Below are 144179 nucleotides of genomic sequence, written 5' to 3' on the forward strand. Positions count from 1 at the left end.
AACTTGTATTAAATTTGACCGTATCTGTACGAAAGGAAGTTGAAGGCGGATGTGGAAAAACAATGAAGAAATTTCAAAATTTTACTGTTTGAAAGGGAGATCCTATTCCTTAAAAACATCTGGCAGTTACTGTCTCCTCTTAACGCCATTCGCTTCTATTTGAAAATCGCTGAGCTTTTGCCGTATTAAAATTTTGTCCACTATTGAATTTTTTCTGTCTGTGTTTTAAAATTTTCCTAAAGCAAAACATGACATTGCAAATATTTATGCTACGGCAAACTACTACTTTTCAAGGGGACGATGTTCTATGAATCTTTGCACCTTAGCCCATTTTTCACAAGCTTCGTTTATCATATATTATGATACATTATCAAATTATTGATTATATATCATGGACTTGATTGATTTGATATCATGCATTTGATAAATTGATTATGTAGCACACATTTGATTATGTATATATTATACACATATATTTGAATATGTATCAATACACCGATAGAATTAGAATGGTTTTATTGTATCTTATAAATTAATATATATATATGATATAATAAAAGCAAGGAAAAGAAAAGACGGAGCGCTGTTGATACGTAGATCCATATTGATGAGGAAGAATTCTGATTGCGTAATATGCTAATATGCTGACTTCGTAGTATCTAAAATACTTCGCAGTCGAGGCAGTTTTTAATTCCATTTTTATTTGCAATTGATATTTGTGGCCACAGTTCGCTTGGCACAACCGTGCCTTTTTACAGAACATTTACATTTTTGATATTATTGCAAAAGCAAGCAAGACTTCCTAGCAGGTTAGAGAGTGAAGCTGAAGTGCGTAGTTATGCAAGGTGGAAGGACACGAAGAGGAAGACTGGTTTGAGTTAAAAGTTTCACTTCACAATTACTACGTGCACCATGGACCTTATAAGAGATCTGACGCATGGACCCTATATTTCTTATAAGGTCCATGCGCTTCGCAGGCTATACAAAAAGGAAAGGTCTAGAAATGACGCAATTGGGAAGTTATTAGGAATTTTGGAACAGAGAGGGAGAATTAAAAGTTCTACCCGTTAGTTTAAGTCATAATTTTGATTTACGTATTTTTTATCTTATATATTTATTGCTAAAACTGGTTTTTAAAAAACACAGAATTAGTTCAAAAATTCTTTTTTCTTCCTTTTAATTCTACTAAATTGTCAATCATATTTTCTCATAAATGTTATTTTCCAAACATTTTGAAAACGAAGGAAATGAAGATAAAAACTTATCACATTCTGCCAAATATTCTAGAGCTCCTATGTAATTTCTACTATGGGAACTAGAAAAAAATTCATTACTGCCATGAAATGCAAAGAAGTTTTCAGCCAAAAACTTTATATAAGTAGTTGCTACTGCCCATAGCAATACTTTTTCCTAGCATTTGTTTTCTTCTAAATATTACGTTTCAACGATAGTGTTTATACATCCCTCAAATTTCTTGTTATTATAATTTTGACAGGATGCCTATAGTCACTAGAACTCTCGTATTCTTGCGTTCTTTATCTTAGCATTTTTCCAATCCGAGTGTCCTTCTGTGAAAGTCGTTCATTTCGTCGAAAATATTGTTGCGTGCATATGGGTTCGCAATAGATTAAATAGACACAGAACCGATGATATCTTAATAAAATTTATTTTACTGCTTTCACTTTTACAGTGATAAAATTTATTTTACCGCTTTATTTTACAGGAACACTTCAAATTCAGAGAACTTTGAGATCGTTTTAATTATTCAAAACAAACCAATAAGGATCAAAACTTTCTCTAAAAAGATGAATAGCCTGTATAACCCCGCTATACAGGCGTATAATCGCAATACACAAAATATTTTGCGAATTATATTGCTACTATTATTCCCAATAATTCAGTTATTGTTCAGTTAATAATGTTACAGATTAAGAAAAGTTGTTTAATTTTTCAGATATTTCATGCCATTCTGAATCCACTATTTCATTGATAATTTGTTATCAAATAATATACTTAATGAAGATATGAGGTATTTCTCCCGTCTTCTTAGCGTGCCTTCGTGGTGTAGTGGTCTGCACGCTGGGCGCGTATTCCAGAGATCCGTGGTTGGGTTCCCGGCGAAGGCCTTGCTAATTTTTCAAGTCTCTTGCTTCCAAATAACCTAATAGCTTTATAAGTGGCGCCCGAACAGAAAAAAGTGGTGGATGATGATTCTCCGCCACCAGGATTTGGCGATTGTCCCCTAATTCCCAGTCGCCCTTTTAAAGGGGGAGGATATAAGGTATTTCTCCCGTCTTCTTAGTGTGCCTTCGTGGTGTAGTGGTCTGTTTGCTGGGCGCGTATTCTAGATGTCTGGTTCGATTCCTGGCGAAGGCGTTGCTCATTTTTCAAGTCTCTTGCTTCCAAATAGTCTAATAGCTCTAGAAAGAAACTTTTTCGTAAATTAAGCTTTCGGCCACATGTTTACATTCTACAATATTATCAAAAGATGATTCACTCAAAATTCATCAGATAAGTTATCAGTGTTCATTTCCGAAACAGAAAACAAACCTAGACTAGGAATTAAAATATTCTTTCATAAAACAGTCTTTTTGCGGGCCTTGCCAGTTCAATAAAACATACGTCAAGAGAGTCCGATTATTTGATACCACAGAAACATCTTCTGAATTGTATGGAGTGGTACTAGCATAATTCATTCCACTACATTTGCAAAATCCAGGAATATATTTACAGAATGCTGGCTGTTTAACGGGACATATTCTGAAGCGAAAAATTTCACTGAAATGGGAATGGTCTCTCATCATTCGGTCATTTTAATATGTGAAATATTCGTAGTAGTTGCACCAAAAATATGCGTAGTTCTTATTCATAATTCTAAAAGCAAAGAGAAACTCTTACCCTTTCTATCTTCCGGGTGCCGAGTTCGTTCCATTCTGTACTGAAAGAAATCCTAATTCAAACATTCTTCACAAAAATTCACACTGCCACTTCTAGTAAATATAAAGAAAGAATATATTACATTTATATACAACTATTAGATCTACATAAACATTATGCGCTTTCCTTCATACAAATCTTTCTAGTTCTGGTTCTAGTTCAAAACAAATCAGAGTTCTATTTACGTTTTTGTTTAGATTATTCTAGAATTTAGATCTAACGGCGCTGATAGTTCAGAGTTTAGATGTAACATCTCCCACTACTCTGTCGGGGACCAGAGGACCAGCATATTCGGGAGTCTCCAACGGGAAAAGCCGGGGCACTGGACGAAGCAGAGTTCCATTTCTTGCCCTTGGTAGTCTAATTTTTTCTTCTTTACTGGGAAAGAGCTCGATTATCTTGGCTAAAGGCGAATGAATGCCTCGTCTCTGGCTCTCTTCCAAGCTAGGTGCAAAATTTTCAAGTGTGCATGATCTACTGCTGTTCAAATATCAGAATCAGGTGCTTCAATAATTCTCAACAATGACAGTGTCAGAGATGACTTTCCTGCTCTAGTTCTTCCTACTATTCCAATCTTTTCTTCTTCTCTAATACTAATTAATTTTCTTTAAAACTAAATCTAGACCATTTCCATATCTTGTTGAATAACCTTTCATGATAACTTTTCCACTATCAGGCCACCCAGTGGGTGGTGTTTTTTCTTTGATAATCCATTCAACCTCTGTTGGTGTCTGAGAATATTCAAGAATTCTGTCGACAGCTACTATATTAATTTCTAATTCAGAACTCATTTTCGCCAGCCAGTTCAAAGTAGCCATTATCATGAATAAGTGCATAAGTAACAGATAATTTAACCTTCTTCTTCTTATGCTTATTTTTCTTGAAAGTGGTGTAAGTCTTATTCTTGCGTTTCTTTGCTCCATCGTGCAAGCGAAGGACTAGGTGCAAGGTAGCTTCTTTCTGAATATTGTAATCTGACAAAGTCCTTACATCTTTCAACTGTTTACCAGCAAAAATAAATCGCTGCTGATCATGAAGATTATCTTCTTTATCTTGACGCTGTAGGACGTTCGTTTTGGCTCTGAAAATTCCATTTCGGTCTACGATAGGTTTCAGCGCAAAATAGTGGGTCTTTTATGCCTATAAAATGACTCTTTTTGTACCAATCTACAAAGTATCTTTTCAGCATTCTCAAATTCATCAACTGAGATATCAGAGGTTAGATTTTTCTCTTCGCTCTTCAAATTATTATAAAATCTGAAAATTCGAGCTATCATTTTTTCTATATTGAAGAGAAGTATTTGTAATACCAGTCCAAATCGTCTTCATGGTCCAGAAGAGTCAAAATCGTTTTCTTTTTTCTTTATTCATAAGTTCTTCATCGGGGTTTTCTTTGACATGGGAATACTCGTCTTCTGGTAGGTAAAACCAAGATGGACCCCTCCCACCATGCCATTTTCTGTAATTGCTCAATAGTACATCCTCTTTATGGGAGATCCGCTGGATTTAGACTTTGAGGTACATGTATCCGGTAAGCGATCGTATTTCTTGTACTCAATTTTGAACAAACTTACCCCATGCTTGATCTCTTCTTATCCTCCCCAAAGCTGTGAAAAAATCACTCCAGAACACTGTTTTACAATTCTTAAGTTTCAAATCTGATAAAATTGATTTTACCAGCCTGGCGCCTATCACACACGAGAGAAGTTCAAGACGTGGAATCGTAAGTTCTTTAATTGGGGCTACTCGACTTCTTGTGCTTACTAACTGAACCTTCACAACTTCGATAATTTCAGTTCTTAAAAATGCACATGTGGCATAGGCTGTTTTTACTAGAATCCGAAAACACGAGGGAGAACTACGGTATCTTCGTGTTCGTAATCAATATTTAATCATCGAGGAACTTCAGTCTGAGATAGCAGAGGTAAATGGTTCAACCAAGTCCTAAACTGCACACTTAGAGGTAGAGGAAGATCTTCATCCCACTTTATCTTCTGTTTCCATGTTTCTTGCAAAATCAGCTTAGGAATTACAGTTATCGGTGCAGTAAAGCCAATGGGATCAAAAATTTTCTGAGTAGCTGATAAAATTCTTCTTTTGGAAACAGGTTTCCTTAAATTAAATGTATCTTCGATCTTGCAATTCAAACTATCTTTTTCTAAATCTCATACTAATCCCAATACTGGTACAAATTTCGACGTATTCTTTATCTTATCGATCATGTCGATGCGAACATTTGATAGGCAGCATCTTAAATTGAAATGCCCTGAAGCCAAAATCAATTTTGCTTCTTAAACGAAATTTTCGGCTTCATCTACATGATTTAAGCTAATTAACGAATTATCGAGTTACAATGAATCCTTCAAAATATTAGAAGTTTCTGCAAACTTTTTTGGGACTATAGTCAAAAGGAGATTAAGTGTTACGGGTAGCAGAAATGGACTAGATGTGAGTCCAAAAACAACTCGGTTATGTCGGTAAATTTTCAAATTATGTTTGTTATCGAACCACAGAAATCTTAAAAAATCTTTATCCTTTTCTGCTATTTTGATTTGACAAAAGGCCTTTTCGATGTCAGATGACACACCTATGCGATATTTTCGAAAATGATTTAATGTACGTGGATTAATTTCTATTAAATTTGGTTCTTTACTCAAACAATCATTGAGAGAAGGTGAATTCTTAGAACGTGTAGATATATTGAAAACAGGTCGTACTTCTGTAGTTTCACTAGACTCCTTTATTACAGGTTGGTGGGGCAAGTAATGTACTCCTTCTTCTTTTTCCTCAGTTACTACCTGAATAATTTCATTCACTCCCCATCAATGATCAAATATTTCTTCGTAATCTTTTCTTTTGCGTATGTTTATTAATTTACTTTCGGTTTTGAAGAGGTATCTTTCTGTCATAGTCCGGTTACTGGATAAGACAGATTTATCTAAAATAAAGGGTAGGGTTACCTCATATCTCCCTGAGCTATCTCGTGTTCTCGTTCTAAGAAATATTTTCGGGTTTCTTCTTCCAATACGCTTTTTGTTTTGTTTTCCTCACTTGAAATCCCCAATGTGTCTAAACGCCAAAGATTGGACAAATTTGTATCGTAAACATGTAAAGAACGGACAAGGAAGTCGACGTATTCGCATTCTCTTTTACTTTACCCATTAAAGTCCCGACTAACTTGGTCTCAAAGGCTACGTAATCCCCCGAAAAATGTTCAATTCTTTCAGTAAACAACAGCGCTGTGTCTGCTCCTAACAACATATGAATCGCTTCAGGATTTTCTTGAAACAAACAGAGATTACGATTGTCGTTGATAAGGATTTCCCTTTTCTCCAATACTTTAATCAACATTTAGTCTTTGATCTTAGGTAGTGACGAAAAAATTTTCCCCAGATCTCATGCTTCTATTTTATACCTGTACTTTCAATTAAGCTAGTTAAATCTATTTGATAACGGTTATGATCTTCAGAAACTTCTACAACTCCAAATAACCCATGTTTAATTTGTTCAGTCTCTATCGTCTCTAATCTTAACGTTCTAGCAGCATACATTGACTACCAATAAGTATTTGGACACCTGTGATAGAAAACAAAAACTAACTTTATTCAAAATCAATAGTTGGTAGAGCCTCCACGAGACGTAATTACAGCGTGGACCCTCTGGGGCATACTCTCCACAAGTCTTTGTATGACAGCTAGTGGTATTTTCTTCCACTCGGCTTGGAGAAGACATATAAGTTGCTTCACCGATTTTGCACGGGTAGTGCACCCCTGAATTCGGCGATGTAACTCGTCCCAGAGATTTTCGATAGGGTTCAGGTCTGGACTCTGGGCAGGCCAGTCCATTCGATGAACTCCACTGGCACCATACCAAGCCTTGGTTAACGTCGAAACATGACAACTGGCATTGTCGTCCTGAAAGTAACAGGGGTCCAACCCATAAAACTGCCACAACGTAGGAAGCACATTGTCATCCAAAATAGTGCAGTAGGCATTGGAGTTGAGCTTACCATAAATGGGGACCAAGGGTACTAGCCCATACCAGGAGAAACACCCCCAGACCATAATTCCACCTCCGCCGAACTTGACTGTTGGCACAATGCATTCTGGCAGGAGACTTTCTCCAGGTAGACGCCAGACCCAGACCCTGCCTTCCGAACGGTAAAGGGTGAACCTTGATTCGTCACTCCAAAGAACCCGTTTCCACTGATCTACAGTCCAATTTCGATGTGCTTTGCACCACATTAACCGAGCAGCGCTTTGGACTTTTTGATCAAAGGCTTATGGGCAGCAGCACGACCATGAAAACCAAGCAGATGTGCTTCCTTACGGATGGTATTCATTGAAACAATACTTCCGGATGCCTGCTGAAACTCCTCGCGATTGAGGGCCATCGGTTGGGTCCGGTTCTTCCGAATTTCTATGGACAGCACTCGTCGGTCCCTATCTCCCAGTTTCGTTGGTCTGGCGACTCGGAGCACATTCCGACAATCACCGCTCACCTTCCACTTCTTAATCACATAGCCCACTGTCGATTTTGGGTACTTCAGATCGCTAGATATGTCCCTTAAGGATCGGCCACATTTGTGATACCCGATAATTATACTTTCTCGAAATCATAGAGCTCCGAACTGCAAGGCATCTTGCATGCGACTAAAGCCGATGCTGTTTCCTGCATGATATATACCGGAGGAGTCCGTGACGTACCTTAGGACCACAGATATCGTCATTTGCATAGGTGTCCAAATACTTATTGGTAATTAGTGTATTGACTTACGTACGTGTTCTGACTTTCGGTATCTATTAGCAGTAACCCTTTAAGGTTTTCCCAGCTACCCCTACGACCAAAGTTTGTAAATAAACTTCAGAACGGTTGCTTTGATTCGAAAGTATTTTATTTTCAACTTCCTGAAGAGTTTTGATCGTTTCCTTTTTACTCTCGGAATTAATTCTGTTACACCACATAATTGTAGAATGCTTATGCTTGGAGTAACAAAGAGAGCAAAAAAATGTTAGAATCGCAAAATTTACTGATGTGATCCTTATTTTGTAAACACCTAAAACAAGTGCCATTTCTGCGTAATATTTCAACCTTTTTCGTCATCCGTCAGTTTCTGTGCAATGGGACATTTTGCCTCGCAAAAAACGCATGCTTATACTATAGAATAAAATCTACAAATGTTTATAAATTTAATGAAAATATTTGAGAGAACGATCTCAACTAGCAAGTCGTGTCCATTATTCAACAGCACTTCCAGTAACTGACAGAATATTTTGGTTTTTATTACCTAAAGCTGGAAGATCCTAGGCATGGAAATATGTGGATAGTAGAGATTCATTGTCAGCAAACACTGAAGATAGCAAATTAAGCATGAATGAAAAAGAAAACCAGACAGATTTGTCTTGCGAGACAGTTTAAAAACTGAATTCTAGTCATCATCATAAAGACTTCATAACTGCCCCTCTATAAAAAATGACTACCCATCACTGAGTGGAAAAGCTATGAAAATTGAAATTCAATTTTCAGCAATATATTTGTGCGAAAACACATTTTCTTCTGTAACAGCTGTTAAAACTCTGTACATGTCTCGGTTTGAAATAAGCGTGGCTCTTCCTCTTGCAGTGATATCATTAGAACCAAAAATTCGCAAACTAATTTCAAACAAACAGAAACAAATATCACACTAAAAATGTGTAATATTTAAATAAACCTAAATTTTTCATTTCTTTAAATAATTACTCTATAACTCTGTTACCTTTAATGGGTGCATTTCACATTAATAAAATAAAAGTTTTCTAATTATTATTATATAAAAGTATTTACCACTTTTTTCTAAACTCATTTTAGTGGTTCGCCAAATAAGAAATTATACATTTAGTGGCCCATGAAGTTCTAAAGGTTGGCGACCGCTGCTCTAGAACTCTTCTAGTACCTTCGTACCAGATCTGATACCTTTTATACATTTTTAGTGTTCTAGTACGTTTACATAGATTTAGCACTTTTTATCTTCCATGTTATAGTAATAAAAATAGCCTCTGAAAGTAAGAAATGCATTCAAACCCCACCTTGACTGCAGAAAATGAAAATTAAGAAGCCATATTAGTTTTATTTGCACGATTTCTCTACTAAAAGTAGTAACTCTAAAGTCAGATAACTATTTTCTATTAAATATTGCTTTTATCATTTAATTTCATCTGAAGGAAATAACATGAAAGTGAATACTGCTTTGTGAAACCTTCGTGAATGTGTTCCAAATAACATCAATTGGAAAGATACATTCAGTCGACAGTATCCAGTTGAAAATTTATTAAAGGACGGGAGTGGAAGTTCTTCCCTAATGAGTTCAGACGAGATTGAAAGTTCTTTGGTAGTTTATGACGAAACAAAAGCAAATATAAATTTAGAACTTTTCGTGCAAAACTTAGTATTAAATAATTTTAGTTGAGTAGTCAGTCATCTTCGTTCTAAGATGTATGCAAATTAAAACGAATAAATAATTTTGTTCGAAAAATGAGGTTTTCTATTCTTTAATGAAAATAAAAGTATTTAATTTTTTCATTTGTATAAGCTTTTCAGAGATAAATTGTACAATAAAAAAAAATAAATTCTATCACTTGAATTGCAATAAATACGCATTTTAGGTTACCGCCCCCAAACCAAAAAAAAAAAAAAAAAAAAGTTATCTAAATTGTCTATAATTTCACTTAGTTCAGATAATTGGAATATCATTATGCTCCACGTTATAAAAATTGCATTAATTTTGTGTTCGTAATATTATTGAAAAATACTTTTCCCCCTAACTTTAATGAGAATTATTTTTCTATCTACCATGAGTTTTTTTAGATAAGTCTTCAAACGAATAAGTTTAAAAGATACTATACAGAAAAAGTTCAACAATGCTAAATTTTAAAATGTGCAAATCAGATTGTTTTCACATTACAATGTCACTTTCTTTGAATTTTCTGAATGCCATTGAAAAAAACAGCTATGACGATTTTGACAGAGATTGGAATCTTTTGACGACTAAAAGCATTAAAAGAATCAAGAATTATAATGATTTTTTTGGGATATAGCTTTTAAAATAAAAAACACTACAGCAGAACAGACATTTTCTAATTTGACAATATTAATTAAAACCATACCGTACATTTCTCATTTGCTAGCAGAAATTGAATGAATATTTCAAATTATAACCAAAACTACCATAAACAAAATACTCACTTGGCCTTTTTAAATCGTTTTAATTAACCAAACACAATTAAAATTAAACATTACAGTTAAGGGCTTTATAATTAAACATTTAAGTTACAAAGTAAATCTCGGGGAACACCATGCTCAGTCCATGATTCCCGTATATCGACTGATTGCTATAATCTTTGTTGGCCGGTGTTTTATCCCAGCAGCCGCTAGGTGGCGCTCATTGTTTTATCCCAGAAGCCGCTAGGTGGCGCTAGGTGGGTTACAGACTCCCCCCTCTGGCTCGTTCGACGTCTCGGCGAAGAGCCAGAAACATGTTTCTTTGGTCTGCCTCGTCTCCGAAAAGATGCTACCGCCCTACTATCTCTTGAAACAGGCAGTTCATAAGCGCGTAAGGCTGAGCTGTCGTTAAGTCCCAAGGACTTCATCTAACTTGGCAGGATCCGCAATATCATACGTAGTGGGTGAACGATTGGTTACCACTAAATAAGGTCCATCACGTCTAGGCATGAATTTTTGGTACTTTCTATTCTGTGATCTGTAAATAGGATGTAACGTCACCCATACTTTATCACATGGTTCGTAAGAAACCTTTTGCCGTCGACGTTCATAATATATTTTTTCTTGTCTTGCTTCTGTTCGACATGATCTTTAATCTCTGCAGTTAAACGGGCAAATCGTTTGAGATTGAGTCGTGGGTAACATCATCTGCTGTTCTTAATCCTCTGCCAAACTGCAAGAAAGCTGCTGTGTGATTAGTAGTTTCACACTTGGTAGTGTTCATGGAAAAACGAATCAGTGGCAGTTTTTCTTCCCAGGAAATGTGTTCATCACCGACCAGTATAACAAGTCGAGGTTTTAGATCCCTATGCTTACCTTCCGATGGGTTTGCTTGGGGATGATACACAGGAATAAGATCTTGCTTAATTTCAAGAAAATTGCAAATTTGTTGCATAACGACACTTATGAATTGCGGCCCATTATCACTTATCAATCTACGTGGAAGTCCATATCGTAGAAAAACTTCTTCGACTAACGTTTCGGCGCAGTTGACAGCTGTTGCTTCTTTAAGGGTAAAGCTAATGTGCTTGCAGACATGTTGTCTAGACCCTCGAATGTAATTGAAGATGTCTCCTGTGACTTATTTGCAATATCAGCCGATTTTCAAGTAAGAAAGTCCAAAGAAATTCGAGAGAACAGCTGAAGGACGAAGAATTAAAAAAATAATTGACTGCTTCGAAAGCACTTCAAAAAGATGAAAACTTCGCAAACTGGACTAGCAGAGGTTATCTTATGAGTCGAGGTGTTCTGTATTGTTACTCACCAGAAGTAGAAACAGAAGAAACCCATTTTGTACTGGGTACCCATTTTTGTACTGGTACCCATTTTGTACTATCCATTTTGTACTGGTATCTTCTACGATAAGAAAACATTTCTTACCAGATGAGGTTTATGGAAGAGGTCCAAAAAAATGTACAGCTAGAGTTTCGAATCTTTGGGCGTAAACTGGAGTTCTAGGAAAACCGGCTGGCTTCTGATTAGTCGGTTTGTAATGGTTACATTCCGGACAATTCTTAACATATTCAGAAATGTATTTGCGCATCCCTGGAAAATAGTACCTACAGACAACTTTATTGTAAGTTTCTTCAGCCCCATAGTGTGCAGCCGTTGGAGAATCATGGTGTTCTTGTAGCACTCTTTCTCTTTCCTGGATAGGGACTATGATTTGGGTTTCTTCTGTTTCTACTTCTGGTGAGTAACAATACAGAACACCTCGACTCATAAGATAACCTCTGCTAGTCCAGTTTGCGAAGTTTTCATCTTTTTGAAGTGCTTTCGAAGCATTCAATTATTTTTTTTTTAATTCTTCGTCCTTCAGCTGCTCTCTCGAATTTCTTTGGACTTTCTTACTTGAAAATCGGCTGATATTGCAAATAAGTCACAGGAGACATCTTCAATTACATTCGAGGGTCTAGACAACATGTCTGCAAGCACATTAGCTTTACCATGAGTATACTCAATTTTCGGATAATAGGACTGAATCTGAAGAGCCTATCTTGCCAAATGACCTGATGGTGACTTTATGCTCATAAGCCATTTTAATGGCTTGTGGTCAGATGCTATAATTATTTCTTGGGTTTCGACGTAACCTCGAAATTTCTCCAGAGCCCAAACTACTGCAAGTGCCTCACGTTCAGTAGTGGAATAATTTCATTTTGCCGGCGGAAGCAGACGACTGGCATACTCAATAACATGTTCTTCTGAGCCTTCTCCTTGAATAAGGACTGCTCCTAGAGCGTAACTGCTAGCATCTGTGCGGATACGAAACGGTTTCAATCCATCTAGTTGTTTTAACACAGGAGGTGTTATTAATCTTTTTTTCAAAAGCTTCTTTCTGTTCAGGACCCCAAAACCATTGTACACCCTTTTTGGTAAGATTACTAAGTGGTCTTGCAATGGTCGCAAAGTTTGGAACATATCTTCTGAATCATGAGCAAGTTTGCAGGAAGGACTGAACTTCTTTTCATTGGCTGGCACGGGGATTCCCTGAATAGAGGATACTTTTTCAGGGTCCATTTCAATTCCCTTCCTGGTTATCCCCTGACCTAAATATTTAACTTGGTCACATGCAAAATGACATTTTTCTCTGTTAGCCTGGAGTTTAAACAAAGAAAGTCTTTCGAAAACAGTTCGTAATTCTCTTACATGCTGATCAAAATTTCCTGATAAAATAATGCATCATCTAAATAAGACAAAGCAAACACATCCTTTAGGCCTGCTTTAAATTTGTCAATCAGGCGTTGAAAAGTTGCGGGCGCATTTCGTAATCCGAAAAGCATGCGCAAATATTTATATGCCCCAAATAAGCAAATGAAAGCTGTTTTATCTTGATCAGCTTCATGTATTTTGACCAGTCTTTTGTTTAAGGTAATTTTGGTTATAGTTGGCCCCACGTTGAGCGCCAACTATAACCAAAACTACCTTAAACAAAAGACTCCCTTTAAATAGTTTTAATTAACAAAACACAATTAAGATAAAACATTACAATTAAAGGCGTTATAATTACACATTTAAGTTACAAAGTAAATCTCGAGGAACATCATGCTCAGTCCATGATTCCCGTACATCGATTGACTGCTATAGTCTTTGTTGGCTGGTGTTTTGTCCCGGCAGCCACTAGGTGGCGCTAGTTGAGCCGTGAGGTTACAAAATGACAATGAATAACAAAAAAATGAACCCTCTTGAAGAATGATTCTTTTTGACTAAGAAAAAATTAGAAAAAATTAAAAATTCATCTTAAGAACTTGAAGCGTTAATCAACTTAACAATATCTTCTAAAAATAATAAGGAATACTTTCGTGTTTTCTTACATATAAGAAGACGCATATTTAGCATAATTACGCGTACATAAATGAAATATATGTTTACTGCTGTTTTACTCAAGCTAAGCTGATACCCACGATGCTTTTGCGCATGGGCATATTCAGTTTCGCGGATATACGTCGGTTTATTTAAGGTTTTAGTAATATCTTGCCGCAGTGTTTTTCTGCATCCTATTTAATGGAAATAAAAGATATTCTGTTATTTTTAACTCTTTAATCATTGCTGTAATAATTGCGATTCCACTTTATTGCATATTTATCATTAGATAATATTTTTCTTATAAACCTTCTTCATAGGAAACACTGTATTAATATCTAAAATTCACACAGTGGTTTCTATTAAACTCTGTTCGTACGTTCACAGAACTTTACGAAACTCTGTTCCTATGTTCACAGAAATCACTGCATGAATTAAAGAAATTAATTTTCAAGAAGTTCCTTTACTGCTGACAACTAGAATCTACTTCTTTAGAGAAAGCAAATGTAGTTCATTGTTGAAAAATTCTTTCATTAAAAGTGATGAATTTAGTTGAGAAACTGATTAATTAGATGGACAGTCTTTTTTCTTTTTTTTTCTTTTTTTTCCTTTTTTTTTTTTTTTTTTTTTTTTTTTTAAATCTCGTACACTTTTTAATCCCGGATCCTAAACTGTTCTGGTTAATTCTGAACATCTGCGCGTGGTCTAATAGAATTATTAGTTATTCCAGTTAGTTAGAATATTACTGTACTCTATAATATCGAAAAATTAATTATATTAATTGGAATAATTATATTAATTGTGTATTCGCAATATAACTTATAACCATTTTTTCCCTCTCTCCTAGTGTTATGGAAGTATACTTTACTGTGTGCTAAATGGGCAAGCATTAAGAGTTTCATAATCATCTTATGTTTACATTACGGAAAACAAAATGGTAAGTGATAGCAAATTTTTTACTTCATTTATTTAGATACAAGTTTAATGTATTTGTGTGTGTTTAAAAATTACATGCAGAATCGTTAAAAAATATATTTACATCCAAGCATATCAACTTAAATTATGCATACTTAAGTCACGTAATAAATAACTAATTTTTAAATATTGTTGCGTTCTACGTGTTCGTGGATTTGGAGTAATTCATTATAACACTTGATAAAGAATCAAAACACTATTTATTCATCAGTATTACACAGGACAGTTCCAAAGACACGTTTGCAGTCATCGAAAAACTACGATAAACATGTTGAAACAATCAGCAACACAGCCTTCAGGCTACAACGGTGAAGACAGCTTTACGTCAAAGCTCTAAAGTACAGCTTCCGACTCGGTCAATCTCTCTCAAGCTAATCTCTGAACTCAAAACACTACTACTACATTACTGAATTCAAGATAACCCGCGCACAGGCAGGTATATGTAACTTTTAACCTACCTTCGGGAACATTCTCGAGGGAACCGCTAAGAATGCGTTCCAGAATGTTCTCTCTCCGACTATAGCATATCGTCAAGTTTGTCCCCAAATGGGCGATTTCGCGCCAAATCTGCAATCCTGTCTTTCCCTGCTACTTCCTAGCAACCTTAACCCGCTTTGCGGGGAATCTATCTTACTGCAGCTGGGCTTTTCGTAGCAATATTCAAACTGAGCTGTATACATACTTAGGACCACACAATATATTACTGCATTCCTTAGATTTTTATGTACGATTTAAATATCCGACACGAAAAGACATTTACTCGCTCGTTTCCATTTTTTTCGCAAATGATATATTTTAAGTAATATTTGCACTAGCCAATATTTAAAAAAAAAGGGCATTGAGACTGAAATAAGAAAATGTTGAGGAATTTTATTCTATAAGAGCAGTATTTCTGAAAATATAAACAAACGTCGCGACACAGATTTCCACAGAAGACCAATTTCATCTGATCTCATTAAGTTGTCACCTTACAACGTGTTCATGGTATATAATTAAAACTGTGCACTGCTTACTTAAACTTTACATACGTATTTGTTATTACAAAACATGATGTTTCGAAAGCCTCAGCCTGAAGAGCTTAAATTATGCAAACTTTTCTCCATACACACGAATGACTTTCATTTCTCTTTGAAACCAAAGTGACTAATACGTGAACTCAAATAAATACGTAAAAAGTAATAAAAATAAGTAAAAATTATAAACTCATATTTTTTTTAATCTTATAATGAACTTAAATAAGTATAGTAGGTATATAATTAAATTTTGCTATTTTTGGTAAGCTTTACATACGTATCACGATGGGTAAAAATTTTATACATGGAAAGGGCTTATTTATGGTGTGCCCAGATTTTAATTCCATGAGCATCTATCTTACGCATATAAAGTGACTAGAGATCACTGATGCCAGTGACATACTCATGAAGTATGTCATAAGGATATCCTTAGATCGGTCGCGGACACTTAGCCGACAGGACACTTAACCGACACAAGTTAGCCGACAAGACATTTAGCCGACAGGGACACTTAGCCGACATGGACAGTTAGCCGACAGGGACACTTAGCCGACAGGACATTTAGCCGACAGGACATTTAGCCGACAGGACATTTAACCGACACGGACAGTTAGCCGACACGGACACTTAGCCGACACGGACACTTAACCGACAGGTCATTTAGCCGACACGGACACTTAGCCGACAGGACATTTAGCCGACACGGACAGTTAGCCGACAGGACATTTAGCCGACACGGACAGTTAGCCGACAGGACATTTAGCAGACAGAACATTTTGCTGAAACAGAGAGTTAGCCGTCAAGACATTTAGCTACGGGACACTTAATTGTCAACTCATTTAATTCACAGGACACAAAGCCGACAGTAACGTTTAGCTGACACGTACCCAATAATTATTCATACTTACTATCAATTACAAAATTTCTCGACTGCTCCATAAGTTCAATATTTAAGTTATTTTTTCACTATCAGTAAAATTCATTTTTCGATTCTTAAAGATCTCATATATACTTTTAATTATTGTGTTAATTTAGCATTGTTTGATATGTATCCATGGACCTTATAAGAAATAGACCAACCCAAATGGGTTTTCTCCCTTGTCTTGGCTTATTGCCGATTGTCACCTTGCCCATATCCGGAGGAGTATGCGTATAATTTTCAAGAAAAAGCTGGTGATAGCACCTCATTTCACAAATTAGAATTTTTGGATATTTTTATTTTTGAAACTGAGATTGATTTTTAAAAATTTAGCATGTTTATCTAGCATAATTGATGTTCTAAATAATTATAAAGCTGTTGCATGCTTTCAGGTCTGGATATTTTTGTAGCTTTTCCTATGCTGTAAGGGAATTTGTATCTCCTTCTTTTAAAAGTAATATTTTAAATCTGAACTAATAGAAAAATTCAAGCAAAAAATTTTCTCTTACAATTTTTATGTTTTTATTGGTATAAATAAGTAAAAAATACTAAAATTGATAAAAGGAATTTTTGAAAGTTTTTGCTTAAAATTCTTATTTGTACTGCTTTTTTAAAATTATATCTGAATATTAAAGCATAATATTCTACAAAGAAGTTTTATTTCAATAATATTTCATAATACATTATAGTGATTAACACTTTTAACACTTTAATAATTTTTATGCATTTATTATAAAGTTAAAAATTGTATTTGACTGTAATAATTAATTGTGCTAGTATTTTATAGTGATTATTTTTTTTAAATTTATGTCTAGTTCTGCATAAGTTTTCTTATTTATTGTTAATTTATTTTATCAGCCCGAAGAGGCGGCAGCTCAGAAAAGCTATCAGTTTCGAAACGGCATTTTGCTTTGTTTCACTATAAATGCCCGTTTCACTTTGCAAACTTTTGCCACCAAATATTAGCGCCCTGTATTATATTTAAAGAAATTAAATAATGAAGAATCTGCATGAATGCACGTATGTTTCTCTCGCACTGTGAAAAAAACAACAGAATTTAGAACCATAAAATTTTGAATAACGTAATCCTCCACCCGCACATGGGCACTTGCAAGGCCTAATTTCGAATTTGTTTTAATCCATTTCATATTTTGTAACTTTAACGAAGTTTTGATTAACAAACTCAACGAGTTCAAAGCAAGCAACGGGAACCCTGTACAGAAAATAACATTTTTATCTCCAACGCGGAAATTCTAAAGATATGTCATTTTCAAATATTTTGTGATATTGTTCTTGAATTGAATTTTATGTGGTTTATTTGCGAAGAACATGATATTTAATAAATAAAGGTAACACGCAAAACGTTACAAAAACGCTCCTTTGGGGGTAATATAAAATTATATTGCTGAGTGCTTCCAGAGTTTATCTTTTTTTTTCCTCATTACACTCAAAATCGTTTATGCTCCGAATATTATGAATTGCTAAAATAAATAATCATCTTGTAATGTTAATAATTAATGATCATATAATCAAATAAATGATCGTCTTGTTATGTTATAATAATTTTAAAAACTACTGCCTGAAAATGCTCATAAAATCAAAGAAAATTATCAGATCTTGTTTCATTTTACCTTATTTGTTTCAAAGCATCATATGCTATCAGTATTATTTAATTTTATTTTAGTTGTACACAAAAATAAGTTCATAAGTTTTGCGTTTAGAATTTTTAGCGTTTTACTAAAGTAAAGAAATTTATACAAGAATTACGCTTGAAAAATTATTGTTATCCTTGAATTATACTTTTTATGGAAACATATAGTGGTGAGGGTTAGTTTAGCAAATATATTTTATTTTGTTATTAAAAACAATTAAAAAAAAGAATTTTTAAGCAAAGAAAAGGTATAATTTATTTGTGACCTCTATAATTTGCAGTTCATGACATTCTTGAGATAAAAATTCTGTAACATTTTATTAACCACGCCTCTTGCTTAAAATGCTTACTTAGGTGAATGTTTATAGCCCTAAACTAAAGCCTAATGTTTAATTTAGAAGTAAAATATTCTTTAAGGTTTTGTTTTATTCATTTTCGAGAAATTTCAGCGCTTTTTCAATTTGGCCAATGTACACCAAACAGCACGATACATATCAAACAATGCTAAATTAACACAATAATTAATAGCACATATGAGATCTTTAAGAATCGAAAAATAAATTTTACTGATAGGTGAAAAAATGACTTATATATTAAACTTGTGAAGTAGTCGAAAAATTTTGTAATTCATAGTTTAAATAATTTTTGGGTACGTGTCAGTTAAACGTCATTGTCGGCTTAGTAACCTGTTGACTAAATGTCTTGACAGGTAAGTGTCCCGTAGCTCTAAATGTCCTGACAGCTAACTCTCTGTTTCGGCTAAATGTCCTGTCGGCTAACTGTCCGTGTCTGCTAAATGTCCTGTCGGCTAACTGTCCTTGTCGGCTAAATGTCCTGTCGGCTAACTGTCCGTGTCCGCTAAATATCCTGTCGGCTAACTGTCGGTGTCGGCTAAATGTCCTGTCGGCTAAGTGTCCTTGTCGGCTAAATGTCCTGTAGGCTAAGTGTCCGTGTCAGCTAAATGTCCTGTCGGCTAACTGGTGTCGGTTAAGTATCCCGTCGGCTAAGTGGTTTTCGGCTAAGTGTCTCGGACCCTCCTTAGATCCCGTAACACAGACTCTAGACCAGCATTTCTTTATCTTTCTCATAAGTGGAACTCTTTTTAATGTTAACTTTTACTGTGGAACCCCTGCTTTGCTTCAATCGTATGGTTTTATTAGAACATTCTGTAAACGGATTACTTTCAACAAAAATTAAAGTTATTTCAAATAATACTCTTTACTTCAAAAAGTAATTTCAAAATTAAGCCAAAAGTTCTTAAAATAACGTATTCAATTTAAATAATAAGCGATACGGCTTTTTAATATCGCAGATATACTTAATACTAAGTTTTATTTAGAAAACTGAATTCTCGTGTCAGGTCCGCCATCAGGTCTGTTGCGGTACTTGCTTTTGGTCGATACATAAGCTGAGAATCCCATTTCATGCTATTGGAAAGAGGCTCAGTTTGAACGCCTAAGCACCAGATCACGAACCCCGTTTCATGTAGTTGCAATTAATAAAAGAGCTTTCATGGCCATTTTGACAAGTTCAGATATTCAGCTTTTAAACTGCACCAGAATTCTACTAACGGCATTAATTGAACGTTTTTTGCAACTGTGAAGCATGGTATCATTTAAATAAAAGTTTCCTATTCTGCTCACATGGTCGAAGGTTGTACATTGAGAATGAGTTTTTAATCTGCAGTGCATTTTGATATTTAACCTGTTGTTCATTTGGAAAATACCGATTTAAAGCTTCACTCAAGGTGCTGAATAATTCCTTGAATAATTGTCTCCCATATTTTGAATCCTGCATCTGAAAAGTCTTTTATTGTTCGGCAGAAATCAAAGTTGTTGAAGTGCACACAAACTGTCCAAAATTCTGTCTTTTTCTTGAAAGCAATAATTTTTTTTTTTTTTTTTTTTTTTTTTTTTTTGTAAGCAGTCAATACATTTACTTGTTTGCCCTGAAGTGTTAACCCTTTAAATTTTAATAAGATGCTCATTCATCTTTGTAAAATAATAATAATAAGTAGTAATAAGTATATTATACTATTATGTTTTTGAAGCATAAAAAATAACGATTTTAATATTTCGAATTACTTATATGATATCTATGCGAATAAATGTTTGTTTTGACATTTAAATATAACCGGATAATTCAGTATTACATACTGTCTGAAATTACCGTAACTATAACAGACCCAGAAGTTTAGTCCAAATACATACTGTAACCCCAACGAGCGCCACCTAGCGGCCGCCGGAATAAACACCAGCCAAGAAAAAGACTTTAGCCTTCAGTCGATGTACTAGACTCAAGACACTAAGGATGGTGTTTCCCGAGATTTACTTTGTAACCTAAATGTGTAATTATAACGACATTAATTGTAATGTTTTATCTTAATTGTCTTAATTAAAACTATTTAAAAAGGCCAAGTGAGTCTTTTGTTCATAGTAGTTTTGGTTATAATACTCATTTCCTTATAATTTTATGCCTCACAGTGATGGTTAAGGGCGGTGAATACCATTAGTTTCACCTGGGTTTGAGCCCGAATGAACGGGCTGGCTGAATGTTTAGTGTTTGAGGATTTCTCTTTGTATAAAGCAAATGTGAGTCAGTTTTCCTTAGAAAGTTTCGCGAAAACCTACCTTTCGTCAGCTAGATAACCCTCATGCGTTTGTCTAAATTAATATAACCTAACCTAATCTTTAGAATTTAAATCATAATTACCTTTGTATGTTTCTTCTGACATAACTTTGTTTAAAATTTGACTTTAAATATAATATATCTTTATCCTTGCTTTATCGGTTTATATGTGAGTAGCTGCTAATTTTAATAATTTTTAAAAGGAAAATAAACGTCGGAATTAAATATTCACAGTTCTGACTCATATTACTCTTTTCACGATATTCAAAATTTAAAGAAATTACATACTGGCTTTTGAAGAAATTGAAACAATATATGTAACTGAACAGTATGCTTGAAAAAATAGTGTCCTATATCAACCTTTCAAAGAGACGAAGGCCCACCAGCGTCCGAGCGGTAAAGTCGCTGAACACTGGTAGTTCCGTCCGAGGTGCGAATCCCGCGAACGGGCTGGCTGCATGGGCGTTTTCGTGGTTTTCCTCATGTGTAACGTGTAAACGAGCCAGTTTCTCTTAGGAAAAATCCTCCACGAAGGCATCCCTCCCCTTAGGCAGATAGCAATCGAGGCTTTGCCATAATCACACACACAAAGAGACGAAATATATATGAAATTTGATAAAAAATTTAACGTATTGAAAAATAAACGTGCTTAAAGGAATTTCTACATAGTTTTTTTTTTTTTTTTTCTTTCCAAATATTTCAGTAGTCTAAAAACACAGATGTCTCAGGAAAATTGCACAGCTGTTGTATTCTTTAAAACTAGAGAAATGTTCCTGTTTAGTAAATTTCCTGCACGTTTAAAAATTAGGATTTTAATTTAGCATTTAACATTTGGTACCATGGGTATAAATTATCATTGTGAAATTATCAGATGTGTTTATTAATTATAAACGAATATCAGTGAGTGCAAGAATAGCTTTAATTTATGATAGGACGTAGTTATTAAAATTATTATTATTATTTTATTAAAGTCTAAAAGTAGGCTATTAAATTAAATGACAGAAATAGTTTAATTTATAGAAGAAACTAATTTTATAACTAAAAATAATTTATTCTATTCTTTGATAAAATAACATCTTCCTCATTTTTTGTAATATTGAAACATTATCTATAATTAGGCTTAGACAATATCGTTGAAAATATAATAATCGCTTAAGGAACTTCAAGGGGATAATTTTCATTTCCAGGCATACAACATAAATAAATAAATAAATAAAAATAAAATAAGAATAAATAAACAAATTTTCAGATTAATCATTGGAAGATTATAGCCATTAAATCAGAAAGCAGAAAACCTTGTTTTCCATAATAAACAAATAGTAATAAAAATATATAAATAGACATAATTTTGAGACAGTAAAAATCAGATTCAGATATTCTATTTATTATAATAACAACCAAAAATATACATGTATTTTGTAATGATAAAAACATGTGGCCTTTTGCTGATGTGGGCTTTTATCTGCGTGCGTATTTGTTCACATGGGCAATTTTCGCAGTGGGGTTATTTTTGTGGGCTTTTGTGGTACGCGCTTTATCCAGCGAGCTTATATCTGGTGACCGTTAAAAGCGGATCTGAGAAAACCTGTACACGTGAGGGGGGGGGTGAGTTAATTGTTTTGACCACATTTATCTGTAGTTTAATTGTTATCGGTGTCATGGAAATATATCATTTAAGAAAAGTGCAATTATGAAGAACGACTTGTAATTTGACAGAATCCGAAGATGACAATGTTTATCTCTTTCCCGCTGAACTACATTCGTTAAGAAAGTGCAAATTTATATGAACTAGCAAATTTGTAGTCGTGATTTATGTGGGAATATAATGCTTAGCTTGTTTCAGTGGCTGCGATTCACATTTGGCAATCGGCTGTTTTTCATCTGGAGTGCATTTTGAAATATCAGCCGACTTTTTTTGGCCGTTGTGAACTGCGGATATCGAATCTGTAGATAGGAGATACGACTGTATATAAATCACTTTTTTTTTCTTATAATGTGCTTTTATTTGTAACAGAGGTTTTGCTTGTTGAAACATGCCCGGAAACTACAGCAGCACTTCCATGTCCGGCACTAACACCTGTGGAAAATGATGATCGCTCTTTAGCTGCATTCTGGTATAAGGATGACGAAGTGAAACCTTTCTATATGGTTGATGGCCGAGCAACTCCATCTATTGAAAGTGGAATACATCGTAAGCTGTCCGATTTGGGCTTAAGATCTAGGTTTAATGTCTCCATCATACCGGCCATCTTATACGTGGATGTGGAATCTAGAGAGGATGCTGGCGTTTATGTTTGCAGAGTAGACTGGTACAAATCATTAACAAGGACTTCAACCGTGGAATTTAAAGTACTAGGTAAGTAATAATCCTTTTTATTAATTCCTTAATTTTTAATGTGTTAAGTATATTAAAAGGTCAGAAGTCATAAGATATCTCTCCAATGTCTGACTGATTCTTCTCCAAATTTCGATTGAGCAGTCACCCATCAAGGAATGGAGTAACGAACTGAGATTCGGTGCATATTGCTAAATACATTTACATTTTTTAAACACATAATATAGTTTATTTAGACCGTCTTCAACCGCGTCCAAAAAGGTCATTTTGGAGCAACGTACTGGCAGAGACGTAATGATCCTTTGCCGTGCCTTTATTGTTTGCAGGACGGTATGGGAGGGGAACACCCCTCGTGGTTGAAATTTAAGAAAATTACAGTTGCAATTAAAAAAAAAAATTACAAATACGCCGAAAACGATATCTGTTCCTGTTGGTCATCAGATGATTAACATATATATTGTTTCATTTTCAAGTAAAACTTAAGAGGTGAATCCTAAGCTCATCATTTTTTCACCCTCAATAATATTCATATGACATAAAATATAGTAGCTGAATTACTTAATGCACTGGACTGGAGTTTCTTTTTACTGAATAAATAATTTATTTTGCAATTAAGTAGCGCAAAATAATTTTGCATTTAAAGAAAATACAAGTAAACTTCCTTTGAGAAATTATGCGCTTTCCTGAATATCTGTTTTCAGTTTGGAAAGCTTTTTCGCTTTTGTCTTTAAAGATGTTTCTGTAATGAATATATTCCCCGCTGCTCTCATTTAGTAAGATAGTGCATTTATTAATTGAAAGTTTATCAGAAGCAGAATTTTACTGTCCTGAAAAAGTTTTGCTTCAACATGCTTCGGTTTTTTTAAGATATATCTTTATTTACAATTTCATGTTAAAGGTTTTTGCATACTAAATTATTTTTAAAAAGTTACTTCCTTGCTATTTTCTTTTATACTATGCCACTATTAGCTAGGATTTTCTTTAAGTTGCTGCAAAGTAATAAAACTGCAACTATTTTCCTGTTAATCTTTCTTTCATTAGCACCCACACCAAAGCTAACTATATACGAAAGAGAAAAGGTGCTGACTGATGTAGCAGGACCTTATAAAGAAGGCTCGGATTTGGAGCTAACTTGCGAACTGACCGGAGGTAAAATTTGCATAATTCATAAATGGCCTATCAATATCAATAATTTGTATAGTAATTGATAAGCTACATAGTGTAACATAAGTAATAATTAATAAGCTACATAAGTAATTAATAAGCTACATAGTCAAAATTAATTTCATACATAAACGCTATTTGTAATGTTATCGAAAGTAATGTATGAAATGAAAAAGTGTACATCCTTTATAAATTCACAAAACGTAAACTCCACATGTAGTTATATGAAAAATTATGTTGAGTTAATACTATATAGTTATTTGGACAGTCATTATAATTGGATAGGCTTATAAAAATATAAAAATATTTTGACTCGGAAAACTGCGATTTTATTAGGTGTATTTCATCTTTTTAATGCATATATTCACTTTGCTTTCATGAATTTGAAGTGTTCATTACAAAAGCTTTCGAACAAAATTCGGCTTTCATTTTCAAAACAAGATTCACGTGTCTGATTTTTTCTTTCCCATTTCTTCTTCATTTAAGCTCTTAAGAAGCCACAAAATTAATAACAGAACCAATTTATCTCTCTGGTTATGTGTTTATCGTGACTATGTAGAACATCTTCCCTTAACACTCTCATGAGGGTTCCGTTCATTTCTTTTTCCGTTGTATTATGATTTATAGAAACATATCTTCTGTCCTCAAGATACAAGTACTATTTATAGTTATGGAGTATCACAGCTGCTGGACTCTTTGCATCCATCTCTACAATGTATGGGAAAATGAATAATTAAAAGAAAAATGGAAAAGAAATGCTGTAATAAAAAGGAAATAAAAAAATTCACTTTCAATATTCCTGCATTTGTTTACAGCATCCAGTTTACGAATCAAGAAATTTCTGCATTGCAGTAGATTAGTGTTTTACACGCATGTAATCTGGTTGTACTTAATACAGTTACTTAAAATAAATAAATAAATAATTAAATAAAAATAAAGGTCACAGTTTCATGAATTTTTTGGCACTCAACTCCACGTAAGGTTATTATATATAGCCAGATTGGTAAGCAATGAAAGTAATATTAGTTAGTAAGTCTCACTTTCATTAATATACATGTATTACTGCTAATGTGCATTTCATCAACGATGGGATCTGGGGCCGATGCTGGCTAGAAGTTCTTGTCTTAACCACGAGACTCTGACTTAACAGTTTGCGATTTTGCTTTTTGAAGCTATGGGAATGGTTAAGATTTTTCCTGTATATTACCTGCAATTCTCCCATACCTAGAACACAAGGTCATCGATAGCATTTAAACCAATTAATGGTAACATATTATAGCAAGAAACAACTTTCGTATAGATCTGGGCAGCGGAATAAAAAGCTATAATATTGAACATCTGAAAGCAGAATAAATGCCGGAAAAAAAATTCGCGAGCTTTCTTGAGCAATTTTAAAAAAGTCAATTCCAATTTCAAGTGTAGAATGTGTAATGATTTCTGAAACCCCAGATTCATTTTGAATAACCTAAAATATAAATACTGTAGGCTTTTCTTTTTATTTATTTATTTCTGTTGCTGTTCGATAGGGGAATCAGGCCCACTGCAAGTTCTCTGGGCTATCAAGGGCAACATCGTCGACTCCACTTTTCGAGCCCTTCCGAATGGCAGGCGAAGGAATGATTATGTCATGCGGAGCCTGGAACGGAGTCTCTGGATGGTCGCTATCACATGCTTGGCGGTGAAGGATCGCAACTCAACTGGAGATCCCTTCCTCATCACTTCCGTACAGCTTGATCTGTTCTGTATGTTAGTGTCTCGTAGGTTGCTTAACGCAAAAATTGTTGTACGTTTATGCTTTTATTATAAACTGGTTATATTCTTACTTCCTGAGTAGATAAAAGCTCTTAGTGCCTCTAGTATTTCAATTATCCTTGTTTATACTGTGATACTGTACAGCAGACCCTCTGTAAGACGATCATATTCTGTGTGATTTTGATCATTTCTTGATGTGATGTTTTAAAGAGAGGATAGTCAATAATAATATTTGTTTACGCTCTTTGCTTCAAAAGGCTGAAATCCCAAAATATATATTCTGTGAAACCTTGTCTGAGATGACCACCCATGAAAAAGACTAATTTTGCTAAGAATATAAATGTACAGTGGTATTGAAGATCATTATTCTATAACATCCACAAATCAGAATTACCTGGAACCGTTTATCGACGTTTTAGAGAGGTTTTGCTGTATGTTGCAATTTTCAAATTATACTTTTTAAATTTTCCCTTTCCCTCTTAACTCTAAAGATTTCTAAATTTACTTTCCTTGAGCTATGTATGTGTCAGGTATTTTTTAACATTCTTCTTCAGAAAATTTACAGGTTTTGAATAGATTCTGTATCCATTTTCAGTTGAGAAATGTGTTACTTCATTTTAAATCAAAAAATAAATGGAAAGGAAAGAACAAATGGACCTAAATCAACGAAAGAAAATTTTTACTACATCAAATAATATATCTGAAATTTCCAATAATTCAATAAGCATGCATATAAATTTATATGTTTTCAGCATTTACAACATTTTTTAACTAACAGTCTTATGTCATATAATATGCTCTTCTTTATCCTAGTAGATGTTTCTGTAGCTTCACATGACTTTTTAATCACATTAATTATTACAAAAATTTGTTTGCTTTGTCTTACAAATTACACAAAATTTGTCTTACAAGATGCGTAAACGCAGATATGCTTTTCGAAATCAGCATGAAAAAAGCATTAAAAAATATGTGTTACTTTTAATATGTTGAGAAACTTTTCTAAAAATATAGACTCCATTGCTTTTATATAACTTAAGTCTAACTGCACTGTTGAATAACAACAACTGTTATTTAAATTATATGGTATTGACACTGCAGTAATAATTAATTTGTTCGGTCAAAGTCAAAGGAAGCATCCACTGTGTATCTATATTTGATATAAATTAATGTAGCCAACCGTTTAATGGTGCTTCAGGTAATCTTACTCTTTGGAATAATTTCCGATTTTTTGCGGAGAAAGAATGCAGTTAAGAACTTCAAAAAGTTACGCCTAATAATTCTGAAAGCGTAGGCCTAATCATTCTTATTATCGAGCGATGTATTAACTATGTAAATAAATGTACATCTGCACCGCATATGCCGCTGGAATATATAGTTTAAAAGAACTTTTGTAGAAACTGAAACATCGTCGTGTTAGTATCCTTTCTCTAGGAATTTTGATTGCTAAAAACATAAAAATATTTTGTAGCTATTTTATTTTCACTCTATTTTCTAGCTTACTGGTGTATACTCTACAGAATTTTTCTTTTTTATCTTAAAGTAAAACCTCTTGGTGTCCGAATCACACCCAATCACGGCACTTGCAGGGAAGGCACTATGTTGGAAGTTTATTGTCGAACATGGGGTTCTAAACCACCTGCAGAAATAACATGGTGGATGAAAAATTTCCGTCTCTACAATGTGTCCGGATATTCTTCTGACTTCGATTCATCTTCTAGTATCTTGAGCCTATTCCCTCTTGCATCCGATCACGGGAAGATCATAACTTGTCGAGCAGAAAACACCAAGTTTCAGAACTTTATAATGACGGACAACATAACTCTAAATGTCACATGTAAGTTACAATTTCGATAGCAAAATTCATTTTATAGAAATTATTTCCTGTGATTATTGTGTTCTAAATGTTCAAAAATAGAATATTGTTTATAATGATATTTTTATCTTTCTTTCTCCTCCCCCCCTTTTTTAAGTCGTTTCTTGTAAAAATCGTGGGAAATTTCTTTTCACTAATGTGAAAAAATTCACATACGTAATATCGTATGTAACAGTTTTAATTAAAACTGTAATTTAAATTCTCAACTAACTTTAGAACTATTGTGCCCAACCCGTGCTGCTCAGTTCCTGTTATTCGTATACCAGCGGTCGAACGGTAAAATCGCTGAACACAGGTCGTTCCGACCTGGGTTCGATTCCAGGCGAACGGGCTGGCTACATAAACGTTTTCATGGTTTTCCTGACGTGTAACGTGCATACGAGCCAGTTTCCTTTAGAAAAACCTAAACGAAAGCATCCCGCCACTCATGCGGATAGCCCTAGTGTGCTGTGCCGTAATAAACTAAAGCAAATCAAATCAGATCCTGTTGATATTACGTGAGTCGCTACTTTTAACTGAAAAATGAACAAAAATTGTGACGCTAAATTTGGAAATAATAAATGATTAGACGAATTTTGAATATATCTGTTTGCAAAAATTAACCGATCAACCTTTTTTAAGACCAAAAGAAACAAATAAATTGTTCAAAGAACGAAAGCATTATAAACTGAAATGAATTTAGGGCAGTCTCCTTTTAACAGCAATCATTTAAGTCTTTCTGGTACCTTGTTTGAATAAAAACATGTAAACCGAAAATAAACTATCTTATTGGTTGTAAGTTTATGAATTTTAAGAAAAAAATTTGCGATTTCAGAAAACATAGTTGTGTTTCAGTATCTTTGCTACCTTATTCCAACAGGTATCAAATCAACCATGAACTTGAAACGTAGAATTGTTATTAGATATATAGTGTGAAAAATCGTGTACTGAAATAGATTTTTGTTAGTTGTACATATTTAAAGAATAGTTTTGAGCTTCTCTTAGATATTCTCTGGTCTCGAGCTTCTCTCTCTTTTTTAAACCATGCGTTTTGGTAGTAACTTTTTTCTTATGTGAAGCATGCGACAAAGTATGTTAAAAGCTGCTGTCAAGTCTTTTCTTTTTTTCTTTAGCATATTATAAACAGGTGCAACGATTTTCAAGAATGACAGAAGTAAGAAGAAATTACTAGTCATTAAGGAATAAAATAAAAATTAATTTCGAAATTTTAAGCTTTTAATAAAACCGTTTAATCGAAATTTAGTGAAATCAAGTATTAAAGATTAAATTCTTTATAATATGATAAACCTTCTTTTTTCAACAAATTTTATTTTTTATAGAATTATTTTCAAAAATTAAAATCTGTCTACGAAAATATTAGTTTTATAACTTAAAGCTGATAAATACCATGAAATTAAAAGCTCTTAAAAATTTTCATATTTAAATCTTAAGATAACTCCTTTTACAAGATATTATTTTATACACATTAATTAGAAGTTAAATTTAATTTCTTCTGTTTGCAGTCAGCATTATATGACTTTTATCAATTACAGACAAATACTTTCAAACCCAAAACAGAAAAGTCTAGGAGACACTAACACAAAAAGAAGCTCTGTAATTAAGAATCAAAATGTAAATCAATTTATGAATTATATGCCTCTGGATGCTTAGTTTTTGATATTTCAAATGTCTCTGAACATCCAATAGTAGAAGAATAAATTATTCGCTCACTTTAAATTTAAGAGAGAGAAAAATCGAGATCGTTATCGAGTGCGCCAATCAACCTCCAGAGCATCTAACTGAAAATGAGCAAATGGAGGAGGTTCGCTGAAATGGAAAGAATGCAGGGTATGCGGCTACTTTCTCGATCACTAGAGTTAGGGGTGAGGGGGACGATCATAACCGTTTGACGTCCGTAGTATTTTTTTCTATCCTGCATGTCACAAACCAGATTCAGCGTTCACATTAAAAATGCTGCGATTTTTTTATTGATAAAATCTTTTTGATATGAAAGGAAATGTAACTTTATGAAACTGAAATATTAACTAGTTAAATTATGGTCGTTAATAAATACTAAAGCGTAGCTTTTGTCAATTATTCGGAAGGGCTGTTTGGAAGAGCTGTTTTTGGCTAAGAAGCTCGAAAAGACTGGACACCAATTTTCTAGAATATTCAAAAAGTGAAAACATGTGTAGATCATACAACCAGTAGATCACACAATTCAAACACTTTTCAAGCAGAGATTACTTTTTAAAGAAATCTAAATTATTAGAATTACGCATGCTTCGAAGAAAAAAATCCAATACAAAAAATTTCTAAATTTTGAGAGAAAAAATATGGGATTAAGTTTATATTTGGAATTTTCTCAAAAGCTCTGCATAAATTAAATTTAATAGTGTAGTATCTAACCAAGAGATGATGAAGTTTTTTACGCTGACCTGTAAACAAAATCGGAAAATGCTTGACGCTGTTCGCCTCTCTGGATAGGAATAGGAAATAATTCTTTTTAAACTCATTTTATTTTTAAAAAACATCGCAGTTAAATCACGTGTGATGAGTTTAAAGTGAGAAAAAGTGGATAAAAAATCAGTGATATATAACAGAGGTAGCCAAACTTCATTTCAGTAAAGGCCACATGTTCCGAACGGTACAGGTCAGTTCGACGCCAATGTTTCGACGCCAACGGTTCGACGCGTGGTCACTTCGACACGAGGTCATTTCGATGCGGTGTCAATTCGACGCCATACTTTTTTTTGCTTTTGTTTAACGCCATACTTTTCGTAGTTTTATTTATTTTTAGAATAAGTTTGCATCATCATTCAAATAGATGCGATATGCCTGATATAATATATATTATAATAGATTTTTTTGAGATAGACACAGAATTCATTTTCCCTGCTTAAACATACTCCAGAATTGGAAATGTGCTTGACGATATTACATACCTAACTTGTAAGTAAACATTTATCATCTTAAGTATATAATCCCTCACTTTGAGTATGAAGCTATTGTTAACTGACCCTCCCCATGGACCGACTCGTATGTGTCAGAGTACTGATACCTGTATGTGTCAGATTAGGGGGGGGTGTAACTTCAGAACACCCGTGTTGGGTGCAGGAAAAGACAGGTTGTCTTTTAAAATATTTATTTTGAAAACTTAATAAGAAATTAACGACGCTAAAATGCGTCGACATTCACTTGTTTACAGCATCAAAAGCTTTTTACACAAAGCTCTCTCCTCGTTTTGTTAAAAACCTGGAAAGAGAATAATTAGTCCCTTATGACCGGAAACCACACTAGGGGAGTTTTCGTTGCACCTTTCTTCCAAAGGTCTGCTGTCCATTCTGTCGCTGAGAAAAAAAAAATAGTTCTCATTAAGCACCTGGTAATCCGAGAGGTGCATACGTCTGAACGTCCAGGGGTTATGAAATCGCTTCAGATTTGTCGTTATCTATTGACGATTATCAACGTCAACGTGGATATTTTTTTAGCTTTTCCTATGCTGTAAGGAAATTTGTAACTACTACTTTTAGAAAAAATTATTTTAAATCTGAACTAATAGAAAATTTCAAACAAGCAATTTTCTCTTGCAGTTTTTGTGCTTTTTATTGGTGTAAATAAGTAAAAATACTATTTAATAAATAAGTAAAAAGTGTAAATAAGTAAAAATACTATAATATTTTTTTATTTACTGTTAATTTAATTTATTAGCCCAAAGGGGCGGTAGCCTAGAAAGGCTGTTAGTTTCGAAGCGGCATTTTGCGCTGTTTTACTATAAATGTCCGTGTCTTCTTGCAAATTGTTGTTACAAAATATTATCGCCCTGTATTATATTTAAAAAAATAAATAATGAATAATCTGCATGAATACATGTATGTTTCTCACACTGTGACAAAAACGACAGTATCTGGAGCCATCAAATTTTGACTAATGTAATGCTCCACCCGAACATGGGCCGAATTTCGAATTTGTTTTAATCTATTTCCTATTTTGTAAAACTTTAACGAATTTTTTATTAACAAACTCAACGAGTTCAGAGCGAGCATTGTACGGAAAATAACAGTTTTCATCTCCAGTGCGGAAATTCTAAAGATACGCTGTTTTCAAATGTATGTGATTTACGGGCGAAGAACATGATATTCAATAAATATAGGTAACACACAAAACGTTAAAAAAACGGTACCTTTTGGCGGTAATATAAAATCTGAGTGCTTCTAGATTTTACTTTACCTTTTTTTTCCCTTCATTACGCTCAGAAAATTTTATGCTCCGAATTTTATAAATTACTAAAATAAATATTCCACTTTAATGTTAATAAGTTAATGATGATATAATCAAATAAATGATTGTTTTGTAATGTTATTATAGTTTTGAAAATGGTCATTAAATTAAAAAAATTATCAGATCTTGTTTAATTTTACCTTATTGATTTCAAAGCATCATGTACTATCAATCTTATTTAATTTTACGTTATTTGTACGCAAAATTAAGTTCATAAATTTTGTGCTTAGAGTTTTCACCGTTTAACCAAAGTAAAGATGTTTGTACAAGAATTACGCGTGAAAAAAATGCGCGAAATGCAGTAAAAAGTGCTTTAATGAGATATATTAAATCCTATTTGGAAAAAACCGTGGTTTTCATAATCTCATCACTATACAACATATCACATTTAATAATTAAAAAGAGTTATGTGATACAAATGCCATATGTTTCAGTGTTAAAGTAAACCAGATCGTCCCTACTCTTTCTTGCCGACATGTCGGTGACGCGCCTCCCGCCCATTGGGTTAGTCTGTCTCTTATAAGGTCCATGATTATAAAATGTACAGTGTAACGAGTATGTGTAGCAGTGTGTTAACATGCAACGTAACCAGGAGACCGAATGCAGAAAAATCTGATACTTTGCTCTTGTATGGCTATGTACTGTCTTGATTTCGGGGTCTAGCTTTAGATATTTGCGGGATCTGGACGGTACCCGACTATACAAGCCGCCCGGGTATCCGGACCTGCTCTCACTTGTCGCCTGTTTCTGAAATTTTTGTCGACAGAACTCCTTAGCTACTCAACTTAAGCATAACTTTTTAAGAATACAAACGTAATGCAACAGGACAATGTAGCGAATTTGAGGTTGCACTAACTATAGAATAAGCAAAATAAAAATTTCCTGCCGTTTGCATAACTGACAGCATATAGTTTCTATTTACAATTACAGAATTGCACTTTATGCTTAAAAGACGACTATTCAACTGCTGTCTTAATCAAATATGAGTAAAATTGATTTCATTTATTTCAATGAGTAAATTACAATTAAATAGCTTAAAATCAAGACGTGACAGGTGGATATTTAAAGCTGTGTGGAATAATTCTGTTACGGGATAATAAATTAGATTTATTTCCTCTTGTTATTTTATGAAAAAAATAACATCGATATTGTAATAACAAAAATATCGCTCAGGGCTTAATTTCTAAAATTAGAAGTGGAAGACCTCCAGGAGAGGTAAATAAAGATAAATGCATAAGATAATAATCAAAATTAAATAATTCGTAAAAAAATTTAAGAAATCATATATTAAATTAATAAAATGAGCAAATTGGTGGCTAATAAATAAAAGTATTGGGGCTTATCTTGTATTGAAGTACGACTTAATTTAAAATTTTACTTAAATCTAAAAAGTTCGAGCTCCGATCGGTTCCGCCTTAATTTAAGCCCTGACCGCTCTAACAGTAAAACGATTAATTAGTCTCTTTACCAGTTTCTTTTTTGTACATTGTATACTAATTTGCATCTTCTAAAGAGAATGCAGGAATTATAGAAATATCAGAATCAATAAGACAGAACACCTAAAAATTTTAATTTTTAATTAGAAAAAAAGCAAATTTTCCATTATGAGAAAAACATTTAATGGGTGAATAACAACTAAAGACGTCCAGCTAGTTAGTTAAACTTTCTGTACCTAACTGCAAACAAACCTTTAGAAGTTACCTCTATGTGTTGCCGAATTATCGCCACTTTTTAATACTTATTGTGGATGCAAGATAATTCAAAATGTAAAGGTTAAAAAAATAATACAAAAAAAGTTATTCACTTCTTGTTGATTGCTACTCACTGGAAATCCGTAACAAAGAACGTCTATTCTTTGTCTGTAAGGTATTGGCTGGATTAAAACTCTAGCAATTTCATGTGAAGTTACAACATTAATTGGTTCAGACAGAAAGAAACACAGCTAACTTTCAACGTTTATCAACTGTGGCAGTGCCAAGCGTTCACTTCTAGGACATGATGCACTTCAAAAAGTACCCGCGCCCAAACATCCACTCAGAATCACATACCATTTCCTTCTCAATTTGACACATGTTCGCTTGCCGTAAGATTTGTACAGATCTCTGGATTGAGCAATTGCGTGGAAACAATCAATTTAATACTAACAAATTAGTAAAATTTAAATATCACAAGTGCAGTTTTCGATTACAAAATAACTTATATCCGTCAGTGCATCTTTATTTTACTTTAAAACCAACGTCTTTATGATGAATATTTATAGCTGTGGGGAATAATTCTATTAGAAAGGCAATAAATAAGATTTGTTTCATTTTGTTATTTGATATAAAAAATTTCGATACCCTATAAATAAAGCCATAATTACGAATGCAGAAACCACAACAAATAATAAAAGTAAAGCAAATCTTTCATAAAGTAATATTCCAATTTAGAAAACGGAATAAGAAAACAAATGAAATTAATTAGTGAACGCAATTTTGCAAACAAAAACGTTCTGTTGAAAATAATTAAAATTATAATTAAGTATGAAAAGATTGATTAAAAAATCTAAATTAAAAAAAAAGGAAGTAAAATATCAAAAGAAAGTGAAAAAAAAATTTCATTAGAAAAGAACATCTTTCTTTAAAATACTTTAAATCTCCTTAACCAATAAAACAAAGGAATTCTTAATACTCATTTATGTTTATTTGTGAACTGCTGGTAATTGAGTTAAAAAAAAAAAAAAAAAAAAAAAAAAAAAAAACTTTTGAAGCAGGAAATGGGAAAAATTAACATTAAAATTAAATTTATTACCGCAGTCTTGAATTTATTGCCAGTTAAGCTGTAAAACCTCATGATACTCACGCATATAAAGTGCGTGAAATTTTTAGTTGACATATTTGTTGCCTTATATACCTATATATTTCTTATGGAAAGTAGATCAATCATTAATTTAGAGGTTATAACCGTTCTTCTTTCGTATGTGGGTAAAACTATAGTTAACATTCCATTTACTGTGATAATATCGGGAACGTTGTTTATAATTAAGTAAAAATCCTGGTTATTTAAAGGGAAATTAATGAAACACAGAGGCTGTATTATAATTATCAGAAAAAATACTATTAACAACTTATGTGTATGTTAAACATACTATAGCAATAACAAGCAAGTAAGTTGCATACATTTTCTTGCTGCTGTAGTGTTTGACCACTGTTCTTCGGTGTGTTCTTGTTATAACTTACCTGTATCATCAAACAATTTTATCTAGAATAATAACTTCATTTGGTTACTTAAATCAATATTCAAAACAAAAATAATATATGGAGATACGAAACAGTAAACATTATTAGAAATAAAGAAACTAAGCTACAAACGGCATAAAAGAACAGTATTTAGAGGAAAACATGTACGAAGTCATAGAGCCTTGTGTAAACAAAAATCGGTTAGAATGTTTTGCTTTTGATTTGTACGATGTTTATGCGTTTCAAATTACGCACATTTAAATTATTCGTACCTACTCTTGTGAATAAAACCTTCAAATACTATAACACCATTTTGCTGTCGGTGCTATTGTTCCGCGCACTTTGTATATGTGTGTATTTTTTTGGATTATTGGCACTTTCAAGCAGGGACATTTCAACAAAGAAAAATTCATTATTAGAGGAGTGATAGCAGCTTGTATAGTTTAGTGGCACTTCGCACAAAATCACATCTTCTTGCTCATCATTTGATAACTTGAAACACCGTCTTTGATTATTAATTTTAAAGCTACTGCACAAATATGGATTTCAATAAATTGTTTATGTATATATATATATATATATATAAAATGAAAAATATAAAATATCTACCTTTCTAATAATAAATTAAGTATAGCCCTTTTGCTCCCCTCTTTATTCTAAAAATAGCAAAGCAGTAACTTTGCTAACATAATCTTTTAATTCTGAAATGTTATTCATCATCTGATCTCTGCTCGTTGCGTATCTGAAATTTGATTCCTTTAATGTAAACATTTCTGTCACATAATCCGAAAAGTAACTGTGTGTTGGTATAAGCAGTCTTTGCTGCGTAATCTCTCTACATAGGACGGATGTTTCACATGCCACTCTGCCATAAATTTGCTTGCTTATCTCAACTACTACTAATAATCATGGGCAGTTCGCTTAAAAATCTTATTGCCAGCAGATTTTATTTCTCCTTGGGTATTTCTACGCGTTCCCATTACTTTATTGCAGTATGATTTAGTGCCATTGACCAAGCAGCCTATTAATCATTAATCGCTTTCCTATCCGCTTTTTGCTTTAGTGTTGTACTGTGTATAAAAAATTATAAAAAATACCCCCCCCCCTCGAAAAAAAAAACTGAAATGTTTCAGATTTTAAATTACGTCTAAAGGTTTTTTTTTAACATTTTGTGTGTTACATTTATTTATTAAATATCATGTTCTTCGCACTTAAACATAAAATTCAGTTCAACAGAAATATCGCAAAATAGTTAAAACATTGGCATTGCTCGCTTTGAAATACTTAAGTTTGTTAATAAAAAATTCATTTAAGTTTTACAAAATAGGAAATCGATAATAAAACAAATTCCAAATTTCAAATTTGGTGTTCCAGATGCCCATATTCGTAGGAGGATTAAGTCATTCAGAATTCGATGGCTCTATGAACCGTTGTTTTATCACAATGCGATAAATATACGTACATTTATTCAGATTTTTCATTATTTAATTTCTTATATATATAATATAACACAGCGCGATAATACTTTGTGGTAACAGTTTGAAAAGTGATTCACCGTTTGTAGCGAATCGACGCAAAACGAAAACAATAGTCCTTCAGGGACAAAGTCCAGGGGCGTAGCTAGAATTTCCAGCGTCCGGGGACAACTGAAGAATTTGCGCCCCTTTCTGTGTGCCAAGAATGGAAAACATTTCATTAAAAAATTTCATAGCATTAGTTTGGCGCCCCTTGGATGCTGCGCCCGGGGACAGATGTCCCCCCTTGCCCCACCCTAGCTACGCCACTGACAAAGCCCATTTGGACTAAAAATTATAAATAAAATGCGAAAATTAAAAAAAAAAGAAAGAAAATCTGAGAGGTTTCAGATTTTAAATTATTTTTTACATATTTGTAGGGAATTTTGGAATTTACCGGTAATGAATTTAATTTCTGTCATGTCTTTGAGTGGTGACCCCGTGCACTCGGAGTAGCAGTGGTTTGAGAGAAATTTTTAGGGAGCCTCTGTCATGTCGGATTGGGAGTCCGGAGCGGCAGCAAGATTTGCCTGCTTCTACCTCTCAGGGAAATTTAAGACTGGCGACCCATCCCTTGCCTGATATAGGAATCTGGTTGGGTCTCTTAAGCCTAGGCAGTGATTAGGTTCTGTTGTTTGATTTACTGCTAAGCAGTCCAAAAATGCATGTCTATATTCCTTAGGCCAGCCTGATTTATAACAAATCAAAACTGAGCTTGAAAAAATAGTTGCACAATTTGGTAATTTTGGCATACATTTAGATGACACGCTTTGTCATAACCATTTCATCGAAATCATTCCATTTACGAGAAAAAACAATAATGGAGTGCAAAGATGTTTAATGAATATAATTGAAGCTCATACTCTTTTTTGGTGTTTACAGTAAGTTATAAAAGTAAATCTACCAAGGAATTAGTTCTTTTTTCTTTTCAGTGTATTACAGCCAGTTGTATTACTTTTTAAATGTATGCTTTATTATTATTATTATTATTATGCAAGATTTTTAATTTCATATCCTTCAGTTTTAGTTTGAATTTGGAACATTTCCTTTTCAAGTCACATTTATTCTATCATATATCAAACTCTATTTTATTTTGGCAAAATTTTTAGCGCATAAACATTAATTGGCGGCTTCTTTGTGAAAATGCTTAGCAGGTAGAATTAAAAACATTTTACCCACAACATACCTCTCTTTAACCGACTGGCCTTTGCTGAAGAGAATATAAGGAAAAAAATTCTAGGTGATATTTAAGATTCGGCAAATCTTTCATTCTCATTTAACTAACCTACTGAGTAGCCAATTTGAATGCTTGTTAAAATTCAAATTCTTTTGTAATTTAGACCGCATCGCTTAAAAATAATGGTTTGCTGACAGTGAAGGATTAAATTTCTTGATCAAGAAATCCATCAGTATTATCTATTATTACGCGACGAACTAAAAAAATCTGACGATTTTTGTAAAGCCTGCATTTCCTAGATTGCTTTAGAAGTTCCAAGAAAAATTTCATTTGAAGTATTATTTTCCGATCTGTTTAATAGTGTAAAGACTGAAAGTCTGCATAAATTTGACCGTTAGACAAAGATATATAAGACAAATTCAACATTAAATAAAAGAAAATTATGTTTCAAATTTTGAAACGTTTCTGCGGAATATTATGTAGTCATCATAGGTTACGTACATCTGAAGAAGAGGATAAAAAATTAACTTCAAGACAAAGAAATTAGGTAAATTAAAATTCTGTTTTTGATTTGTTATTGAAATACAAATTTATAAAATGGAAATTTGATACTTTTCGTTAAACTTTCTTTAGCAATTTTTTTTTTTGGGGGGGGGGGCTCTTGAAGCCTGTCTACTGTGTAAAATCAAAATTTGGTATGTATAGATATTCGAGTTTCAGTATCTTGCAGCGTTTTTATAAATCTCTGTTTATATTTGTGTATCCAGCTACCAAATTTACATGGAGTTTTCAAGTCTGGAGCCAGTCTTTAAATTCTTTATCGGCTTGGATCACCAAATGCCAAGTACAAAACTTAAGTAGACCCTGTTTCGAATCTGAAGACACGGGTGGGCTGTACAGATACTTTTCATACTGATTCTTTTCTGTACTGATTCTGTACTTTCTGTACTGATTTTGCTGTACTGATTCTTTTCATACGTAACGTGAATTCAACCAGTTTCCTTTAAAAAAACATTCACAAACGCATTTCTTCCCATAACCAGATAGGTTCACGAAGAAAGCTTTGCTTTTATCACGTGCCCTCCAAAATCCAATCATGTATATGCTCTGTTACGTTTTTTACAAGAATGTGTTTAAATGATTCCCCCCTCTCAGGAACCCATCTACTGTATGAAATCAAAATTCGCAAATTTTATAGTGTTGCGTGCGTGCGTACGGGTTCGTTATGAACTGAATGCACAAGTCCCATGAGAAATGAATAAAATTTCTTATTATCATAACAAATAAAACAAAATACTTAAATTTCCTCAGATATTCGTACAATATCCCAATATCTCACAGTAGTTATCTTTCAAACTACTAAAACGTTCTAGAGAACTTAATTCAAAGCAGAGAAACTTAGAAAAAGCTAATCCGATCTCGCCGCGAATTCGCTAACAACAACAGTTTTCTAAACAACTCATAAAACAACTACTAATTGAGAGATTTTCCTCCTTTTATAAGCTTTTCAACTAACGCACAAGCACATTCTGGTATTTTCTCGATTTTTCCCGAAAAAGAAAAAGCGTACAATTACGAGATATCGTTTTATTAAACGCGCGTGCTTCTGTATTTTTCATTTTCTAGGCATAACTTTCTCTTCAAATAAGTCGCCAGCAGCATTGCACGAGGAAATGACACAATTTAATAAAAATTCTATTTAAAAATAGCTAATTCAATACAAAAACCGTAGCACTGCCCCCTTCCCAAGGACCGCACGTCCCGGGCAGTGCAATCCCTGGATAGGAAGCCAAATAAAACTAAGGCAGGGATGGGCAAACTCCGGCCCACCGGAAGGTTCTATCCGGCCCGCGGATAGAATTTTAATTTCCCGGTCCGAGGAAAATTTAAAAGAAAATATATATTTCTATATTATACATCCATCTCCTTTTCTACTTTGTTTAAATATTATTTTTTCAAAAGACTGAGGATCTTTTTACTTTCTCTATTTTTGTTCTACAAAACATAAATCGACGGAAATAGCAAGCACAGATAGCTTTCAATCCGTAAAGTGTTAAAAGCGGCACTCACAGGCAATTTCGAGATTTTTCTTCAGTCCGTGCAATCTGAATACTCTGATGTACTGTATTACACGAAAGTAAGGTGGCTTAGTGCAGCCGGTGTTTTCGATCGAGTGTGGCAGCTCAAAGGCGACACTGTGTCGTCCGTGAGAAAAAGTGTTCTGCGGAGTGCGAAATGTTAGAAGACACAGAATGGCTTTCGAACTTTGCATTTTTCGTAGATCTTCTTTGTCGTATGAGCAACCTGAATGTCAAGATGCAAGGGAAAAATCGATTTATCGGCGATATCTGGACCCATCTCAAAGCTTTTAAACTAAAACTTAATCTGTTTGCTGGGCAACTAACTAAGAACGACTTGTCTCATTTTCCGAAGTTAAATTCAAAACTCTCAGTAAATGAAGAGAAGTTTAAGAATTATGAAGATGGCTTGAAAAAATTGCATTTTGTGTTCGAACGCAGTTTTGAAGCTTTCAGTGCCATTCAAACAGAAATGTTTATTTTTACTATGCCATTCAACGTAAAATGTGAAGCAGTGAGGTCAGATTTGCAGCTTGATTTAATTGAGTTTCAATCTAATAATCATCTCAAACAGTTGTTCCTAAATAAGTTATAGTTTTAAAAATCATTATCGAAAGTAAGTTTCTCAAATTTAATACCTCACGCCCAGAAAATCAGTGTTATGTTTGCTTCATTTAATATACGTAAACCAGTGTTTTCAATGATGAACCTTAGAAAGAATTATTTCAGAAGTAGACTGGCCAGATGAGTATTTAGCCTCGTTCCTTAGAATCAGTATATCTCACTTCGAACCTCGATATAAGGAATTTTTAAAAATGAAATCTAAATTTCATTCATCTCATTAACATATTTAAATTGTAATACTTGTATATTGTTTTTAAAATTTTAGAAAAATTTATCTTGGCTCGCCAACTTTTTTTTTTTTTTTTTTTTTAATTTTTGGCGCGTGACCGACAAAGTTTGCCCATCCCTGAACTAAGGTATCAATGCAATAATAAACATTATATTACAATAACAAACAACATAAACAATAATTGCAATAGTAATTTAAAACAATTCAAATACTAAATATAAATCAAATACTAAATATAAGCTAAATCAAATACACATTTAGAAACAAAAAGCACCATGGTCTTATACTATTTATACTACGTACAATTATTTATATTACGTACTATGGGCATAGTAATGAGCTAACCTGTCGTAATGAAAGACTTTAGGTTTAGAGTTCGATGACTTACGGATCCGAATCACGACGTCGTTCTGTCTGTAGGACTGTGTAAGGACCATTACAAGGTGACTGTAATTTAGGACTGACTCCTTTTCGTCGAATCGAGATCCATAACCACACCTTGCCTCCTTCGTTGAATCGATGTCCCAGCAGGTCTCGTGTCGTATTAGGGTCTTCACCTTTTCCCTCGCCAAGTTGACTCGCTCTTGCACACTTCAAACCGGACCTGGAGATCTTGGACGTATTCTTCAGGCGATGAAGGTGCATCCGGAGAGCAACCAAACAAGACATCACATGGAAGACGAGGGTCACGACCGATGAGCACCTGGCATGGAGAATAGCCGGTAGTCTGGTGTTTCTCTTCGACACTAGTATAATTTTGGCAGTTTTCTGAGCAGGGTCTTTCAGACAAGACATCGGCTTTCCAGGTAAGGATACCTTTTGATGATGGATAACTGTGTCCTCTGATGCTAAAAGCAATCTTGTTTTTGAAATCCAAGGAAAAATTGTATTTCCTTAAAAAGTCCAGTCCGAGTATGCAAGGATCTGTAATTTCTGCCACATATGCCGTGTGATGGTAGGCGGCACTTCGAAACGTGAGGTTCACATTTAACTTCCCATCTATGTCCATTTTATCACCAGACGCAGTCTAGAGGGTAACACAGGATGGCGTCCAAATGAGTTTTTCTTTAAACTGTTGAGCTAAATTTCTCCGAATGATGGTAACATTAGCTCCTGTGTCAATGATCATATTGCAAGGGACTCCATCGATATACCCATTGATGGATAGTCTATTACTGTTGCCACTCACTGCAGAAATCGAGCGCTTTAAAGCAGTGTTTTTCATTATCTGGCAACCTCCGTTCGTCGATATGGCCATTAATTTGTTTCCTCCGTCGTTGCTGGGAAATGGTCTTATTTTTCACACCCTGGGGTGTTCTGCAGTTCCTTCGTACGTGACTTTCAGCTCCATAGTTGCACTCCATAGTTGCTTCAGCACTTTGGTTTCTGGTCACTCCTTTTTCGTCCGATGGCATTTAATTGTCTGTTTAACTCATCTGTCTTATTTTCCGTGTTCTGGGGTGTTCTGCAGTTCTTTCGTATGTGGCCTTCAACACCGCAGTTCCAGCACTTTACGGTCGGTTTCGTTTCACCAATATTCCATTTAAAGGCATTCACGGGTCTTGTCAAATCATCCGTTTTATTTTCCGTGCCCTAGGGTGTTCTGCGATGCCGTCGTATGTGGCCTTCAGTGCCACATTTACAACACCTTAGAGGCAGTTTGTTCTCACTGCTACTCCGTATCAAAGCTTGTTGACTTGTTTGGATAAATCTTCTAAACGGGTCATCAACAGATCCACTAGCTCGTGGACTAGCGCAGCTCTCACTGAGTAGCGATCTCTACGAGTTGCTTCTGGGCTGTCTCGAATTTCATGGCGTACACTAGAGCGCTTTTTACGTTCTTGACATGCGTCATTGCAGTGCTTTCTGTATTGCAGGATCTCGAATGCCGTCGATGAAATATTGCAGCGACAGGATTTCCCTTGTTTCTGTTGGGCACTCCGAGAAGGAGAGATGGGACAGCCTTTCAACATCCGTGACAGTGTTTCCGTGGGCTTATGTTGACGGGATTTTAATTCAAGCTTGCTGGAATCTTTTATACATTTCTCGCCAAAGCGCAGCTCGAATGCGTCGGATAAAGCTTCCAAATCTAGCCTTTGGTTTTCCGGAAGAGTCTGAAGAATATCCGCTGCGTCTGCTCTCAAAGAAGTGGCGATATGACAGGCCTTAGCTTTGGAATCTCATCCATTCGCATCCGCCACGATAGAAAATTGTGTCTTATCACTTGCCAGGAGGTCTTCCCGTCATATGTAGATAGTTTCAGAACGGGACGAGCAGGCATGGGTAAAAATTTAAAATCATCAGAAATGCTCCCTGCCGTTACGAATTTGGTATTAACTTCTTTAGCGACTGTAGAAACCCTGTCATCAATTTGTTGTTCGACGGCAGAAACTCTCTCTTCTATATGTCCTTTTACAGAAGAAACTCTTTCTTCAGTTTTATCTTTTACAGAAGAAACGTTTTCTTCAATTTTTTAGACTTTATTTTCGACAGCGTCTATTTTGTCTTCGATAGCCTCGAATTTACTATCTATTACGCAGGTAGTTTCTCTTTTCATTTCCTCTTTCAATCTTTCTTGAACTGCTTTCATCTCGTCTTTAAGGAATCCTTGGCCCAAGTTCATCTCTTCTTTAACTGATTCTTGACCAGCTTTAATCTCTTCTTTAAATGCAGCAAAGGCTGCTTAACTAAAGTAATCCTGTAAATGTTTGCGGAAATTAATAGTTAAATTAAAAAAGAAAACTTAACATGAGATCTATTATAACAATATTGCTATACATTTGGAACACTGTTTTATATATCTTAAATAAATTTAAATTATTATGATAAGAAGAGTTTTCTAAAATTTATCTGGAAGAAAAGAATTAGATAAACAGTACTGCAAATTAATATAATCAATCAAGCCTCTCAATAAATAAAAGCTTATTTTTTAACGAAAAATTAAAAACTGGGATGCAAAAGTTTGTGTAATATACTTGGAAATATCTGAACATATAATTAATTAGAAACGTATAATTAAATTAATAAGAAGCTAATTAACAGCAACATTAAGCTTAATTTCATTTAATCTAAAACAAACAATCGATCAGGAGCTCCGCATAACTGAAGTTTTATTGGTATTTTACATGGATTTGTGTATAAAATAAAAGTTGCACTTGTGAAACAAGTGAATAATGTGCTGATAGTCAACAGGAATTAAAATACAGTGGTTAAAAATATGACTACTTGGTTACTAAATAATGTAATGATAGTCTACAGGAATTAAAATACAGTGGTTAAAAATATGACTACTCAGAAGGTATGCATAGTTGCCATAGCTAGAGAAATTGAATGATTATAGAAAACTCATAAAGCGCTACAGTGTAAAAGGAAAATTCTGGAATAAACATGCTAAGAAAATTAGATGGAGAAATAACCCTTAATTTATTGATATCCATATAAACTCTATGCTTTTGGAAAAATGTTACATATAATTTGCACATAGGTATCAATCACAGAAACCGAGTTAATTTCTTTCCTTATTATTTCTTATTAAAGGGATTTTTAAAGAGATATACTAAGGTGAACATTTTTGGAGTATTTTTAAAGAATAAATTGAAAAAAGTATTTTTACTTCATGAACTGAAATTTATAAGTACACACACACACACACACACACACACACACAAAAAAAAAAAAAAAAAAAAAAAAAAAAAAAAAAAAAAAAAAGAAAAGAAAAGAAAAGAAAAGAAAAAAGAAAAAAGCTGGAGGATCTCTGGGATTAGAAACTCGGGTCGAACTACCAATGTTTAGCGACTTTTCCGCTTGATCGTAAGATCTTTTGAAATTAAGCTGAACAATATATTAAAGAAAGTAGAAGATACAGCACATGTAAAAACAAAAGTGGGCTGAATTATAGATTTACATGTTTGGTGAATGAGTTAAACATAGATAAGTATGCTATTATGAAATATTAAGAATGTAGCATAAAAGCATCGATGAAGAAGGCAATGGAAATCTAAAACATTATAATCTAAATGTATAATATTATCAGTATATGCTATTAATTTCAATACTGCTGAAAAAATTATAAATGAATAATATTATAAATCACACGAACTCGTTGCATCATAAATTACACCAGTTAGAAATATTATTAGCGTGATTTAGCGACCATCTTTGTTTGCAAATAATTTCAAATAATTAATTTTACAAATAGTTCAGCCTGAAACTAGATTGGAAAATAAGCTGCATGCTGAAGATTAAGATACAAGGTGTTAGAAACACATTCTATTGATTAGAGTTATGATGCAAGAATTTATAAAAATTATCATTTTAATATAAATTGGCATAAATACAATACAAAATATCTAAATTCTACATACATGAAAACTTGAATACAGAGCAACAGTATGTGAAAAAGGAATGGGTTAAAAGGGAACTGAAAATCCCAAGATATGAATATAAGGGAGTAGTATAAGACTACAACGCTCCCCTTCACTTGCATATTATGTGCCATACTTGAGAATAAGAATAACAACAACATTATGGTGATAATGTTGAATTTCCCTTTTAAATTTTCCCTTTTAAAACTACAACGCTTATCAAAGATTAACCTTCACTTAGGTTTGTACAATACCAAACCTAAGAATAACAATACTTCCCAATACGCTTTCATCGATTATCAGGATTTCAGAATTTTCCATTACCCTATCATACCATGATAACGCAATCATACATTTTTCCGATGCAGCACTTAGTCTTTTTATGATAATGTAAGTTTATTGTTACTCATACCATGCATTATAATAAATCATCCTTCAAAAGCTGAGTTTGAGCATCAGTGGAAATGAAAGAGCAAGTAAAGGAGGTTTTGCTTGATTTCCAATGCTGTCAATAAAATAAAAGCGTATCAGAGTCAAAATTTCTGATGTAATCAAATATTTCTAGTTCATTTCACATTTATCTTACATATCTTAAACAAAAGGAAAAGAAAATTTTTTTATTTCTGTTTGGTTATCTTTTCTGGCAAAATTTTTATTTGGTTAAATAATTTTCAAGTGATTAGGCAACCTGGAAAAAGTGATAATTTTGTTAAAAATATTGAATGAAATTTTAGTGCAAAATGTCAGTGGGCTTAAATAGTTTATATTACTTCATTTGCTTACATATTTACATATTTTAGTAATATTTGATTATTCTAGACGTTTCCTGAGTTATTAGTGTAGTTCTGAGAGTGTCTGTTTAATTACGTACAAAGAATCAAAATGTCTGCTGAGTTCTAACTATTGACTTAATGTATGAAAACAGAAAGGATATAAAAGGCCATGAATTTTATTCCTTGTGAAATAATTTAATATTCCATAACTAGAATTATTAAGAGACTTATTTTTATTTCCTTGTACGAAGTAAAAAGAAAGTATTGTAATCGCGAAAAGTTTCAGGCAGCATATTTCAACGAAAATATCCATTTTGACCGCTATCGAATGCAATTTAACGATGTTTTTGCGTGATGTCTGTACGTAAGGACAGAATAAAATACTCTTTTCCTTCAAAAAAATTATAAAACTGCTTTAAAATTAATTCTGAAGAGAATTTTTCGTGCGTACGTACGTATCTCGCATAACTCAAAAACGAGTAGCCTCTTGAACGTTGAAATTTTGTATATAGGACTGCTATAACATGTAGATGTGCACCTAGTATTTTGGTTGCTATCGGCCGCACCAAACGTAAATATATTTATATGTATATCCACTCTGTTACCCGGCTCAGTGATCTCAGTTTCTTTACTCTTATATGTTGGTAAATTGTACATTTTTTGCTTTAAAAATGATTGAATTATGTTGTTTTTATCTTCCTGTTAAGGATTTTATGCCTTTAGTAAATCTGTGTGCAATATTTTTAGAATTATCAGCAATTTTGAAGTTGTTTAATTGCTGCTAAGCCTTTTTTAATGGCGGCCATTGATGTTTACATTTGAAACAGGAGACTAGTGGATTTGTTGCCAATCTAGAGAAACTTAGCTTCGCAACAACAAAGATAACGCCAACAAAGATAATTCATTTATTATTTAAATCATGCTTAATCCTTTCTGGAATTTTTTCGAGGAAATAAGCGTTTAAGATTTACTTCGTAATTTTTAATATAGATATTTTGAGTTTTTATGTATTTTTGCCCTCTCGCGAAGTGAGAACTGAATTAATTAAATGAGAAGTACTCAATCGTCTGTGAAAAACTGTTTCTTTTTTGTTTTGTTTGCTTAATTTCTTTTATACATCATTCTAGCTTTATTATAGTATTTGAATGGAATATGTGGCAACGATTAGATAATTCCATTCTTTAAATGATATAAATTTTGTGCATTATGAGTTATAATATGAACGAAATATATAAGTTAAATGTTATATAATTATTGGATTATATAACAGTTAACTTAGTTTCCGTTATAAAATTATTATATAAGTTAACTGTTATATAATTATTAATACTGTTAAGTGAATCTAGCGCCAGAGTGTCGCTATGGTAAACAAATACTAGAGTGAATTTTAAAGAATGCATTTATTCTATTGTGGTTTATGTGCTGTCGGCGAAGTAGATTTAATTCAATCCAATAAGTTTAAATGAAAGGCAAGAAAAAATGCGTATAATTTAATATTCCAATACAAGGAAGTCATCTGGTGTACACATCAGATTTTTAATTTAAGTACGTCTTAAAAAGCTGAAGAATCACTGTGTTTTTAATGTTATTTAAAGTTTAAACATAATAGGTCGTTATTCTCTTATTAATAATGATTTGCCATAACTGTGTTATTCCTTATTTTTTCTTACGATTCTGAACATTCCTTTCTCTTCAGTTGCACCCAAAGTATCTCTATCATTGAAAACTTACTCCACCAGCTCAATTTCTGAAGGAGATACCGTGGCTTTGATGTGTAAAGTAACAGCTAACCCTCCAACAAGCTTTGTTGAATGGTCGTTTGCAAAAGAATCTTCTGCGGGTCCTCACCAAGAGCATTATCCAGTAAATGGATCGCAGACTCTAGTTCTGGAGCGTTTGGAAGCTTGGCATAAAGGAAGTTACAGGTGCAGAGCCAGCAATAGTGAAGGAACAGGACAGAGTAATGCATTATGGTTAGCAGTCAGACGTATGTACTTTTAACCTTACACTGTTTCTTAACTAATCAGCTTATTGTGAAGAAACGGCTTCATTTTCACTAAGAGAAATCAAGCTTTCTTTGTGTTATTGTAAGCTTTTATTTTATTTGATTTCAAGAACTGAAATTTCTAAACACCGTCTTCTTAAATATTTTTTTTTCATTTCTTTTTCTTTTCTCTCTCTCTTTTTCTTTCTTCTTCTTTTTTAACAATATGCAAAATGACTACGGAAACATTTAAATTATATACTTTCTTTCTTATTTGAAAAAAATAATAATAAAGATGTTTTTTTGTCTTAAACCTGTAATTTACGCCGTAGATGCCTTTTTTGTTTCAGAAATCTAGCTCTTTGGTACGTCATATAATTGTACGCTTTTTAGTGCTTCCCGAAATCTATATTGGGTTAGGAGACAACTGTCGACAGTCACAAAAGTTACATATAAATAGTTAATAATCGAACTAATTGATTTATTTTTATTTCATTGCTATGTTGTTTTGTTCTAGATATTTCTTTTCGTCGTTCCCCCTAGAGCAATTAGTACATACATGTACATCGCATCGCAATAAATTCCGTTTTAAAAGCTGGATAATAATCATAAAAAATCTAGGAATTATTGCTCTGCACTCACATTTCGTGTACTTTATATTTTCCCGCATACTTATCAGTTTGATAGAATAATTTAAATTTTAAGAAAGAGCAACTTTTAAGTAAACTCTTTCTTTTCATGACTTTTATTACTAATTTTAAATTTTCTTATAATCAAACGTAAAACTAAAAAAATTTGAAAAATTTGTTCTTGTTATCTTCAAGCAGAATGAAACAAACTGAGTTCATCAGTCAACCTATCTTATGCTTTGCAATGTTGTAACACCTTCTGTGGGCTATCTAAGCTATGCCAATTACTCTATTTATTAATTTTATTCATCTAAGCTATGCCAATTACCGTAAAAGTAAAGTTGTTACATATGATCTGCAGTGAATTATTACCCCAGAATACCTAACCGTCAAATAAACAGACACAGAATTAAGACACTTCAAGCTTATTCTAACTTACCACTTGTGAGTAAATTAAAATATGCAAACATAAAATTATCAGCCAACCTGGACGTGGTTTCAACACTAGCTGTTTGTTCACAATTTCTATCAATTAAGCAATTTTAATCTAATCTATTCAAGTTTTTCCTAGATTCCGACAGAAATTCAAACACATACTTACCACGATACTTACAGCGAAACCAGTATTAGCATCGCTAACAAACTGTTTTAATCCGCAAGGCAGCAGACTGCAGGTCAAACTCAAGTTCACACTGGGGCTCAAGTTCTGAGGTAAGAGAGACATCTGGCGTATTTGGCGTATCCGGCCAGTTTTTCTCATAGCGGAGCGAGTTGAGAATCTGAACTTCGAGCGTAGGGAGCTAATTGACAGAGGAACTGACTTCCATTAGCACAGATAAACACCAGCACGAATGGACCTGCAGCCCTTCATATACCTCTTCATAAATCTCTAAACTTTGTAGCAGGTGTTCTCAACCAGGGCTGAATTCCTTCTAGGGGAGATTTCGTAGTTTCTTCTGGGGATGCCTTAGTTTTAGCTTATGAATATATATATATATATATAACTACTGATAGTCAAGTTTTAGTATTTGTCAACATTTTCAATGTTTTTTCTCGCTTCATTTAGAAAACACATTGGGAAATAATTGAAGTTTAAATAAACATATACGTATTTTTCGAGTTTGGGAAGGGAAAGGAAAGGGGGTATGATCGTCTAGCAATGGTGAAAGAGGTGCACGGGGTAAAAATGGTTGAAAATCACTGCTTTATAATAAAACTACCTGCCACTCAAATCTACATAAGTTCTGGAATTAGCGAACCTTGTGGCGAACAGAGACAGAAAAGAAATAAGTAAATTAAATAACATTTCATTCTAAAACATAAGGCCTGCACTTCCCCTTCCGGATGAAGAGCTTAGAATAATTTTCTCAAACGAACTTTATAAAAAGCGATTAACTCATACACTATCCTAAGTTTTGTAGCCTCTTTACATTAAATTCGCTTATTTAAACAAATTAAAACTTAATTAAGATCTTGCATAATTCATTCTTCCATTTGAATCTGGAAGGAAAAGACATATTTATAGTAAATGAGCACAGTAATGCATTTCATATCACTATAGCATATTGAATTGTCTACAAAACATTCATTTTAATATTAGATATTCATTTTCTACAACTCTCTTACACTTATCCATGATAGGTAAAATCCTCCTTTATCTTTACTTACCACCGTTACGCTTGTCCTGAAAACGACATAGCGTGTCTGCTATCTTATTCGCGTACAGCTACGCCTACAAGTTTCCTCATATCATTCTAGTACCACACGCATCTTCTGAAGAAAACCTTAGCACTACAAATTCTATTCTAACGTCAAACATTTCATCTTTTGCAAGTGCGGTAGGCTGGTGATTTAACTTATTCTTCTCATTACTTATTCAGCTTCCTTATGACTTACGTTTTTCTGGTCATTAACTACTAAAGAGTTTTCGCGAGTAGATCGCATTAAAGTGCACTAGGCAAAGATATTTTCAATAAATGGTACTAGGGAAGTACCAACACCCGTGGGCGAAGAAAATTCAGTTGCGTGAGCAGGCATATCTTAATACTTACGAAAGTAGGTGTCCATCATAAAAATTGTGCAGTGATAAGCAATGGCATTAAGTTGAAGCATGCAGGCAGATGCAGTGAAATGAATGGCAAATGCAGATGGTGAGTGCAATATAGCTAGTAAGAGTGTAGGATAAGCAGTAGTGAGACATCATGAAAATGGCGCGAAGACAGTTTGAAGCTATGAATGGCATAAGAGTTCAAAGTCTTTCAGTATGCAGTAGCTAGATAGGCCGTAAAAAGTTCAAAAGTTCGTAGAATCATACGATAAAGTAAAAATTCATACAAAATAATTAAAAAATGAAATAGTAACATAAAAATCTTCAATAAAAAAACTTTCTTGATTAACATAAGATGCAACACAAATAATAAGACAGAGTCCAATTTCAGAGTTCAAGTAAATTTTTAAAATTAAAAATTTACAAGTTACTACCATTATCGGGATTTGTGTTCCTCTTTACTTGCTTTGGAAACATTAACTGTCCTGACTCGGAACAGGGAGCTTACTAAAGCTATGTTCAATAAATTGTGAAGTAGACAATACACACAGGAAGTGTATACGAAACCCTTTATTTTTCTATCTTTACAGAGATTTCCGGACTTCAGAATACAGAGACCAACCACTTTTGATTTGAACGTAAGAATATAAAAATATTAACTAAAACTCTAACTAACTTTGGATTGATATACAAGTGCCTACTTTAAGATTGGCCAAATTACAAAAAGCCGTATGTAGTACAGAGAGCTGCTAAAACTACGATACGTTTAATATTAGCAGGAGGATTAAACCTCTGGCCTTGAAGGCAACCAGCAACCGAGTAAAACTACTATGGCAAGCGGCCTGCTTCTAATAACTCCTTCCTCTCTCTTGCTTGGCAAAAAGCCACAACTTAAGTACTTGGCGTTAGCAAGACAAATTTGCATAAATAAGTAAAAGCTTTTAATTCTGGCCGGAAGTAGAAAATAAGAAGTGATAGTAAAGATTTAAAATAAAACAAACGTTAGTAAAACTTAGAATCCTTACACCATGACGAATTGTGATGAATTGTCCTTGAGCATTTGACAGGGTATTCAATGGTTGGATCATAATCCAACATTTGTTTAATTGCATTATACTGACTATGCTTCATCTTCTCGAAGAAGTTGTGAGCTGTCATGTGTATAAAGTTATGCACAGATGGAATATCCAGATCTTTATGAATTATAGAGTTTCTCACGTACCAAGGTGCTACGTAGAATTTTATTTTGAAGTATGTCCAGTTTTTTGCGCTCAGTTTTACTGGCGATTGCCCAGGCCGGCACTGCATATAGCATGATCGGTCGAATTATAGATATGTAAAGCATATTCTTTATTTTTAGACTGAGCTTTGATTTTTTGCCGATAATAGGATAAATTGCCATGTAGGCTGCATTTGCTTTGTTTAAGATATAAGAAATATGATCTTTGAAGTTGAGAGACTTATCTATGTAAACACCTAAATATTTAAAGGAATTAGCTACAGGGATTAGAGTTCTATCTAAGTAGATATCAGTATTGACTTTTAATCTTGTTTTGAATCTCCGATAGAGAACAATACAACATTTAGAGGCGTTGAGCTTAATTTTCCAAGTCTTGCACCAGTGATTAATCATATGGAGATGCATTTGTAAATTACTTAGAGCGAGCTGGGGACATCTGGATTCAGTCAGTACTACAGTGTCGTTAGCGTATTTGAGTATTTTCGTGTTGAATGGGTGCGGGAAATCATTGATAAAAACATTATAGAGCCGGGGGGAAAGAACGGACCCTTGCGGGACCCCCTATGAATTGTTTTTTTCTGACAGATAAGGCGTCACCGCAGCGAACTTGAAAAGTCCTATTTTTCAGATAGGAACTAATGAGTTTTACGAAACTGTTTGGAAGCATAAAATTATTCAATTTATGCAGGAGGCCTGCATGCCTGGATTCAGTCAGTACTACAGTGTCGTTAGCGTATTTGAGTATTTTCGTGTTGAATGGGTGCGGGAAATCATTGATAAAAACATTATAGAGCCGGGGGGAAAGAACGGACCCTTGCGGGACCCCCTATGAATTGTTTTTTTCTGACAGATAAGGCGTCACCGCAGCGAACTTGAAAAGTCCTATTTTTCAGATAGGAACTAATGAGTTTTACGAAACTGTTTGGAAGCATAAAATTATTCAATTTATGCAGGAGGCCTGCATGCCACACTCTATCAAAGGCCTTTTCGAAGTCGAGATAGCATGCAGCAACCCCGTTTTTCTTAGTAAAGGCTTGCGAAACAAATTCCACCAAATTGAGAATTTGATGAGTGGTGCAGTGTCCACTGCGGAAGCCGAATTGCAGTTCATCTATTAAATTGAATTCAGCTTAATCTTTACCCCGAATCTTTATATATATCAGCGGCTAAAGTGTGTGTCGCCGATAGTTTATTGTTGCCACTCGGGAAAATGAGCGTGGAAATTAACGTTTCCGCAGTTGTTAATTAATATCTCGGCCGATTAAAGTTGTACGAAGATGAGAACGGTATCGTTGGATTCGGAGAATTTTTTGGAATCCGAGGATACGCGTCTCGAATTTCAACTCGGCGCCGTTCCGTAGATATTCGAGAAAAAAGAATTTGGTAGCCAAATCCCTGTAATAGAGAAAACTCAAGAAAGAAAGCGGAAAATGTAGGAGAAAGTTAGTTTTTAACTAATATCTCGACTAATTAAAGTCCCAAGAAGACGCGAATGGTCAAAATGGCGTGCCAGGACCTGCGGAATTCAACGGTGTGCTTCGCCAAGCCCGTTAGCCAGCCATTTCGGAGGAGATGATGTTACTTCCCCCCATATATATATATATATATATATATATATATATATATATATATATATATATATATATATGCGGTTTAAGTGTCTGTTTGTCGCCAATAGTTATTTTTAGTGGACCGAAATTATTTTTAGTGGACCTCCGCATTTTAAAACATATCCTTTAAAAGCGTGTTAGCTACGACATTAGCTGAAGTGCGACGTAAATGTTTTAGTTCACATAACTTAGGGGAAAATATATTAGCAATCACTAACAAATAATGGGCTTTATTTATGTGATTTTTAGGGTAAAGCATGACAAATCTACTATTAAAATTTCCTTTGAAAAACTAAATCTTATAATACATCGTGTTTCAAAAAGAATATACGTATTACAAAGTGTTATTTATTGGTTGCTTGCGTAACTGTATTAGCCAATGGGGTGAAGTTGTCACGGCGCTGAGATCATCAATAAGTCTCAGGGCCGAACGCTTAAGCGTGTTGGCATTTTTTTTAACCTGAGCCTGCATTTGGACACAGTCAACTTTATGTTGCCTGTTCAACAGTTCGTGAAAGAACGGACGCAAAATTTAAAATAATTGATGGTCCTCTGCAAGGCGAGCTTAAAAATGATGGAAAGATCTACACAAGAATGTTGTGTACAAAGAGATCTTTGACATGTGAATTAACATTTTATTATTTAAATCACCTTTATTTATTGAGCTAGCGGTGGCTCTTAGGAAATGTACCGCCAGTGGTTTCCTTCATTGCACTCTACTTTAAGCAATTAAGCAAGTAGAAGGAGGAAACCCCGTGGGGCAGTAAGCAAAGGGGCGTCCTCACTGCCTGCCCTGGGTAATTCAGTTTGAATTTGCACACACCTTTGCACAAATCATTTTAATTACAATTTATAATATCTAGAACATCGGTCATTCCGTATGGCCGCCGGGCTGCCTAGTGTCTAAATAACATCGCTGCTTTTATCTTTCACATACTTTACAATTTCAAACAATTAACTTGCTATCTTTCTAGATATAACATTTGAATGTACAATCCAATCCAGAAACTCTTAAATTTAAAATCTTTCCAAAATTAATATTTCAACATGCATTACAGTTTGGAATATAAGCGATCTTCTACACTTAAAGTATCATATTTCATTTCAACTAATTCCACTACTTTAAAGTTCAAAATAACACATGTATGTTACTTCAACTTGTAACACCTCAGTTTGAAGTAGTAAGAAAAAATAACTTTAGTCATAATAATAGTTTTTATTTTTTCATTTCATGGCGATTCGTAGTGTTACAATTCACCAGTTTTCGATAACACCAGTCCTGGCTTATGGACTTCGGGGTCTTGCTGCATTCGATTTATTGATAATTTCGAGAACTGCTCCGAGACTATACACCTTCAAATAGACTGCTTTTGGACTGCCCGTCGTGCTGCGATTTTAGTGATGATGTCCTGACCACATAAATCCTTCGGTGCTGCTGCTTGAACTTTTTGACCTTGCGTCATTAAAGTAGTACCTCATCTTCATTTTCCGCTTTTCTTTTCCTGCTTGTCACCTGAATGTAACTTCTGTTTGTTGCCTGGGCTCTTGCGAGACCTTGGTGTTGGAACTCGGTACTTCATCCTCCTTTCGTTCAGCTTCTGTTACCGGCCAAAAAATCTTTCTTGACAATGGCAATAATTCTTGTTTTCTTTTACGGCTTTATTGCTGGACTACCATTTTTTCGTAGGGCTTTGTATTTGGCCATCACATATCAATTTTTTTGCCGCACAGCTTTTTTTTTTTTGCTGCCATAATAGTCATAGATCTTCACATTTATTTTTGTCTGTCCCTTATCCTGTCTTTCCGTTTTTCTGAACCTCTTGCCAGTCGCACTTTTTCATATGCCGCTTTTTTACCTCTCCCTCTTTTCTACTCTCTGACGACTTTTTAACAAATTTCTTGAAAAGCCTTCTTGCTGAACCTTGCCTTGTATCTCTGTCTGCATTCCACGCGATACCCCTGCCTGAATTCCTGTACCTCTCAACAATGGTATATCCTCTCTGTCGTAAATATTTTTAATTTGATTGATGTTCATAGAGTTTGTCTGCCCCAAAATTGATTAAAAAAATATTAGAATACCTCTCACTTTCACAACTGCATACGGACCTACAAATTTGGGATCAAATTTGCTTAATTCATCTTTCTCTGCATGACATCCTATGATTGATTTTCAAAAGTTTTCTCTCATCTTTACTTCTACATCCGTCTGTCTTTAATCATAATTCAATATTTGCCTGTCCCTGGCCTTATCCGATATTTTGAGCGCCTAATTGGTTAACTTTTGAATGTCTTGTTGACACTCTGTAGTTTCCTCTCCTGCATAAAAAATAACCTATCTAAGAACGTCATTATTTTCAGCTTGGAAATAATTCGTTCTTCGGATGTTAATACGCTAATTCTTCAATGTTGAAATCCCAGCTGCTGTGATATTTTCTCCCATAACAATGCATTGTTTATACTAGATATCGGTTCACGTGCTCATAAATATTTAATTCCATTTGTTATTTTCAGGTCTGTGCACAGCATTTCAAAAATGTTACTTACAAATTGCAGTCCGTTATTTGAAATTATTTTTAGTGGACCTCCGCATTTTAAAACATATCCTTTAAAAGTGTGTTAGCTACGACATTAGCTGAAGTGCGACGTAAATGTTTTAGTTCACATAACTTAGGGGAAAATATATTAGCAGTCACTAACAAATAATGTGCTTTATTTATGTGATTTTTAGGGTAAAGCATGACAAATCTACTATTAAAATTTCCTTTGAAAAACTAGATCTTATAATTCACCGTGTTTCAAAAAGAATATACGTATTATAAAGTGTTATTTTGTTCCAACTGTCAATCACTGCACATCAGCTGGCTATTGTCGAAACGAATACATAGTCAAGTTTATATTAATAGCCGCTAGATGTCAGTTGTCTTCTGTTTTGCGTGGTAATCGTCACATGTTTAAAATGGTTACTCCGCAGCAGAAATTATTTTGTGTTCTTGAGTTTGCGAAGTGCAATACCGTGTTTACGGTGCAAAGACGTTTCAAGTTGAGGTACCAAAGTGATCCTCCGAGTGGGTGGAACATTCGCAGATGGTATCGACAGTTTGTAAATACAGGATGTGTATGTAAAGGAAAGAGTCCTGGCGGCCCTTGTATTCTCGACGAAAATGTTGCACGAATTCAAACTGCTTTCCAACGTAGTCCTTCAAAATTAACTCGTCGTGCCAGTCGGGAGTTACAACCGCCTACAACAACAGTTTGGCGTGTTTTCAGACGTCGTTTGGTTATGAAGCCATACAAGTCAGTTACATTTGTTACGGGCTCTACGTCCTGATGACAAACGCAAACGTGTGGCATTTTGTAACGAGATTATAGATGCTATTGACAATGATAACACTTTCACATCGTGTTCAGTGATGAAGCGACTTTTCACGTTAGCAGTCATGTAAACAAACACAGTTTTCGAATTTGAGGCCTACAGAAACCACATGCAGCCATTGAACATGTACGAGATTCGGCCAAAATCAATGTGTTTTGTGCGATAACCCGATCATCTGTTTACGGCCCATTCTTCTTTGATGGAAACACGGTTAACGATCAGCAGTATCTCGCTATATTACAAAACTGGTTGTTTCCGAGGCAGTACGAAGACAACTTCATTTTTCAACAAGACGGGGCACCCCTTCACTGGTGTTGTAAAGTGCGCGATTATCTGAATGAAACTCTAGCGAACCGTTGGATTGGTCGTCAAGGAGCTGGCGACTTAGCATCTCAGCTGGCCTCCGCGGTCACCGGATTTGATATCCTATGACTTCTTCCTATGGGGTTTCATTAAAGACAACTTTTATGTACCACCACTCCACCAGAACCTGGAAGAGGTGAAGAACCGGATTCGTACTGTCATAACGTCAGTGACGACGGACATGCTTGCCGGAGTATGTCAGGAATTTGAGCATCGAAGTGATATTGTTCGTGTCGCTGATGTAAGACATATTGAACATCTGTAATCTGAACTTGAGAGATTCGTACACATGTGTGTAAAGTTTCATATTCGTATGTCATACAGTTTAATAAATATATGCATTCGAAATACGTATATTCTTTTTTAAACACGCTGTATTTAAATGGTCGGCTGGGTGCGAAATTTATGTATTTTTACTTCTGGCATGAGACACAGCTATGGACATACTGGTACCTTGTTGCAACTTATGGAAGAAAACAACTTCCTTAACTATCTGTATGGTTTACCTCCCCTCCATATGCACAATTTCAGCACATGTAACTCCTGAAAAACATAACATCTAGTATCAAAACAGTTAGAATGACTGGTTTTAGTTCTAAGTTACCATTTATTGTTTTTCTACAAAACAAAATGTCATCGATTATCTCATCATATTCGGTCCTACATTTAATTCATTCACTGCTCGAAACTTTTCTGGATCTTTTAAATATGCATAAATTTGTTCAAATTTTTGGATCGAGCTGTAATTCCTTAACCAGCATTTCCCTAGAATCTATAACGACAGAAGTTAACATGTTGTATTTTACATGTATTTATCGACGTTTTCGTCTAACTTAATTCTTAATAAAGCATCTGCTACACGACTTTCCCTTCTAGAGCAATACTGGAATTCCAAATTGTACTCTTGCAGTGTCCAGGTCCATCTGATCATTCTTGTCGTTAAATTTCTTGTATTTTCTATCTTCGTTACAGCAGCATGATAAGTGAATATTTTTATTTGTTTCTCCAATAAATAAACTTTAAATTTCTTCACCGTACACACATGCCAGTGACCGGCCAGAGATTGATATCCATCGCCCGCTGAAAGGTAGCTGGACTAACTGATACCCGAAATGGCAAGCTTAAAACGAGTCCTTAATTTCGGAATAAGGCCATTTTATCAATATTCTCCGGCCTTACAGCTGTTTGAATGTATCCATTGCTCATGTCCAACGCTATCATGTAACGTGCACTTTTTGTTCTGCTAATTATTATATGTAATATTCCTATATTCCTGTTCCTCTATGATATTCTATATAGACAGCAGATATAAGAGTTATTTGGGCACTTAATAAGTTCATTTAATTTATGTTAGTTAAACAGCAAGTCTTCAATGTCTAAAATCTGTCACTGGATTCTCATTGTTCTTTTTGTATAGGACTACACGATATGAGTATGCGCTTGATGCTGGCATTAACCTGCCACCTTGCTGCATTGCTTATAACCTGCCACCTGAATACGAACATCAGGACATTAATTCAAAGCATATACATATATTTGTAAATGGAAAGACTCACATAAAAAGAGACTAATTCTATAAATTGCAAGGCATTAAAACATAAAATTTAAAAACTTTTAATTTATTAAGTTAAATTTAAAAAAATAAAATGAAATGTTTGCACATGTTTGAATTTGAATCACGTATTCTGTTACATAAAACTTTTAGCCTATTTTGGAGATATACAAATGAGCATCCCCCCAAATTCATAACTGGTTACATGGCTCTATAAATCGCAAAAAAGTGACATATTATTTAATGTAAGGTCTACTCTTGAAACTAGTACTTATTTGTGCTTATGTAAATCAAAGAAAATGCTGTGTATCATACATCTCCCTGATCATTAAAAATTAATAAAATGGTAATAAGAAATGAGCTCATAGTAAATTGATTGAATACTTGGTTCTGAATTATTTTATTTGCACTGCTTCCAAAAACAGCGGGAAAAAGGACATGCCAATCGTTTTGCATTTAATTATTTAATAGTAAATGCTTTATTATATATTCCTTACTTCCTAACTGTTTATTTTAAATGAAGTATACTGATGAGAAAAATTTGCTTTATGATTCTAGAACAAATTCCTCCTAACGAACCTTATTAAGACCGTTGGGGGACAGAATCTCTTACAGACTCTCTAAAAACCACTTTCTGTGTTTTTATGTTGAAACATAAGATCATGGGAAATTGGACAAGGATCCTAAAGTCTCTGAAGATCTGATTCCTGAGTTTCTGCATTGTAGTCTATTCAGCAATTAAAACATCTTTTCTTTTCAGGAAAATTTGTACTGACGTGAAAGTAACTATTCTTAAGGTTAAACAAATATAATTTAAACGAGATGTTACTAAATAAGCTGTGTCATTTTAGTAGATATCATTTTATTGTATTTAAGAACAGTAATTTTATTGATAAGCGCATGTTTTAATCTAGATCGACCTATATGCCGGGGCGGACAGCAAGTTTCCTATGGTGCGTATCCAGGCGAAACCCTAAATATCCGTTGTGAGGTTGAAGCTGAACCATCTACGGTTTCTTTCCATTGGAGTTTTGCCAATACGCTGGTTCATCACAACAATGTTAGCTTTACAAGCAGAGGTTTGAAAAGCATCGCAACGTACACACCCTCCGACGATACTCAGTTAGGATCTCTTTTCTGCTGGGCCAACAATAGCGCTGGAGAACAACATGTACCCTGTACTTTTACAGTCTTCAGACCAGGTGATTATGCCACTGATGCTGTTTTCTGTATTAATGATACCGAGTTTTGAATTTAAAGCTATTCCGCTTGAGTACGTTATTAAAAAAACAAATGGAAAATTTATTTTGCGTTTACTATGGTTAAGCTGAGATCATGTTTTGAGTCAATCATGTTTTGAGAAGCTATTCCCTTTAAATGCATCCTACCAAGTCCCCTGATGTGTCTGCTATGGATTACTGTGCATTTGGACTTTTAAAATAAGCTTTTTATAAGCGGCTTCCCAAAGCCTTGGATGGACTGTAGAAGATTGTGAAGGAGGAGTGGAATAAAATCAGCCTTGATATTTTAAGGAAAGGACTTTTGTTTTCGAAATCAAGATGTAATATTAAAATTCAGCAAAAGGTCTACCATACTAAACATATCAGAAAATAAAATTCTAAGATTTGTTTATATATGAAATTTTGCAAAATCGTTACAAAAATGTGTGAACACCCTCTGCGGACTTTTTTTTTCTAAGGCAAATATAAGACATTTCAGTGAGAATCGAGGGGGAATGGAAAGAGGGCCATGATTTTAATTTGAATTTGTTTCTATGGAACTCTTAAGTTCGAACGTCATTTTGCATTTTTGGCTCTACGTTCCGCAATTTCAGTATCAAACTATATTCATAATCCCATGACACAGCATCCGTAATCATTGTATTCAAATGATATGGTTTAATCAATAACATTATTAACATATTAACTCTTTCATCAGTCGTATTTTGGGATGATCTTTGCACGCAGGTTTCTCATTATAAATTTCTCAACTAAAATTAAATGACTTACAACGTAAATCGCTCCTAAATTTAACCCCCCATCAATCAGTCTGCCAATCGTTTATTACACTGTCCGCAAAATAACATAGAAACGAAATTTTCGTTGATGTCACCAGTTGAAAGTTATCTTGTTATTACATCATCGTTTGCGACTTCTTATCCTTATTAGAAACGTTTAACTCATTTGAAGAATGGTTAACTAACGCTTCAAATAGTGACAAATTCAACATTTTATTAATTTTGTTTCCGTTCTTGGCAAGCGTAACGAGAAATTTCGCACTAAATGATTGCTTCTTTAAATCTTGCTCCGTATCTCGATCACACATAATAAAACGGTCTGATTAAAAAAAAAAAAATACATTATACTCATGTCACGAAAATGAAATTTGACCTGAAGACAAGAATACCGCGACTGCGTCTCCCATCGTTTGGTATCGCCACAGTGTGCCAGTTGTAAAGAAAGCTATCAATCCAAGAACTTTCTAATATATATGATCTTCTCTGAGAAGAAATCAACAGATCAGATGTCATTTAATATATTATAAATGTACGTATTCCGACTAATAAAAGTCACTACACAAATAGGCGCCCTATCTTCCACATTAAGCCGGAGAGTCGGGAGAAAATCAAAGCAACTTTAAAAGAGAGGGATTAACAAACTCAGCTTCCTATAAACCTCGGGTCTCAATCCAGGAATGAAGAATTTTTTTTAAAGGAATTCTTTCTCAAACTGGTGAGAAAGGTTAGATTTTAGAACACTGATCATATATTTACGTAACCTACGTAGAGGAATATGTTGAGACGCGTTATCCAGTGAAATTCTGCAAAGGAAGTTAATTTAATATACGAATGAAGCGAGTGGAATTTAAAAAATGACATCAATTATCCTTGATGCTTGTAGAAATGTTTTCTTTTTAAATGGCGGGCACTAGCCATTTTTAGGCTCTTGCTACTACTAAGTAGCCACAAGTGGTGGTGATTTTGTTAATAGGCGGCCACCATTATCGCTTTTGAGGGGGCAGACAGTTTACACCCATGCCTTCTACGGGATTCGAACCGCTCCCTTCGTTATCGCAATCATCTCCCCTAACCACTACACCGTCTGGTAAGCATGTAGAAATGTATGTTAGGCTGCTTTGCATGGGAAGCAGGCTATCGAGTTTATTATTTGCTTTTCAGTACCCAGAATTTTTTAAATTTCCAAATATTCCCCTAATAACTATAATTGTTTTAATTCTTATTTATTTATCTAAGAAGGAGAAAAGTTCCTAGAATTTAAGGGGGAAAACTCTCTTTGGTAAAGCTGATAGCGCCGTACGAGCATGACTATGGGAGTCATATTTTTTGTATCTTCTTTTGTTTCATGGGTGTAAAATATTCTTCACTATAAGTCTGGAGTAGAAGAATATATAAAAAGTTAAATTAAAAAAGTAAATAAATAAATAAATAAAATCCTGTTTTTTATTCATTTAAAATTGCTAAAATATGAACATTTTCGTTATTTGAAACATTTATGTAATTGGTAGTATATGTCTATGATCAACGGTTGATAAAATAAAGGCTGAGTAAGGACTTTTATGATGTATACTTTATTGTTTTGAATTCTGTTACAGTCCAGCTCTAAATTTTATAATGAGTTCCTAAGACTTAATGCTCAGATTTTGTAATCGATTAACTTATCGTTGCTATCCGGGATTAAGATGTTCTTTATTTGTCCAAAGCAGGAAAATGCATTCACACGAATGTAGTTTTAACGTAAAATTCTGTATATGACTAGGAAAGTCATTAATGAATTTATTCTTTTCTTGACTTCACTCATTCAGATGCTGTGTGATGTCAGAAAAAATGTGCATGTATTAAGGTAACCAGATTTTAACATTGGTAAAGCAGAACGCCATTGACGGGGGGGGGGATGATTAAACATTTGGTCTATACAGAGAAACACAAATTTTCATAGAACGAAAAATCGTATTGTAATATATTTTTAAAATTTCAACACAAGTACACTTTACAAATACATTAAAAGCAATTATGTATAGTATTATTTTATTCTTTGGCATATTTCTCGTTTGAGTGAATTTTGTTTAGTAGATTGCTGTCGTTGTTTGAAAGGTCATAAAATTTTTCACAAAAATTTGTTAAATTATATTTCACATATAAAATGGCTTTCAAAGTCTCAACATTTAATTGTGATTTTTCTGAGGTCCGCACTTTAGTATTTACCGTAGAAAAAAAGCGCTCAGTCACAGCATTAGTTCCTGGGGTATTCCACAGTTTTTAATGCATTATTGTATGGAACATGGTTTGTTTCAAAATGGTGAAATGTTTCTAACCATTTGTTTTTTATTGTGATTTTCGCTGAAGTCCAAGATTTAACCGTTTTAATATCAATATATTTTTAATAATGATGTCTAATTAAAAAGATCATTTTCAGAAATATTACTATATGGGAAATTTCGAGTAATATGATCGAATGATTTTTGCACATTCCAATTAAGTTCTTGTTTTAATATATTCCTTAGCTTGTCGTGCATTCTTCCTAAAATCGGGACTTTTTTGAGAAGCCGTGGGACAAACTGTTAAGAATCGGGACTGTCCCGCCAAAAGTGGGACGTCTGGTCACCTTAGCATATATATATGTAAGATGTAAAAAAATACGATGGCTGCGCTAAGAAACGGCTGGCGACCTCAAAATTAATTATTCTAAATTTGGTGTCCCCCCCCCGCTAAATTTATCTGTTCTCCCAAATTCGAGATCTTTCCACGTTACATAACAATTTAAAATTAACCAATCACAGATTAGATGTACTTTCTGCATCATACTCTTCGTAAGCAACTACGTCATTTTTTTTCCTAGCTTCCGCCATGCAAACATCTCTATGCTGCTGTGCCTTCCTTTGTACTTATTCTAAGATGACGTAAGGTGTATATAAAATTATTGTAATTGATTATGATCGAAAAGTATATTGTCTCTAAATAAATTATTCTGATGTGCCTAAAAATAAAAATTGGTGATTCGTCAAGAATCTAGTTTTGATTTATGCATCCATCTATCACAGCCAGATGTTAAAAGTACCGGGTTCCTCCGACTCAATTAAAATACTACATACATCATCATCATCGCGGAAACTTGGCTGCCGGGTAAGATTAAACGTTAACTTTATTTCAATTGACATCTGCAGCCACAACTTACTTAACACTCTAATCATGCCTATTCAAGAATATTAACTTTTTTGATATTGTTGTGATAGGAAGAGAACAAAGCGAAATAACGTTCAAGCGGCAACAGCGGCAAAAGTGCGCAATTATCCAGTATGGAGACTCACCAAGACAAGGCTGTGTATTAAGAGAGAAGTTTCAGTTCTCAAAATTCTGAGTTCAGATTCCGAATTAGCTACATTATGAGCGTTACGCAAGCCATGCGATATAGACATCTAGAAATGACCAGAAAAGTTATTACAGTTTTAGAATCGAGAGTAAATACTTAAAAATGAGGAATAAAGAGGCTATTGCCAAATTAAATTATAAAGCTGATTCACGTATTTTTTACGTTGCATATATATACATATATATATTGTCATGTATCTGGCTGCGGTCAGCCAATCAGTTGCATGTTAGCCTCAGAAGAGGAAGGTGGTAGATTTCGCTATGCTGTAAGAGCGACTTACTGCTCCGAGTTTACTATTATTCTTTGAACGTTAATTTTAATAAATGTTTGTTTCATCTTGTTAAATGATGCCTTATTGAACCAAGCCATTACAACACGCTCTCTTACGAGAACCAGAGAGAACGAAGGTGACTGGATTTTGAGAAAAGGAAAAAGAAAATTTCTTATAAATATGTTTAAGGGAGTAATTAAAAGTGATTTGATTTCGGTGTTGAAGGAACTCGGTGAAGAAGCCGATTCTACTTTAAAAGTCGTAGAATTAAAAGATAAGCTTTTAAGTTCTAAAGAATATTTGAAATATAAAGATTTTGTTATTGAATTCCTTAATACTACGGTTGACGAAAGGAAAAAGTCAGAAGAAATTGTGAAACTGCGTTTGATGCAAATCGAAAATAGCAACGAATCTAATAACAAAGTAGAAAATACACTTTCAATTAGATAAGCTTTTGAAAGCTGTACAGGCATTATCGATTTCTGTACCTAAAAAGGGTGAAGCATGGAACTTTTTTTATTTAATAGAAAGGCCTTTTTATGCATACCAAACGAGTTTTAAGTCTGAAATTTTACTTAAACTGATAGGTGATAAGTATTCTAATATTATAGTATATATTAAAGATGATGATTTGAAAGATTATGAAAAAATTAAATCTTTAATCCTTAAGGAATATGAACCATCGCCATTTATATGTTTAGAAAATTTTCGCCAAGCTCAAAGGTTGATGGGGAAAACTCATTTGCAGTTCGCCTCTCATTTAAGATCATGTTTGATCTATTATTGTAAAAGTAGAAACGTCAATGATTTTGAGTCTTTAATTAACTTAATAATTTCTGACAAACTTTTTCAAACATTGGATAGTGATTTAGCGTGCCATGTTGCAGTTCGCAAGGTGAAAGTTGGCTACGTCCAGAAGAACTAGCGAAGGAATGCGACACTTATTTCATCGCAAAAGGTAAATCTTTTGATGACATAAGAGGTGAAAACACTAATTTTCGTGATTCATGCAACAAAAACTCTTAAATATTTTCCACCAGCGCTAAGAAAAGATTCAGTGGTAAATGAACAGAAACATTCGTTTAAAACGCGAGAATGTTACGTATGTATTAGCAGTTTACATTTGGCTAAGGATTGCTCGAACAGGCGAAATAAATTTGAGAGGTTCAATAAACAGAACGATAATTTTCCGGTCAAACCGAAAGTTAACACTTCAAGTAAACCGAAGGACAATGCGGTTGTTACGAATATAAATTCTAAACATTTACTAAAACCCGAGTGTTCCGACGGAAAACTTAATTTTTATTCCGTGGAAAAAGATTACTAGTATTTACATTGCAGGGAAGCAAGTAGAAGCTATAAAAGATTCAGGATCGGAAATACCAATTTTGAACACAACATTAATTCCTGATTTAAAAATAGAAAGTAAGGGTAAAATCAATTTAAGTTCTGCATTTGGCGACGTCATAGAGACAACGTTCGCAACTATTCCCATTTAATACAAAAAACCAAATAGTTGTCTATATTCGCGCACAGAAGCTCTTTTCACGTTGACAGATAAGCTCAATGTTTAATGTTTAATTACTATGGGATCCCATATTTGAAGACGAGAATGAATCAAGTCTTCCCTGAGACGGAACCGGAAACTCGTAAACAAAAACAACTTCAGGTTGGCGCCGTTGAACTGTCAAATGTAAATCTTTTTTATAGCTCAGTTGCGAATCAGAATGATGAAAGACTAAAAAGTTATTTGGAATCAAATAAATTTAATGTCGATCAGAGAAGATAAATTAAATTAATAAATTATTTTAAGATTAATAAATTCTTTTAAGGACGCAGAATTAGGAAAGAACAATTTCTTTTTACAGGACGAATTATTATTTCATAAAGAAAAAATTGTGGGGGAACATACAACAGATAGTTTTGTTTGAGAATTATCGAAATAAAGTCCTTAAATTAGCTCATGATTCCATATTCGGAAATCATTTACGTATGAGGAAAACTAAAGAAAGAATTAAGCTTTCATTTTATTGGCCGAACATATCCAAAGACGTAGTTGATAATCAAAATCGTAAAAAACAACCTTATATTTAGCGTAGGTATAATGAAACACTCAATCGATTTCGAGGGCAGCTAAAAGTCCCTCCTCATCAGGAGAAAGAAATACATAGAAAGAAGAAAATAGGAATCACAGAAACACGTGGTGCTTATCAGCACTGCACGTGGTTATAACTAGATTTTTAATCAGAGTTGCACTGGCCGCCTACTTTTACTGAGCCAGGCTGTCTGATCAAGCATAAAGAAATATTAGCGAAGTTAAAATAGGGAGCGAGGGGCAAATGCACATTATGCTCAAAATCTGAACTTCAAATAATGGAAAGCCAATGCCAATGATTTAAAAATTTCGGAGTTCCTATGGTTCAAAACCATCTACCTCCACATCAGAATTAATAAAAGCGAGCAGAAATAAGAAAAATTTGGCATAAGTGATTTACTTGATGCACACTAGAGGGAGCCACAGGCTCGAGAGAGTTTAGGGATAGAGATGAGAAATAAAAACTTAAGTTTCATAATTTTTTTATAAGTTTTTTGGTTTTTAAAATTTTTTTGTATTTAATATTTTATACTTTTTTTTGGTTTTTTATAATTTTATATACACAGTACAAACACTAAAGCAAAAAGCGGATAGGAAAGATTTTACGATTAATAGGCTCATTGGCATGTGGCTTGTGTTAGGGAGTGCAGATAATTATAGAGATCGCGATGAAAATATTCTTAGGCAGATTTGAAATCTGCGGGAGATGTGATTCTTAAGGAAACAGATTGATAACTTTGCTTGAAGATCTTGATAGTGGTTGCAGAAGATGTAATAAGCAATTATATGGCAGCTCGCTGAAGAGACGTCCTTCCTTCTTGGCGCGGGAGCTGGAACTGATGTTGAGAGGGCGTGTCTTGCCCTTTTGGATGGAGGGTAGATGCCGAACTCTCGGCCAATCACGGCTCTCGGTCTCTTCTGTGAGCTGCGAATAGCAGGATCGTATGCAGGAATCCGCTGAAGTGCTCGGTTATCAATCTGTTCAATTTTGAGGAATAAATTTTGACTAAGCTTTTTAATATGGTAATCTACAGGTTTAATATTTAGGTCCGAATGAATCACATCTGTACGGACGTACCAGGCTGCATTCAGGGCCATACGTAGGGTCTTAAGCAACCACTGAACGGATTTTTATACCCTCTGGTAGTACCAAGTGCGAGGAGGTAACGCCATCTATCGGCAAAAATAATTGAATTAAGACAGTAGAATTTTAAAGGCATTAGGAAGGACTGGATTGGACTTCAAATCATTAACTAAACTTTCTAAATCTTTGTGAATGTGAAAAACCTCAAGAAAATCCAATTCGCCTATGGAAGAAGCCTTTTGGATGATTTTTGCAGACCCAAAATCAAAATTATGGTTAAAAGTCCAGCTATGATACGCTATTGAAGACTTGTTAATTTCCCCTTTTTTGACATAAGATTCATGTTCCTTGATACGAAACTTCAACGCTCTTTTTGTTTGGCCAATATATCTTAAACCACACTGACATGATATACTATAAATTCCCCAAGAATTCAAGACAGAAACGCAATCTTTTAGAATCGAAGGGTGAATTTTATTAATAGGGGAGAAACCGACTTGAAAATTGAATTTCTGGAGAATCCGTGCAATTTTATAGCTAACAGAAGGATAAAATGGAAGCACGACAAGGTCATTGATATTATTTCTAACAGTAGAATGTCTTCTTTGATGGGAATCTGAAAATTTTTTGACGGCTTTATCAATAATCACGGGAGAAAATCCACGGTCAATCGCAACTGCTCTCAAATAATTAAGTTCATTGGTAAGCAAAGATTCAGAGGAACAAACTTTTAGCGCGCGGAAAACATAATAGTAAAAAGAAGCCATTTTTTGCTTAACAGGGTGGCATGACTTGGCATGGGGTGGTAAACAAACTGCAAAGGGTTTACGGTACACAGTGGTGCTAAAATCAGTTTCATTGCGGATTATAAGAATATCGAGGAAGGGGAGGGAATTGTTGGATTCAATTTCAAGAGTGAATTGGATGGCTGGATCAATTGAATTCATAATAGATAGAATCTCGGATAAATCCTCTTTATAACCGTCAAAAAGTGCGAAAGTGTCGTCAACATACCGAATCCAAAGACGAAAAGATAATTTATCAAATAATTTCATCTCAAAATAGTGCATATAAATGTCAGCAAGTACCGGACTGAGAGGATTACCCATAGCCAATCCTTCAACTTGACGAAAATATGCATTTTGGAAAACAAAGTGGGTTTGACTTAGAGAAACTTTAGTAAGCGAAACCAACTCATTAATTTCAGTATGTGTGAAGTGAAATTCCCGAAGCCTAGTTTCAAGACAAATTAGTGCTCCTTCGACCGGAACATTAGTAAACAATGATTTGACATCAAATGAAACCATAATGGAACGAAGTGGGGAAATATTTTTAAGTTTATCAATGACTTCAACAGAATTTTTTACAGTGTGAATATTGTTATCAAGTAGAGGAGAAAATCTGGAAACTAAATATTTGGCCAAAGGATATGAAGCAGTACCTATGTTGGAAACAATTGGTCGAAAAGGAATACCGGTTTTGTGGACTTTTGGAAGAGCATAAAGTCTAGCGCAATTAGTAATAGGCGGAATAAGTGATTTCTTCAACTGAGTTGGCAGAATGTGGGAAGATTTAATAGCACTTTTTACTTTCATGAGGTCCGAAGTTGAAGGATCTTTAGGGATCGAGCAGTATGGGCCTTCATTTATCAATTTAGAGACTCCAGTAATATATGTGTGTTTGTCCATAACAACGATCTGTCCGCCCTTATCAGCTTTAGAGATAATGATATTAGTATCAGAATGAATTTCACGTAAGATCTCATTTTCCTTTTTGCTAAGATTAGAACGCAAAGATTTATTGTTAAAATTAACGTTATGAGTAATTAGGTGGCGGATTGTATCCTTCTGCGTTTCCGAAATTTTGGAGAATTTAAAGGCTTTCTCTATAGGGGCGATGATTTGAGGAATTGAAGGTTTAGATGTCTTTGAAAAGTTGAAATTATATTTTAATACTTTTAACTGATCCTCCGAAAGATTCCTATTGGAGATATTAACGATGGAGTTAACGTTTACAGTGGGAAGATCAGCTAGATAATTGGGACTATCCGACTGGTGTGTGAGTTTTTGGAATTTAGAAATGAGCACATTTTTATGCCGTTGACAAACGGTATCGGTTCTAGACCAGGATGTATGTTCAAATGAGGAAAAATTTTCAGTGGAATTAGCAATTTTTAAATGGAGGTAATATAATTCAAATTCAATTTTAGATAAACGTTTGCGTGTGTCCCTTATAATGTGACGAAGAAGTGCCAATTTGAATTTATGCAAAATTTTTGAAACGTGAACGGAAGCTTTAAGGCTACATTTCACATGTATAAATTTGGGAATGAAATTTTGATGTTTGCATTTAAGTAGAAACTGTAGATGATTCAAGAATTTCGTACGCTTAAGGCGTAACTTACAAAATCGGTTCCTGTCAAGATGAAGATGATGCCTTTCGGATTAAAAAATGCAGCTTCTACTTTTCAGCGAGTGATGAATGATGCCTTAAGAAAATGTGTAATTTTTGCAAAGCCTATATTGATGATATTGCTATCTTTTCACCAGACTGGAATTTGCATCTCAAACATTTAGATGCTGTGCTAACTACATTAAGTGATCTCAGATTTACGGTGACCGTAAAGAAATGTGTTTTTGCACGTTCGGAGTATTTGGGACATTTAATAGGAGCTGGAAGACATCAACCCGATCCTGAAAAATTACAAGCCATCGAAGTTATAAAAAGTCATAAAACGAAGACTGCGCTAAAGAGTGCATTAGGCTTATTCAACTATTATCCTGATTACATAAAGAATTATGCAGAAATAGCTCGCCCATTGACAGAGCTTACGAAAAAGAAAATTCCTGAGATAATTCCATGGATTGATGTTGAGGAATCAGCATTTCAAGATCTGAAACGTCGACTGTGTGAAGTGCTGTGTGTGAAAACTGTACACTCCAGAACCAGAAAAACCTTACACCATACAGTGTGATGCTAGTTCATATGGTGTTGGTGCTAGCTTGTCACAAAGAGACAGCAAAGTTTGCATCCTATCAGTTTTGCCAGTCAAAAATTTTCGAAAACTCAGCAGAACTGATCAACTATTGAACACGAGGCTTATGCCGTTGTGTGGTCATTAAAAAAGTTCGAGTGTTGGGTGTTTGGATCAAATAAAATCGAGCTGATCACAAACCATAATCCATTATTATATTTGCACAAGTCGGCACCGCATTCTGCCAAATTACAGAGATGGGCAATCGCACTTCAGCGTTATAATATTCATATTTATCATTGCCCTGGTGCACAATTAAAAACTGCAGATAGTCTTTCAAGACTAGTTGGTGAATGACATAGGTGTGAACTAAGTATGAACTAATATGTTTAAAACTTTGCATTAGTTATTTTTCTTTTGTTCCGGAATTGTACGAAAGCTACTTTCCATCTGTTTTGAAAAACAAATTACTGGTTTCCATTTAATGTTGCATTATAATACTGTGTTTTGAAATAGTATTGCATATATGTTTTATTACAGAACTCCGGTATTGTATCAAGGCGTCTGTTCATCTGTTGTGAGATGAATGTTTATTGCACTTATTACAAAGTATGTTATTACGTCATGTATACACATTCATATATTTTGAATTAATTTGGTTAAGAAAAAAATATATAATGAGATACTAGGCAAGTATTGGTATTACATTTGTTAAAAGTGTTTATATATGCCATTTAAGTGCTTAATTGTTTATTTCAATGCGAGAGGATTTAAATATTAATAAGTGTATTAATTATTAAGCACTGGTTTGTGGAGTATAGAATTTAAGTTTGTGAACTCATTTGCTGGTTCAGTTTTCAGATTCTGCTTCGCTTTGGCGTAGCACAATGTTACCGGGGGGGGGCTGCCATGTATCTGGCTGCGTCAGCCAATCAGTTGCATGTTAGCCTCAGAAGAGGAAGAGGGTAGATTTCGCTATACTGTAGGAGCGATGTACTTGCTCCGAGTTTACTATTATTCTTTGAATGTTAATTTTAATAAATGTTTGTTTCGTCTTGTTAAATGATGCCTTATTGAACCACGAAGCCATTACAATAAACAGATAAATAGACAGATAGATAGATATAGATATAAAACATTGTCTATCTCAGTCTTTGATAATGCATTATTTCTGAAGCATTCTTTTTGAGTCCAGAAAATTTTCATCTAACGAGAAGTGCAAATAAGGAGAGATCATTAGATTCTCCCCAGTATGGTTCTTAAATGTACTCCAAAAGTTTTTATTTTACATACTGCAGGGAAAGGTTTTTTGGATAACTTGTTTCAGATTTCATAACGACTTTTCCATTGTATTTTCGCTTTCAAAACAGTAAGCTCTTCCAGTTACCAGCCTAGAAACTGGTGTTGGTTCTTTTCACAATTTCATTTGAAAAATACGTAATCGTGATCGAGCTGATTATGGACAGCTAGAATCAATGAAAGAGCGCTTAATTTTTAGTTTATCTTCATACTAATGTCAATAATTCGAATTTACCCTTTTTAATAAAAACTTATTCACCTAAGTTAGATTTTAAGTAATGTGTGTACAAGTTGCTGCAGACGCAGCTCCAGCATTTTAGGCATCCTGTGTGATCAGTATGATTGCCGTCTGTTATAAATAAAGCGCATGCATAATTCAAAGATAAATGTACCTTGATTTAGTTGTCGCTTATGACAACATCTTAACTGGCGCTCTCTGAAAGCGGTGTCCTAGGCTGTGCCTGGAGCTAATCAAAATTTGCAGCAAATACACTCTTAGACAAAAAAAAAAAAAAAAAAAAAAAAAAAAAAAAACGACGCACCAAGAGGGAGTTAGTTATCCGAATGGGACGAAAATCGGTAGAAGGGATGTACATGTACAGAAAAATAATGATTACAGTTTAAGAAAAATTGGATGATTTATAAAAAGTCAGTAACGCGTTTGTCCACCTCTGGCCCTTATGCAAGCAGTTATTAGGCTTGGCATCGATTGCTAGAGGTTGCGGATGTCCTCCTGAGGGATATCGTGCCAAATTCTGTCCAACTGGCGCGTTAGATCGTTAACATCCCAAGCTGGTTGGAGGGCCCTGCCCATAATGCTCCAAACGTACTCAATAGGAGATAGATCCGGCGACCTTGCTGGCCAAGGTAATGTTCGGCAAGTACTAAGGCAAACAGGAGAAACATGTGCAGTGTGGGGGCGGGCATTATCTTGCTGAAATGTAAGCACAGGGTGGCGTGACATGAAGGGCAACACAACGGGCCTTAGAACTTCGTCGACGTGCCTCTGTGCTGTAAGGTTGCGACGGACGACAACCAGAGGGGTCCTACTATGAAATGAAATGGCACCCCAGACCATCACTCCTAGTTGTCGGCCTGTCTGCCGGAAGACAGTCAGGTTGGTATCACACCGCCGTCCGGGGCGTCTCCAGATTCGCATTCGCTGGTCATCGGGACTCAGTTCAAAGCGGGACTCATCACTGAAGACTATTCCACTTCCGTCAGTGACATTCCAGTGCGAATGAGCCCAACACCACTGCAAATGGGTTTGACGTTGTACAGAGGTCAATGGTAGTCGGCGCAAGGGGCTCCGTGACCTCAGCCCCATTTCTGAGAGCCGTCTATGAATGGCCCTTGCGGTTACTGAAGCGCTAGTTGCACGTACAATCAATGATAATGATGCATCCGGAGCTGTGAGTGCCACTCTGACGATTGCTCGGTCTTCACGTTCTGTCGTTTCTCTTAGGCTTACCGCTTCCTTCTTGACGCTGTGTGTGGCCATGGTTCACCCATTCCTGCCAACATCGCCTAATAGAGGCATCGCTCCTGCTCAAACGTCGAGCTATTCACCGATAAGAGCAACTACATGAACTCTTCTCAAATTCTGACATCTGCGCATATCATTCGCGCACCTGTATGCAAGGCATAGTTACTGTCTACCAAAGTACACGGAATGAAATTCGCGAAGAATTAATGACCTGGAATCGTAATTTCTCCTCTTAAATAACCTGCCAGTTGCGCAGATTAGATGCGCTGTAGCGACAACCTCTTATTCACTGGCAGCCAAAATGTAAAATTTTGCATGTTCCGTCGAAACCTTTATGCATATCAATTATTGTCCAATTTGCTTTATATATTCTCGGTGCGTCGTGGTGCGACTTTTTTTTTTTTTTTTTTGGTCTAAGAGAGTAGTTTTGTCATTATTTCATGTTCTTTCAAGGCTATGCTTGTTGCTTGGGCGGTTCAAAATCTGCAAGTCCTAAATTTTGATGCTCAGTACCTCCTTAAATTCTAAAAATTTTGCCACTCCTATATTCTGCTGTTCAGTGTCTTCCCTAAATTTTAAAACTTTTGCGACTGTCTAGTCATTATGCTGTCTAGTCTCTCTCCTAAATTCTAAAAATTTTACCGTCCCTAAATTTTATTGCTTATTGCTTTTCTAAATTCTAAAAGTTTTGTCGCCTCTAAACTCTGCCGCCCTGTGCAGTCGCACAGGTTGCGCTGGCTGTGGCGATTGTTGCTTGTAATACTTCTTGACACATTCGTAGAGTTTCTGGACGTTTTCGAGAAGGCAGCTGTTGGAATGATGTTTAATTTCCTCACTATCTTTCTCTGAATATCTGAGAAAATATTTTAAAAGAATAGCAACAGAAAGTAATTTGCAGCTGTCAAATTGGACGAATAAGAAAGATGGTTGAGAAAAATCATTTATTTCTTTACTGTAAATTATCTTTCTATAAAGTATCTGACGACAGTTGCACTATGTAAAATACGTTTTACTGCTCATTGCTATTTAGTCTTTGAATGTATAAAAGCAGGTACATAAAAGCATGGAATCAAATTTAAATTCCATTTAAATTCCCTTTCGTGGGAAGGTATTTGAAAGTAAGCAAGCTAGGATGTATTAATAATTATTGCCATCAGTTATCATTTGGAGCTTTGTTGGTATCGTCGAAACAAAACGTTGTTGATGCACTGTGTATATGCCGTCATAGTGGTATTATTGTCGATAAGCATCATTTTTCTATCTTAAATGTAAAAGATTACATAGAAATTAAAATGCAAAAACATAAATTTAATTAAAACTGAATACATTAACATTTAAATTCTTAATTTTTTTAATTCTTATTTCGATAGATTTTTAATCCATGTATCTCTTTCTGCAAACAGTTTTTAATTTACAGTTTCTTCTAAATGACATATTTAATGTAAGCAGGATTTAAAACATCTTTCTATCTCTTTTCTTTCTTTTTAAAAATGTTAAGAAGTTCAATATTAATTTAGTTCCATAAGGTAATTTTATTTTAAGCAAAGAGACTTGGTAATCACTTGTTTAATTCTATCTGTTCTAAATAGGAAATCATAATTTTTTACATTTTATTTTTACAGCCAAACCAAACCCTCCGAAAAATTGCCGATCCACAAATCGCACTCAGACCTCGTTCTTAGTGACTTGCGAAGCAGGCTATGATGGTGGAGCAAATCAGCACTTCTACTTCCGAGCGAAAATCAAAGATTTCCGAGAGGATGGTATCTCTTTGAATTCCCCTGTGCCTACTTTCACGTTGACTGGTCTGCCATCTGGGATTAATTTTGAAGTAACTATAGCATCAGCGAACAAAGTTGGACAGAGCGATGTGGTCACTCTATATACTTCAACTCTTCGAGGAAAAAGAACAGGTTAAATATTTTGTATCTTTAAATGCATAGCTTCAGGGATTAAAATGCGGAAAAAGAAAAACAGGAAACAGAGTAGATAGCTTTTATAGGTGTCCCGCATCACGGAAACCGATAAATTTGACAAAAGTGAAGGCAACAAATATGCATATCGACTGGCGTTCCTAAACGGTTAATTTCCACCGCACATTGTTTATTAACTCAATCCATGAATCAATAATTGGTATCCATTTTATAGAATTACTGCGGGACACTTTCTCTTAACTAACCATTATTATAATATCTCATGACTAACCATGTTTCCTATTGCATTTTAATAATAGCTGGTATACTTATTAAAATTATAGCTGTTGGATTTTCAGTTTAGAACTCTTGTAAGAAGTGCCTTTTATTAGTTATATTCACGAAATAGGATATCCAATTCCAAGACCTTTATAGATCTACAAATTTCTTCATAACCAGGGAGAAATGTAAAACCAGAGATAATTATATAAGAATTAAATGTCAAGGAAAAATATTACCCAATAATATTAAACTTTTGATAATAGTAAGATAACATGATAATAAAAAGAAGAACTAATTACTGTCTAGGTTCACAAGACTTCTCCAAAGCTTCGAGTTTTACTTACCCCAAATTATCCTATAACACAACACAATCCAGTTTTTTCTCTCTCGAAAACATTAAAAGAGAACATTGAGGGTCGCTAAAAGGATACAAAGCTAAGAAACCTGATTGCCGTGAGTAAGCTAAATAGTTATATATATATATATATATATGTAAGATATAAGTAAATACGATAGCTGTTTAAAAAAAAAATTATTGGCGACCTCAAATTTAACATTCTAGATTTGGTGCTGTCCCCTTAAATTCATCTGTTCTCCCAAATTCGAGATCCTTCCATGTTACGTAACGCTTGATGCAGATACCTCCTGCCCAATCAAATAATTGTAAACCAAAACGTTTTCTAACTCGAACTGAAACTATTCGACTCCCTCCCTTCTTTTGAACTGTTGCGTTCTCTTCCGCTTACGCTTTCCTGCTGGCAACACGCTACTGCTTATTTGCCTTAAATGACGTCGTACTTAAAGATGGAACTTATTGTATTCAACTATAATTAAGAAATATCTTACCTGCAAACGAATTATTTGATATGCGTAAAAAATAAAAATTCTGATTCTTCAAGCTAAGTTGTGCTAATTGCGTCATCATGCTTTTCCACTCATCCCTACGTTCAGCCACTGCGGTCTTCTCAGCCATGATGAATATTGAAAGATGCTAAAAAAGTACCGGATTTTTCCTGCTACACATTTAAAATATAACATATTCTCATTACTAGTTAGCTTTACAATTTCTATTTCAATTATATATATATATAATTATATATATGGTCGCTCTGCTTATCTCAACATTTTTCAAAGTTCCAAAAATATCTTAATTACTAATGATGCAAATAAATTACTTCGTTTTTCTTCCCTTGAGTTTAAATTTTGGGGTGACATTGAGAGTTTTGGTGTAGTGTGAAACTTGGTTGTTTATCAAAAGGAGCATACTTGCTCTACGTTAAATACAGCCTTTAACCCTTTCCAGCACGCTACCTTTTAAAGTCGAATTTTTGATTAAAAAAAAAAAAAGGTAGGCAGTCTAATTAGACCTAGAGGAGTACTCAAGTAAAATTTTGTGAAGTTACTTACTGTTTTAATACTGTAGGTGTGCCCAAAGTGGCACGAATAGAGCTTCGAAAAGAGTGCTGAAACGAGCATTGTTGTCAATGAACTGACCGATGAGATGCCGAGAAACAAAGAACACAGACTCTCCGTTGTCCTAGATTATCGGTGAGTCTGGTCTGGGCACAATTAGGGTTCGCCGTTTGATTTTAGGCAAGATTTCAATGTAAAACTTTAAAACTAATATAGAATAAGGAGATTAGCATACAACCAAAAAAATAACATAAACATTTCTGTTCAAGCAATTCCTTTTATACCCTAAAAAAAATGTGGAAGATTTCTTTGAAAAATGAGGGTCTTAAAAAACTAAACATGTCGAAAATATATGGACTGGTTTGTGTTGAGCTGCGATCTACTATAAATAAAGAAGGTTCAGAGTAACCTACAGTAACCTATAAATCCTTTTTCATTCAATTTTTCTGTGCGTACAGAAGGAAAGTTTTAGGTGTGTCCAGACCAGACACACTGTGCCGCAAAGGGTTAATGGCTGCTTTCCTTGAGCTTTATAAGCAGATGAACAGGATATGTCAACCTCTGACATGTGAGAAAAAAACATAACATGATGAAGATAGAAAATAGATAATGGGTGATTAACTTGACGGGTATTACAACAGGTACTTGGTTGCAGCAATTCCACTGCGACATATATAAATGCTATCCGAGATACTATACTAACATTCTTATTCCTATTCTAGTCTTTAGCTTAAGCTGCTAATTATTTTCTCGCAAAGAGTTATTTTTATAATATGATTATTTTAAAGTTATAATTAAATTGAAATTTTGTTTAATTTACGAAAGATCATCAAGCATTATTTTAAGTGCTTATAATTACCAGTTTTGAAAATATGGAACAACAATCGAGGAAAGTCGGATATTCTGCAGATTCATCCTATCTGAAACAAGAGATCAGAATATTGAAAAAAGGTGGTACTATTATAGAAAACAGACAGAAGTAAATTAGTGATTGATGACTTTTGTGTATAGTTCCACAAAACTAGCTTAAAAATGCGGAAGATAATTTATGCCATATGTCTCATAACAATTGTTAACAAAAGATGGCGATGAACAAAAAGATCAGAAAACTTTCACAGCCTCCCCTAGGCCCTGAAAGTGACCAGTGTGACCACCAACTAAGCAATATCAGAGACGTCTAGCGATTACTAAACGGTAAGAGGTAGGAAAGCTTCTAAAGGACATGCAAGAAAGCGACGTTACCGAGCATTCAGCTAGTCTATGGGCCTCTGCCATCGTCCTGGTCAGAAAGATAGGCGGTTCAACTAGATTTTTCGTTCACCGTTGCCGGATGAATGAGGTTACAAAAAAAGACAGCTACTCTTTTCCTATAATTGACGGCATTCTAGACAATCGTTTTGGAAGCAAGTAGTTTTCGACGTTTGATTTAAATAGTGGATATTGAGAGGTAGAGATACACTCTGATGTCTGACAAAAGATGGCATTTGTTACCGGATAAGAACTTTGGCAGTTCAAGGTCATGCCGTTTGGATTATTACGTAATGCGCCAGCAATGTTCGAATGCTTTATGGAGATCGTGTTGAAAGGTCTTTCATAAGGAGCCTGTCTGCTATACTTGGATGACATCATCATCGTCGAGAAAAATCAGAAGGGTGCTTCAGAAATTGCAGGCACCCAGTCTAAAATTAAGTTCTACTAAATGTAAACTATTCAGACAGGAAGTGACTTACCTTGGACATATCATCTTTGCCGAAGGTGTGTCTAAGGATCCAGAAAAAGTGTCAGCAGTTAAAGATTAGAGACGCTATTCCATCAGCTAAGAATGTCTCTCAGCTAACAAGTTTCCCGCAGCTTTGCACCTACTATAGGAGTTTGTGAAGGACTTTTTTCCCATCGCAAGACTCCCTTCATAAACTGACAGAAAGCAAGCAAAAGTACTTGTGGACCAAGTAATGTGAATATGCATTTAATAAACTGAAGGAGTTTTTAAAATCTGTTCCAATCCTCACATATCATCGAGCTTGACAAACCATTTTTTCTCGAGACGGATGCGAGCAATTAGAATGCCGATGCTGTTTTATCCCAAGAAATAAACAGCCAAGAAATATCGTAGCTTACAGGAGCAAATGCCTATCTAAACTAGAAAGAAATCACTGTTTCATCAGAAAGAGCCGTTTCGAATATGGAGTGAGTCCCAGTTACAACATAGTTACAACCGTAGAACATTCCCATAATTATCTCCGCGACAGAAAATTCTTCCTCCGCACAGATCATGCATCTTTAAATTAAATTGAAAGTATCCAGAAGTCCAAAGAGGCAGGTGGATATAGAGACTCCGGTATTGTGACATAACTATCCGTCATCAGAAATGGAAATGCTGACGCTCTATTTAGAAGACCCTACACAGAAATCCACCGGTATTTTTCCAGGGTCGAAGCGAAATACTAGCTGTTTAGTCCGGTAGCACGACAAGTTACTATTTGAACATTTGCTGATCGTGAAGTGATGAAGAAGTCACGAAAGAGAAGTTGGAAGACACCGACATTAAACCCCTAATGGATTTAATGGAACTTTCAAACAAGAAACCTACATGGCAGGACATTTCGATCTACAGTCCTACCACATAACAATATTAGGCTCACTGGGACTCACTCCATATTCGAAACGGCGTTTTGTACCGGAAGTTCGAATTTGATGATGGAAAGGCTTTCCGATGGTAGCTGAAACTTCTAAGATCCGGGTCCCGAACGTCCTTAAAGAACTACATGGCAGCCCTACAGAGCTACAGAGCCATACAGAGGGCCATATCGGAATAATGAAGACTGCATAGAGTTCGAGAACTCTTCAACTGGAGTAATGCAAGGGATGACGTCGAAAAGTAGTGCCAATCTTGCGATGTCTTTGCGATTTGGAAAAGATCGAAGAAAGACAGAGGAAGAAAGCAGCCGAGGGAATCTGCAAACGTTGCAATGTAGGAGCCCATTTCCAACCCATCACTTTGACGTTCTGGGACCTCTGCCACGAACTGCTGATGGCAACAAATGCATCCTCGTTGTCATTGACTTCTTCATCAAGTGGCCTGAAGCGTATCCTATTCCCGATCAAGAGGCTGTTAACGCTAGCAGAGATATTGATACAACACTGGATTTCCATGTTCGGAGTGACTCTTCAGTTATATTCCGAGCAAGGAAGAAATTTTGCCTCGTTTGTAATTAAAGAACTCTGCATGTTCCTGAGCATCGATGAAGTCCAAACGACACCTTTACATCGCCAATCAGCCGACTTGGTAGAGAGGTTTAATCGAACCATCCTTAATAACCTCCCGCTGGTGGTTTACAGAAACCAACAGAACTGGGACAAGACGTTATCTCTATTTTTACTGGCCTGTCGCAGTGTTTCCACGAGACTAACGGCTATTCCCAATCGCAAATGCTCGTCGGTCGTGACCTTCGTCTGCTTTGTGATTTCTTGTTTAATCGCCCTCCAGATACGTCTTCATCGCCTGAAGAGTACATCCAAGATCTCCTGGCACAGTTTTGCACGACAACAAGTCAACTTGGCGATGGAGAAGCTGAAGAATCGATACGACACAAGCGCTGCAGGACATCGATTCAACGAAGGTAACAAGGTCTGGTTAAGGTATCCGATTCGATGGAAAGGACTCTCTCCTAAACTACAGTCACCTTGGGGTGGTCATTACAAAGTCCTAAACAGGCGTAGTTTTCTCTGTGTATGTACATATTGCATTTGGGCATATAGTACTTGTTTTCTTTCTTGTTTATATTATTACGGTTTTTGTATTGATTTAGCTATTTTTAAATAGAATTAATTAAAATTGTTTTATATTACCATGCAATGCAGCACGAGACTTATTTGAAGAGAAAGCTACGCCGGAAAAATTAAAAATACAGGAGCAAACGCATTTAATAAATAGATATCTCGTAATTGTACGCTTTTGCTTTTCGAGAAAATACCAGAAAATTCTCGTGAACATTTAAAAAGTTTTTAAAAAGCGGGATCAAAACATCTCAGTTCAGTTGTTTAGAAAACTGTTGTTGTTTACTGTAGCGAATTCGTAGTGAATTCGGATAAGCTTTCTCTATTTTGAATTAAGTTCTGTTGAACGTTTTTAGTAGTTTAAAAGGTAACTACTGTGAGATTTTGTGATATTGTACGAATATTTCTAAGGAAATTTAAGCATTTTGTTTTTATTTGTTGTGATAAGAATAAAATTTATTCACTTTTCATCGGACTTGTGCATTCAATTTATTACGACCCGTACGCACGCAACAATATCTATAAATTTGCTTCAAACTCTGCAACGTAACTCCTGGCGGTGGATTAATTAATTTCTTATTTTATTTGTATTTAACTCTCATCCCGAAATGTTCCAACTCAGGTATTCTGCCTTGTCTGATTTCCCTGGACTCTCAAGACCTCAGGGACAAAGACGTCCCTCCCTTTTTCCATTGCATCTCCGTCATCCAGTAGCGTGTCCGTTCTGCGGGGTTTATGCTTCGCTAGTGTAATAGGCTGGCATCTGCTATACACTATTGGCGACATATCATAAGATTTAAAAATAGCATGATTACTACGAAAGAAATTTTTTTATGTTTGGAATGTTCGAAATCCTATTCATTCCGACTAAATCTACGGGCACATATTATTAAGTGCCATCCTTCGATATTAGAGGAATTAGCTCCTACATTAAGAACTGCTCGCAAATTTACATGTGATGATTGTGAGGAAGTTTTTTCAAAAAAAATTGCTTCGTGCACATGAACGCACAGACCATGGTAAAAATGACGCAACTGAAAAAATAAGTTTTTTAATATAAAATAATGGAACTATAAATATCTTTACAAGCTTTTTGATTGATGTCTATCTTATACTGAGCTATGGGAAAACAGTTTTGGGGAGCTGGAATCTTTTATTTGAATAGACAACAGTAAATTAAAATGAAGAACAGTAAATTTGAAACTGAAGATTCAAATGAAAAAATTAAGTAAACTGTTACAAATTATACAATAAATATGGATCAAGTTTTTGATGAATTAATGATTTCAAAAGATTTGGTCAGTTAATTCTGAAATTTGGAAAAAGAAAAATTGTGAAAAAAAATTTCAGTCATTTCAAATAAATAAATAAATAAATAAATAAATAAATAAAATAAATAAATAAATAAATAAATAAAAATAAAAATAAAAAAAAAATAAATAAATAAAAATAAAAATATTGCACAGTGCCATTTAAATGATAGAATACATTTTCAAGCATGCGAGACACACTGGCAGCAATCGAAAGAATATTATCATAAAAAAATGGTTTGAAGAAAGAGATAAACTGGCTGAATCGACAGTAAATGCTTTACTAAGCTGCAAAATTAATAGTCAACTAAATTGCAGTGAATTTTACAATACTGTTAAAAATAACAAAGAATTTTTAAACAAAGTTCACACTAGTGTGAGCACTAGATACGAATGAATAATATATTGAGTTACTAAAAATTTATTTTAACTAACTGTTGTTTTTTGTTAATAACTTCTTTATTTAGCTTTTTCAATCCTTCTTCATTTTCCTTTTTTCTTAGTAGTTGCTTTTTCAGGTTTCATTTTCTGTGTAAGTATTTTCTCAAAATTCTTCCGGTTTTCAAAAAAAAAAAAAAAAAAAAAAAAAAAAAGATTACGAATAATGTGTATGTCTTTTGGATTACTAATAGGTATTATAATGTTAATCAACAACAAGAAAATATAGACATGTAATATTGAAAGATGTACATAGTATAATATATAGGAAAATATAGATAGATGAATGCATTAGGAAAAAAAATTGTAAAATGAGTTTAAATTAATTGATTATGGCAAAGCATTGAACAATTAATTGGATGAAAGATGCCTTTGTGGAAAATATGTATTCAAATAAATTTAAAAAGAAATTTTATAACAGCAAATATAGGATGGAATATCAAACAAAAATACATTAGGAAATATACATGAAATAAGTAAATTTATTATTAAGCGTTACAGTAACCTGCAGCATTAATTCATCAGTATTAACATCAACACAGTAGCTACAGTATTAGCATCAACAAGTCAAGAAAGAACGTCTGTTTCCGCATAAAGCTTTTAAGTCCCGAGTAAATAAATTCCGCATTTCTGTGTTTATCTGAATAACAAATCAGTAATTCTTAATGCAAATAGTACTGAATATTTGTCTTTTGGACTATGAATACTTCTAAACATTTATTTTTTGTATATGCAAAAAAAGAACACACAGTTCGCAGCAATTGATAATGCGTGCCTGAAGTCTACATTCCTCGCAAATAGACGAAGGTTGCTGTGCTGAAAAAATGTGTATTGCGCGTGCGTGAAGCGTAAGCCCCGCAGATCGGAAACGCTACTCCGTCATTTTACCTGGGAACCTCGGCCAAAGAACATACAGTGGGTACAAAAAGTATTTGCACACATACATTTTTGTTCACAATTTATAAGAAAATGAATTAAGAAATACAAAAATTCAAAAAAAAATCTGAAATGTTTCAGATTTTAAATTACGTCCAAAGGGGCGTTTTTTAACATTTTGTGTGTTACCTTTCTTTATTAAATATCATGTTCCTCGCACTTAAACCATAAGATCCAGTGCAACAGCAATATCGCAAAATAGTTTTAAAACGAGCATATCTTTAGAATTTCCGATACAGAGACTCACGCGCTGGAGATAAAAATGTTTTTTCTGCACAACGTTGCCATTGCTCGCTTTGAAATCCTTGAGTTTGTTAATCAAAAATTCGTCAAAGTTTTAAAAAATAGGAAATCGATCATAAAACAAATTTCAAATTTCAAATTTGGTCTTCCACGTGCTCATATTCGTTGGAGGATTACGTTATTCAAAATTCGATGACTCTATGTACCGTTGTTTTATCACAATACGAGAAATGTACATACATTTATGCAGATTTTTCATTATTTAATTTCTTCAAATATAATGCAGGACTCTAATATTTTGTGGCAACAGTTTGAAAAGTGAACCGACATTTATGAGTCCGACGCAAAATGCCAAAACGAAACTAATAGTCCTTCGGGATTCAAATCCCTTTGGACTAAAAATTGGCATTTAAAACATAGAATAAGTTTATTCATTTAAATTAATTATAAAAAATATAATAATATTAATAAAAAATATTTTTGCAACAATATTAAAATATCTTATGTCAAAAAAGTATTTGCACACTCAACTCAACTTTAGCAAATTTGAGTTTTTATGCTATTATTTGACAGTCATCCCGCAGTAAATAACATACGTAAGATGACTATAAAAGGAGGTGTTGTAGAAACGTTATCAGTTGGTTGTCGATTTCAAATTGTAATGGCACCTAAGAAAACTGAATTGCCGATTTCGTTGCGAGAAAAAATTGTTTCTCTACGTGAAAATGGCATAAGTTATCGAAAAATAGGTAAAAAAAGTGCGTTTGCTTCTCTACTGTTCGGTATGTTATAAAACGTCATAAAAAAAGAGGATCTACATCAAATAACTTGCGTTCTGGACACTCAAAGAAACATTAACTGCGAATGAAGTGAAAACTCATAAGAGAAACATCGAAAAATCCATTTATTAGTGCAATTACTTTAGCCAATGATGTCGCTTCAACATCTGGAGTTCAAATCTGTGCCCAAAGAGTTCGAAATGTCCTGCACGATGCTCGCATTTATGGGAGATCTCAAAGGAAAAAACCTCTCATAACTGAACGAAATAGATTGAAGAGACTTGAATTCGCTAAGGAATATATCAATAAGCCAATTGATTTCTGGAAAAGTGTCATATTCTCCGACGAGAGAAAGTTCAATATCTTTAAATCAGATGGCAGGAAATTAGTTTGGAGAAAACCTTGTACTGCTTTTCATAACAAAAATATGTTACCTACAGTTAAACATGGAGGAGGTTCTGTTATGATTTGGGGGTGCATGGCTAGCAAAGGAGTTGGTAATTTGTGTTTCATTGATGGGAATATGACAGCTCGAACCTATATTGATGTGTTGCGAAATAACTTGCCACAAAGTGCTATAAAATTGGGTATCAGTAATTCGTACTATTTTCAGCAAGACAATGATCCCAAGCACACTGCCGGTATAGCACGTATGTGGTTGCTTTATAATGTACCCAGAAAACATGCCACTCCACCACAATCACCAGACTTAACTCCTTTGGAATATTTATGAAATTCTTTGGATTTAAAAATGAGAAAAAGGAAGATTTCAAGCAAATCTGCCCTTATTGAAGAGTGATAGAATACTGACCCTACTGTTACAGAAAATTTAATTAAATCAATGCCAGCAAGATTACAAGCAGTAATAGATGCTAAAAGAATGCATACTAAATATTAGTTATTTGAAATTTGCTTATATATTTTATTTCTTTTGTATTCATGCAGTTGTGCAAATACTTTTTTGATACGAGATATTTTAATTTTTGTTACAAAAAAGCATTGTTATTTATATTATTGTAATTTTTCTGTTTGTTTTGGATGATTAAACTTATTCTGATTTGGCAATACCAATTTTTTTATTTCTTAATGCTTCTTTTTATGAATTGCAAACAAAAATGTAGGTGTGCAAATACTTTTTCTACTCACTGTACATGTTCTTTGTCTCGGCTGCTGACTACCTTATACATGATGTGCTTCAACTGCATTACCTTATTAACGAGCTGGACACGTCGCCTTTTTGCGCTATGTTCTTGGCAATATCACAAAATTCAATTCAATTTATTCTCATGCAGAGAATTCAGCTGTCTCACTTCGACTGAGAATGGGAGAAGAAGAACAATGGAAATTTCTTCGTAGCAAAAATGAGCAATGAAGGAAAAAAAGGTGATTGTTGGTTGTTGAGGCAATTTTTCAGTTTTTCTCCCCGTCCTCATACTTAGGAATCATCTAGAAAAATTTATAGATTAATAGCTATAGATTTCTGGACTAGCTATGTCCAGAAAAAGTTTGTGACAACATAAAAAATATTTTACGTTTTTTACAAAAAGGTGTCTGCCAGCTCTTATGAACGTTTTTTTTTAATTCTTAAGAAAACTGTCTGTTTTACGATTTTATACGCAAAATTCATTTTTTACGAATTTTGCAATTTTTCTTAAAGGCGCCAACAATTGTGCCACCATGGCGATATTCGTTATCAGATTTATATTTAAAGCTCATGGTCTTCGGTTACTGCTCTACAAATTCCTTCTCTTTATGGCATCGAAAACAAGTTCTTCCCATATTTAATATCAATGAAAATGTAATAAATAAATAATCGTTGGCGTTGATTTTGAATAAAACTCTACGGAATACGAGGGCGATCAGATTACAATTATCACTTCAACAATTTTTTTTTTCCTCCGCTTCCCGCCTTTCTTGGGGGCGGGGGGGAGATCTACGTTTAAATTTTATATCGGCATGTTTCTCTCCCATTTGAAGTTCTTTCCCTTTCCCGTTTTGGGTTTGTAAAGATTCAACATGTATCTACCGCACATAATTTTTAAGGTTTTGAGACAAGAAAACCACCAATAATACAATTAACACTACCTTTTTTTTCCTTTCTGGAAAATATGAACTTTCGCCAGGTTGGCGACTACCAACATTTTGTAGATTTTAAAATCAATTTGTCTATAGAATTTTGATTTGGTAATTTCTGAATTTCGTGATAATTTTTTAATAACTTTTAATACAGTTTTTAATAAAGCCATTGAAATAACAATAATATGCTAAGATTATGTGTTTTAGAAAAATAAAAGTTTACATTTAGTTAAAATTTTACATGAAAAATGAAAAGACTTTCATTTGCCGCTATCATGTTTTAACATGTCTTCAACTTTCATTTTGTTTTGAAGACAGGTTAAAACATGATAACTATTTTGTGATTTTATTCCTGAAAGTAAAAGTAAATAAAATTATATTTAAAAAAAATAAAGATAAAAAAAGTCTGTAAGCTTTAAGATTTTATATTACGCCCAAAGGTTCTTTTTTTTAACGTTTTTTTCCCTCCCCCCCGAAAGAAAAACCTTTATTTATTAAATATCAAGTTCTTCGCACTCAAACCATAAAATTTAGTTCAATAGCAATATCATAAATTAATTAAAAAGAGCATATGTTTAGAATTTCCGATAGTGTCTCGCGCGCGGAAGATAATTTTTTTTTTTTTGGGGGGAGCACAGTATTGCCATCGCTCGCTTTGAAATCATTGAGTTTTGCTAATAAAAAATTCGTTAAAGTTTTACAAAATTTGAAATAGGTAATAAAACAAATTCCAAATTTGGGCTTCCAGATGCCTATATTCGAGTGGAGAACTATGTTATATAGAATTTGATGTGTCTAGGTACCGTTGTTTTTTTCACAGTGCGAAAAATGTAAATACATTCATGCAGATTCTTCAATATTTAATTTCTTTAAATGTAATGCAGAGTTCTAATATTTGGTGGCAAAAATTTGAGAAGTCAAACGCCGCTTACATTAAACCAACGCAAAATGTCAAAACGAAATTCACAGCACTTCTGGGCAAATTGCCCCTTTGGGCTAATAAAGGCGTTACAATGCATAGATTATGATTTATTTTTCAGCAAAAGAAAAAGAAAAATTTAAGAAAGAAAGACAATCTGAAAGATTTCGGATTTTAACGGCACACCAGAGGACTTACTAAGGTTTTATGCTCTCGCTGAACATCGCGGCTTACCATTCTGCTCTTAGACTGAGTCCTAACATATAGTTTTTTATTATTAAACTTTAAAAATTTTAATTTGCTGTTTATATGCAATTTTACTTCGTGCTATATTTAAAATTCTCATTCGGTAAATTAAGACATCCATGACACTTACATACAATCTGCCAATTTTTTCACAAGGTGAAAAACACGGTATAACAAATGAAATCGGTAGAACAGTTCCTATTTCACAGAAATATATAAAGGATATAAGTTTCTTGCCGCCAATCTCATTAAGAAAATTACAATTTAGCCGGTTTCTTCATCTGTATTTTGGCGGAACTTCTTGCTGAATTCTGAAATTCTAACTTTTTCTAGTTATACTTTTTTCTTTTAGCAAAAATATTTTCTGGTGCTATTCTTAAATCAAAACTTGAGGAAATTTCACACCTAATTTAGAAGGTTTATAATGATGCATTGTTTTAGCTATACGTTACTGTGCAATATTTACCCGTAAATGAAACAATCAAATGATTCCATCATATAGCTATGCAATCTAATGACGGTAGAAACTTCTTTCATTATTTCCAATAGTGCCAAAAATATTCATGAAAATTATATATTGGTTATGTGAGAAATTAATTGCTTTTTTAATTATAGCTATTACAGTACATTATAGAATTCTTTACCGAAAAGTAAAATAATGATTGAATTTACCAAGAAATGCGTTTATTGCTTTTTAATAGCTTAGTTTAATAAGCATTATAGATTGATTGAATTCGAAAGATCAAGTTAAATTTTTACTCAGCGTACTCTCGATTATCCGGACTAATGCAGGTCACGGGTAATTGAAATACACGGGTAATCCAAACTATCAATTTGAATGCATATTATATGCGTGTAATTCCTTAAAAATAAAATAAAATAATCAGTAATTTTACTTTGTTTTTGAGAACGTTTCAATATTTATCAACTTTCACTGCGTATTTTTCGAAGTGCTATTTTATCACTGTACTCAAATCCCCTTTGGTCGATGAAGTCCAACACAGTTTCAAAATACGTCATTGCTGCATCGGGACTAATGTAATTGTCAATAATGTCTTCGTTTGTATTTTCAATATCAGTCTTTTCGTCTTCTGTTCTTGTGAGATTTTAAACGATATCCACGTCATTTAGGTTTAAATAACAAGCTGAACAAAAATTCATTTAGAAGTCAAACAACGAAAATCAACGTTATATTTGCAAATTTTCACAGGACTAGCACTCAAGCACTGAAAGCCCGGTTCAGACAAATTGCCATCGAAACCTTCCTCAATGCTTTCTTGATCGGCGTTTTCGGAGAATTTCACGTTTTCAGTTTTTTGGCACATTCATTTCTGTGAAATCGTGTCAGAATAGCTAAATCTAAGTTTTCATATGTTGAGAGTTTTATGCTCTTTCTGTTGTTTAGAAAGACTTGCCGCACTGTTAACCAGAGAACAGATGCTCCATTACCTAGCTCACATAATGTCTGACTTACACAGATTAAAGCCTCTACCTCCAGAAGCTATTTATTATCACTAAGCAAAATAAGTTTACAGTGGTATAGAAGGCCTTCAAGAACACAAGGACATAAGTAACATAGTCATTAATAAACCCTAAAGAAAGCATGTTACAAGTAGTACCTATAGCATTCAAACAATAAACCGAGTATACTTTCATAATTTGTATTGCAAATACGAAATACTTTCAAAACTGAGTCCAACTAATTTAAATAAAAACTGTGGTACAAACAAACAAACAAAATAAAATACCTCCATTACTGTGTTATACACAATTAATTTCAATTAGATTCACAATATCAAGAAGAACCATTCAATTTAGAAAAAAATGCATAAAGGTAAACTAAAATAATAATAAACTGCCAAATAAAAAATTTCTTCATATGAATTCAGAATTAAGAACCAATAACTTTGATAACTGAACAATATTATCATAAAATACACTGAACCTGAGATATTACTACAATACAAAACATAAATTTGGTTTAAAAACAAAACCACTCCAAGTAATATAAAAACTCTACATCAGGTTTGCTCGCAACGCGATAGAAATACAGTACAAAAATAATGCCAACATAAAGATATGAAAAATTTCAATTTCAAAAACCAAATGCATTCAAAAATAATTCAAAGAAAATTATTATAAAATACTGCCTTAAATGCAAATTTTACAATAGAGAACTCAAGTAAAACCAATCAAATTCACAAAAACAGGTCAACTATTCAATTCAGAAAAGTGCAAAAAGGTATACAAAATAATTATTCTAGATTAGGTTTGCTGGCATCGCTAAGACAAATGCAAACAAAATAATCATGATATATACATGATTAAGAACGATTTCAGTACCATACAACAAATGCTGTGTGCGTCACAAATAAAACCGACTATTTGTACAATGTAAGTAATAGGCTACAAGTAACCGTTACAGTTAATAAGAGCATAGATGCATTCAATGTCAGATACGTCTGTTCTACGTAAAACCATTTTTAATTTTAAATCAGTAACATAAATAGTAGTTTTAAATCAGTAACATAAATATAAACAACCAAACTGAACAATAATAAGCATCAAACACAATAAGTTAAACAACTACCATTATGCAGTAAAAAATCTAATGAAGTAAAAAAAAAAAAAAAATCTAACAGTCGCTGAAAGTCAATTACTCACTTCCAATAGAGATAATCTGAGAGAATTATTTACAGAAAAATTTAACTCCTGACAGAAAAGCATAATTTCCTTAAATTTCTTACTCTCACTGTCACTTTACCTTGTGAAGGCCTCTAGCTTCTTCTTTTGTTTAACAATATCACGAATAGTTTGTCCGCCAATCCTATATTTTTCGGCGATCTTTATTGTCGATTCGTCACATTGAAATTTTTTGATTAATGTAAATTTTTGTTTTAATGTTAAAACAACTTTCTTGCTTTTAGTACTTGTAGCGTGTTCTTTAATCATTCTTTAGTTCTGAAAATTTAAATCATTTTTTAAAAGAATAAGAAGACAATATGCACCAAAATGAGTATGAAACAAAAATATCCCAGTGATCAACCGAAATGATGCCTAGCAGAAGAATTGTACGTGGTAATCTTTGAAATCAAACCTAAAGACGCAGTTCAAAGGTTTTTAGAGCGTGTTCAGACTTGAGCGTGTTTGTTTTTTACACATTCTATAGCTCTCACGGGCATAGCCCTGTGTGCGTATGTGGGCACTGCCAGGCACTATAAATCCCCAAGCTTGATAATTCGCTCTCGGATAATCGAGAGTATACTGCACTTTGCCAAATGGCAACTCTTTGAGAACTGGCTGTAGTGTAACGTAGCGAAAACAAGTGTCCAGATTATTTTAAAACGTCTCCATGTTAAAGATGTTTCTAACCTCAATATTTTTTTCAGCTGAATGCAAAATAACCTTCCGATAAAGTTTTTTTTTTTTTTTTTTTTAAAGAATAATCTGAGTTGCGAAATTGAATTAGTATATAATCCACGCGTTATTTTACTTTCGAATTTTTAGAAACCAAGAAGAAATGCAGAGCTTCTCCTTGAGCCGAATAAAATCAAAAAGTGCCCTCAAATGTCGATTTACCGGTTAATGGTGAAGATAACGTCCACGTTTAATTTCAAATCATTCTTAATCGGAAGGCAATTAAAAAATTACCGTATATTCTGGCCTATAACGCGCACTTTTAATACAAAAAATGAGATCAAAATTTACGGATGCGTGTTATACACCAGATATAAAAATGATAGATTTAAAAATAAAGGAAAAGAAGAGCAAACAAGAAGATTTTGTACATGCACCTAAACTGAGATTTCATAGGACCCAGCCCGCAATAATGTCTTCTAGGATACCAATTTCTTTTACTCCTTTCCGCAAAGCATATTCATTCTTTGGCATATTAATTGTGATATTTTATTTCCACTTATGTATGGAGCTTTCTCCAATACCAAACATCTTTTTTGTAGTGCGATTTCCACTTTCTTTTGTAAATTGAAAATTACCTTTCACTTGAAACCATCACTATGTTTTTTTTTCGTTTGGCAGGAGTACTAAAAGGTTTACGACTAAAAGGAACTCTATATCAAAGTGTATTTCAGCTAAGGCAAATGCGATTTACTAAAGTTCTCCTATGTTCGTTTCAAAATCACGGCTTCAAATGATTGCAGAAAGAAAAAGCATCTGACTCCAAATTCTGAGAATTCATTCGAATCGGAAGTACATTCGTATCCTATATTATTTTCCGCTTTTCTCCAAATCCTAGAATAAAATTCTTCAGCAAACTTCCATTGAATCCAACCTATCCTTCTTTGCAGGTTTATTTTCTCTCTCAAGCATATTCCCCACATGCATATTGTTCTCTTTATCGCTTGTCAATACAGCAAACCATTGTTCGAAAACCTTCGAGAAATCTTCGAAGGAACGACTGCAGAAGATATCAGCATCGCACATAATATTATTGTAAAGTTATTATAATTTTAATTAACCAGTCATTATGATTTAGAATTTTACTATAACTTCTCCTATTCCGTTTCCTCACCAGAAATGTAAATCAATTAGTATTTGAACTGAGCTTTTCGGGTGGTAAGACAAAGCGTGAGTTTTTGGATCTCGAGGCCAGGCTACTAAGTTTCGCCATCTCCAATAGGACTGTAATTCTTCGGCTTTGCGTTACTGGTTTCGAAGTTTAATTATTACGCCGGTGAGAAGCTCTGAGCCAGCTTAGAATTTAAAATCAATTAATTATGTAGTCTTTGATTACTTAGTTTCAAATTTGAATTTGACTGTTATTTTAAGTTACGTAGCCACAAGTGGTGGCTGATTTTGTAAGCATGAGACGTATATTTATGTTCGAGATCTGTTTTAATAAAAAGATTGTTTAAATCTTTCCAAAACTCTGGTGTTAATTCAGACCAGCGATAAGCAGTTAAGAATTTGATGCTAGTATCCTAAAAAAGGAAGTCACACTCTATACTACTAAAAATTTATACAGTCAAAAGTCGTTAATCCGGACTCGTCGGGACTTCGGCGATTCCGGATTATCGATTTTTTCGAATTATAGATCATCAGTTTAAATCTGGTAAGATGACATGTAGAAATTATAAAATTAAAAATATGAAACCGTAATTTATGAAATAAAGAACAATTGTGATCTAAAGGGTATCAAAATTTACAAAAAAAGCTTAATATTTATTTGTTTACTTTATTAAACATTTCTTTCAATGTAAGTTGTTTAAGTTGCTTCGTTTTACGTGATAATACTTTCTCTTTAATTCTATAAACAGACATAATTTCTTGTTCAGTTACAAAGTTCTGCTGTTCAAGTCCTATAATTGCTGTGTCGAGAATACCGACTAATTTGTTAATCGAAATTTTTTCGTTTTCAATAACCTCTGTGTCACTTTCTTCACTATCGGAAGCGAATTATAATGACGAGGAATTTGATTTAAATCATATCAAAGACGGAGTACATCGAGATGAAATACTACATTTAGTAAGGAATTATAAGCCAAATAAAATAAAAACATCTGCCTTGAAGATAAGGATAGTGCTGACAAATCAACTTCCAATTCATTTCGCGCCGCGGCGTTCCCCCCCTCCCGCCGCAGAGCAGCGTGAAATTGATAAACAGATTTCGGAATGGTTAGAAAAACGAAGGATATGCTTTTATCCATTTTTTGCAGCAATTTCACTTTTTTTTAATGGACTTCGAAACATACTTTCGCTTTGTAGATCCTTTACATATTAGTAAATATATATCGGAAATTCTATTTGACATAATCGAAAGTTCAAGCTTACTTTTATAAAATTGCTCGTAACGGTCTGCAAAAAATAATAAGCCGGATCCAATTCGAAGATTAAGGAACAACGCAATCTGCAACATTAACTGAATTAGATAATTTTAGTTTAGCTTATACCGTCCGTTATACATTAAACGCGCATGCGTAAACGTATTATGCGCATGCGCACACGCATATTCGCAGCCGTAAAGGTCTTACGTGCATGCGTCAACGCGACGCATGCGCAGAAAGTTTGTAGCTTTGAGATCCGGATTATAGATCATTCCGGATTATGGGTGTCCGAATTAACGACTTTTGACTGTATATCTTTTTAAGTAATTTGATCTGGAGAAGTTCATTTAGCTACATAAATTAGCGTTCAAAATTAGACCGCACTCTAAATAAGGGAACAATATGCAACATTAGAAATTAAACTATATTATAAACGACAATGAAGGAAATTACAATTATAGTTACAAATGGCATTAAACAGTTGTAGCTACAAAACAACTTGAAAAATATTATTGAGTTCAAATTCGAGTAAAATGGGCGGCTAGCACTTTTTTATTGTACAATATTTATACTATATTCCGGATAATGTATAGTCAAATTATGGACTGTTGTGAATAAAAAAACATTGAAATGTTATGATAGCAGTTATCACTGGTGTTCACCCATAAGCTTTTCATTTTGTATTTTCCGTAGACAGTTTTGTTTTATACTTGGTGGTTTGAGATAGTAATTTTTCCATTTTTCCTCAACAAGCAAACTTACTGTATTTTTAGAAAAATATCAGATAATTCGCAATCCGATTAAACCCCTCTGTATAGTTCGAAATTCATTGTACGATAATCGGGAGCTAACCTCCAAGCATATCCTCTGCGTAGGAGCTCTATGGGCCTTCAAGGAAAGGAATATCGAAGCCCATGGGAATCCCTGAAACTAATCTCACGTGGAATTTGCCACAGTTGTTTTCCACCTTCCAGCTTTATTTCAGTTTGGATTTTATTGCTAATATTTTTAGTCTTGTTTTTCCACTATTGAAAAATTTCAGATGATTTTGGCCATTTGTTAGAAACAATGTTCAATACTTGTATTTATTCATGTTCTCAGAAATTATGGTCATTTTCAGAGATGGTCGTCTTAGGAAGGTATATCAGCCTGACATTTGAATCCCTGTATAAAATACAGAGGGTGTCCAAAAACATCGACCTCGGTTCTTGTATTCCTTAAGTATGATAGTAAATATAATATCAATTACAAAGTTACGTAAAAAAAGGTATAGACATTTGTAAAATGAATTAAAATTTTCAGGGAATTCAATTTAAAGATATACAAAATTTACATTTTTATATGGCCCCCGTACAAAAAAATTCTCAATTAGCAAAATGTAGCCCATACACTAATCAGGTTACAAAATAGTAAACAAGAAAGTCGGTCGCGCGCCGTGCCATTCATCTTTTCAGCCGTGTACCCGAACTGGCGCGAAATGTATACTTTTCGTGACATATATATTTCAGTGTAACAAAAGGAATTGTGAAATAATAAACAATGTTTAAGTACAAATAGTAATTTTAAGACGTCTAGGGTGTAATCATAATCAATTGATCAGCTGACAAAAATAATTGCATGATGGGTATAAGAGTTTTTTAATTCTTTATGCAAAATTAGTATATTTGAAACGTGTGTACATAACGAAGCTTTACGAAGAACTAAAATAATAGATCATCCAGTTTCGAGAGAAACAACTGAAAAAAAAAAAAAAAAAAAAAAAAAAAAAAAATACTGACTTTACAATTAAAGGAAAAATATTCGATGTAGAATAACTCCAATCGCTTTCCCTAATAATACGCGGGATTTTATGCACAAATTCTTTACCACGAGTCAGGCTCGTGGCTTTTGTTTATGGAAGGAATAAAAGCCGAGGTCAATGTTTTGGGGACAGCCTGTATAGAAAGAGTAAGCAAATTGTACGTTATAAAAATATGCTGATTTGAAAAACATTACTGCATGATATTATCTCTGTTGCATAAATTACAAAAAAGAAACAAATTTTCTGAATCTCTCGAATATCTAGAATAAAATTTCTGATCATTTGTGTAAAAAAAAATCGTTAGAAAACTTTCTTGGAATGCTTCTTGATTTTATCATCGGTATTAAGAAAACAAGTGAAAAGAGTTACATGTTAATATCTTTTTATCTCTGATATGAAACAAATTACTTTTGACTCTTTTTTTTAATAACTATACTTTTAACTTTTGGAGGTAGAATATACTTAATTTGATATACTGAAAATTAGCTTTATTAATTAAAACGAGAGCCAAATGTAAATCTTTCGTCAGACTTTTGAGTAGAAGACAATCACCCACAGTTCCAGAGGGTTTTGGGCTTCTGTTGAAATTGTTTTGATATCCAATAAAGATGTTTACTTATGTTCACAGAGATACTAGTCACCTTCAGAAGCTCTTGGCTTAGAAAAATGAGCGTCATAAAAAGGTTCACTGTATTTCTTTGCTTCAACGTTTTGAATAAAATTTGTATATGAATGTACTATTTCCATTGAAAAATTTATTAAAATTTTACGATTAAAATGAAATTTAGTATGCACTTTTAGGGTTTCCTTTCATTCCATTAGCAGTAATATATTTTTCAATGATCTCAATAATGCTCTCTTTAAAGGTAAAGGACCATGGAAATCAAATAGAAGCTTACTGATCTCATCGATATTGATATTCTCTTTTGCTATGTTGACTCTTGTTGCTGCCGCAATTCTTCGCCGTAGATCCCGTCCTCTGCTGGCGTAATAATGAACATCTACCGAAGAAGAAAACAGGTTGTCATGTAATTTTATTTACTATGATAATCTATTTTTAGATAAAAGTATTACTCAGTTATTTAAATGTAAATATAATGACTTATCTTCGAATGTCTTAAAATAAAAGCAGTTGTGAAATCAATAAGTTTCAGCAGTGAATTACTATCTTGATTATTATTGTGATTTTTTGCTCGTATAAAATTATTTAATGATTTTCTGTGAAATGCTTGAATTTAATCAGTTTTCGTACAGGCGTCTTGGCTTCTTGATGATCTACCTTTACCAGTTCTTTTCATTTTTACTAGAATTCATACCCCTGTTTTCAGTTTGTAAGGAATAGACAATATTGCTATGCGTCATGAGATCTTAAGTTATCTTAGATGAAAAGCACAAATAAAAAAGAAGACTAACTTTTAGTGCGGCTTCAAGCAATAATAGTTTCTAGATATAAAATAAAAGACTTGAAATAAAACAAGAAGAAAACGAGATGAATTTACAAATTCTCTTTAACTCAGGAACGTGTATCACTTATTTTCAATTGTAAAACTTGAAAAATATCTGAGGCCGAAAATCCATAACTTCAGAGTCGTAAACATGCACTAGAACTACTAAATTGCTCATAAAGCAAAAGTTAAAAAATCTGATGTATACACCACATGACTTCCTTGTACGGAATATTAAGTTATACTCAATTTTCCTGCATTTCATTTAAACATATTGAATTAACAGTTAATGACTTTTAAATTAAATCTACTTCGTCGATAGCGCATATACCACAATAGTATAAATCCACTCTTTAAAGTTAACTATATTTATTTACCATAACGAAACTTCGGTGCTAGGTTACTTAACAGTGTTACATCTCCTTCATTTTATAACTCGGAGTGCATAAAAATTGTATCATCTGAAGAATTACAAGTTCTATTCAAATACTATAATAAATCTAAAACGATGTGTAAAAGAAATTAAACACATAAAAGAGAAACAGTTTTTCACAGACGCCTCTTACCTAATGTGCATGCGCTAATAATTAATTCAGTTCTGACTTCGCGGCAAGGCAAAAATACATAAAAGTTCAAAATATTTTCATTAAAAATTCAAAGTTATAGAAAAACATAAAACACCAAGTACAGTTAAAACAATTAAAAAAAAATTTACAATTAAAATTACAGTTTATACGCAAAAACAAGCTAATAATTAACATAAATGATGATTGCAGAATGAACTAAGCATAATTTAATTCGCAATAATAAAAGAAGACGTTACTTTGTTGTTGCGAAGCTTAAATTCTCTAGACTGGCAGCAAATCTACTGTTTTGCTAAGTTTCAAATGTAAACTAACATGGCTGCCATCGTAACAAAAATTAGGCTTAGCCTCACTTAAAAACTTTTAAATTGTTGATAATTCTATAGTTATTGCATACAAGTTAACTAAAGGCATAATTCAATAAGAACAACGCAATTCAATCATTTTTAAAGCAAAAAATGCACAATTTACAAACATATAAGAATAAAGAAACTGAGCTCACTGAGCCGAGTAACAGACTGGATATAGATATGCATATATTTATATACTTTTGGTGGGGCCGATTGCAACCAAAATAGGAGGTCCACATCTACATGTTATAGCAGTCCTATATACAAAATTTCAACCTTCCGAAGCTACTCGTTTTTGGGTTATGCGGGATACATACATACATGGCTGTACGTCATGTATAACATGTATAACATTATAAATGTATAACATTATAAAACTGATTTAAAATGAATACTGAAGCGATTTTTTTCCGTACAGACGCCACGGAAAAAAATCACTTCAGTATTCATTTTAAATCAGTTTTATAATGTTAATGGGGTAAAAACAGTCTTTTATTCTGTCTTTATCTACACATGTCACGCAAAAACATCGTTAAATTGCATTCGATAGCGGTCAAAATTAATATTTTCGTTGAAATATGATACCTGAAAATTTTCGCGATTAAAATACTTCCTTTTTACTTCGTACAAGGAAGTAAAAACGCTAAATTAGCACTTTAATCTGCAACTGAAATAACGTATGTTTATTGGAATATGTAATCATATTATGTTAGCAAAAATTGTTTTTGTACGACTGAAAGTGGGCTAAAACAGTAAGTGAAAAAAAATGTGACAAAAAAGTTATATAGATAGAAAATGAAACTTTAAATAAAAATTTAAGTGCAGGATCATAAAGAAAAGCATGAGAACGGAATTAAAATATAAAGTTATAGCCACTGAATGCGTGGGCTTCATGCTGCCCTTATATTTTTTTTTAAGGATTTTGTGCTTAATTCATCAAAGTACTGATATCTAGTTAGGTGCCTATGCCTCCTCGCCCTCCAAAAAGAGATTATATTTGTACATTCGGCACAGGGCTGTTTCTAGCGGGGGTGCAGCGCCTAAAAGTACGCCGGCGGCGAAAATCAGGGGTGGCCGTATTCTCGCGATAACACGACTAAATATTTTAAATTCATTGTAAGTACTTGTCATATGTACTTTTTATAAAATTTGCAATATGTAAGTATGAAATGAAATTTTAATAATCACTGAGTACTTTTTTTTAATAAAGCTAATTGAGCTAATGGATCATAATTGAGCTAACGGAGTCAGTTCTATGTGTCGACTAGCTGCTGTATGCCTGCAGTTCAGATATTTTATCTCGCTGCAGTATGGGAAAAACTGATTTTGGAGACGGGTCTACTATTGGGCTCGCTGCGGGTCACTCGCACAGGTGTAAAACTTAGGCCAGTTTACATCTGTTCAAGCGGCGGAGCGGCTCTCTTCCGGGCGTCCCGAACGCGTAATGGCAGACCGCGCATTGAGTTGAACATTGTTAAGCGAATTTCGCTTACTGCGCATGCTTGATTGTGTACCTTTGGCGCGGGGAGAAATATTGGCGACCCTACGTTAGCTTATTCGTGATCTCCATGGCTGTCGAGTGTGTTCAAGTGATGTTTAAAACTGCAATGTTGTGGAACTTTGCTTATTAGTTATTTTAACGTCCATGCCGATTGCACTTGCTTATTTTTCTAATATATGTTTCATTTTAATTTGTCAATAACAGTGCATTTAATATTTGTTAACATATGTTTGTAATAATTCGTTATTTAAATGTAATTTGTTTACATGTTATAATTCAGTAATTGTAAACTGGAGTATCTCGCTTAGTTTGTTAGCGAATATTCGCGCTTTTATTTTCTCGTTTCAAAGAACTTAATAACTAGCATTTAAAGAATTGTAAAATTTCTTCAGTGTTATTTGCAAGCACTTGTTATATTCCTCAGTGTTTCTTTATGTATGTACGAATGGAACGTATGGTAAATCCTGAATTGTTTTTATTGCTTAAAAGTATAATGAATAAATTTTCAACTACTATATCCTAAATTTCAGTCTTTTTCTGAACGAAAATTTGTACAGTTCCAAAGGAATGTGCAGAATTTCATAAGTATTATATTTTACATTTTGAATGTAAACACTGCTTCACATTACTTCGCAATAATTTCAGCTTTCTAGTTGTTTGAGCAGTACAGCAAAAAATAGTATTTTTAACACAGTAATTAATTTACATTTACATTATACTCTACGAAGATTGAAACGCCAGATTTGTTTACAATTAGATGGCGATACATCTACCATATACCGTATTTATCTTCTTTTCAAATCGCGCCAACATTGTAATTACGCCAAATTGTTTTCTGGACATGCGCAGTATGCAACATTCGTTTAACACTGTTCAACTCGATGTGCGGTCTGCCATTACGCGTCCCGAACCGAGGGAACGGACCTGTACTCTGATAGATTGTGTACATCAATCAGAGTGGACTGACAATTTGTCTATGTTTGTTTACAAAATGGATGCAGACGTGGCAGCTGCAGTGCTTGAAGCAGTTTGAAATGAATTAATTTCTGTTCTTGAAAAAAAGAAGGAGAAAAAAAAAAAAAAAAAGAAAGAAAGAAAGAAAAGGAAATGGCTACGTGACTGGGTAGCTCGCCGCGATGAATTAGGGGTATCAAATCAGCTATTAAATGAATTTCCGGAAGAGGATGTCCGAAGTTACAAAAACTTTATTGTATTTCAGATACAAGGACTTAAAATATATTCTGTAAACATAATTGAAATTTATTCACTTTCAGAATATATTTATTAGTTGATTTAAAAGAAATGAAGTTTATTGAGGGAAGTTATTTAGTCAACTGTGGTTATTGAAATTTAAGTTAAAAAAGTTTTTCTTCTATATATAACTGTTTATTTACACCTAATTAATCATTTACAAAATAATGTAAGAGTAATAATGTGTTTTATTAAAAGAAAGAATATATTTATTCATCCAGAATCTGCAGAATCAGTAGCTTTCTGTGCATGTAATTAATTATGCAGAGTTCTGACTGGAACTGTATTATTTCTAGAGCAAAATGCAAAATTAACACATGTAATATTTATTCAAAGCTACCATTAACACAACAGAAATAAACTGTACAATATCTACCTAATTATTCAGAAAATCTTAAATAAATAAGAAGTAGCAAAAAATTTAGGAGCATTACATATAATACCACAGGTAAAAGAATATATATATGTGATGTATCAGCTTTTGTCCAGACTAAATAGATCGTTGAAGAAATATAGATGTAGTCGTAGCTTAAATTATCAGACGATAAGTTTAAAAAACATGATCCATTTATTATTATTCAGGAGAAATAGCAGTTATAAAATCAGATATCCGGAGTAAATAAAAAGAATTACTAATAACTTTTTGTATGAAGTTTACTGCATCGTAGCATTAAAGAAAACCCCCCGATATTCTTTTGCGAGTCCTTTTATAGTCTCTGGAAAGGCGGAGCTTCCAAGAAATGACGTCAGCCTCATCAGCCAATCCAGTTCGCTTTAAATATTTCCAGAACTTTCTAAAACTGTACGTGTAGAAAAGGTGGGAAAAACAACTTGACTACGGGCTGTGGATTTAATTCCACGTACTTTCAAATAAGAAAACGTCGCTATTAAAATGAAAAGAACATACAGTTAGAATTTTAAGTGTATTCTTGATTATGGAATTTTATCATTACATATGTATATATATATTATGAAATAGTTCCAACAGGAAGATAGTTATCGCAAATTGTTAATTATGGATCCTACTGAAATTGTGTTTTTGTACAACACACAAATAATATATAATGACTATCTCAACAAATATTAATAATGATTAAGTATGGTGATTATACTTTACTTTTAAAATGCTGAAACGAATAGTTTAAGAAAATTAGGATTCATCTAGCATAATTTGTATAAACCTTGATACACCTTAAGTACTTGTACTCAGTGTTTCATATCCAAGCTGAATTGTAACAAATTATAGCCCAGAATACAAAGCAACAAATTTAAATATTCCCAATGAAACAGATCTACATATTTTTTTTCATAATTCCACTTTTATTTTTATAGTTTATAATGTCATATATATATTACATCCTCATATAGAGATGCTTATAGAAAAATAAATATAAGCTCACATAATTATAGAAGTACGCAACTTATTAATGAAGCGGTGAAGTGTTCCATAACGCTTCATAAGCCAAACCATGCATTAAAAAATGCCATGGTTTGTCTATCGCTCCATCTCGGCATTTTCGACATTATAGAATTCACTGTCAGGGCATCTTTGCGAACGCTGCTCGGAGTAACTGCCCGGATAGATTTTTCAACAGGTTCTTGAGCCTGTTGAAAAATCTAAAAAAAGTAGAATTGGAAGCGTTGACTCATCTCCTCTACGTTTCTGCTCGGTCGAAGTGAACGTTTACATTGTCAAAGTAATCGTAACAAGCGGCTCGCTACAAGCTGCTCTGACAGATGTAAATTGGCCTGTGCGAGTCCGCTTCTACTTTGCACCAGTTGAAAATCTCTCCGGGCAAGTAACTTCGAGCAGTGTTCCCAGACACGTCGTGCCCAATTTTTTCGTCATATCGAAAATGTCGAGATTGAGCGATAATCTAACTATGGCATTTCTAAATGCATATGTATCTTGTGAAGTATTATGGGATACTTCCCTACCTGAATATTACGACCACTGTTTACTAATGGTTAATCTTTGGATTATGGTAACTTCGCGATTTTTTGTCGAAAATTTGGCGACCAACCTTACAGCAACCTGCTAGTTCTTTTTTGGACGCCATTTTGTTTTCACGAAGTAAAGGCATGTTTTTATTTATTTTTTTTTTAACTCAACATTTATTTTTAAAAATCTGCTAGCCGAATTACGCTTATGCTAGAACTTTTATGGAACAAAAATGCTTAATCATGACGAAGATTAGGTGCGAAATTGGGAGAAAGTACAGAATCGCAAACTGCTTGCCGCGTTTTTAAGAATTGCACATACACGGTATCCATGTACACGTCGACCTATTTTCACTTAAAAAAAATCTCAGAATTGCACAAAAATGGCATTGCGCACACTCTTGACTTTATCCATGTACACTGCTAATGTCCTAGCTAGTAACCTTTATCGCCTTACCAAAATGTCGCCAAACTGTCTGTTACCATATTCCAAATATTAGCCTTACTAATACCTAAATATAACGCGGATACTAATCAGAATGAATTTAGGTTTTTGATATTGAAAAAAAAAAAAAAAAAAAAAAAAAATATAGAAGAAAATTAAATTAGAGTATCGGATTCAAAATATTTATTTTAAACATATTTCTTTCTAAATTTTCTTTAATAAAAAAACAATTAACTTACATGTTATTCAATTACCCAATAAAATACAGTTTTCTGTTAAAAAAATGAGTGAGGGGGCAAACATTTATTTTATTTTGCTGATGTAAATTTCGAAAAATCAGTTTCTACTCATGGCCAATACGTACCTAATAAAATATAGTCGAAAATTTTGAAATTTTGTTTTATAGACTGTAGAATTCTTCTAGGAATAGCGTTGAAACTAAAGAATCTTAAGAAATGATAAGCGAATAATCGGTTGAGTTCGTGTGACAGGAAACAACAAGATAGAAGGGTAAACTAACCTTTTATTATTCCAACTAAAATTTAACAAAACTCCGTCTTGGAGTTGTACAATAAAGCCGACACTTGGGCTTGAACTTAAGAGACTAAGATTCAAACTAAACTCATCTTAACTAAAGAGATATAGTCGAAGCTATCCATAAGATCCCCTATGCTCTCTAGAAATTTGTTCTGAAATGTACTTAAGGTACTTATGTTCTGTTACCGCGAACAAAACTACCGCTACACAACAGCCAATATTCGTTAAATTTAACATACTAGACCTCACAAGACTCCCTACACGCCAACACTTTCCTAATGTACAAGTCGGAAGCTTAAATTTACTTTAAAGTGTTAGCTGGAGATCCTAACATTTAACACGCATATATATTCTAAAACATTCAATTCTTTCACAAATTAATTTACACAGAGGCCAAAATTTATCTCGTAAACGTTTAAATTTACGACACTTTAACACACATATCTAATATTTTTTATTTTCACATAAACATTCAGATATTTACACTTCACTTTTAAATTCACTTTACATCAACATTCATAGTTGCTTAGTTGCAATTTACCATCTTTACACGACATCTTAACTTTATGTTAACAGATTTCAGTATTAAAAGAGTCTTTCCGACTAAAAGATATTCACAGTTGGATTCTCGCAAGTTGCGAGTTCTTAACAAAATTATTTACTGCTAGTTAGCTTGTCGCCAAATTGCAAACATAAAAATCTATGACTACAAGCTATTTACAACTATGTTCTCGCGATTTCTCATGTTCTATGTTGCTATTTAACTTTTTTAAAACTCTTTAGCAACTTAGAACAAGATGATATAATTTTAATCTGTTTTTAAAGTAAAATAAGCAAAGAAATTTTCACTTATCTTTTTCTGTACTCATCCACTCTGTTATGACAGAATTGTTCAAATGTGGGATATCTGAAGACTTCCAACCTTCTTCTGGAATTTCGATGCTCTGTACCGTTTGCCTCACTCGTTTTCCTCTTCTGTCCTCGATTGACGAACCTCGGGTTTTTGCTGGACGGCTGCGGATTTTGAAACTGGAGTTTCCTCTTCAGCTCTGGTGGGGCCATTCGTCCTTCAGGGTCTTTGAACTTGCGCTTGGACGTTCTAACTTCTTGGTCAGGCACGGGTGTATCAGCTGGTCTTTTATCTCCTTTCCTCCTCAAATCTGAACCTCCTTGGGCATCCCTCGTAGTTGTTGCCGCTGTGAAACGTGGTTTACGTCTCGAAGATTTCGCCCATCGTTAAAATTTCTGTTTCTCTGGAACCTTCTCAGGGGCCTCACACTCTTAGCTGGCGGTACTGATGTTTTTGTTGAATCCTCGGTACTGGCTCGTTGGTCTGTCGGCGTTACCTTCCTCCGTTTTTCGTGCAGCCTTTAAATAAAAAATGGCTTCTCGTATTCTTTCAACTAGGTACGGGCCTTCAAACCTGGGTTCAAGTTTTGCCACCCTGTTTTCGGGTGCGGATGAGACTCAGTGTTTCAACTTGAGTATTCTCTGCCCCACTTTATATTCCATTTCCCTTCTATTTCTATCGTAATTTTTTTTTTCTTCTGCCTCGCTACATTAGGATTCTTAATTGCTTCATCGATAATTCTCTGAATATATTTAAACTTGAATTCTTCTTGCCTGTGCTGTACAATAAACAGCTTATCCAGCGGCGTCAGAATTTTCTTTCCTAAAAATAACTCTGCGGGGGATCTTCTGTGTAGTATCGTGCTTTGCTGTTATTAATGCAAAACCTAACTCATTGACACAGCTGTCCCAGCGGGCATGGTAATTCCCAACATATCACCTGATAATTTTTACAAAATTCTTATTTACGCATTCCGCAATATTCGATTGCGGTCCATATGATACCATTTGTGCACAAATTGTCCTGTGCACAAATTTTTAAATATACTGCTAACAAACTGTTTTCCATTATCTGATATTACTTTTAGTGGGGCCCCCGTATTTTAAAATATACTTATTTCAAAAATAATCTACAATTGTTAACAAATATCTATTTTTATTTACTTTTGTTCTAGGGTAGGGTCCGAGCAAATCTATGCCAACCGTTTCATTTGGAAAAGTGGTCTTTATGTTTTTTAAATATCCGGCCGGGCTGTAATTAACGCCATTTATTAATTGGCACAAATAACATAACGTAACTACTCTTTGTAACTGCGGAAAATAAACCTCTTCGCTTATCCTCTGTACGGTTTTTAGAATTCCGAAATGACTAGCGGACGGCAGATCATGGAATTCTAAAATATGTAAACGTAGACTCGCTGGGATCACTGGCCGATATCCCTGATTATCATTTGTTACTTTGGTATAGAATAAAAGTTTGTCTATTATTTCGTAATATTCCGCCCTATTGCGAATAGCTGTTGTATCTATATGTTCAAACTTTTTAGGGTCTTCAAGATATGCGTAAATGTCTTTATATTCAGGATCCTTTCTTAATTCTTCAGCTATGGATTCAGGGGATTCAGTAACTTTTGAAGTGAGCATAGCACACTTAACTGTATTCCCCTCCTCATCGATTTTTATTCTTGAAAGGGCATCGGCAACTAAATTTTTTTTCCCGGCATGTGTTTTACAATTAAATTAAATTCTTGTACTTTTAATGTCCACCGTATCAGGCGAGGCGATAAATTTTCCCCCGAATATAAGCGACCGACTGCCGCATGATCCGAGTATTCTGTTATCGAAGAACTTCCAAAGTAGACGCAAAATTTCTGAACCGCTAACAAAACAGCGAGCGTTTCTCGCTCTGTTGCTGAATAGTTCCTTTGGGTAGAATTCAGCGTTTTCGAAAAGAAGGCTATCGGTTGCCCTGTCTGGGAAAGCACAACTCCAATTGCATAATATAATCGGATGCATCTGCAGCAATCTCTAGATCCTGTTCGCCTTCTGGGAATTTAAGGACTGGGGCATTAATTAGGGCATTTTTTAGTTGTTCAAAAGTGGTGTTCGCCTCGGCTGTCCAAGAAAATCTAGTTTTCTTTCTTTTCAGCATTTAAAGAGGCTCCACAATTTTGGCGAAGTCTTTAATGAACATTCTGTAATAGGAACATAGTATGTCCAAATACAATTTCTTAGCCGTGTTTGGGTGAGGGTAACTTTTAATTTCTAAAATTTTAGAATTATCGATCTCTATTCCCTTATTTGAAATCTTGTACCCAAGGTACCGCAAGTCCTTGGCAGCGAATTTGCATTTTCTTGCATTTATTTTGAAACCTGCCTTGTTAAGCAAATTAAAAACTTCTCCCAAGTGTTTCACGTGGTCGTCTATTGTTTCGCTGGTTGCTATTATATCATCGAGATAAATCATTGTACTTTTACCCAAAACTGGCCTTAAAACGATGTGCATTGCTTTTTGAAAAGTAGCCGGCGCTCCGCTTAAACCAAACGGCATTGAAGGCATAGATGCCTGACTTTGTAATAAACGCAGTCTTTTCAACATCTTCGGGTTTTACGGCGATTTGAAAATAACCAGACGTTAAGTCTAAGGTTGTCATAAGCTTACTCGAATGAATTTTCCTGATGATTTCAACAATTATTGGTAGGGGATACGTGGGATACTTGGTTATACTGTTAAGTTTGCGATAATCAACTGCAAACCTGTACGCGTCCGGGTGCTCGGGTAGTAGCTCATTTTTCTTTCAGCAAAGGACCACCGGACTTGCGTATGGACTAGCGCTTGGTACAATGATTTTATTTGTGTTTATATGATGTTCCAGAATCTGTTCTTTACCCATATCATATCTATACCGTTTCCACCGGACTGGAGGGGCGTTGCCTGTATCAATACCATGAGTAGTACCTGACAGAAGCCAGGTTTTTCATTGAAAAAAGAATTAAATTTTCTTACCAACTTTTCAATCTTTTCTTTCTCTTCAGGCTTCAGGTGATCTAATCCCATTTCCGGCATTGACCCTTCATCTTTTTCCACGAGGTCCTTGTCCACCTGAAACGTAGAATTCTGGAAATTAAGATTCGCGCCAGCTGCGCGTAAGAAATCAAACCCTAGTATTACAGATGTGAGTAAATTTTTTATGACTACAAAGTTAACTTTTAAGACCTCGTTTTTAATTTGTGCATGCAATGCGGTTTTCCTCAAACATACGCACTGTTTTCCTTGGGCGGCAATTACTTTTAATTTAATTTGTCTTTTGGTGTAGTCTGTAACGACGAAAATGTTTCTTAAAGAAAACTTGTGAAAGAAATAAACACTGAGCTTCGGTGTCCAGGAGGGCAGCACTTGGTATATTACTTACAAGAATATGTATCTCCGGCATGGCTAGATTTTGTACCACCATTGTATTTAGACGTATTTCTGAGGGGCTTTTCTTTCTGCTCGGTGACCGTTCTTCCTTCTCAATCACCGGTTTTCATTTAAATGTTGGTTCCCCGCCCCCCCTCCTTTTGCTGATTTTTGTATCCACCACCCTTAGATTTATCCGCTCTTTTGTTATTGGACTTTTCACCTTTTCCCGTCTGCCTATACGCATTTTGTTGAACTTGCGGTTTCTTCTGAGGAGTAAACTTTTAATATTGGTCAAATACTGGTTCGCACGTGCTTTCTCCGAGTTCCTTCTGTTTCGGAACTTCACTGCGAGCTGGAATAGATTTTCTAATGTCTGCGGGTTACGGACTTCGAGGAAATTTTGAGCTGACGGTAGTAGACGGGGTAAAATCACCTCGATGAGTTCACTATCGAGCCTCTTCCCGTATAATAAATTGAAAATTTGGATTTTTCTTAGAATGAACTCCGTCAAATCCTCGAAACTGCTTTGGTATTTACCGTACAATAACGACTCTATCTTCGCACGGTCTTTAACAACTGGAAATGCTTTTAGCAATACAGACTTGAAATTTTTCCAGCTGTATAATTCCGAACCTGGGTCCCCCAACAAAAACTTTTCAATCCCTCTATACCAGCTGAGGGCTTGACCTTTTAAGGCTGTTGAAGCGATGGTCACTTTCTGCAGCTAGTTCACAGTATGCAAAGTGAAATGCGTGTCTAGTTGCTCCCGGAAAGTCATAACTTAGCTTTTTTCGTCAAATGTTGCGGCTAGCTTCATCAGGGCACGCATTTTTCCCAAAATAAATCCAAATCCTTTCATTGGATTCGTGGAGATGGACCTGGAACGTCGGAAGGGTCAACGTGAACTTCCCACTTTCTAACTACATGGTTCGTGGAAAACTTTTCGAGCACCAATTGTAGGATTCTTCTAGGAATAACGCTGAAAGTGAAGAAGATTTAACAAACTCCGTCTTGGAGAAATATAGTAAAGCCGCCACTTGGGTTTGAACTTAAGAGACTAAGAATTAAACTAAACTAATCTTAATAAAGAGATGTAGCCGAAGCTATCAAGATTCTAACGGAGTTGGCCCCTTAACGCTATTTGATTGCGAAGCTATCAAGAGCCTAAAGTTCAGCCGAGCGGAGTAATAGTTTACGAGAAAGTAGCCTAAAAAGACGGGCGTGTGCAGCCAAAATATCTGGTATCTCTCTCTTTCAGACAGTAGAACTTCGCGGATAAATACTGCTTTTCCTTATTAGTATTCAGACGTGATTCTAAAAACTACATTCTGGCCGGAAGGGGTAAGTTGAACTTAAGAAGCAATAGGAAAAGAAGTTTAACTCAAAATTTAACTGTTGATAAAATTAACATAATTCTTACAAGACTTTAATTTTATTTGAGCCACAAATCAGATTTTATTTACAAACGATCATTCAGAAGTATTTAAATAAAAATCGCCGACAGAAGGCAAATTAGGCTATTATTAATATGTTAAAATTTGAGAGTGTTGGAGAGTTCAAGCAAAAGATTAATAATTTTTGCTCAACCTCATACACAGAAAATGGCCTCAAACGCTTGTGAAATAAATATGCTGATTCTGCATTTTGGCACTCGAAATAAATATTGCAGAGATCTGTAGGAGTCACCCGTCCCCAGAAACGGAAGGGCTACCTGCGTTTTAATTTTACTGCACAGCATCTCAAAAGAACTTAATTTCTTTTTGAGTAAGACCATTTCCAAAAAGTTTCAAATTATTCTTCACCCATTCTGATGAAGTTTTTGTAACTTTGGATATCCTTGCACCGAAGTTCATTTAAAAGTTGATTTAATGCTCCCAGTTCATCACGGCGAGCTACCGTCACGTTTTGATTTTCTCCTTTTCTTCTTTTGTTCTTTTATAGAACAGAAATTAATTCCTTTGAAACTGCATCGCAAACTTCAAGCACAGCAACTTGCACGTCGGTATCGCTTTTGCAAACAAACGGAGGCGAGTTGTCCATCTGCTCTGATTGGTGTACTGATTAGTAATCAATCTATCAGAGTACAGGTGCGTTCACTCGGTTCGAGACGCTCGGACGACGGGCTCACCGAAAATCCTTCGGAGAAGTGTAAACCGGCCTTTAGTTTAGATAAATGTTGAATGTGTCGGATATTTGCATTTTGTTCTCTGTGTTTCAGGCGCCAGAAAACTTCACAAAAGGTGACGCAACTTTTCCGCCTGCCATATTATTAGGGGTAACCAATCCCGGTGAGGAGAGTTGCTCGTAACTCTGTAGATGCGTTTTCTCTGTGGAACATGTAAGTTTAGATTCGAACGTGAGAAGGGCTACTCGATATTACTTTCCTGCTTAATAATGACAGCAGTTGCGCTTGGATAAATGTTAAGCATTTAGTTTTAAGTTTAGCCAATAAAGAACTTTGTTTTTAAACATTTATACCGTATGTGTCAAAATACTTAAGTAATAGCACATGTAAATAAACATTTGAATTTAAACAGCACATTCTAAATGAGAAAAGAAAATAATACCCCCCCCCAAAAAAAAAAACTTACTTAATTATGTGATTCAAATCTTATTTATTGCAACAACTTAAACTTTTATGACATTTTGAATTGCGTAAGGGTTAATTGCTTTTACAACTGCATTTCGTTGTGGAATACTTCCTTTTGCAGTGACAGCGTGTATAGCCTTGCCCTTCACTTCTCGAATTAAAGGCAGCTGCTTCTCTCAGCAGCATTTCTTGAGAAGAAATCTCATCTGTGGAAAATAACTTTTATTTAGAAATTACGAACTGATTACGGGTATAAAGCTGCTTGAAGGTGCCATTTTTATTTGTTAGTTTATAAAAGTCGGAGTCTTCTATTCCAACAACAACTGACAACACATTTCGGCCATCTGTACGACCACGGTGGGCATCAGGGACATCGTATGGTATCACCAATTTGAGCAGAAAGAAAATTATTTTTGTGATTCGTAACATTTTCGTTGCTTGCAGTAGAAGATTCTCTTTCGCAGCCGATCTTTTTATAGAAATTAACTCGTGTTGCTCAGTCAGGACTTGATATTGTTACAAAATGTCAAGGCGCGGTGAGATGGCTTCCCCGCAAAGCAGCTTTAGGGTTGCCATAAAATGGCAAGGGAAGGCAGGGTTGCCACATTTAGCGACAAAATTGGCGATATGCCATATACTGATGGAGCACCTTCTGGAACGAATTCTTACCGGTTTAGCCCAGAATGTTCTCGAACACAAGCCGAAAGCTATATAAACCCTGCTAATTCGCAGTCAGTAAGTTAGTATCGAGAGTGTGCTTCATCGAGAGGGCGAGTCAGAGTGCCTCGTCGAGAGGGCGAGTGAGTACTAGTTTATCTTTTACAGTCGTCGGAACCTCTAACATAACATAAGATATAAATAAATAAATAACATAACTAAAGAAACAAATATTTACACTATGTACACTGCTCAAAAAAAAAAAAAAATGTGACAGTCCTATATCTTCCGATCTACTGGGCCGATTGACAAAATTCAAATTGCGTCCTTTATGTCTTGAAAGCGCGACTTAGGATATATATTAGATTTATATATAGCACTATTCTAACATAGGTATTTTGACACAAAATCGGACTTTTTCTGAAATAACATACCAATTTTTTTACATATTTCGATTCTACGATTCAAATTACGCCTAAATATGAAATTTTGTAAAAATTGGAGCGAAATTTACGGAGAAATTTACAAATTTATGTTGGCACTTTTTTGTCAGTTTGCGCCAAGAATACTTCACTTGGCGAACTTCTTAATATGTGGCAACCTAGTTTCCTTTCCCGTGAGAGGAAAAAAAGTCACCATCGTTCCTTTTTTCCAAATAATATTCTTTATATTATATTTTTAATTATAACTTATTATTTTAAGTAATTTTTTTCTTTTTCGAATTTCATTTTAATTGTTTAAGTTGCACTTTTTTTTTTTTTTTTCCCCCGTATAACTGTTTTAAAAATTTCTATTTACCTATTCGAACTGCGTAAATAAAGGTGCAGCGTTTATTTTTTTCAAATAGTTTTCTTTATATATATTTTTCGCCATAGTTATTATTTTAGGTAATTTTTAAATTTTTATACTTTTATTTTAATTGTTTGTGTTGCATTGTCTCTTCAGATAATTGTTTTAAAATTTTCTATTTATTCCTTCGAACTGAGCATTTTAAATATATTTATTAACATCAATTTTCCAGAATTTGATTTTATTTATTTGAACTGCGTTTCTTTCGGAAGAATACTTTGTAACCCAGACTACGATGCGTTTGAAAACTGCATACTATATTAAAAGAGAAAATACAGTAAAGCACAGTTTTACACGCCTTTCAATGTTCCGTTCAGAAAAGATATATATAAATAAGAGGGATGTATAACCGACATTTTAACTTAGGATGACTTGCATATACTGCTTTAAACAGTTTTATCATTGTGCCCATTGCTTTACACAGTTTTATCCTACATTTGGTTTCTTAAAATGTTATTCATATTTTAGTCAAATATTTTATTTTTGAAATCGCAAGAATCAAATATCATAACATTGAAAAGTCTTAAATTAAAAAAAAATACAAATACTAAATTTTACGAAAAAATTTATTTTTCTTCTCTTTTTCTTTAAGCATTCTGAAAGTATATTAAAAAGTATCCAACTTTTCGAAACATTTTGGTATTTCTGACAAACATTTTAAATAAAGTTATCGCCTTCCATTTCATAAAGGCCCACAAACGGCCGAGCGGTAAAGACGCTGATCACTGGTAGTTCGGTCCGAGGTTCGAATCCCGCGAACGGGCTGGTTGCATGGGTGTTTTCGTGGTTTTCCCGATGTGTAACGTGTATACGAGCCAATTTTTCTTAGAAAGTCCTCCACGAAGGCATCCCTCCCTTTAGGCAGATAGCCCTCGTGTGCTTTGCCATAATTAAATAATCCAATCCAATCCTTAACTAAATATAATTGATTTGTAACTTCTACTAGAACTGAGGTTAAGAATTGAAGTGCAAATAAATAATATCGTGTGCAATCTTGATTAATATAAAATTAAAAATATTTGCATTCAGACAGAAAGTTTTTTGAAATATTTGCAATTACTTTATAAGAAGGATTTATTAATAACCGTAATAATTACTTATTATATTACTGATGATTAGGAATCAGTTCTTGACAATTACATTCTAAATTAGAATTTTAAGAATTATTAGAATTTTAAATTAGAATAATGAAAATACGCTACACACAAAAATACATTTTAGGATAAAAAATGAGTTGATTTTTTATGTTTTAAAACTTCTTGAATTCATTTAATAAACATCGTATCCTCGTTGTTAATTGAATTCAGAATGTTGGGTGTCGTTTGTATAATTATTCTTACTTGTCCACGGAATCTGCTGACTTATCCAGCGATTAAGTAGCTGCAGATCATTTCTACATAACCATTGAACTTCCATTAATTCAGTCTCTAGAGGGTTGTATATTTATATCATAATTTGACTTTTATAAAATTGATTATTCTAAATTTTATGTTTCTATAAAAGTATACTGTGCTTTAAAAATATGGATGATAGTACCAGCCGCTCTTTCAGCCACTTCAAAAGCATCAGTTTGTTTAGAAATAAATTGTGCAGTTAATGTCATAAAATTCAAATAAACATCAAACGAAAATTCTCAGTTTTAGACAATTCGATTTAAACGAAGTAAAGTAGCAGACGATAAAACGCCGAAGGTAAAAATTTACTCTTACAAAAATGTACTCTTATTAAAAAAAAAAAAAAAAAAAAAAGTATTAAAAAATTTATTTAAAAAAATAGCTTTTCATATAGTATTAATAAATATTTATTACGCATCATTGAGGGAAAAAATGTCATATAATAAATTCTCCGTAAAATTTTACTTGAAATTTAAGGTTAAAAATAGCTGTGGCAATACAGTGTAACAAAAATTCATCGAGCACATTTGGCGTTATTATCGCTCAAAAAAAAGATGCCAAATTTCAAAACGCGAAAATATGTAAATTTGTGTATATCTTAGAAAATTTTGAATAAAAAAGTCTAATTTTTTGCAGATGTGCTTAAAAATATACCTATTTAAGATGATGGTAAAAATTTTATAGGTTATAATTCAAAATTTTTTTCGAAAAATTTATAAAAATTATTTAAAAATAGAAATTTAAAAAATAAAACACAAAAAATGGGTAAATTTTATTTGGAATGAACCTAAATTTCGAAATGGGAGAGAAAAAATAAAAAAAGTTTAATAAAAAAAGAGATATAAATAAATATTTACCAAATTCAATTAACATTGAGGAGCTAAAATTTTGAGAGCTAATATTTCAAAAACTACTCGTACGATTTTTACAAAACTTGGTATTCTGGCATAATTTGAGTCGTAGAATCGAAATATGTAAAAAAATTGGTATGTTATTTCAGAAAAAGTCCGATTTTGTGTCAAAATACCTATGTTAGAATAGTGCTATATATAAATCTAATATATATCCCAAGTCGCGCTTTCGAGGCATGAAGAACGCAATTTGAATTTTGTGAATCGCCCCAGTAGAACGGGAGATATAGCACTGTCCCTTTTTTTTTTTTTTTTTTTTTTGAGCAGTGTACAAGTTACATAACAATACACAAACTAAAAACATAACAATTTTAAATTATATACATTAAAGTTAAAAATGAATTTCAGTCTTAGTCTATTCACTAAAATATACCCGGGGCAAATACTTTTCCACTGCAGTTCTCAGATATATTTATGTTTTGCATATCACAGTCTGAAGATTCAGTTCTTTGAGACTTTCCACCCACAGAAAGATCTGAAACAGTTTGTTCAACACTCTGTAGTTCATTCACAGCTTGCATACAGTTTACCTCGGTAATTTCAGCATCTAGTACATGTTCATTTTCCAGCGTTTCCCGGAAACCAGCTCCAAATTCTGCATCAGAATCATGAACAGAGCCCGATACTTTACAAACGCAAGTATCCTGGTTTAGAATCAAAATCAAATCTTTGTCTACAAAACCTGCACTATGAGGCATACACCCAGTTTGTGAGGTGGGTGAATTTTCTTGCAATACTGGAGCACACTGCTTAAGCTGCACATAGGCTTCCTCCATCTCTGCATCACATGAACTTTCAGATGGTTCAATACTTGATAACTGCGACTTTGTAATCTCACTATTATTTTTGACGAACTTAACAGTCGCATTTTCATTTTCTTCCATTTCAGGCACTTGTAAATCAAAAGCTTCTTTCCCGTCTTTTATTTTTTCGTGTTTTCGTTGTCTTCCTTTAATCCCATTAGATGTTTCATCCATCTTGTCTTGATCTTCTCAGACAATTCATTAGCTACTTCCTTCATTTCTTCATCCTTTGATTCTTCAGATGCCACTTCTCTCATTTCCACATCGTCTTTTATGGCTCTAGATTCTTCTGTACGCTCCCCTTTCACCTGTCGGAGTTGCTCTCGCACCTTTTCTTGGCCTACATTTATTTCTTCTCGTCAAGTTTTCTTCTCCTCCAGTCCGGCTTTGATCTCAGCTGTCATCTCTTTATATCCAGCTTTTATCTCATCATATCCGGCTTCCATCTCTTCTTGGAATTCAGCAAAGGCAGTCACGAGCTGTCTTAATTGACCTTCCATTGGTCTTGTCACTGGCATTCACCCTCAAATCCCACTTCTGACATGGAAATGAGATTCGGGGAAAAGTGTGCAAAGGACTGTAGCCATCTGGAATTGAAATCCCGCCAGCAGAAAATCACGGAAAGCCTTAGAGAACTTGCATCTGACATCGAGAGGTTGAGACGGGGCAGTGTTACGAAACGTACCGGCGCGGTAAGATGGCTTCCCCGGAAAGCAGTTTTCCACGTACTCCACGTACTCTCGAGACTCTCCACTACAACTCTCTGACGGTGCACTTGACGACCCCCTCAGCGCTCGCTGCCCGGCTGTCAACTCGATCGACTCCGCAGGGATTGACTCGCTAGACGAGACACCAACTCGATACTAACTAACTCGCACTCTATGCGAGGCACTCTCACTCACCCTATCGACAAGACACAAACACACTACTAACTGACTGCGGACCAGCCTTCATTGAAGAGATTTGAAGAACTTTCAGAGGGGCTGCATCTTTGCCTGGCAACCTCCGCCCTGTGAGATTGCCACACTTTATTTCCCCTAGTTTTGTTTCGCGGGAGCTCTCTCCCAGTCTTGATTGACGTGACAGTTCCTGCTGAGATTTAACTAATTAGCTTAAGCTAAAAGAAAGAATAAAAAAGAAAAAATATCCAAAAGCTTTTTTGCGCTTTAAGCTGCGAAAAAGAAAAAATAATTAAAGGAAAGAGAACAAACTAAAAAAGACCTTTGTGGTCAAAAACTTTGCGCATTGAGCTGCAAAATTTAGAAAAAAGTTAAAAGAAAATTCCTAGTGCTTACGCCAAAAAGTCGCTTAGATACTTTGGTTCCGTTGGTAATATTAACATAAGTAAAATAAAGTGCAATGAAAGGTGTAAATATAAAATATTAAATAAACAATATAAATAGTTGAATATTTACAAATAAAATTCAATACTAATTCTAAGTAATATGCTGATCAAAGTAAGGCATATTTTAAACATTAGAATTAAAGTGTGACAAAGACAAGCAAAAATACAAAAACAAAAAAGCGGTAAATGGTCAGGGGAAGTAGCCCAATTCGAATCTCATTAAGGACTCTTCAGGGGAAATTTTTTAATGTTTTTCGAATCCAGCTAACTCCATATCGCGTTTCGCCGAAATAGACAATTGAAACAGTATACGAAACTCCTTTCTAAATATTAATTGAAAAAACTTAGTCATAACCTTTAGTTTCAATTCTCTGTTCCAATTTGCCGAAGCGTCAGCTTGAAGAAACACATTAAGGTGTAATAGAGACTATACATAAGGGACTGGTAATGCCAATGTACAAAATAATATAAATAGCGATTTGCTATTAGTCAAAAAATACAAGATTTTATGGGAGGACCTACTAGCTTATAGACTTTAAACTTTGTGAATGTACCAAATATTAAATTTAAAAGTTATAATAAAAAACAAAGAAAACTAAAAAATTAAAAAAATAAATTGAAAGGGTCTTGCTAAGACCAAAAATCAATGCAAGGGAAAGAAATATTTTTTAAAAACAGACCTGGAACGTCGATGTCTTCTTGCTGGAACCATGCAAACTCAAAAAGGGGGTGAAAGCCTCGAGCAAGGAAGTTGCCGACCAACTAGGCAGTATGACATAAAAAGAGGAAGAAACGTTCTCCCTGGCCGAAAAATAAAGCAATTCAGTCGAAATGTTCAGACTGCACTTCATCCGTTGCGCAGACAATTATCTACCTTAACCACACCTGAGGAGCTTGAGTGTTTTACGAACTCCCTACTAACTCTTTTGCAAAATATTTGCTAGGAAATATTACTAACAAGAGAAACTAAAAAACTGCATTCAATCCATTGGTGAACGCCAAATTTACGTGCTCAACAGAAAAAATGTCGAGCACTTCGACGTCGCCTGAAACTCGAACGAATTTTTACTAAAGAAATATTGATTAAATAAATTATTATTATCTTACTTTGCAACTATTGCGCAAGTATTAGATTAACTTGTTTCCTAATAGAGAGAATTTAAGATCATACAACATTATACATGTATATATATATTTCTCTTCTCATTTTCTTAATTTTGCAGCATATTGCGCATGACCAAAGTTGGTCTTTTTAGTATTGTACTTACAACCTAGTTTATAATATATATATATATCACATGTTATAGCAGTCCTACGTACAAAATTTCAACATTCTAAGGCTACTCGTTTTTGAGTTATGCGAAATACGTACGCCACAAAAAGTTTCTTCAGAATTTATAGAATTCATTTTAAATCTGTTTTGCAATTTTTTTTTTTTTGGTAAAAGACTCCTTTATTCTGTCCCTATATACAGATGTCATGCAAAAACATCGTTAAATTGCATTCGATAGTGATCAAAATAGCTATTTTCGTTGAAATATGTTACCCGAAATTTTTCGCGATTACAATGCTTCCTTTTTACTTCGTAAAAGAAAGTACAGGTGAATAATAATTAATACATAAAGAAAAGCATTACTAAAAATAGTAGCAATTGATTTCTTACTTTTCATGAAAATTATAAAACGAATTACCTAAAATTTTCGAATTATACAGTTTAAATCCTAGCATACATCATTGTATTTTAAGGAACGAAGATACCACCTACAAACAGAAACATTAAAATGTTTTTTCTAGAGGATCTCTGGATTTTCTAGAGGCATTTCACATTCATAAAAATCTTTCTGTTCTAGTTAACGATCCTAATTCCAATCCAAATTTGCCTTCAGCTTTTAGAGAAATTATGTTTTAGTTCTGGTTTCGCCAACACATGGCGCCACTTGCTTATTCTTGTCCAGGCTTTCTTATCTTATCTAATCATTATTTCCTATCTTGTTCATTTGCGGTTTTGCAGCTGAAGATGATGGTTCGGTAAAACCATCGAAACTAGTCCTGTGAAAATTTTGTAGGTATAACGCTGATTTTTGTTGTTTGACTTCTGAATTAGTATTTATTCGGCGTGTTATTGTGTCTTAATTAAAATGTATTTAACATATTTTGTTTATTATTCTTTTTTTTCCACACCTGGAAAGAAAATAACATGACATTGTAATGTTTTTCAGCATATTTATTAAATTATATATTAAAAAAATCAACACTTAAGCGTGCAAAAGTAATCCCAGTAATCTTTTTTTGAAAATCGATTTGCGCATCTATATGCAGCACAAGATGGCATAATCTACTTCATCTCTATTTATTATGTTTCAGCTTTATTTTGCATTTTTCACATAGCAAATAACATTTTCATGTTTGTTTAACTTAAAGTAGACAGATGTTTTATTTTGCACCTGCTAGTGATAGAGAATTAGATTTAGTTTAGAGGAAAGAAGGATACTTATCTGAATATTCTGTGTGAGGTTTGATATTGGTTCAGTCTTGTTGAAAATGAAAAGCGAAGAAAATAAGAGTATATGTCTTCAGTTTGATTGATGAGACATTGCAGAGGAAAAGTGCAATAAACGTTTTTAGAGAGTTGAAACATTTACTAAAACACATATTTAAAAAATTTCTAAGCTATGCTAAGATGCTGCCTCCATCTTTCGTTATTGCAGCGCCCTCATTCTAACCTCCTGGCAGACAGACAAAGAAGAGAGATGTCTTGTTTTGCCCCCGCTAAGTCTTTCTGCGAAAAATCAAGCGAAGGTGGGAAGGAAAGGTATATAGAAAGGGGACAATTTTGTATTTCAGAGGAGAGATAAAAAGGAACTTCTTATATTATTATACGAGTTCAAAAGGCCAGGAAAAAAAGATGACACAAAATAAAATTAAAAATAAATGGCCCGAAAGTAATGTACAAGAAAAAAAAATGTTACGGAAAGAAAAGGGAAAAAAGTAAGAAAATTTCCTAAAATACGATTTTATCCATCACTGTAAATCAGCAAAAGTAAATAAATAAATAAATTACAGAGTTTATTTTAACAATAGTTAATTTTTTTAATTAAGCATTATTTTTTTATTAATTTAACCATCATAATTTATTATATTTGTACTAGTTTAACAAAATGAGGGACAGTGTATTAATTAATATATGCTCATAATCCTAAGAAAAAGATTCAAGGAAATATAGATTAAGCTTTGTCTCTCATTTGCGGAAGAAGCAAAAACGTAATCTTATACATTCATCGATGCCCCAGATTTCTCTTTTTCCCTCTCGAGAAATTCCTCAAAGGGGCCCCGATGGGTAGTGCTAAAAGACGACAACTAATGATACGGATAGCGTCTCTACGGAATAGTTACGAGAAAAAAACCACATGATGCCAGATGCTTATGAACATAATAAATAAATGAATTTAAAGGCACTTTAGTGATAAATATTTGATTTTGTTTAGAGAAAAGAAGGCTACTTATCTGAATGTTTCATCTTCGTATTGTAGAAAATGAGCAGCAAGGAAGATAAGACAGGAAGGCTTTCATTTTTGCGGAGGGTACATTGCAGAGAAATAGGCTAATTCGGGTTTTTTTTTTTTTTTTTTTTTTTTTTTTTTTTTTTAATAAAGGAAATGAACATTTTCTCAAATAAAATTGAAAATTTAGGAGCTCTGATAAGATGCTGCCTCCATTTTACATCATTCTTTTCAGTAAAAAACAGATCATTCAAAATTATGGATACGCAATACCTTTATGATCCGCGTTCTTCGATTCTGGTCCGCCGCTTTGGTAGACTATCCGATTTGGTTTCAAAACTCATCTAAAAATCACACTATTTTGCATGAATTATTTTATTTTTGACATTTCACACAAAACAGGAACAATATCTAAATCATTACAACATCAAACACTTCTAATTATTTAGAGTCATTGTTCTACATAGCGTCATTGTTCTAAAAAGACATACACACATCGTTGCCAGTTCTCAAAAAACAAACTTTCCTTTTCGATTTTCGTCGGTCTGGAGGCTGGATACGTTCCCCAAGAGCGGAGCATGCGTCGTTCGCGGCACACTTCCCCGATGAGTTTCACCAAGTTGAAACTCAACTACAATCTGGTTGAAAGTTCATGACGTCTAATCGTTCAGGTGTTCGAATCGCTCGTCCACATCTAGTTGTTTTGTGAGTTCATCTGACTGATCTTTGTCAGTGACACAAAAATCTGTATATCCAGTAGAAGTTGTAGGCTTATCACAAATTATCACAAATGTTTTGATCAGAATGCTTCTTTCTCAGTCTCCTATATTATTCGTTTGTAAATGGACTTCCAACGGATAAATTCGTTGTATGGGTCGAAGGATTTCGCCACTTTTGATGCGTTATTTTACTAAACGAACTCTACCATCATTTCCTGGGATGAGTGTTATAATTTTTTTAGAGGCCCCTTAATTCTTTTTTCAGGTGTTTCTATTAACACAATGTCTCCAACCGATAGTTTAACATATTTCTCTGTTTTTAAAATATGGTTTTTCAGTTTTCCTAAGTATTCGGTTCTGAAACGTTTTCTTAGATCTTCTCTGACCTTCATCTGGTATGCATACCTTTTTGCAAGTAATTTGTATAATGTCTAGATCTGGAACGCCACTTTTTTTTAGATCACGAAAAAACGTTGCAAGTGTCAAGGGTTCCAGTTCCAAGTCCTCGGAAATATAAGTTAATGGTCTGCAATTTAAGATATTTTCGCAATCACAGAGGATCGTAGAGAGTTCTTCATATTTCAGTTAGACATTACCTAAAACTTTTCTGAGAATGTTTTTCATTAGACCAATCATTCTGTGGGATAAATTTCCATTTAATTCGGTTGACAATATGATTCGTACTAATTTTATCCCAGTCAATCATTTTTAAGAGCGAATTTGTACCAACAAAATTACTACCGTTATCAGTGTAGACAATTTCCGGTCTTCTTCGACGAGCTATAAAACGCCGGAAAGCCAATAAAAAGTTATCTGTTGACAAAGACGTTAAAAGTTGAAGAGGAATAATTGCCCTGTATACGGCGTATGTAACTAAAACGATCCACGTTTTCGAACCCATTTTTTTAAAAAAACAAAGCGCCAGCTAAGTCGATATCTGTCACTTCAAAAACAGAAGAATCTTTAACACGTTCTTTTGGCAAAGGTGCGGATTGTATCGTGGTGGGCCTAGAATCAAATCTTCTACATTTATTGCAGTTTTTCAACACTTTACGAATAGTTTTACGACTTTTCAAAATCCAGAAATTTTCTCGTAGCATTGCCATTAAAGTCCGAGTTACGCAATGCATTTGTTGTTTATGTTTTTCCATAATCAGTTTAGAGACAACTGGATGTTCAGGAGATAGGATTACAAGTATTCTAAAATTTTCGATGTCTTTTCTCATTAATATTCTTGATTTTACTCATAAAAGACCAGATGAATCAACAAATGGTTTTGAATGTTGTAAGCGTTTATCTTTTTCTCTTTAAAGGAGACCCTTTGCACAATTTTAAAAACAAGGATTTCAGCTGCATTCAATTCTTCGATTTATAAGTTCTTTGACGTTGTTCTATTTTTATTTCTGCAGTTGTCAATATGCCTTTTTATCCAGGCTGTAACTCTAATTATTTTCTCGAAGAAATTCATCAGAAATGCGAAAATTCTTCATCTACACTTATTAACGAGGATACAACTGTTTTTCTACTTTCTAGATCAATCATATCTTTGTCAGGAGAAATATCACAAGTAAGCGAGCAGTCTGGATTGAGCTTCAACCATGCTGGTCTTCATGCCATCTTTAGACTATAGTTTCAACAGAACATCCTCTTGACGGAATATCCGCAGGATTCAAGTTTCCAGGAACATAATTCCATGTATCAGGATTAGTAAGAGCTCGAATTTCTTTTACTCTATTCCTAACAAATACACCCCAATTTTCTTCATTCCTAATCCAGTACAATGTGTTCCTTGAATCTGTCCACTAAAACGTCGGTATATTTTCTTGTTTTATAGATTTTATTAATCTTGCCCCAATAGCACAAGCTAATAATTCTAGTCTACAAATTCATGTGGGTTTTAGAGGAGCAACTCTAGATCGTGCTTGAACTAAATGACAAGAAACTTCAGTTTCATTTCTTAAATAAACGCAGGTTGCATATGCTGTTCGGGATGCATCACAAAATATATGAAAGGATAATTTCAATTCAGAATCAATATTAAGCATCATCTGTCTGGAAATTTTTATTTCTGTTAAACGATTCGCATCATTTTTCCATTTCATGTATTTCCTATGAATTTCTTTAGGAAAAGCTTCATCCCAAGTTACTTTTCATTCCCAGCAGTTTTGTAACAGAATTTCAGGAATTAAAATTATAGGGAAGGTGAATTCAATAGGGTCATAAATTTTATGAATTTCAGATAAAATTGTTCTTTTAGTAACAGGTTTATTTTTCGATTCATTTAATCTCTTAATATCACAACTTAATGTGTCATCATGGAAATCCCAAAGAAGTCCCCAAATGCTTTTAGCTTCGCAAGGGTCATCTAAAAACTCATTCTCATTTAATTTATCAAGCTCCGACAGTTCTAAAATGGGTTCAACCACAAATGCATCCCTTTTTTTTCGAGGAGAGTTATATGCCCACTCTTGTAATTCAAATGTAGCACTTGCCAAAATTTCAGTGGCATAATTTTTTAACTTCTTTAATTCTGATTCATCATTCACACTTATAACTAAATTATTAATATACCAGGATTCTACTAATTTATTAGCACTCGCACGATAATTTTCTGGTACTTCATTCATTAATTTCGTTAGTGTTGCATTTAAGAAAAATGGACTACAGGTTATTCCAAAGACCACTCTTCTATGCTTGTATATTTTCAAACGCTCAGAATTTCCTTGTTCCCACCATAAAAATCTTAAATAATCTCTGTCTTTAGGACTAAGTGCTATCTGCAGAAAAGCCTTCTTAATATCAGCGCTCACGCCAATTTTTCCCAGTCGAAATCTATTTATTATAGCTGGAACAGTATCAATCAAATTTGGACCCTTTTATAAACAGTCATTTATGGAAGGTGATCCTTTACTTGTTACGGATCCATCGAAAACCGGTCTTATTTTTGTCGTGGGGGAATTCATTCGAATAACAGCACGATGGGGTAAATAATGAGCAGGGTTATTAACTTCTTCGTCAGGAACAATCTCTATTATTTTATCATCTTCCCAAGATTTAAAAATTGCGTCATAATCTTCTAAAAATCCCCCATCCCTTAAATTCTTCAATGTGCTCTTTAATCTCTTTTCCGCTATTTCCCGATAGTTTGGAAGTAGGGAATGATTTTCAATCCAAGGTAAACAAACTTGAAACCTTCCCTCTTCATCTCTTTTCACATTAGAAAGAAAATGTGTTATTGTTTGTTTTTCTAATTCCTTTTTAGTTTGACTATCTGAAGGATCTAATATCCCAAGAGTATCAAGTTTCCATAAATCAGAAATTTTACTATCTGATACTGACATAGAAAATGTATGAGAAAAATCACACTATTTATTTTCCATTTCTGTAGGAATTTTCCCCATGATACTCTAGCCTAAATAAGTTTCAATGCAAACTAATCCACATTCTAACTTCCTTATTTTCCCTGTAAGCAATTTTCCCGCTATGTCCGCGCCTATGAGGATATGGATTTCAGAAGGAGAATGCTCAAACAGTTTTTATGTATACCTTCAACATTATTCAAAAATATTTTATGGGTTTTTAACTTATTTAAATAAGGCTTGATGTTCAATTGTGGAATATCAGAACAAATTTTCGCTTGAACAAAAGCTTTAAAGTTACACTGATAATCGTTCTTAATACTACTTGAGCGCACAATGAACTGCTTATGAGATTCAACCACTTCGGTTCCTCCGAACAGACTATGAATCACACTGCTTTCGTTAATACATTCGTACTGCATTGCATTAGCTAAAAATTTAGATACATAGCTTCGTTGACTTCCAGAATCAATTAAACCCCGCCGGTATTTTTCTCGACCATTTCCACGCACTTTTACTACTAAAGTTTGTTATAAAACTTTCTCTAAACATGTTTTGTTCGTTAAATTGAGATCCTTATTTGATTTTTTCTCATCTAAACTATTTCTGTCGCAGATAAAATTATTGTATTTCTAACCACATGAATCACACTTTATCTTCGAAAAGGAATTTTTCGCCAAATGGTTACCCCTTTTAAGGCATAAATAAGATATTCCGAGTTTTCGAAGTGACGCCTTTCTGCCTGCTACAGACTTCAGGCAATCATCGGAACAATGTTTTTCTTTTTCTGAATCCTCTCAAAGCAGGCAGCTGTTAATTGAAACCTTCAATACAGCAGCTGTTAGAAGAGAAATTTGATTTATTCTTTTTTCTTTAGGAAAATGTCTCGAATTCTGATTGTTCATTTTATCTTGAATTTGTAGCATAGATTCGAGGCGTTCAATTTCCGTTTTTAAGAACTCTAATAATTCGTTTACATTGAAATAATGTTTAGATTTCCTTTTTCTTTGAAAATCGAGATTCAATTCATTCGGATTTAATTTTAATAAAACTGGTGTGAATAACGTACCATATGTGCCAGAAGTTACATTAAGTGATTTCAAACTTCTTATCTGTATTTCGATATCATCATGCAACTTACGTACTGCAAATGTTAGCATTCCTAACAGGTTCTAAGTTAAACAGTTTTCCCATATGTGCATTTATAATTAAATCTGTTCGACCAAAACGTGTTTTAAGTAACTCGATTGCGGCAAAATAATTTTCACTTGAAAATGCAAAACCACTAACAACATTACAAGCAGCACCTGATAAAAATAAAATCAAATAATTAAATTTGTCTGTATCTGTTAAATCACTATTCTGATCTATCACATTGCCAAACTGGTTCCGAAATGATAACCAATTAACAGGATCGCCATTTAATTTGTTAATCAATAATTTGGGCAATTTAATTTTTGAATGAGAAACAGAAATATTTGAAATATTATTCACAATATTACCAATTGTATTCGAAACAGGAATTTCAGGTTTTCTTTTCTCTTTTAACATAAATGTCAGTTTTGATTTCATGGAAATTATTTTCTCGGAATAAACCTCACAAGTTTCAAATTCCGATTCATATTCAGTAGCCTCAATTAGTTCTTGTATTTGTTTATCATTTTCTTTTAGGCTGTTATATTTTGAATCTAATAAATAAATATTTTCATTAAGAATACACAAATCGTGTTTTTTTTTTTTTTTTTTCTTGGAGGTATTCTTTACAATTATTTATTAACTTTTTTGTCATACTCCTAACTTTTAAAGGATTCGAAAATAACTATGGATTTAATATGAAAAAACACTTTAATTGCAGATGTTTACAAAATTTAGAAGCAGTTATTCTTACAAACAACGATAGAGCTTAATTTAAAACATAAAACTTAAACAGAGTTGAGTTGTAGCTGGCATTACTCAAACACCTAACTATAATTCACCTTTATTTTAATTCTTCTATTTTAGTAAACATATTTAAATATTTCAGATAGAAAATATTTCAAATTACAAATAAGCATTCTGAACTCATAAATAAAGTTCTCAAATCAAAAGGAGATATTTTTCAAACATTCCTAAATCGTTCACTTCAATATAGTCTACTTCGGTGGTCCCTGTGCGAGCGCCATTAATATCATTTCAGTAAAAAACATAACATTCAAAATTATGGATAAGCAAATGAAGAAAGGTTGCTTACCTTCTTGATCTTCGTTCTTCGATTCTGGTCCGCCGCTTTGGTAGACTATCCGATTTGGTTTCAAAACTCATCTAAAATTGACACTATTTTGCACGAATTACTTTATTTTTGACATTTTACACAAAACAGGTACAATATCTAAATCAAAAACTTTCTTTTTCGATTCTCGTCGGTCTGGAGGCTCGATACATTCCACAAGAGCGGAGCATGCGTCGTTTGCGACAATGCTAACCTCCTTGTATTTACATAATTTCTTAAGCAGTTATGTAAATAGTTAGAAAGGAAATAACAATTCAAAAGTCCAGTTGAAGTTAAGGAGTATAGGGCCGTATCCTCCTAGCGTGTGACGAGATCTCGATACGAAAGTGACATAGCAAGCGACTCCTTCTCGTTCGACTGCTACTAACGATTGAGCGAAAACTGGTATCCTCAAGCGTCTCTATCGTGCGAAACGTCAAGGCTTTCGCCGATCGAAAGAAGTAGTAGCTTCTCCTTCGCACCGCCCACATTTTGATATCAAACGGTAGTACAAGAACCAATGAGAAGACTTGTTGTAAAATAATCGTAACTTTATTTTATTTATTTATTTATTTATTTTGTAAACAGATTTGTAAACAACGTATGATTTTTCCATCTCTTTTTAAATCAAGCGGTCATCTCGGATAACTTCTCGTCAGTTAGAGACATTTGTGTCTTTCATGGAAAAGCACCATGAAATACACTACTATTTTATACACATCACACACATGCATATTTATGTATTATTATTTAGATTGCTGTTATTCATTTTCATCATGATTTTTCTTTCAAGAAATTTAGGATCATTAAATAACTAAATTTTGTGTAATCTTGTTCATTTGAAATTATTTATCAGTTTTCAGTTTTTAAATCTTAACCCTTTAACTGCTTAAGACGTGTTTAAACGTTTTTGGAATTTCTTTAAAAATGCTTAAGTCGTCTTTACACGAATTTCAAATCGCACGAAAAATGCTTAAGACGTGTATACACGAAGCCCGAATTTCGCGAAGATTGCTTAAGACGTGTTTAGACGACGCGATCTGGTCTTCCTTCCCCTACCTTTCTGCAGGCGGCTGTCAGTTGACACAAAGGTCTTAATAGGGTGTGAAGTCTCTTTGAAAAGAGCACTTTAGGAAAAAGTCCTTTGAGTGAAGTATCTTTGTCAGACAGCAGGTATGTATTATCTGTGTGCCGACTAAAAGTTTGCGAAAGAAGATAAATCGCTTTACAACTGTTTGCCTTGTGGTACTTTATACAAATGAAAGTCAAACAGGATCCGACGTTGTTATAGTACAATCCCGAATTTTAGTAGAAACAAGAAAAAATAAGAATTGTAACGGAGGACGCCTTTATGCCTATATGTTATAGAATCAAATATTTTATTTTTGTATTGAAAAATGATTACAATTTCTGATTCGTCAGGAAACAATATAAAATGTTGCAACCAGCTTTCTTGTTTGCCTTCGTATTTCAAATGCGCGTTATTATAATGTTATATTCTTCTTTTTACATTCTTAAATGTTAAAACTGTGCTTTCAGCATGCCTGAGTTTTGTACTCGTATGTGTGGCTCTATGCTCCGTAGAAATAGCGAACTGACATATAAAAATTATATGAATGTTGAAAGGAAGATATTCTACTCGAAACTTCAAGTAAATGGAATAAATGAATACGCCGAAGGAATTTCTAGAAATATTTGTTTTAAAAATTTTATTATTAAGATTTTAAATACAAAATGTTTTGAAATCTAAAGAAAAAAATATGTAATCCTTCAAACATCTTTGGAAAGAAATCTATCGATATAAAATCTCTTAAAATTAATGGAGTGTAAATTAATTAAAACAGTTAGTGTACGGAAGGGTTAGATATACTGCGCAGAAAAAATTACAGTCAAAAGATCAATTATTTAAAGATATAAATTAATTACGTTAATAGAATTTAAAATAAATTAACTTCTGTCCAAATGTCAATGCTAACAGCAATAGCACGAATGAAAGTTATTCTTTAAATTCCGAACTTAGTTCATCCGTCGGTACGCGATGATTGTGTCTTTGCGATTACTTTTCTTATAGATACTACAAAAGGCCGCCAACGAAGTAGCGGTAAAATCGTTGAATACTAATAGTTTGAAGCGGGTTCAAATCCTGATGAATGGATTGCCTGCATACCAGTTTTAGCGAATGTTTGTTGCGCATGTTTAATGTGAATATGAGACAATTTATTTAGCTTTTCATGATGACGTGCCTTGACTACGAGTCCTCGCGCGGGTTGTGTTTGGTTTGGCTTGTTAGATTATTAAGCAAGTGAAGGCAATCTGCCTAAGGGGAGGTATGCTTTCGTGACAGATTTTCTAAGGGAAACAATTTCGCACTACAAAAAGCCAAAACCATAAAAACGCCCATGCAATCAGCCTGTTCACGGGGTTTGAATGCAGGTCAAATTACCAGTATATTAAGAGAAGCGATTTCAAGAATGTTTAATTATTTTATTTAGTTTGTCATAAGCTAAATAAAATAATTAAACATTCTTGAAATCTCTTCACATTACTGAAATGGCAATAACTTCGAATTATACTATGCTACTACTTTTCCTCTAATATGAAATTTTGAACTTTTCCGTTATCGGACAGCCCACCAGGGACTGAGTGGAGTCTAACGGAACAACTGGTGGTTCTGTCCGGGGTTCGAATCCCGGGAAACGAGCTGGTTGCCAGGACGTTATTCTTAGTTTTCCATATGTCTAACATGTATGCAAGCTAATTTCCGTTAGGCAGTCCTCGAACGAAGGCATCCTTCACCTTAAGCAAATAACCATCGAGTACTTTGCCATAATCAAATAAACCTTTATCCATAACATGCTTCAAATATTTTTATGTTAAAAAGTTTATGCGCCAAAGTTGGCCCCGTTGAATGAAATATGTTGTTTATTTTTTCTTTGTTTTTTATAACAACAATGTTCTTGTTTTCAGAATCTGAATTATCAATAAAATTCTCTTAATAATATGCGATTCTATTTTGTTTTTTTGTTTAATGAAAAATTAATTTAAGCGACAAATCTCTTACATTTAGAAAAATTTCGATTTTCGAAACGAGTTGCTGTCGAAAGCGCTTCTTCTCGTTGCTGCACATATTTATTTAAAGCAAACTGCTTGGCGCGTGTGCTTTTATATTTGAAAAGATTCAGAGAATTTTCAACATGGAAATAAAGTTATTAATTTTACTGAATTTTGTGAATTCTTTGTGTTTTGAGATAAAATTCAAACCATCAGATATGTGACAACCTTAAAATAAGGGTATATATAATCAGGATTTTGCGGCCAGACATTCCCAGCGAAATAAATTACAAAACATTATCTATGTAGAATTAATGTATATTCCGTTTAGTATTTTAATTTATCAGTGTTATTACACATCAGTTTATCAGTGTAAGTTATATCGAGTTTTAGTTGTGTTCGATATAAGAATTTCATTTGGTTTATATAAATCCGATTCGTTTAATAATATTATATTTATTAAATACTATTTATTAGGTTTTCAAATGTGTCAAACCCAATCAATGGCCTCCTGGCTAAGATATCTGATTATCGCTATTTCGACTCATATTCGAACCCAAACAAACGAACTGGTTGAATTTTGTGATTTCCCCTATGTGTAACATGAACATGAGTACGTTTTACTTAGAAAGTCGCCATGGAGACATTCATTGCCTTCGGCTGATAGATCTCGTTTCCTTTGCCATACTCAAAAAATCTAAAAACTTTTCAAAAACACTAACAGATGCATATAACAAAATAATATTAAGTAAATGCATATAAAAAAAATTGAAGTAAATGTATATAACGAAAAAAAAATAAGGTAAAAACAAATTTTCAATAATTTTTCAATACAGTAGTTTTTAAATTGCTTGTTTTCAAATGTTATTTCATTTTTATGTATGTACTAATATACAGTGTATGTGTGCGAAAGTGTGCTTGTTCGGCATATCCATATATATTAATTAAATAAATCTGATTTGAAAATGCATGCACTAACGCGCTATTCTCGTAATTTGAAAAACACTAAAGTATTGTCTGAGAAAAATATTTATAAAGAAAATTAAATTTCGTCTCCTTACTCGGTGCTCTGTAAAAAATTTAAATTTTTCTTCTTTATTAAAAACAAATTAGTTTCTTTTCATCTATATATGAAAAATAACAAAATCTTGCTGTCAGAATGGAAATTCTTAAAAATATGAAATTCGTTTTTTTCGAACAAAAGTTTCTGAGAAATTTCTCTAGGTCAGCAGGTAGTAACAGGACCACTGACTGCTTTGTTTGAAAAACCCGATGAAGTGGATGATTTTACCCCCAAAAGGTTTTCTTTAACAAAGCAGATGCGGTCCAAATGGCTTTTCTGAGAAGCGTTCGTATTTGAATAGATTGAAGCTTGAAAGCTTGAGTTGGAAGATGTTCCCGAAGTCAGACAGCAATAAAGTTTGTTATAGATATTTCTCTCTCTCTCTCTGTGAGTTCTTGAAATCTTGGAATGGGTGAAAGTTTATTTTGTTTTACATATATAAGGAAACTGCATGTAAAGCAAAATAATTCAAGGCACCCATTGTATGTTAATCATTGTACGTCCCCTCAGCTCTTCGGTTGGGTATTAAGAAAAGAAATTCCTATACTGCTTTTGTATTACTTGTATAGTGAAAGATTTGAAAAAAATAGCTTCATATGAAAAGTTTTTCTCCGATGAACGAATACAGCTGAAACATGTTTCTGTCTTCAAGTATATCCACAAAACATGAAATAGTATTGTACTCTTTTGTATTCTATTGCATTTTTATATTACTTCGTGGTAAATGTTTTTATTCTTAAATTTCTCTCTCTCTTTTCTTATAATACACAAGTACTCTTTCAAATATGGCTGACCTATGAACCTAAATTTTTATACTATAAAATTTTATATAAAAATTAGCCGTAATCATTAGACACAGCTTTGTGTATATTATATTCTTGAATACATGCCTGCAATTAATACTAAGAATACTATTGATAAAATTCGTGATATAATTAATAATGAAAATACTGTTTAAGCTAAAAACCGATTTGAATCTTTTTTTCATTATAGGGTAACATGAACCAAACAATTTTCGTTAGAAATATACAATTATGCTAACTTGACACATCAGATAGAAAATATTTTATCGTCATCATCGGCTATGATAAAAGATTTTTACGCTTAAGATTTTGGATTATGATAAAGCACACAGGACCTATTTGTCTAAGGAAAAGGAAGTCTTCAGGGTAGATTTTTTTGTGGGAAACAAATTGTTAATTCACAATTAATTGTACTTATGAAAAACCCCTAAACCTCCCATGCAGCCGCTAGAATTTACCGGTGCTCAGCTATCTTACCGCTTGGAGACTAGTTGGCTTTCTGAACTTACGCAATATCTATCTGAATTTGAATATTTGCATAAAAAACGAGCAAAATAAAATGACACATTGTAAATAGTACATTTTACTGAAATAAACTTTCTTTGAAAAAGGAAAATTAATTGTAAGGAATAAGATGGATGCATTTAATTAAACGGCGGGCAATAACAGCGCTGATCATATGTTTCGTATAGGAAATCATTTTCTTCGTGTTATCGTATAACGGAAAATATCCACAGATTATATTTTACAGTTTTTAAGAAGTCATGGGTTATCTGCTTTAAGAGAATACCTTCGTGGGCAATTTTCTAAATAAAATTGGCTTGAATTCACGTTACGCATCGAGAAAATCATAAATACCACAAGCAGCTAAACTGTTCGGTTGCCAACAACAAAATATCAACATCCAGCAATCTTATTCACTCAACTATAGTGAACTTAAACTAATGTTTGTATATTATTAGTAGTATTAAAATAACGAAAATATTTATTCTAATAAAAATTTTTGTTTGAATATCCTCCCCAGTAAGGTATTTCCTTTGGTTGAAGATTTGTCTGGCTTTTAAATGTACCGGAAAAATGGCTGAAGGGAACTCCAAACGTTAAATTTAAAAACTGCGTAGGATTTTACTCTGCAGAACAACTTCATAAAAAAGTTATTACGTATAACAAAATTACAATGAAACAAGCAATGTCCCTTAATACAAATATTAATTACCCTAATAAATAAATTAACCAAATTCCCTTTGCAAAATCTTAAGAACTAAAATGGTATAAAGGAGGTTAATAACTTTGTTTCATAAAAAAATCAGTCAAAACTTTTCAATATCTTAAAAACAGTGAAATGAGCAATAAATAAAATAAAGGAATGCAAAAAACAAAAAATTCTGTAAAGCAAAGTATAATTAATGATATTTTATCTTATGTTTTCAAGGGAAAAAATTACAATGAAATAAGCTATATCCCTTAATACAAATATTAATTATCCTAATTAAAAGATTAACCAACTTTCCGTAGAAGAACAAAAATCATGTAAAACTTTTCAATATCTTATAAACAGTGAAATAAGCAAAAAAATGACATGAAAGCAACTCAAAAAACATAAAATTCCGCGCAGAATTTTACTCCACAGAACAACTTTATATATATATATATATATATATATATATATATGTATATATATATATATATATATATATATATAAAACAATAAAAATATATTATATTTATATAAAAATGACAATGAAATATGCCAATCGCTTAAAAACAGTGACATAAGAAATACGATGAAAAATTGCTGCCAAACCCATATTTCTAAAAGAATGAAACTATTCAAAATGATGCGATTTCATCAAAAATCTATCAACAAAAATAAGACAGGAAAATTGTTGCCCAAATCACATTTTTAAAGATGTGAGATGAGAGAAATGTACTCGGAAGCTTCTCTTAAAAAATCTTTTAAAAATACAAAATATTATCATTTTTCCAAAATTCTTTTTGTAAAAGCATTCGCAAGGATGAAAGTTTAACGTGTCCAAAAATCAAAGAAAAATAATCTGTACATTTTTAAAAATAAACTTTTTTAGAAAAAATCCCATTGAAAAAGTGTTAAGCTCCCTTTGTTAAATAAATTCGTATTTAATCGATTTATTGAAACACGAAATTTATTTTAAGTTCGTAAAATAGCTAAGTGCCTACGTTTCATGACGATGTGAAAATGGAGTCTGTAGAGTAAAATCTCACTTTCCTATAGCCCATTATGTTTCAAAATGACACGATTTCGTTACAAAACATGAAATAAAAAAAATTCGAATTCGAATTTCGAAAAAAATCGCTTCGAAGTGCACTGGCTCTTGTGTAGATGTACCTATGTACCAAATTTCGTAGCCGTGGGTCTATTAGCTTACGCGCAGCGCGAATGAAAGGCGCGCACACACAGACAGACTCTTTCTTTTATTATATGTAGAGAAGATATGTAGAGATAAGATTGTTTAAGGGAAGGAAACTTTTAAGTTTCGCAGCTGTATCCTGACCCTTAAGACGGTCATCACGGAAAGTCTAGCCTTTTGCAATTCTCTTGAGAGCTCACATCTACCGAACAATATCTAGTGTAATCAATCTCACTTAGCGGAATCATTGAAGTAAAATTCTGGGAGGGATGGGAAATAACAAAAGAACTGCTTGACAATTTTCAGAGGTTTAGGGTTATTTTCGCGACATTTTACGGGAAGTTCGGTCCAAAACTAGCTACAGTTTTAAAGAGATTCGCAGATAATCACTCGACAGGCTAAGGTTTAAGATGTACAAAATTTGTTTATATATATGTAATGATATTTTTAAATCAATTGATTAAATTAAATTCTAATAATATTGCTTAATAATGTGTTCGCGATTCTCTACCTAAATTGCATCCCTGTTCCTAAATTTTGGCGAAATCCTTTCTTTAGTATAAAATATATTAACCTGTTGGCGCACGCCAAATCGCCAAACTCATAAATCTGTCATATTACATAAAGTCCTTAAGAACACTCCTGAATGAGAAGATAGCGTCACCTCGTGATTTCAATTAATATCGCTGATTGGATGAGCCTCGTGACGCACACATATGTATAAATAGGGCTTCTGCTCAAGGTACGAAAAGAACGCTTGTGAGATGGATGCTAAAATAAACCTACCACTTTATATTCCATAATTTGTCTCATTCCTGTTGCCCCGGCTGCACAAAATAAATAATGTATGAGAAATTACATTTCAGAAAGCCGGTAGGATACCACCTTCAAAGGGATTATCTAAAAAAGAAGATTCCCCAAGGATTATACGGATAAAATGTTACGCACTTTAGATGAATTTGCCGCCGTGCGACTTCTATGTTTCTACATTTTTCTCTAGGCGTTCTTGCTTCAAGAGAATCATCCTTCTGTTACCTGTATTCTGGTATTCTGCAGATTATTTTACTTCCAGAGAAGCATCCTTCTGCCCCCTGTGATGCGTGATCTGTGTTTCCATCGAAAGTTCGTCGTTCATCAAATGTGCTCTTACCGTTGACCTACTTTTGAGGATGGAAATCTTTCCCTACGTCTGCGCCGTTCTGTGTTGCTCTCGAGAGCTTTGTGCTTGTGTGGTGATTTATCGTGTTTTGCGAAAATCTAATCAAGAGTGCACAAAAATGTGTATTTTCGTGTCGATTTCATCATTCGTATTCTCGTCACAATAAGTCAAACAGAAGCAATTAGTAAAAAGTTTGGCGATGCAAATGATATTATTAATATTGAATTATAATTACTGATTTAATAATAGTGTTTTTATTTTGAAAATTTTAAAAAGTATTATTTTGGTATAAATGTATTTTAAATTTGGTATTTAAAGGATGTATTTTGGTTTTAATATTGTTTTGGGAAAATTTAAAGAGTATTATTTTTGAGTTAGTTTTATTTATGAAAGTATTATTAAGAGAATAATGGCTAATTAAAACATCTCTGATCCTGATGATTCATTAAGGGCAGCTAGCGCTGAACCTGAAACAAGTATAATTCCCTTTGACGCGCAGAATGATATGGATATAAATTCATGGCTTGAGTACTTTAACGAACCTCATTTAGATAAAGATGAAACGTGGAAGCTTAATAATGTAGCTCGATATCTAAAAGGTAATGCACTTAGCGTATATGTCAAAAACTGCCATAAAATTACTAAATATGTGGAATTTCGTCCAAATTTCAAAGGAAAATTTTTTCGACCCCACTTTAACTACGTTTGGTGATTTTGCCAATTACAAGTACAATCATAAAGAGGACATAACGCAATATTTTCGCAAAAAATTAGATATTGGTAAAAAATTAAATCTAACTCATGAAATGATCTTGGAGGGTCTGACGGATGGCCTTCCTATAGAATTAAAATCCTTAATGACGATCAACGCACCCTCTGACCCCATCTCTTGGCTTACTCATGTCCATAAGCTTATTAAGATTAGCGAAAATCAACAAATCAAAAGTGCACCTCCCAGATTTGTTACTCCGATTGGGAACAGTCCCCAAGATTACAATCGATTTAATAGAAGTAGAATTTCAGCTTCAAGCTATGAAACTACTGTGAAACAAGATTCTCCTAGACCCAACAATTTCCAACGTTTTCAGAGACCAAGTAATTTTTATAATCGGTTCAGTGGTCCAAGATTTACAAGCCATCATAATTATAATTCTCAAAATAGATTGCCATTGCCACCCAGTCCCTGTAGACTTTGCACCCGGAACAGAATCCCAAATGCTTTTCACTGGTTTCAGGTTTGTCCTTTCAGAGGGGAGAGATCTGATACACCTAATGTTACGCCCCTTGCAATAGAACCAACCCCAGAAACCCCTCACAGTAGTTGAGTATTAAAGGTGTCGGGATATTTGTCCAAAAAGAAACGTCTAGAGTGTGTTGTAGACAGTGGTGCCACCATATCAATAATTTCTTCCAAAACAGCTAGACAATTACGTTTAAAAGTACAAAGAGTTAGATCATTTTCAGTAACCCAAACTAAAGGAAAAATAATCTTCAACAAAATATGTTGTATACAAATGAAAATTGGACGGATTAGTAACCAAATTACCTTGTTTGTTCTTGATAATAATTTGAATTATGTAATTTTAGGACTTTATGAATGCAAATTATTTGAGTTGAGTATTGATTGTACTAATTTAAAAATTAAACAGAGAGCTATTGTACTTAATGATGACCGCCATTTTGACAGCCGACCCATATCTCTACACCTCCAACTTCAAGGTGGTACAACAAATGTTTATCATGTGTTAATAATGATGATGATGTAAGAAATTTTCTAACCTGTAAATCTCGGACTACAAATCCAAAGGAATTAGTTTCTCAGTCTAACATTTATGTGAAAAATGCTGTTTCTAATACTGTCGATAACAAAGAGTATAACTTGGAGAAATTGTTAAATGATTATTCATCTGTGTTTTCTAAAAATAAGTATGATGTAGGAAAAATTAATATTGAACCTCAACGAATTAATTTAAATTCTGATTTGCCTGTATCATTAAGACCTTATAGAACATCCCCTATGGAAGAAGAGGAAATTAAGACCCAAATTGATCAATTATTACAAGCAGGTATAATTAAACAAAGTTTTAGCCCATATTCGTCCCCCGTGACTTTAGTACTTAAACGTGAGGAAGGTAAGAAAACTAGATTGTGTATAGATTATCGAAAATTGAATTCCCTGGCTAAAACAGATGCAAACCCTCTTCCTCGCATTGACACTTTGTTAGACAAATTAAGTAAAGTAAAAGTATTTTCTACAATTGATTTGAGATCTGGTTTCTGGCATATCCCGATTCACCCTGCAGATACTGAGAAATTAGCTTTTTGCACGAATTTTGGATTATTCGAATGGTTAAGACTCCCTTTTGGTTTCAAAAATTCTCCTGCAATTTTTAACAGAACAATTAGACGAATATTAACAAAAAATAAAATTAATTTCGCTTGCATTTACTTTGATGATATAATCGTTTACTCTTCCTCTGAGAAGGAACATTTAGAACATTTAAAAATTTTATTTGAGGTGTTTAAAGAGGAGCATATTAAATTGAATCGAAACAAATGTGTGTTCGCCAGAGATCAGATCACATTTCTTGGCTATGAAATAAAAAATGGTAGAATAATTCCCGATTACCATAATATAGAAGTTATTAAGAAACTTAAAAACCCCAGTAACACCAAAGAGTTACAAAGAGTTTTGGGAAGTGTGAATGTGTATCATAGATTCATTCCGAATTATGCAACTATTAGAGCTCCATTAAACAGACTCTTGAAAAAAGATGTCAAGTGGGAATGGGATGACTAATGTCAAAAAGCTTTCGACGAAATAAAAAGAATACTGATTTCCAAACCTGTTTTACAATTGTATGATTCCAGTAGGCCATGTCATATTTTTGTTGACGCTTCTCAAACTGCTGTTGGAGCTGTTTTGAAACAACCAGATGAAAATGACGTCTTTCACCCTGTATCATATCATTCCCGAACTTTAAGAAATTATGAGAAAAATTATACGATTATTGAGTTAGAATGTTTGGCATAGTAGATGCCCTAGACAAATTCTATTACTATCTGCATGGACAAAAATTTGTTATACATATGGACCATGCGGCCCTCGTTTGGCTCAAAAATGTTAAAAATTTAAAAGGTAGACTCTTCCGTTGGTCACTCAAACTAAGTATGTTCAATTATGAAGTAAAGTATCAGAAGGGCTCTACCAATATTGAAGCTGACATGCTTTCTAGACATCCTGTTTCACAGCACCTCGAACATTATGTACATTTACTTGATAGAAAGGAAATAATCCAACAACAAAAAACTGATAATGTCTGCGGAAAAAATTACCAAGAGATAAATGATATGATGGTAATTAAGGAAAAGAATTTTTATAAAATTGTAGTACCTAAATCTTTAAGATTAAAATTATTGAATAAAACCCATGAAAATTTTGGTCACCCGGGAGTTCAAATTATGCTTAACTTAATCACCCCTCAATATTATTGGCCTCATATTAGCGAAGATATCGGAAATTTTGTTAAACATTGTCATACTTGTCAAGTTAATAAAAAGAAAAAACAGAAAAAATTTGGTCTTATGCAAGACGTACCCCCAACCGATAAACCTTTCGAATGTCTCTCTATTGACACTGTGGGAGGATTTAATTATTATAATTCTACAAAAAAATATTTACATATAGTTATTGACTATGCAACAAGATATGTCTGAGCTTTTCCCTCTAAAAGTGTAACTTCAGAAACCTATGCAAATATTTCAAATACAAGTCCCCAAAAAAATTCTGAGTGCAGGAATGCAGCCTTCACTTCCTCTAGATTCAAAAAATTTCTTAAAAAGCATAATGTTAAACAACTTTTAACTTCATCTCACCATCCCCAGACAAATGGTAAAGTAGAAAGAGTAAATCAATCAATAGTAAGTCGACTAAAATGTAAAGTAAATTCTTCTTCTAAAAAAGTACCATGGACTAAAGTGCTAGAGCAAGTTGTTATCGAATATAACAACTCCCCTCATACGGTAACTAAGTTCACCCCAGCATACTTACTATTTGGTAACCTCCCTTTTGAATCTCCAATTGATCAAAATAAATATCCTTCCTTAAATGAAGCAAGGGCTTTAGCAAAGAAAAGAACTATCGAATACCACCGAAAGAATAAAACTAGATATGACATCAGATTTGTAGAATCTAAATTTCAACCTGGAGATTTTGTCCTTTACGAGGAATTTGAATACCCAAATACTAGAAAATTGACTTCACCCTATTCAGGCCCTTATCGGATTATGAATAAATTATCTGAAGTTAATTATGAAATCGACAGGGAAAATTTTCACACGAAGAAACCAACTGAGATTGTACATGCGTCAAAATTAAGGTTCTATTATCCACCCGAGAACTTTAAATTACATCATGAATAAATCAAAATTTATAAATCAATAAACTATCCATAACCCTTCTTTTAGTTTTCATCCTGTTGTCCCCCTTAATAGTTGATTTATCTCTCAGTGTCTGAAAAGTTTGTCTGCCCTTTTCTTTTACTGGGCTCCTTCAAACTTGAGTTTCAGGTTCAATGCACTTTCCGTGTGGGAAACATTCAATTGAGGCTATACTACAAGTAGAGTACTATACCCTCCCATTTTCTTGAGCTCATGTTTTCCTATGTTTGTGTTATAAATTGTAGCAACAGTTGAAAAAGTTAAATTTCAGTTGTTGAAACTTCTGAATTTCATTTTATGTTTCTGCAGCATCGTGTATGTCGCGCCACTATCGAACTCCATGAGAGGTAAGTTTCTCTGTTACGGAATGGCAACGAGAGAGATTGTTGTTCAAAAGATGGATGATCGAACTGCGTTGTAACGATCATTTTTGAGGATGTTGCGTACTGTAAAATGAACTTATTACACTGTGCTAAATAGTATTAAAATGCTATATATTAAAAGATCTTTCATCTGATCTAAATTTTAACAAACCGCTCATTATTTTCTCTTAAACTCACAATGTTCACGACATTTCTGGCGCCCCCGGGTGGGCGTGTTTGTTGGAAACATGTTGGATGAAAGAATAGATAGGCTAAGTTGATTACCTTATACTTCCGTTTTGAAGTTATTGATTATTGTTTTACTGAAGTTTAAAATACTTTTCTTGCCTAATTTTTATCTGAATATTTTAAACTTAAGACAAAATGGAAGTGATGAAAAGAAACAAAACTGCGCAACGTTCAGCTTTTACTAAAGCATATAAAAGACTAGATGATCTTTTAAATGATGATAATGTTGATTATGAAGAAGCAGAAATGTGTTTTTATTTGTTCAAGAAAAAGGCAGAAACATTAGAATTGACGCACAGTGCTTATTTAGATACTATAACTGATGATAAAGAATTCGAAATAGAATTTGAAATAACAGAAGACTATCGAGAGAAGGCTGTTAGGATACAGTTAAAATCGGAACGATTTCTAGATAATATTAAGAGTAAATTAAACGAAATCCAAAATACATTGTCAGAGAGTAGTCAGAAATTAGTTACTGATGAAAATACATGTAAAACTTTGTGCCAACGCCTACCGAAAGTAGAACTTTATAAGTTCGCCGGTGATTTAAAAAATTGGCTTACGTTTTGGAATCAGTTTAAAAACATACATGAAAATAATAACTTAATGAATGCAGACAAATACCATTATTTGATACAGTCAACAAAAATTAAATCAGAAGCTAGAGATATTGTAGAATCTTTTCCGGTGACGAACGAAAATTATCCTTTGGCTATAGAAAGCCTTACTGAGAGATATGGGCGTAAAGAACTTTTAATTGATTTTTATGTTCGAGAGTTAATAAAACTTGTTTTGGATAACGCAGCGAAAAGGAAGCAGGATTCTTTGAGTAGTTTGTATAACAAACTTTCAACACAACTTAGAGCCCTGAGCAGTCTTGGTGTAACGACTGATCAGTGTGGAACAATTTTATATCCTCTTGTGGAAAGTGCTATTCCTATTCACGTATTGCGATCGTTTGAAAGACAACGAAAAATTACTGAATCTGAACGAAACATTTCGAGTCTTGATGCAATAATTGAATTTCTGAAAAGCGAAGTTCAGTCAGAAGAAAAAATAAAATTAAGCAGAGCGGATATTTTTTCTAAGTCTGATCGTAAGCACTTGGCAACTAGCCAAAATATTCCTTCCGCGTCGGATTTGATGAATCATGAAGCAATACCTTCTTGTTCGTTTTGTTTAAAAGATCATGAAACGCGTAATTGTAAAAAGGCGTTTTATATTCCGTTAGATGAAAAAATGTCTGCGGTAAAAAAGAAAGGTTTATGCAGAATATGCTTGGTTAAAGGTCACCTCAGTAACCAGTGTCGATCAAGTGTTAAGTGTCAGATTTGTTCAAAAAGGCATTTGAAATTTTTTTGTCCTAGTCTTGAATGTAATAAGTCTAGTGAAATGCATAACCAGGAAAATGATGAGAAAAAAGAGAAAACAATCGTTTCTTTGCATTCGCGTGCTACGAATGAAGTTTTCCTTCAGACCCTAGTTGTGAACATAGAGGGTAAGAATAAAAGGCGTAAAGTTAGATTAATGATTGATACGGGTAGCTCAAAAAGTTATGTTTTAAAGTCTACTGCAGAAGAAATGGGTTTTGACTTGCAATGGGAGGAAGAATTTAGTCACTCTTTATTTGGTGGAAAGAAAACTGAAATTTATAAACATCCATGTTACAAGATTTATTTGAGTAGCCTTGATGGTAAATATTCGTGTAAATTAGATGCTGTAGACCATGATGTTATTTGTAATGATATTTCAAGCATAAGATACGGTTCTTGGATTCGCGAATTAGGAAATAAGGGAATACGCTTAACTGATACCCAAGGGAATCCAGGCCCTATTGAAGTACTGTTAGGGGCAAACGTTGCAGGGAAGTTATTTACTGGCAAACGAGAAGAACTAAGAACAGGTTTAGTGGCTATAGAAACAAAATTGGGTTGGACTTTGATGGGTAAAGTACCTCAATCCGAACATCAGCACAATGTAAATATGACTATAGTTTCTATGTTCTCTCAAAAAGACCTGCCTATTTCATCGTTGTGGGACTTAGAATTGTTGGGTATCCGAGATCCTGTTAAACAAAAAACTAAAGAAGAGTCAAGAAGAGCTATTATGGTTCATTTCCAAGAAACAGTTCGTCAATTAGAAAATGGTAGATACGAGGTTGATATGCCTTGGAAGATTGAGCATGCAGTCTTACCTGACAATTATGACCTATCTTTGAAAAGCCTCGAATCTACTACGAAGAAGTTGGAAAAAATCGGATATCGTGAAAGGTATCATGAAGTCTTTAATGAATGGCTACATGAAGGAGTGATTGAAGAAGTTCCCCAAAAGGAGTTGTCTTTACCCGTTGTTCATTACCTCCCACATCGTCCAGTCATTAAGGAAACGTCCTCACTATCTTCCATGAAAATTAGACCCGTTTTTGATGCTTCGGCAAAGCTTTCTAATCAGCCATCTCTAAATGATTGCTTAGAGACTGGAATTAATTTAATTGAAACTATTCCGTCTATTCTAGCAAGATTTCGCTTACATGAAATTGGTGTGATTTCAGACATCAGAAGAGCTTTTTTTCAGATATCTCTAAATGAAAGAGATCGAGATTTTTTACGATTTCTTTGGTATGGTGATGATGGTAGAGTGAAGACATTTCGTCACACCCGTGTGGTATTTGGCATTACTTGTAGTCCATTTTTGCTGATGGCGGTTATTGACCATCATTTATCCAAAAAAACGTGGAAAGAAAAATATTCTGAAGAATTTCTTAAAAAATTACAAGATAGTTTTTATGTCGATAATTGCGTAACTAGTGTACAAAATAATGACGAACTAGAAATATTCATCGAATCTGCAACTAATGTAATGAAAGAAGGAATGTTTGATCTCAGAGGATGGGAAAGTTCTGGCATTCCTGCATTTTCAGAAAGTAAAACATCACCGGTATTAGGACCGGTTTGGGACAAAGATTTAGATACCTTAGAAATAGACACCGAATTTTTGAAATTTGATGAAAGAGAAAAAGTAACTAAAAGGAAAATGCTTTCACTAGTTAGTCGAGTATTTGATCCCATAGGTTTCTTTGCACCTGTTATGATTCAGCCTAAGATTTTGCTGCAGGCCGCTTGGAAGAGCAAAGAATCATGGGATGATGAAGTGAATGATGAAATAAAGAAGAATTTTTTAAAATGGGGAAAACAACTGAAATACCTCAAAAATATAAAAATTCCAAGATGGTTAGGTGTGATGAAGGAATCCAATTTAAGTATCCATACTTTTGTCGATGCCAGCAAGACAGCTCATGCGGCATGCATTTTCTTAAGAAGTGAATCCAGTATGGGTTCAGTGACTGTTCAATTACTTCAAGCCAAATCACGAATAACTCCAACGAAGATTATTACTATACCACGACTTGAACTAATGGCTGCTACCATAGGTGCTAGGCTGTTTAGTTCTGTGAAGCAAGCTCTAAAACTTCCCAACATCAAGACTTACTTTTGGACAGATTCTTCCACAGTTCTTGTGTGGATAACTCGTCGAGAACAGTGGTCGGTGTTCGTTACAAACAGAATAAGTGAAATTAGAAAATTGACAATTTCGGAAGATTGGTTCCATATTTCAACTGACCAGAATCCAGCAGACATTTTGTCAAGAGGTTGTGGACCTAGGCAACTTCAGAAACGCAAGTGGTGGCAAGGGCCAGCCTGGTTGAAGAATCCGAAGGAGCAGTGGCCAAAGTCAGCTGTAAATATTAATGAAAAAGAAGTAGAGATAGAGAAACGAAAGTCAGTCATCTCTGCTAGTAACACAGAGCTAGAGTCAATTCCATTACAGTTAGCCAGAAGATTCTCTAGATTTTCAAAGATGATTAGGGTTATGGCTTGGATACTGCGTTTTCAACCAAAGGCCAAGGACTTAAGAAAATGTAAGGAACTTCAAAATGAAGAATTGTTAACCCTTAGCCTGTCGAGTGATTATCTGCGAATCTCTTTAAAACTGTCGCTAGTTTTGGACCGAACTTTCCGTAAAATGTCGCGAAAATAACCCTAAACCTCTGAAAATTGTCAAGCAGTTCTTTTGTTATTTCCCATCCCTCCCAGAATTTTACTTCAATGATTCCGCTAAGTGATATTGATTGCCATATATTGTTCAGTACCTGTGAGCTCTCAAGAGAATTGCAAAAGGCTAGACTCTCCGTGATGTCTGTCTTAATGCCGCAGGCTACAGCTGCGAAACTTGAAAGTTTCCTTCCCTTAACTCTTTAACTGCTTAAGACGTGTTTAAACGTTTTTGGAATTTCTTTAAAAATGCTTAAGACGTCTTTACACGAATTTCAAATCTCACGAAAAATGCTTAAGACGTGTATACACGAAGCCCGAATTTCGCGAAGATTGCTTAAGACGTGTTTAGACGACGCGATCTGGTCTTCCTTCCCCTACCTTTCTGCAGGCGGCTGTCAGTTGACACAAAGGTCTTAATAGGGTGTGAAGTCTCTTTCAAAAGAGCACTTTAGGAAAAAGTCCTTAGAGTGAAGTATCTTTGTCAGACAGCAGGTATGTATTATCTGTGTGCCGACTAAAAGTTTGTGAAAGAAAATAAATCGTTTTACAACTGTTTGCCTTGTGATACTTTATAC

The 144179-nt window shown here is 33.9% G+C and overlaps 1 protein-coding gene across 1 annotated transcript; it reads left to right on the top strand.

The window, feature by feature from the left end:
- The first annotated feature begins 12768 nt into the window (after window positions 1-12768).
- Window positions 12769-96468, top strand: LOC118202034 (neural cell adhesion molecule 2-like). Its single transcript, XM_085814406.1, has 10 exons — window positions 12769-12823; window positions 14342-14431; window positions 22695-23036; window positions 24057-24164; window positions 25706-25921; window positions 27472-27765; window positions 47738-48028; window positions 59754-60041; window positions 75058-75348; window positions 96218-96468. Exons 1-10 carry the CDS (start codon window positions 12769-12771, stop codon window positions 96340-96342), a joined length of 2100 nt encoding a protein of 699 aa, XP_085670532.1. The 3' UTR covers window positions 96343-96468.
- The last annotated feature ends 47711 nt before the right edge of the window (window positions 96469-144179 follow it).

The sequence above is a fragment of the Stegodyphus dumicola genome, chromosome 4 (genome assembly GCF_044657685.1).
Source record: "Stegodyphus dumicola isolate Sdum_Otavi_A_Nest chromosome 4, ASM4465768v1".
NCBI classification, from domain to species: Eukaryota; Metazoa; Arthropoda; class Arachnida; order Araneae; family Eresidae; genus Stegodyphus; species Stegodyphus dumicola.

Excerpts from the sequence above, each read along its gene's own strand:
- LOC118202034 (XM_085814406.1), top strand. The coding sequence starts at position 12,769 with ATGACATTTTTCTCTGTTAGCCTGGAGTTTAAACAAAGAAAGTCTTTC. Across the intron at positions 25,922-27,471 it reads CGTACAGCTTGATCTGTTCT|TAAAACCTCTTGGTGTCCGA; the intron begins GTATGTTAGTGT and ends TTTATCTTAAAG. Across the intron at positions 27,766-47,737 it reads CATAACTCTAAATGTCACAT|TTGCACCCAAAGTATCTCTA; the intron begins GTAAGTTACAAT and ends CTTTCTCTTCAG.